General features: G+C 38.4%; 1 protein-coding gene across 1 annotated transcript; it reads left to right on the top strand.

Moving 5' to 3' along the window:
* Positions 1-4,611: 4,611 nt before the first annotated feature.
* Positions 4,612-120,388, top strand: LOC150088376 (uncharacterized). Its single transcript, XM_090369473.1, has 4 exons — positions 4,612-5,191; positions 43,875-43,931; positions 87,108-87,180; positions 119,989-120,388. Exons 1-4 carry the CDS (start codon positions 4,976-4,978, stop codon positions 120,300-120,302), a joined length of 660 nt encoding a protein of 219 aa, XP_090225599.1. The 5' UTR covers positions 4,612-4,975; the 3' UTR covers positions 120,303-120,388.
* Positions 120,389-144,179: the final 23,791 nt, after the last annotated feature.

Consider the following 144,179-nt stretch of genomic DNA (forward strand, 5'->3'; position numbering starts at 1 on the left):
GAGGCCACGTTATGTCAAGGATCTGGGTATATTCTTCCCACATGTACGCCATATCCAAAAATTTCATTACTTCATACAGCATGTCCCACCCACTTTTTCTTACTATTGAATACACCATGAATTGTCAAACTAATAGAACAAGCTTATCTGCGAAAAGGTCTAAACCTCCCAAGGATTTCCTAATTCATTTCACAAATATACGTGGTCTCAATTCTAATCTCAACGATGTCCATTTCCACTTGCAGTCTGCCAAACCCCATGTACTTTTTCTGACAGAATCTCAGTTAGCGGTTGATTCAACTACTGTTCATCTCAGATGCCGAAATTATTCGCTGTATGATTCCTTTCGCCTCAAAGGTGGTACTTGTGCATATGTCCGTTCTGATATTCCCTGTCAGAGACTTGGCAATTTGGAATCTCCTCTCTTTGATCTTCTCTGGCTTAAAATCTCTCTACCTCATTGTGTCAAATTCATCTGTTGTCTCTACCGTTCTCCCAACTCCACTAATCACTTGGAGCTCTTTGACTTCCTCTCGTTGCAACTTGACTTTTTCCAGTCCAACTTTCCTAACAGTGAGGTAATTTTCCTTGGTGATTTTAATGTTCACAACTCCGGCTGGCTTCCGTTTTCTAGTCACACCGACCCAGCTGGTCGAAATGTTGAGGCTTTTGCAATTACTAATGACCTTACACAGATTGTTCATTTACCTACAAGAATACTGGACAATCCTAATCTTACAGCCAACACGCTTGATCTTTTTCTCACAAACAACCCTTCTAAGTACACGGTCGAAGTGAGAGGTCCTTTATGCACTTCAGATCACAAATTGGTGATAGTCTCTTCTCCAATAAAGCCTTTATCTCATGGCTATTCCCAACCTCGTGTTGTTTGGCATTACAAGAATGCAAAATGGGATGACCTGCGGGACCTCTTTTCCTTGGTCGGATTACTGTTTCAAAACTTCTGATGTCAACGTTTGCTCATATCGTGTCAGTAAAATTATTGTTGCAGGAATGGAATCCTTTATCCCGCACTCCACTTTAAAATCTCGTCCTTTATCTAAACCTTTCTTTTCCAATAAATGTGCTAAGGCTGTTCAAGAGAAGAATATTGCATATCGTAATTGGCTTGTTTCTAATTCTTCAGTTTCATTTTCTGCTTTCACCAAACCTCGCAACAATTGTAAAGCAGTTATTAATCAGTCCAAACTAGAGTTTGAACAGGCTAAAAGTAGAAAACTTGCTTCTTGCCCTAATGGTAGCCGGGCATTCTGGTCTCAAAGCTATTGGCCGCAACTTTTGCCCATCTCTGCTCCCACCTCTGTCCAAACCATATGGTTCTGTTGTCACTTCAGCCAGGGATAAAGCTGACCTGCTAGCATCCCATTTTTCTTCCAGCTGTATAATGATCTTGGTAAAACACCTCCCACCATTCCCAACACGCTCCATTCAGTGCCTCCTGTGGTCTTCCGTCAAAAGGATATCAGAAGGATTTTGATGAATCTTGATGCTAAGAAAGCTCCAGGGCCTGATGGTATTTCTCCACTTGCTCTCAAAACCTGTGCTCCTGAACTTACTCCTATTCTTTGCCGCCTTTTTTCACTTTCTTATTCCAAAGGTGTTTTTCCTTCTGCTTGGAAATTTGCTCATATCCAGCCAGTTCCTAAAAAGGGTGACAAATCCCTCCCATCCAATTATCGTCCCATTGCAATTACTTCTACTCTTTCTAAAGTAATGGAGAAATCAATTAACCGCCAACTCTTAAACTACCTAGAAACCTTCCGTCTGATCAACGATCGCCAGTATGGATTCCGTCGGTGTCGATCCACTGGTGATATTCTGGCTTATGTTACCCATTTATGGACTACTTCAATGGAAAGGTTCGGTGAAACACAAGCAGTTGCTCTTGACATCTCAAAGGCTTTCGATCGTGTTTGGCATAAAGGTCTTCTAAACAAGCTTCCATCTTATGGTTTGCCAACTGTTTTTAGTAATTGGTTATCCAGTTTTCTCTCTGATCGCTCACTGAGGGTGATGGTAGATGGCTCTCTGTCTTCTAACTTCTCCACTAATGCCGGTCTCTCCCAAGGTTCAGTTCTTTACCCCACTCTTTTCCTCTTGCATATCAATGACCTTCTTCCATTGACTGGAAATCCTATCCATAGTTTTGCCGATGATAGCACATTGCATTCAACTTTCCATTTTGAGAAACCTTGCCCTGCTCAATCAGCTTCAACTTCTCGAAAATCTGCTACCAATTCCTTAAATGCCGATCTTCAGGTATTTCTCCAGTGGGGCAAAGACAACTTAGTTGATTTCAACCCTTCTAAAACTCAGTCTTGTCTTATATCTCGCAAAAAGGATTCTTCTGCTCCTATGCTTATCTTTAGTGACACTCCAATTTCTAGGCAAAAGGATATATCTCTTTTGGGGATTACCCTGACTTCTAATCTCTCTTGGCACAAGCACATTACAAATATTTCTTCCTCTGCATCTAAAAAACTTGGTTTTCTCTTTCGCTCTCGGCGTTACTTTTCTTCCAAACAGCTGCTCACTCTGTATAAATCGCAAATCCGCCCTGCCATGGAATATTGTTCCCACATTTGGGGTGGTGCCCCCAAAACCTCTCTCAGGCTTCTTGATTCCATTCAGAAGAGGGCAGTTAGGTTAATTAATGATTCATCTCTAACAGAGTCTCTCCACTCGCTTTCTCATAGACGTACTGTTTCTGCTGCATGCCTCTTCTACAGATATTTCCATGGGCACTGTTCTTCTGAATTGGCTTCTATAATTCCCGCTCTCTCTTTCAAAACAGTCCGAACACGTGCCGCCACCAGCCAACATCCATTTACTGTCCAACTTCAAACCCACAGAACCAACTTTTCATCTTCCTCATTTATTCATTCAACTGCCGTTTTCTGGAACAACCTTCCTTCATACGTATTTCCTGAAAATTACAATCTACAGAAGTTCAAGTCCAATGTCAACAAATATCTTCTTTCGTCTTCTCAACCTCCAACCCAAGCACGGTACTAAGTACTATAGGTTCTAATACCTCTCGTGTTTGGGGTTCACATAAAAAAAAAAAAAAAAAAAAAAAAAAAAAGTCATCCAGATGTCTACTGGCCATTTCGTTGTCTGTAGCACTGTATGAAACCACTGATCGTCTGTAACAATCGTGCTCACCATTCGATAATTTTCACATAACTGCTGAACTGCTGCTTTTATCTGTTTATGACCCTCTCATCACGGTACAAATTTTTGTATGTGCACCAGCTTTCTACTGAACAGCGGCAGTTATCCAAATCGTCCCAGGCTGTTTCATTTGATTTTGTGGTTGTAACCTTTAGTAATAGTGTTGGCCCTTAAGTTTTTTACACCAGTATATAGTCTGCGTGGGTAGTACAGTGGTATCGTCACTGTCACCCCACACCGGGTGGAAAAGGGCCGGGTTCGAATCCCTTCGATGACGCGAGGAACTTTAGTTGGCTTTTTTCACTCCGTGGCTGAGTTAGTCGGTCCCAGGCGTAGATAGCAAGGTTTTTTTCCCTCAGAAACTGGGGTTTTTTTCGTCCAGCAAAACAGGCAAATCGACCAGAGAAAACACGCAATTTACAGACACGAATACGGGTTAATGTAATCATTTACAGGTAACACTAATATAGTAATTAATTTTTACTCCTGTAATATAGTCTACGCGGTAGCACAGTTGTATCGTCACCGTCCTCCCCACACCGGGTGGAAAAGGCCTGGGTTCGAATCCCGTCGATGACGCGAGGAATTTTAACGGGCTTTTTTCACTCTGTGGCTGAGTTAGTTGGTCTTAGGCGTAGATAGCAAGGTTTTTCTCCCAGTAACTGGGTTTTTTTCGTCCAGCAAAACAGGACGCAATTTACGCAATTTACAGACACAAATACGGGTTAATGTATTTAATTACGGGCAACCCTAAAATAATAATAATAATAATAATCATACACCAGTATATAAGGCAATGGTCAGGCCACGCATTGAGTACTGTGTAGAGGTCCGGAGGCCTCATTTCAGAAACGGTGTAGATTTGCTTGAGTGTGTACAGAGAAGGGCAACAAGATTGTTGAGAAGAATGAAGGGATCCTCTTCCCAAGAGAGGCTTATGTTCTGCAAATTTCAGCGGCTGGAGATTAGGCACCTACGAGGTGATCTGATTGAGGTGTATAAGGTCTTGAATGGGTTGAGCACTCTGAATTCTGATGGGATTCTTCCACTTGCTCAGATTACCAACCTAATGGTGCATAAATTCAAATTGAGGAAAGACAAGTTGTAGAAAACGTGCGGAAATTTTCCTTTAGCCAGCGGGTAGTTAATGGCTGGAACTAACTTCCATCTGTCTATATGGAAGTTGATAGCTTAAATGAATTCAAGGAGGAACTGGACAAACTTTTAGAGGAAACGTCTGTGTGAATTTTTCTTTTATTTTATTTTATTTTATTTATTTAATTAATCAATTAATTTTTTTTTTTTGGCTGATGATGCATAAGCCCAAACGCTTTGCTTTCTTACGTTACATGCTTGTATTGTTATTTCGGCACAGACTCGATTACAATTCTGGTTGATTTTGTTTGACACTGTTCCTTAAAAACTGTTATTACTGCTGTTCTGGAACACAGAAAAATCACCTAATTCAGAAATTCTTTAAGAGAACAACTTTTAGTCATTCCAAATGCTATCGCTGTCTTTTGCCAAAGGGCGAAATATTAATTTCACCATTATTACACAGTATGTGCGTCGCTGTATGTGTAGAACTAGCGACTCGGCTGTATAACTTCTGTTCGTTTGGCAAAAGTCAACTTTCGTTCATTAGGAAAATATCGGATTTGCGGCGACATGACGTAAATTTTAACGTATTTTGATTATTACTGTAGAGAGCGAGAGAAAGAGCGTGTGATATTTTCGGCTATTGCTTTTTTTCTCCTCACCTCTTGTCATTTACTATTTAATGGCAATGGCTCCAGTTATTCCAGCACCCGAGGACCTACCAGGAGAAGCATCCGACGATGAAGTGTCTAGTGCCGATTTGGAGCCATTTCCTTTGCATATGGGGGAATCAGAATCGAGCTCAAACAGTGATGATGAAAGTGTTGGCTATAGTGGCTATGAACTGTTACCTCAAGAACCTGAGGCAGAATTAGTGAGTGATATTTTACCAGCTGAGGTGAGTTTAACGCATGGGGAGTAGTAATGTAGACCAGTTTTAATCGAGCTAACGGGTGCGCAACCGGGGGGGGGGGAGAGTGTCCGGATCCACCCTGAGCGATTGCAAAAAAATTTTCAAGGCGTTAACAGCCTCTTGACAGTCTACGTGTGTCGTTTCAAAAGCATCGTCTTCCGTGACAATATAGTGGATTCGCCACTTGTCGATCGGTTGGAGAATTCTCGATTCCTTCAGTCAGTGACTGAAGGAATTCTTGGACCTCTTCAGTGGACGCTATGCAGCGTTGACTTGAGTAAAACAGCAGTGGAGAATTTCACCTTTATCGCCTGTCCCGTTGCTAATCGTATAGTGGTATTAGAATGGAAGGGAAGCGAACCGTTTTTGCATTCGCCGTGAATAAAATTAAATGAAATATCCAATCACGCATAATTTTTTCCTTTGCCGAAAAGTTGGGGGGGGGGAGTGTGATGTAGGATAAATACAACATAAATACATAAAGCAGTTTCGTTATTCATATTATAACAGTGTAAATCAAAGATAACAATATAAACTCCAAAAATGTAATTAGTAGAAAAGTAATAATAAGAATATAAAAAAAAATAAGCTTTCCAGCACTGGTACCTTCTGGATCATGGCACTCTGGGCAACTGCCCAGTCAGATGGTACCTGAAACTGGCAATGGGAATGGGCCCGCACCCCATTCTGTGCTTTCGCTTCTGCCCTGCACAACAAGAAAGTTGACCCTTAAACACACACACACACACACACACACTTGTAGAGATATAGTACAGCACGATATAGCCCTAGACACTAGTATATAAATGAGGATCATAGTTCGTGTAACTAGTTAGTGTCCGTACTGTAACTAGATGAACCTTTTGTGGTCTCAGTCTTAACCACTAATGTGTTACCTAACAGATACCACTCTTTAAAATTTTGTTGTATTTTTTTAAGTTTGAAAATAAAATCAGATTCTCTTGTATGCCTTCTTTCCTTTGTTAATATTCTCTGAATGATTGTACAGTACTTTTTGTTTTGATATTCTATGAATTAGAAGAAATAAATTTTTTGTTTTGCAACCAGGCAAGAAAAGAGTACAGGCATACCTCGGTTAACGTTACCTCTGATAACGAAGCTTCGATATAACGAAGTCCGCAATTTCAAGCCCCATTTAACATAAAAAAAATATATTCCAGTTTAATCACCTGAAATCTAAACAAACTGAAGAAATTACGGAAACCTTTGGGGCTTCTCGTGGTTGGTTCGAGAAATTTAAAAAACGGGCCAGGATTCATAGTTTAAAATTAACAGGAGAAGCTGCAAATAAGTTTCCAGAAAAACTAAAGGAAATAATTGAACGTGAAAATTTTCCAAATTTGGTGTTCAATGTTGACGAAAGCAGTTTGTTCTGGAAACGGCACCAACAAAAAGCTTCATTTCTATTGAAGAAAAATCAGCTGCTGTGTTCAAAGCAGCCAAAGACCGTTTATAGTTACTCTTTGGATCAAATGCCTCTGGCGATTATAAATTAAAATTGTTATTAGTTTACCATTCAGAAAATCCGAGGGCGTTAAAAGGTAACATAAAAATGAATTTACCTGTAATATGGAAAGCAAATAGAAAAGCGTGGGTTACCAAGGAGTTATTTACTGATTGGTTTGTTAACCACTTTTGTCCTGGAGTAAAACGGTATTGTCAAAAAAACAACTTTGAAGAAAAAGCTCTTTTGTTGTTAGACAATGCTCCGGGACATCCTACTGATCTTAACACGTTGGACACATGCATTCCTGTCAAAGTTGTGTTTCTTCCAGCAAACACAACTTCCCTGATTCAACCATTGGATCAGGGAGTAATAGCATCATTTAAAGCTTATTATCTGCGTCGAACATTAAGCAATTTAACTGAACTAGAGGATAAAGAGGAAATGACAGTTAAAACTTTTTGGAAAAACTACACCATTAAAAACGCAATTGAAAACATTGATAGTTCTTGGAAAGAAGTCACTAAGAAATGCTTAAATGGAGTTTGGCGCAAAATATGGCCAGAAGTTGTACTAGAAGAAGAAAATAACATCCAAGAAATTGGAAATGAAGTTATCCAGATGGCTCAATCAATAGGTTTCGAAAATGTCGATGAAGAGGATGTTAGAAATTTATTGAATGCAGAAGATAATGGTTTTTCAGTGGAAGATTTAGAAAACCTTGTTAGCAATGAAGACGAAGTTAAAGAAGTTCCTGCCGAAAAATGTTAACAACCAAAGATTTGAAAAGGTGCTTAAATGACATTGAAAACGTTTTAAATTTTTTTATTGAAAATGATCCTGATTTAGGAAGAAGTTTTATTGTTAAGCGATCAGTGTTAAATGCAATAACTCCGTATAGGCAATTGTTAAATGAAAGAGAAAAAGAGCATAAACAATCAACTTTAGAGTCGTATTTTAAAATGTGATTTCACTTTGTATGTAAGTTGACTGTTTATTTAATAAAACTTTTCTTTGTCCGAAAAAAAAAAAGCTTTTCATTTTCTTTACGTAAGAACGTATCCCTATTCTGGCCATAGTATTTTTACCTCTGAAAACGAAGTTTCGCTTAACGAAGTAATTTCGTGGAACGCATCCTGTTCGTTATTCGAGGTATGCCTGTATCTTTATTCTGCTTCACTCCCATTATCACATGGTCTCGGATATGCCAGCATGAGCAGTCTAACCTTGCCGTTTTCAACCTCAGAATCTAAATGCAAGTAGCTGACAAAAAATAGACTTCCTGGTTGCTTCTGTAAGATGTCCACACAAACACTTATGTTTCTATTCGAGGGACGAGAAACCGTGACATTCCTAAAAGATACAATGAAAATATTTATTTTTATTAATGATTTCTCTCATTTATTTTTATTAGATATTTTGTAATTGAAAGTTGTAATTAATAGAACACAATTTTCAATTCAGTATAATAAAAAAAAATACTATATTAAAAATAAAGCATGCTGCCTCACAGATTAGCATTAGTAGAGGCATATGATGCAAGAAAGCAAGCTTATGAAGCATCAGCCAAAAAAAAAAATAAATAAACTTCCACTTCACCCCTCTATTTGTTCGAAATACCTGTCCAGCTGAGCCTTAAATTAATTTAGGCTATCAACTTCCACAACAAGGGATGGAAGTCTGTTCCACCAACCAACTACCCGCTGGCTAAAGGCAAATTTCCGCACATCTATCCTATATCTGTCTTTCCTCAATTTGAATTTATGTCCTCTCAGGTGATTGTTCTGAGCAAGGGGAAGAATCCCATCAGCATTGAGCATTCTCAAACAATTCAAGGCTTTATACACCTCTATCAGATCACCTCGCTGGTGTCTAGTCTCCAGACACTGTAATTTGCAAAACTTAAGCCTTTCTTCGTAAGAGCAACCCATTGTTCCATTTATTAATCTTGTTGCCCTTCTCTGTACTCGTTCCAGCAACTCTACATCCTTCTTGAAATGAGGCCTCCAGACCTGTATACAGTACTCAAGGTGTGGCCTGACCATTGCCTTATACAAGGGAATAATCACCTCCTTATCCCTGCTAGAAAAATTCCTGTATATCATTGACAAGACACCATGAGCTACTCTTGCAGCCCATCTGCACTGCTCCGAGAACTTCATATCTGCCTGCACAATTATCCCCAGGTCCTTTTCATTCTCTACCACTCTCAGTGTAGTACCACAAAATTGATATGTTGCTCTGGGATTGCTGTTTCCCATATGTAGTACTTTACATTTGTCAATGTTAAACTTCATTTGCCACCTTTCAGCCCATCTGCTCAACCTTTCCAGATCCTGCTGCAGCAGCATAGTGTCACTAGTGTCCTTGACATCCCTGCCAACCTTTCTATCATCTGCAAACTTGGACATTAAGCTTCATATACCATCATCAACATCATTTATTAATACCAAAAACAATAATGGAGCCAACACTGAACCCTGAGGGACTCCACTAATAACATTAGTCCACGATGAACAGTGTCCATTGATTACCACTCTGTGTTCTCCCCCTCAACCACCCCTTTATCTATAGCAGCAATTTGCCTCCAATGCCACACTACTCAAATTTGTGCAGCAGTCTTCCATGTGCAACAGTAATCAAAAGCCTTTCTAAGATCCAAGTATATAATATCAAAGTTATTCCCTGCATCCAGTTATTTTGTGACTGCATCATAGTATCCAATCAAATTGGTCAGGCAAGACTTACCCTTAACAAAACCATGCTGTGTCCGAGCTATAACTGAAGTCTTGTCTAGATGATCCTGCAGTGCTTCTTTAACCAGTGCCTCCATTAATTTTCCTGGAACAGAAGTTAAACTCACAGGTCTATAATTACTTGTCGGCCTTTGATCCTCCTTTGTGAATTGGGGTCACATTTGCACATCTCCAGTCTGTGGGTACCTCCCCGGAGTCCAAGGAAGCTCTCATAATTATGGCTAAGGGTTTGCTTACATCTTTTGCTGCCTCCTTTAATATAACTGGTAGATCCCATCTACCACAGGTGCCTTTCTTGTGTTTATCTTCAACAATTTCTCCTCCACTTTACTCTAAGTTATTACAAGGTTATCTATCTTACTGCCAGAGTTGAATACACCTCTGGCATTCCCCTCGCTGAATAACTCCTCATGTGTGAATGTTGATGCAAAATATTCATTTAGTTTGTTAGCTACCTGAGCAGGATCATTGAGAGTAGAACCATCGATATCAATTGGACCAATCTGATTCATTCCCTTCCTTCTGGAGTTTACATAAGAAAAGAACTCCTTGCTGTTTTTCTTTGCATCCCTTGCCAAAGATTTCTTGTAATCTGCCTTCGCCTGCCTAACCTCCTTTGTAACTTGGTTACAGATCAACTTGTATCTATCATAGGCTTCTGTGTCACTTGTTAATTTATATGTATCCCATGCATTTTTCTTCTTTACCATATGTCTCATTACTTCATCTGACATTCATTTAGGCCTAAACCTTGAACAATATTCGTAGTTGGTATGTAAAGCGTAGTAGTTTCCAAGATAAGTTCTTTGAATGCTTCCCATTTTGAATTTGCTGTTAACATCTTCAGTTGGTCCCACTGTATAGAATTTAAATACTGTCTCAGACCATCGTAGTCGCCTTTATGAAAGCAATAACCCTTCCCTTTACCCCTGATGGTAGTTACCTCTTTGAGTAAATCCCACTTCAGCACACTGTGATCACTGCCACCTAGTGGTTCCTTTATCTGCAGATTCAATGCATGAAGAATCACTATTGATAATCAAATAAAGAGTATTACTCCCTCTAGTTGCCTCCTGACCATGCTGATGTAGAAAACAGTCATCCAATAAATCCACAAAAGCCTTGCTAGTGTGTGAGTGACCAACCCACAGATTCCAGTCAATATCTAAGAAATTAAAATCCCCCATTATAAGACTGTCTGATGTACTGGTCCACTCTATTTCCCTCTACAGTTTCTTATTATACTCATCAGAGTCATTAGGCCTATAGCACACTCCTACTCTCAATTTTGATCTCCCAATGCTTATGTCACACCAAACTGACTTGACACTGCACTGTCCAGCGATGTCAACTGGCTTCACTTCCTTAGATTTTATGTGTTTATTAACTAATAGCATAACCCCTCCTCCCTTCCTATCCTGTCTAACCTTTCTGTAGACGTTGTACTCCCCAAATTCCAGTTCTGCATTCCTTATATCTGTGTGACACCACGTCTCTGATATCCCAACAATATCCATCTTTGATGCTTTGAGCAATACCTCAAATTCATTAAATTTATTTACCAAACTCCTAGCATTTGTGTACACGCAAGTATACATGCACCTGTTTCTATTCTTAGCTACCCTAACACAACCCATGTGTTTACTTGTTCTGCAATGACTCCCAGCAGTCTCTGAAATATCCTGCATCTTGGTTTCCAGGCTTCTGCTCATTCCAATAGAAGCAGTGCAAGAATCACTTTCACCTCTGCCAGTGGCTACTGTTAATCTATTAGTCCTTGTATCTCCCCAGGCTAGCAGTTAACCCATCTAACACTGCCTCCATAGAATCAGCAAATATTCTTGCACCCTTTCTATTTAAGTGTATGCCATCCCTGTAGAAGCAGTCTCTCCTGTTAACAAGTACAGACCAGACTGAAAAAAATTCTACCCCTTGAGCTTTGCAAAATCTTTCCAGGGCTGAATTGATCGACAAGGCTCTCATCATATACTCCCTCCTATCATGTCTGGGCAGAATTGCAGACACTTTCAAATTCAACCCTAATTCACTGCTTTTTTTCAACAGTGACCTGTACGTGTTAAGTAATTCTGCCTGTCTCCTACTCTTTATATCATTAGTGCCAGCGTGTACTAACTATATCACCTTTTGTGCCCTTAAAAGATGATATCCGCTCTACGTCATTAACCTTTACCCCTGGCAGACATACCCTGGTCCTGGTCCACCTATCCTTTTTACAAAGTATTTTCCCCGTTTCCCTGACAATAGAGTCACCAACAACTACTAGTTCCTGTGGGACCAGCGCATTCTGCCCTGGGGGTTGCTGCTGTGTTGCGTTATGACCAAGTGCAAGCTCTTGCGTTGTTGTGGGCAGCTGTGAGATTGATGGGATATGCCATTCAAGCAAATTTGTGTGATTTATGAGCAGACGTAGCAACAGAACATTAAAATGAAGTTCTGCTATTGTGTGCTTTTGTGGAGAAAATTTTTGAATGGCTCTAGTTTAAGGCATTTCCAGATCCGTGTTTATATAACATTGTTGCCAGCCCAGAATTCATCCTCCAATTTACTGCACTTATTTCAGTTATATTGTGTTTATATAACACAGTGTTCCTGAAATATGTGCATGCATAATGTTGTAATTTTTTTCACTTATAATTTTATAAACTTGAAAACGGAAGTGACTAATAATTTCATACTTATATTTTTTTTCTTTTCCCCCTCTCTCATCTGAGTTAAGTTTTATTTCATTAAAATCAACAGTATTAAAAAACACATTTTAAATTTTGTAATTTTAAAATTTGAAAAAATAAAAAAAATAAAATACACTTAATAGTATTTGCAGTTCATTAGTATAAAGTTAAAACCTTGGTATACTCTAAGTAGAATTGAACAAAACCAAAAAAATCTTTTTATTAAATATAAAAGAAAGTTTTGGGGCTGTAAAATCAAGTGCCACTGTTGTTTAACTCTCTGATGTATGCAGTAAAAGTTGACAACAGGAGGGAGGTGGTGCTTGGTGAAGTTTATAGCAAATAAATTTTTTTTTTGTTTTTCAAGTTTTTCAGATTTTTATTGCTGTGGTAACTTTCCAAAATTCTGTGGAAAGTTATAGCAATAGATGTTTTTTTGATCAGTATAGTGCTGTAATTAATTTGTTTATGGCTTTGCCCATCCAATTATAAAATTATTGATGATGGAGGTCAAAAGTTAGTACCATGCTGGGTATTTACTAAAATTCATACTTGTCTAATTTTAACAGATATTTAAATTTATTATAACTTTTACTGCTTTAGAGGTATAAAATATGCCAAGCAAGCCCACTAGTGAGTTAACAGTTGGTCACAGCACCACTGCCAGATTAATCCAGTGGTGTTGGTGGCATGCCTGAAAGTATAGGAAATATGGTGGCATGGCACCTGACAGGTACCCAGTATTTTAAATTTTTGTATTTTTTTAAATTCTGCTTCAACAATGCCAATGTTTCATTTTTTTTCCCCCTTAATGGGTTGCAGTACTTATTGTATGTAACATCTTATTTTTTAATAAAAAAAAATAAATATTTAAATGTTTTTAACGACTTTTACTTTGGAAAAGAAAAAAAAAAATAATGCAGAAAATGAAAACAGGTTCTAGATCAGCGGTTTTCAACCTTTTTTTAATAATAGCACCGCTAAGTATTTTATTTTGTGACGCCCCTACTCAATTTTCTGCATGTTAGATCTGATTCCCTCTCTGTATATATATATATATATTAATAGTTATTACAATAATATAACTATAAACAAAATTACAATTCAGGTGCCACTAACACCACTATTCAGAGCTCTCTGTAGCTCTAAGTATTATGCAGATTGCCACCAAAATTAGTAAGTAACCTATTCAAGGCATGGGGAGGAGGATTCCTTGAAAAAAAAAAAATATATATATATTAGTTCCAAAATCTGCTGATAGGGGATAATATGGCACTGTACAAGAGGAAAGACATAACAAAGTACCAACAAATAAATAACTAAGACAAACCTTAATGAAATTACAAATTTTTATTTGTGCTCTTTGCAAAAAAACAGAATTCACTAAAGGTTTAAATCCAAACTAAAAAATAAGACACCTAACAGCAGAAAATTTGTATAAATCTGAAGTTAATTTAATTTTCCCAACAGCAGCAGAGAGCTATAATGGGAACATTGCATGCGTATTCTGTGAGTTTACTGTTAACAATGTGTCTCACTCTGTCTGATCATGCTTTAATTGCAAAGTTCTACATTAATGGTGCAATGCAGCAGTTGCTCTGCATGAATTTAGACGCTGTAAGAACTTGCGTCAAGGTCCTTTATCAGCTGTGGCAGTTAGAAGGATGATTAACAAATTTGAGGAAACTGGGTCCTTTGTTGTTAAGCCTGGAAGAGGAAAAAAAAAAAAGCCTGTTTCACCTCAGGCAGCAGAGGAAGTTGCAGTGGCTATTGTTGACTGATCCATGGATACATCTGCTGGAACTAGTAGCAGTGCACAGGGAGTAACGAGGAAATTGGACGTCCCATATTCCACTGTGTGGAAAATTCTTCGGAAACTAATCCAGTATCATCTATACAAGATTGGTCGCCAGCAGCAGCTGCGAAGAGATTATCCTGAAAAACGAATGGCATTTGCTCTAACGTTTTTGGCCAGAATGGAAGTGGATGATGCTCGACCATCATCCACTTCTATTGGAACATTCTTTGAGGCGATTAAGTCCATTTTTATCTAGATACGACTGTCAGCACTCAAAATTGCCGAATATGGGCTTCAGAAGCACTGCATGCTATTCAGCAAACCCCATTGCACTTGCCAAAATTACCGTCTGGTGTGGTGTGACTTCAAATTTCATCCTAGGGCCATACTTTTTTGAGGAATTGCACCCAACAGGAGCAGCCACCTGTTCTGTTACAGCACAAAGATATCACATGCTGAGCAGTTTCATTATTCCTCAACTGCAGCAAAGAGACAAGTTTTATGCAAGATGGGGCTCTTCCTCATATTGCAGACCAGTACAGCAGCTTCTTCAGCATTATTTTACTGCAGAAAGAGTCATTAGTCATTCGTTTCCCATTTTATGGCCACCATGTTTGCCTGACCTTACGCCATGTGATTTTTTGGCTGTGGAGTCATCTCAAGGCCAACGTCCATTAAGGAAGTGTCCCTAACCTGGCTGTCTTAAAAGGGCAACACAATGCAGCATTTGCAGAACATTACTCCAGAGATGTTGCATTCTGTGGTCTAGCACAGTGCATCGAATGCAATTTCTGGTCCAGAAGAATGGTAATCACATCGAAACCCAACATCATCGACCATCGGGAGTAAACTGTGAGTAAGTTTGGAGCTTTTGAAACCATTTCCTGTGGCAGTTTATTATTATTATTGTTGTTAGCCATATGGTGCAAGGAAGCCTGAGGCTTTTGCTGCACCAGCCAAAAAAAAGAAAAAAAAAAAAAAAATTGAGTTACCCTGAGAGAGAGAGAGAGAGAGAGAGAGAGAGAGAGAGAGAGAGAGAGAGAGTCAAAAGTAGAAGGGAATCACCGAGAAAGAGAAGAATTATGATATCCAGCTCAGGACTCTGGGTGTGCCAAGCCCATACTCATCAGATGTGAGCCCCTGGTTTAGTTCAGTTTCTTTGTTTTTTTGCAAACACAAAAATTTGTAATTTCATTAAGGTTTGTCTTAGTTATTTATTTGTTGGTACTTTGTCATGTCTTTCCTCTTGTACAGGCCATATCCCCTATCGGCCAATTTTGGAAGTAATTTTTTTTTCACGGGATCCTTCTCCCCTTGCCTTGAATAGTTTACTTACTAATTTTGGTTGCATTCCACTTATTACTTAGAACTACAGAGAGCTCTGAATAGGGATACTTTAATTCTGGCCACCCTGTACACACACACACACACACACACACACACACACACACACACACACACACACACACACACACACACACACACACACACACACAGGGTTATTCAAAATGATTCATCTGATTTCAACCGACTGTCCGACTGTATACATCAACCAAAAGAAAAACTGTCCTCGTTTTGTCTCTCACCTTATGAGTGCTCTATGTGGCTTCATATAGTTACATGAGCAATGTCGAGACAATATTTGAATTCCTCCCATATTTGCTCCAGCATGTCCTTTGTGACTGACTCCACAGCAGTAACAATGCGATTTTTGAGCTCATCCAGGGTTGTGGGCAATGCTGACACGTACACTGAATCTTTAAATTAACCCCAAAAGAAGTCGCACAGTGTAAGATCTGGTGACCTGGGGGGGGGGCAGCTGTAGAGCACCAAGTCATTGAGCCCACTGCGACCAATCCACTGTCTGTCGCGAAGCCACATGGACATTGGAGCCGTCTCGTGGTGACCTAAAACTCACAGATTTCCTTTTTCGTTATTATTATTATTATTATTAGTCGTATGGTGCAAGGAAGCCCGAGGCTTATGCTGCACCAGCCAAAAAAAAATTGAGTACCCTGAGAGAGAGAGAGAGAGAGAGAGAGTAGGAGGGAATCGCCAAAAAAAGAAGAATGATGATATCCAGCTCGGGACCCTGGGTGTGCCAAGCCCATACTCACCAGATGAATGCCAAGTTAATACACGGTTGGTTGGTACGCAATTATGCTCATTTGAAATCAAATGAATCATTTTGAATAACCCTGTGTGTGTGTGTGTGTGTGTGTGTGTGTGTGTGTGTGTGTGTGTGTGTGTGTGTGTGTGTGTGTATATATTATATAAGAACTATGTAACCATAACCTACAAGGTTATGGTTACCTAACCTACAGCATACAACCATAACCTACTGTATAACCATAACCTACAAGGCCCCTAATATTCATTATATAAATAGCGAAGTCATACTAAATCAAATATTAACAAAATAACAAATCAAAAGTATCGTAATGTCATTACTGCATAAGGCTTACATTGAAAGGCACGTCAACTGGGGCTAGCGCCTCTCAATATATGCCATCAATAACATGAGCCATTTGTTCCTGCAAGTTATATGACAATTTTATTTTTCAGTCATTTATATCATTTAGATATTAGAGATTTTATTTCTTTTGTATTAATATATATATGTGTATGCATATATATATATATATATTAATTTCACCTCTGCCAGTAGCTAGCCACTGGCAGAGGTGAAAGTGAAGTGATTTTTGCACTGCTTCTTTGGAATGAGCAGCAGCCTGGTAAACAAGATGCAGGGTATTTCAGAGACTGCTGGGAGTCATTGCGGTAGAAGTAAACACATGGGTTGTGTTAGGGTAGCTAAGAATAGGAACAGGTGCTTGTATACTTGCGTATACACCAATGCTAGGAGTTTGGTAAAGAAATTTGATGAATTTGAGGTATTGCTCAAAATCAAAGGCAGATATTGTTGGGATATCAGAGACGTGGTGTCACACAGATATAAGGAATGCAGAACTGGAATTTGGGGAGTACAATGTGTACAGGAAGGATGGACAAGATAGGAAGGGAGGAGGGGTTATACTATTAGTTAAGAAACACATAAAATTCAAGGAAGTGAAGCCAGTCGACATCGCTGGACAGTGCAGTGTCGAGTCAGTTTAGTGCAACATAAGTATTGGGAGATCAAAATTGAGAGTATGAGTGTGTTATAGGCCTAATGACTCTGATGAGTATAATAAAAAAAAATGTACAGGGAAATAGAGTGGGCCAGTAAATCAGAGAGTTTTATAATAGGGGATTTTAATTTGCCAGATATTGACTGGAATTTGTGGGTTGGTCACTCACACACTAGCAAGGCTTTTGTGGATTTATTGGATGATTGTTTTCTACATCAGCATGTTCGGGGGGCAACTAGAGGGAGTAATACTCTTTATCTGATTATCAGTAGTGATTCCTCATGCATTAAGAATCTGCAGATAAAGGAACCACTAGGTGGCAGTGATCACAGTGTGCTGAAGTGGGATTTACTCAAAGAAGTAACTACCATCAGGGGTTAAGGGAAGGGTTTTTGCATTCGTAAAGGCTACTGCGGTGGTCTGAGACAGTATTTAAATTCTATATGGTGGGACCAATTGATGATGTTACCAACAGCAAATTCCAAATGGGAAGCATTCAAAGAATTTATCTTGGAAGCTTCAGGCTTTACATACCAACTAAAAAATATTGTTCAGGGTTTAGACCTAAATGGATGTCAGATGAACTAATGAGACATATGGCAGAGAAGAAAAATGCATGGGATACATATAAATTAATGGGGACATGGAAGCCTATGATAGATATAACCAAGTCACAAAGGATATTTTTGTAACCAAGTCACAAAGGAGATTAGGCAGGCAAAGGCAGATTATGAGAAATCTTTGGCAAAGGATGCAAAGAAGAACAACAAAGAGTTCTTTACCAATGTAAACTCTTGAAGGAAAGGGATGAATCAGATTGGTCGACTGGATATTGATGGTTCAACTGTTGATGACCCTGCTCAGGTGGCTAACAAACTGAGTATTTTGCATCTACATTCACCCATGACAAGTTATTCAGGGAGGGGAATGCCAGAGGTGAGTTAAACTCTGGCAGTGAACTAAATTATTTTGTAATAATTGAGAGGAAAGTGGAGGAGAAATTGTTGAGGATAAACATAAAAAAGGTACCCGGTTGAATGGGATCTATCCAGTTATATTAAAGGAGGTAGCAAAGGAAGTAAGCAAACCCTTAGCCATAATTATGAGAGCTTCTTTGGACTCAGGGGAGGTACCCATGGACTGGAGATGTGCAAATGTGACCCCAATTCACAAAGGAGGATCAAAGGCTGACACAAGAAATTATAGACCTGTTAGTTTAACTTCTGTTCCAAGAAAATTAATGGAGGCACTGGTTAAAGAAGCACTGCAGGATCATCTAGACAAGATTTCATTTATAGCTTTGACACAGCGTGGTTTTATTAAAGGAAAGTCTTGACTGACCAATTTGATTGGATACTATGATGTGGTCACAATGGAACTGGATGCAAAGAATAACTTTGTCATATATTTGGATCTTAGAAAGGCTCTTGACACTGTTGCACATGGAAGACTGCTGAACAAATTGGAGCAGTGTGGCATTGGAGGCAAATTACTGCTATGGATAAAGGGGTGGTTGAGTGGGATAAGACAGAGAGTGGTAATCAACGGACACTGCTCATCGTGGACTAATGTTATTAGTGGAGTCCCTCAGGGTTCAGTATTGGGTCCATTGTTGTTTTCTGTATTTATAAATGATATTGATGATGGTATATCAAGCTTAATGTCCAAGTTTGCTGACGATACAAAGGTTGGCAGGGTTGTTAAGGACACTAATGACAGTACGCTGCTGCAGCAGGATCTAGAAAAGTTTAGCAGATGTGCTGAGAAGTGGCAAATGAAGTTTAACATTGTCAAATGTAAAGTACTACATACAGGAAGCAGTAACCCCAGAGGGACGTATCAACTCTGTGGTTTTTTTTTTTTTTTTTGGTAGTTGTTGGCGCATAGGCTTCTGTGGCCATAATGCACCTCCCAAGGTTTTTGCAGTACTTTGATCCAAGCCCGAGGCGGGAATGGAACCTGCGACTTTTGGGTTACCAGGCAGGCACTTTACCCACCTGGCTAGCCCAGTCGGCAACTCTGTGGTATTACCTTGACAGTGGTCGAGAATGAAAAGGACCTGGGGGTAATTGTGCAGGCAGATATGAAGTTTTCTGAGCAGTGCAGATGGTCTGCAATAGTAGCTCCTAGTGTCTTGTCAATGATATACAGGAATTTTTCTAGCAGGGATAAGGAGGTGATCCCCTTGTAAAGGCAATGGTCAGGCCACACCTTGAGTACTGTATACAGGTCTGGAGGCCTCATTTTAAGAAGGATGTAGAGCTGTTGGAACGAGTACAGAGAAGGGCAACAAGATTAGTGAATGGAACAAAGGGTTGATCTTACAAAGAAAATCTTAAGTTTTGCAAATTACAGTGTCTGGGACTAGGCACCGGTGAGGTGATGTGATTGAGATGTATAAAGTCTTGAATGGTTTGAGCATGCTCAATGCTGATGGGATCATTCCTCTTGCTCAGAATAAACCCAGAAAAATTCAAATTGAGGAAAGACAGATGTAGGATAGATGTGCGGAAATTTGCCTTTAGCCAGTGGGTAGTTGGTTGGTGGAACAGACTTCCATCCTTTGTTTGAGCTGGACAGGTATTTGGAACGAACGGAGGGGTGAAATGGAAGTGGTTTTTTTTTTGGCTGATGCTGCATAAGCTTGCTTTCTTGCATATGTTATATTACCGAAGTTACGTATTAAACAATTAATACAAATGCCCATAGTATGGCAAAACTGTAAAGCGAAAATTTAACATTTCCTAACCTAACATTAACATAACATAAAATGGTTTATGTTAAATTTTCGCTTTACAGTTTTGCCATACTACTGGCATTTGTATTAATATTTTAATAGGTAATTTCAGTAATGTATTGGGTATCATGTGGAGGATTTATATTTTACTGCCTCTAATGACTACTTCATATTTATTTATTTTCTTTTTTATCTATTTTATTTTTTAATGTCATTACTTATATATATATATATATATATATATATATATAATTTTATTCTTTATATAGAGGTCCTAAATAAACATCAATTATAGATCACCACAAAATTGAAAAGATACTGTATACATTTTTATAATAAAGTAAATATATATAAATAAAAAAAAAAAAAAGGTTGTGGCACACTAAGGTGCTGCAGCACCCCGGTTGAAAACTACTGTACTAGACAAAGAAATAAAGAAATAGTGAATCTGTCGGAATCTTCCATTTCCCAGTTTTAAAAGTTGTTAATGGAGCAAAATTTTAAACATGAGCATATGTGTATATTTCCATTATTATGTGTACAAATATTTAAAAAAAAAAAAAAAAAAAAATATATATATATATATATATATATATATATATATAAATTTTAAAAAGGGATATGTCTTGCTTATTTTTAGGTTTACTTTCTTTGCCATGTCTAGTCTGAAATTTTTGAATATGATGTTAAAATTAGACAGTTTTATTGTTTAGATTTTGTGATGTCAAAATTAAAATTTTTCTATTTCAGCAACTTTTTGTCTTATTGGGAACGTTGTTCCCTATTTTTGGTTTAGTCTAAGTGTAAATATAAACTAATTTTATTTGGAAAGAAAAAACTTATCAAACACAATGGTTGTATGATGTTTACACTTCAGAATGTGTGTCTAGGGGTGACTAGCATTAGTAGAGGCATATGATGCAGGAAAGTCTAGAAGATCCTGAAATGCTTCTTTAACCAGTGACTCCATTATTTTCCCCAGAACACAAGTTAAACTAATAGGTCTATAGTTACTTGTCACCTTTTGAACCCAATTTGTGAATTGGTGATACATTTGCATACCTCCAGTCCATGGGGACCTCCCCCGAGTCCAAGGAAACTCTCATTACAGCAGACTCTCGATTTACCGGGATCAGATTAACCGGGACACTTCAAGATTCCAAAAAAAAAAAAAAATCAACCAGAAATCATAAATTCAAGTAATAAATAGAATAGGTATGAACAGATTTTTTGCAAATCAGAAATAAGCGACAAGCGGCATTATAAGTCGTCATTGGGATATTAGTGTACCTATTTTCTTGCAACCCCACTGTCCTTCACACCCGCTGCTCAAAATGAAAAAAAAAAAGAAAAAAAAAAAAAAAAAGAGACCGAATGTTTAGTTTGTTTTAGTGCATCGCGTCGATTGTTGTGTTCCATCGCAGCGCAAAAGGACAAATTTTGTTTCGTTATTTATGTCAGGGATATCAATTTTTTTTTATAGTAAAAAAAATTTTTTTTTGGTTTAGAAATTGTGAAAATGATGGGTAAACGCAAAAGAGTTGCGCTTTCAATTAAACAAAAATTTGAAATTATTCAAAAGTTTGAAAATGGCACATCCGTTAAATCTTTAATGAACCATTATAATGTTGGTGACCAAACCATACACAACATCATAAAAAAAATAGGAATATTAGAGACTTAAAATCTACATCACGAAAAATAAAGGGAAGCATCGTATTGGACACGCAAGTAGTGCATGGTAAATTTTTTATATGTCGGCATATTTTTTTACGTAGGTTGCTGAACATTTTTCGATACAGTTAAGTCCCCAACTTACGTAATTACGGATTTACATAATTTTTTTTTCATCCAATTTTTTTTTTTTTTTAGGATTGTAAAATTTAAAACTAACAAAAAAAAAATAAATAAAATAAGCAATCAATAACGACGATCACTGCACACACAAATTGCACAAGTTAGATCGGAGTAACAAGCAAAAAATAGGAAAGAAGAGAAGATTCTTATAATTTATTTATTGTTTTTTTTTATATGATTGAAGATTACAGTGAATGTGCAACACATTTCATCATAATAACGTAAAAACACACAGAATTCCAGCTATCGGTAATTTTTCAAATGCAATAAGATCGAGTTTACTACCCATTTATAATTAGATGCATGAACAGAAAAGCCCAATAACATGGAAAGTGCAAATTGTTTTTATTGTTTTAATGACTTATAATGACTTCCAGAAATGTGCTTTAGCAAAATGTGAGCTCGTGCGAGGTGATAAAGTGAGTTTTCGCCTAAACCCTGTGAAGTTCTTTACAGAAAATTTCATTTTGACCGTTATCATGGTGCTAACTAAGAGAATAAGTGACAGCACTACTAATAAATCTATCAAGAAAAGGAAAGCGATTGATTTGGATCAGAAAGTTAAATTAATAAGAATGTATGAAAATGGTTAAACATTAACAAGTATCGCGCTGAATTCAGATTTATCAATAATAATATAGCAGCAATATGTTATTAGTCATTCCCGAGTTACATAAAACTCGACGAAGTAAGAAGTCCTGGAACATATCTCTTACGTATGTCTAGGACTTCTGTATTTTTGGATTATCCTAGATTTGTTTTTTACCAAATATCCAGGAAAATCGAGAGTCTACTGTATTATTATTATAAGCAGCCATATGGTGCAAGGAAGCGTGAGGCTTATCCTGCACCAGCCAAAAAAAAAAAAAAAAAAAAACATTTCTGAATTACCCCGAGAGAGAGAAGTAGAAGGGAATCACCAAGAAAGAGAAGAATGATCATATCCAGCTGGGGATCCGGGGTGTGCCAAGCCGATACTCACCAGTGCGAGCCCCTGGGTCATAATTATGGCTAAAGGTTTGCTTGCTTCTTTTGCTGCCTCCTTTAATATAGCTGGATAGATCCTGTCCCCCCACCTCAGGTGCCTTCCTTATGTTTAACTGCAACAATTTCTCCTCTGCTTTGCTCTTAGTTATTACAAAATCACTTAGCTCCCTGTTAGAGTTTGATAAACTTCTGGTATTCCTCTCATTGAATAACTCCTCATGTGTGAATGTAGATGCAAAATACTCATTCGGTGTATCAGCTATTTGAGGATGATTATCAGTAGTCAACCCATCAATGTTAAGTGGTCCAATCTGATTCATCCCTTTCCTTCTAGAGTTTACATAAGTAAAGAACTCTTTGCTGTTTTTCTTTGCATCCTTTGCCAAAGATTTCTTGTAATCTGCCTTTGCCTGTCCAATCTCCTTTGTGACTTGATTACAGACAAGCTTATATCTGCCATAGGCTTCTGTGTCAGCTGATAATTTATATGCATCCCATACATTTTTTTTTTTTTCCCCACGAGCCTCATTAATTCATCTGACATCCATTTTGGCCTGAACCTTGATCAGTATTTCTTAGTTGGAATGAAAAGCCTAGTATCCTCCAAGATTAAGTCCCTGAAGGCTTTCCATTTAGAATTCAACATTGGTAACATCATCAGTTGATTCCACTGTACAGAATTTTAAAACTGTCTGAGACCCCTATAGTCACCTTTACAAAACCAAAAGCCCTTCTCTTTAGCCTTGATGGTAGTTCCATCTTTAAGTAATTCCCATATCAGTATTTTGTGATCGCTGTTACCCTGTGGTTCCTTTATCTGCTTATGCTTAACATGAATAATAACTGCTGATAATCAAATTAAAAGTATTCCTCCCTCTGGTTGCCTCTCGAACATGTTGCTGTAGAAAACAGTCATCCAATAAATCTAAAAAAAGCCCTGCTGGTGTGGTAGTGACCAACCCACAAATTCCAGTCAATATCTAGAAAGTTAAAATCCCCAGTTATAAGACATTCTTATTTACTGTCCCACTCTATTTCTCTGCACAATTGCTCATTATACTCATAAGTTTCATTAGGCCTATAACACACAGCTACTTTCATTTTTCCTTTCCTGGTGTTTATGTCACACCAAACAGACTCAACATTGCATTGTCCACCAACATCAATTGGATGCACTTTCTTAGATTTTGTGTTTCTTAACTAACGCATAACCCCTCCTCCCTTCCTGTCCTGTCTATCCTTTCTGTACATGTTGTACTCCCCAAATTCCAATCCTGCACTGCTTATATCTGTGTCACACTACGTCGCTGATATCCCGATAATATATGCCTTTGATTTCTTGACTAGCACTTCAAGCTCATCAAATTTAATAACTATACTTCTAGCATTGGTGTACATGCAAGTATACATGCACCTGTTTCTACTCTTAGTTGCCCTAACACAGCCAATGTATTTATATGTTCCACTATGACTGCTGTAAATCTCCATTGCCTTGCTTTCCATGCTTTCCATGCTTCTGCTCATTCCAATAGAAGCAGTGCAAGAATCACTTTTGCCTTTGCCTGCAGCCACTGTTAACCTTTTAGTCTGTGTATCCCCCCAAGCTAGCAGTTTTCCGAACACTGCCTCAATAGCATCAGCAAATATTCTTGCACCCTTTCTATTTAAGTGTGCCCCATCCCTGTAGAAGCAGTCTCTCCTGTCAACGAGCACAGACCAGGTTGAAAAAATTTCCACCCCTTGAGCCTTGTACAATCTCTCCAGGGCCGAATTGATCGAAGGCTCTCATCATATACTCTCTCCTATCGTGTCTGGGCAGAATTGCAGACACTTTCACATTCAGCCCTAACTTGTGACTTTTTTTTCAACATTGACCTGTACTTGTTGACTACAAGTGCAGTTGTGCTGTTTCTCATTGTATAGAGCTGTTGTATTTTTTTTTTTTTTTTTTTCAAATAAAATGGGTGTATGTTCATTTCTGAAGTAACATTAGCTTTCGTAGTGGCAAATGATGCAAGGAAGCAAGCTTATATAGCATCAGGCAAAAGATAAACCACACTTCTCATTTCATCTATTCATTTCTTCCAGTTGTTTGTCTAGTTCTTTTTTGAATTTATTTAAATTAACAACTTCCACAATGGCAAAGGAGGTTTGTTCCAACAATCAATCACCTGCTGGCTGCAGCCGAACTTCTGCACATAATTTCTGCAACTGTCATTCTTTAGTTTGATTATGTGCCTTCTCGTGTGTAGTCTGAGCAAGAGGAAGGATCCAATCAGCATTGAACTCACTCAATCCATTTAAAACTTTAAAAACCTCAATCAGATCACCTTGGAGGCACCTAGTCTCCAGACTGCAATTTGTGGAACTGAAGCATTTCTTGTTAAGAGCACTGTTCTACTCACCAGTCCAATCGCTCTTTTCTGTACTTCTACCTGCAGCTCTACACCTTCCTAAAATGAGGCCTCCAGACGTGTATGCAGTACTCAAGATGTTGCCTGAAGTGGATAATCACCTCCTTATCCCTGCAAAAAAAATTCCTGTATATCATTGACAAGACACCATGAGCTACTCTTGCAGACTGCACAATAACCCCCAAGCATTTTTCATTCTTCACTACCCTGAGTGTAGTACCATACAGTTGGTAAATTACTCTAGGATTACTGCTACCCATATGCAGTACTTTGCATTTGTCAATGTTAAACTTCAATTGACATCTCTCAGCCCATCTGCCCACTTTTCTAAATCCTGTTGCAGTAGCGTACTGTTATTAACAACCCTGCCAACCTTCATATTGTCTGAAAACTTGGACAATAAGCCAGATATACCTTAATCAATATCATAGATTGATATAGAAAACAACAATGAGCCCAACACCGAACCGTGGGGGACTCCACTAACATTAGTCCATGAAGAGCAGTGTCCATTGATCACCACTCTTGTCTTCTTCCACTCAACCATCCCTTTATTCATAGCAGCAACTTGCCCTTAATACCACACTTCTCCAATTTGTACAGCAGTCTTCCATGTGCAACAGTATCAAAAGCTTTCCCGAAATCCAAGTATATGATATCAGAATTATTTTTTGCATCCAGTTCCTTTGTGACCACATCATAGTAACCAATCAAATTGGATACTTATGACTCCACCTTAACAAACCCATGCTGTGCTTGAACTATAACTTCAGTCTTGTCTAGTCACTGCTATATAATAATCACTGCTGTTAACACTAGTCAACACATAAAATGTTATGAAAACGAAAATACCCAATCTTTACTAATTTTATGCTATTGAACACAAAAATCACATTAAAATTTGTTGATTGGTTCTTGTTTTTGAATTTTAGTTGGGGGTCTCATATTAGCGAGTTACTCTAAATTATCAACTATGGCATTTGGCAAAATGCATGGCAATACCATAGTTCGACAACTGTTGCCTTGCTCTACATCATATGATAAGTTGTCGTCACTTCAAATGCATCAACTCTGTTGCAGTAATCCTCAAATATGGTTAGGTACTGGGTGATTTGTTCTCAGTTAACTGTTGTTCTCTGTGAGATTCCCAATTTTTGTGCAGTATTTGTGTCAGTTAATTCACACAAGTATGTGTAAGCCACATACTTGTGTGAATAATCCAGATAACTTCAGTTACCTATGTGGAGAAGCCAAGTTAGCTTAATGAAAGCGTCCCTTAACTCAAGCCATAAAAAAGGCTTACTTCTTGTACATTGGGTGTAAAGACCATGATAACTGGGCTCCACACATATGCTGCACTACTTGTTCATCAAGACTCAACGCATGGGTGAATCGAAAGGGACATTTTATGCATTTCGCAGTGCCCATGATATGGAGGGAGCTATCAAATCCTGTCACAAATTGTTACTTCTGTGGTGCCTCCTACTAGAAAAGGGATGACAATGAAGAAAAAGTGGACAGTGACATAACCAAATATATCCTCTGCAATATGTCCTGTGCCTCACAGTGAAGTATTATACTGCCTATTCCCGCACCACCCAACTGTTTTCCAGTACACTCTGATGAAGATGAAGACATTGATGAACATCAACTTGATATACACCAATGTTTCTCAACCTTTTTATAATTATCACTCCCTAAAAGGCTTTTGTATACAATTTTTTTTCCTAATTGCTCCCAATGAAATTTTAAACAAGAAAATACTTCGTACTTACTCCTTTTATTCAATGGGATCCCTGAGCCTGATGCTTCTTAGCTAAAAGTTCAATGTTCAGTATGATGTTAATAAGTTTAATTCTAATGTCTCCCCTTGAACATATATAACCTATGTCAATTCTGTTTCTTTCCTTTGTTAATATTTTATTTACTGAACTAAAACCACTTTTAACTCAACAACACCACTTGAGCACTACTGAACAAACCACTTATACATTGCTTCCTCTAGGTTTTTATCTTTGGTCACTTTCATACGTTTTCTGCTACCAACTGTAGAAGTAGTCTTGGAACAACCATCTACACTATATTTTAATGGAAACTCCTGAAGTTTTTTTTATTTTTATTTTTGCGAATGTCTGAAACTGTTTGCTTTTTGACTCTATAAATCTAGCACACACATGAAACGGTTATACCATCTTCAACTTCTCAATCAGTTCTAATTTTTATGCAACACTCAAGTTAACATGTTTACACTTTACTTCTTTATCCAGTGGGGCCATAATGATAGACAAATATTGCGTATTTATTATGAAATATGTAAAACGCAAAAACAACCAAAACGTAAACAGTAGAATAGGATGAACTGCACCGGAAGACTGACAGTGTTGACGCATACCGCTAATCACTGCCCCCTCTATTAACCCTGTCCCTCGCCTAGATGTGGTAATACCCCAAGCCCAACACCAGATGCATGATAAGATAATGCTGTCTCATTGACCCAATCTTTTAGCGTGCTCTTTTCTCGAATAAAAAAAAGGTTCTAAATTTTTACTTTAGGACAGAAATTTTTTGTCCGTTAAATCCAGGGCCTACTGTAATTTAATGAGAAAACAATTTCATGATATGCAATGAATGAATCTGTCACTGAGAATGACCTTAAGAATTATTCTGATCATTTGTGTTCTTTTAAATGGTGAAATGAAAAATAGATTTCTTTTCTTTTGAAGTAAAGCTATGGATGTTATACAATTGAATGTTGATGGTAGGTCTGCTATTGAAGAATTTCAAGAAGAACTCATTGAATTAAAATGTAACAAAGAATGTAAATATAAATTTGAAAAAGGTGGAATGGCTGAGTTGTGGGGATCAAAAACAACTAAACTTCTTTATCCAACAATGTGGTCTGAAATGACTGAGGTACTTCTTTGTTTTCCAACATCTTATATGGTTGAAAGTGGTTTTAGTTCAGTAAATAAAATATTAACAAAGGAAAGAAACAGAATTCATATACGTTCAAGAGGAGACATTAGAATTAAACTTACTAGCATCATACCGAACATTGAACTTTTACTAAGAAGCATCAGGCTCAGGAATCCCATTGAATAAAAAGAGTAAGTATAAAGTATTTTCTTGTTTAAAATTTCATGGGAGGGGATACTTAGGAAAAAAATTGTCTAAAAAAGCCCTTTAGGGGGCAATAATTAAAAAAAGGTTTAGAAACAGTCCTCTAGAAGGAAGGGGATAAATCAGATTGGTCCACTTGATATCAATGGTTCAATTGTTGATGATTCTGCTCAGGTAGCTGACAAACTGAATGAGTATTTTGCATCTACATTCACACATGAGGAATTCTGTAGGGAAGTGGAGGCCAGAAGCTTATCATACTCTAACAGGGAGTTAAATGATTTTGTAATAATTGAGAGCAAAGTGGAGAAGAAATTGCTGAAGTTAAGCATAAGGAATGCACCTGAAGTGGATGGGATCTATCCAGTTATATTAAAGGAGGCAGCAATGGAAGTCAGCAGGCCCTTAACCTTGATTATGAGGGCATCCTTGGACTCAGCGGAGGTCCTCCACAGACTGGAGATGTGCAAATGTATGCCAAATTCACAAAGAGGGGTCGAAAGGTGATAGGAGTAATTACAGATGTGTTTAGTTTAACTTTTGTTCCAGGGAAAATAATAGAGTCACTGGTTAAAGAAGCACTGCAGGATCATCTAGATAAGACTGCAGTTATAGTTCAGACACAGCATGGGTTTTTTAAGGGGGAAGCCTTGTTTGACCAATTTGATTCGATACTATGTGGTCACAAAGGGACTGGATCTAAAAAATAATTTTGATATCATATACTTGGATTTCAGGAAAGCTTTTGATACTGTTTAACATGGATGACTACTGTGCAAGTTGGAGCAGTATGGCATTAAGGACAAGTTGCTACAATGGATAAAAAGATGGTTGAGTTGGAGAAGATAGAGTGGTAATTAATGAACTAATTGCTCTTTATGGACTAATGTTATTAGTGGAGTTACCCAGTGGTTCATGTTCGGCTCATTGTTGTTTACTCTATTTATCAGTGATATTGATGAAGGTATATTAGGCTTAATGACCAAGTTTGCAGCCGATACGAAGGTTGGTAGCGTTGTTAACCCTCGTGGTTGCTATGTATCTCTTAGTTACATGCATCATATCTTTCTTTATTAGCATTAGCATTAGTAGAGGCATATGATGCAAAAAAGCAAGCTTATGCAGCATCAGCCAAAAAAAAAAAAAAAAAACCCTTCCACTTCACCCCTCCGTTCGTTCGAAATACCTGTCTAGCTGAGCCTTAAATTTATTTAGGCTATCAACTTCCACAACAAGGAATGGAAGTCAGTTTCACCAACCAACTACCTGCTGGCTAAAGGAAAATTTCTGCACATCTATGCTACATCTGTCTTTCCTCAATTTGAATTTATGCCCTCATGTGATTATTCTGAGCAAGAGGAAGATTCCCATCAGCATTTATCATGCTCAAACCATTCAAGGCTTTATACACCTCTATCAGATCACCTCGCCGGTGCCTAGTCTCCAGACACTGTAATTTGCAAAACTTAAGCCTTTCTTCTTAAGAGCAACCCTTTGTTCCATTCAGTAATCTTGTTGCCCTTCTCTGTAGTCCTTCAGCAGCTCTACATCATCCTTCTTGAAATGAGGCCTCCAGACCTGTATACAGTACTCAAGGTGTGGTCTGACCATTGCCTTATACAAGGGAATAATCACCTCCTTATCCCTGCTAGAAAAATTCCTGTATATCATTGACAAGACACCATGAGCTACTCCTGCAGCCCATCTGCACTGCTCAGAGAACTTCATATCTGCCTGCACAATTACCCCCAGGTCCTTTTCATTCTCGTCAGTGTAGTACCACAGAGTTGATACGTTGGTCTGGGGTTGCTATTTCTCATATGTAGAACTTTACATTTGTCAATGTTAAACTTCATTTGCCACCTCTCAATTTTTCTAGATCCTGTTGCATCAGTGTACTGTCATTAGTGTCATTAACAACCCTGCCAACCTTTGTATCGTCTGCAAACTTGGACATTAAGCTTGATATACCATCATCAATATTATTTATAAATACAGAAAACAATAATGGACCCATCACTGAACCCTGAGGAACTCCACTAATAACATTAGTCCACAATGAGCAGTGTCCATTGATTACCACTCTCTGTCTTCTCCCCCTCAACTACCCCTTTATCTATAGCAGCAATTTGCCTCCAATGCCACACTGCTCCAATTTGTGCAGCAGTCTTCCATGTGCAACAGTATCAAAAGCCTTTCTAAGATCCAAGTATTTAATATCAAAGTTATTCCCTGCATCCAGTTCTTTTGTGACTGCAACATAATATCCAATAAAATTGGTCAGGCAAGACTTACCCTTAACAAAACCATGCTGTGTCCGAGCTATAACTGAAGTCTTGTCTAGGTGATCCTGCAGTGCTTCTTTAACCAGTGCCCCCATTAATTTTCCTGGAACAGAAGTTAAACTCACAGGTCTATAATTACTTGTGTCAGCCTTTGATCTTCCTTTGTGAATTGGGGTCACATTTGCACATCTCCAGTCTATGGGTACCTCTCCTGAGTCCAAGGAAGCTCTCATAATTACGGCTAAGGGTTTGCTTACTTCCTTTGCTGCCTCCCTTAATATAACTGGATAGATCCCATCCACCCCAGGTGCCTTTCTTGTGTTTATCTTCAACAATTATTTCTGGGAAGAAGATGTAGCTGCATATGTGTGCTTCTCGGTAGCTTACTAAATTGCTTCTTGGAAGCCGTTGGTATTGGTTTCAGTTTCCCAAGCCTTTTTGTTTCGATTGAGTCTGCTGTTCGTATCTGTGGGATACCGTGTGCCCGTCCACGTAAGTGGTGCTGCATTGCTTGATGACCGAGATGAATTGTTTATACTCAAATAATGCAAATGATACCAAAATTATTTGTGCTCTGCTGTTTTCTTAGGATGTAAGTGACAAGAGCATTGATGTTGGGACAGAATCTGATGAGGATTATGTTGAAACAAGAGAAGACAACTCAGAGAGTGCACAAGATGCTACATCAGACGAGGAAAGTTGCAATGAAGTGGATGACACTGACAGTAGGAAAGGATAAATCAACAAAGTGGAGGAAAGTCAAGAAATCAACAAAAATTCATTCGCCACAGATTTTACCAAATCTTACAAAATTGCCTGGAGTTATTGGTCAAGTTATTGGTCACTCTCTTATGTTGGAATGATAAAAAAGAACAAACCACAACTCCCAGTCGAATTTGTGTCTGCCTAGAGCTGACCTGAAAAATTGAGTTTGTTTGGCTTCAGTGAAGAAGCAAGGAGCAACAAAATTTTAGATAAAATTGGTAAATACATAAATCAGTACATTCAAACTCTTCAATCAAACTACAGTCAGGAAAGAGATGTCAAATTTACAGACAAAATTGAGATAAAACTTTCATTGGCCTTCTTTATTTAGCTGCAGCACTTTGGAGTAACAAGCAGAGATTGGAAGAGTAAGGGGGAACTGACGGAAATTGTGTTGAAAATTTTTGCTTAGTAATGAACCAATGACGCTTCAAGTTCCTCATCAGGTGTATGAGATTCGATGATCATGCAACCAGGGATGAGAGAAGAAAACTTTATCGCTTCACCCCATAAGAGAGATTTTCACTGAATTTGTAGAAAACTGCAAGTTGTGTTACTGTCCAGGTCATAATCTAACTATTGGTGAAAAATTAGAGGCCTTCAGAGGAAAATGCAGTTCCAAACAGTATATACCTTCAATGCTGAACAAATATGGACTCAAAATATATGCCTTAGTAGATGCTATGCTGCTGTACTCTTCCAATCTTGAAATGTATGCAGCAGTGGCATAGCTACCATGTTGGCAGGCAAGGCAGTTGCCTCCGTGCCCGGGCCCTTTAGGGGCCAGGCGTCTTTGGCTGTATCCTCTTTTTGCAATTTTGATTAAGTAGGGGCCCGAACATGTTCTTTGCCTCCGGGCTCGAAAAAGTGTAGCTACACTACTGGTATGCAGGGAAGCAACCCAAAGGTCCATACCAAATATCAGCAGTAGACCAGCTATATCAAGACTGGCAGAACCTATCCATGGGACTGGCCAGAACATTACGGCAGATAATTGGTTTACTGATGTCAGTTTGGTTTTGGAACTCAGAAAAAGGAAACTCTCTTATGTTGGAATGATAAAAAAGAACAAACCAGAACTCCCAGTCGAATTTGTGTCTGCCTAGAGCTGACCTGAAAAATTGAGTTTGTTTGGCTTCAGGGAAGAAGCAATAATTGTTTTTTATGTACCGAAGAAGTCAAAGAATATCATCTTGATTTCCTCCTTGCATTTTAATTATGCCATTGACTGTGAAACAGGTGATCAGCTGAAACCAGAAATTGTAACGTTTTATAATGCAACCAAGTCTGGAGTAGATACTGTGGATCAGATGTGTGCGACTTACAATGTGGCGTGAGCTTGTTGTCATTGGCCGACGGTGATATTCTGTGGCATGCTAAACATTAGCAGTGTCAAGTGATCTTCGTGGGAAATGAAAAGGAAATAAGGACAGTTGAACTTTGTAATGGCATACATCACTGAATGGTTGTATCTTGAAGAGTTTGTCATTTTGATGCTGTTATTAATTGTAATGCCTCTGTGATGAAACTACATGAGACAAACAGAAAATTAACAATGGATGGGCAATTGGAATACTAAAGTATTTGAATCAATAAAAACAGGCATGATTTTATTTTATACATATCCATTGACCACAAATGTCAGTTTTCTTGACATATCCATACATACAGGCTTTGGTAGACATATTTATCTTTTGGCACAAAAATTGTTACCAGCACAAATATTTGTATGTAAGTAGCAGATGTATTTTCAGTCCAGTGCAATTAAATGATGATCTTGCTTTGAAAGGAAATTTTTGGAAGTTTACAGCAGCACTGAACAGTGTTCAAGAATGGATTAGAACAATGAAAATTTCTAACTATAATTTTTGGCTAAGGTAAAGAAATCCGACACGAGAACCACTGAAAACGATGGCTAACTTACCCAGAAAATTTGTTTCCTGATACTGCACTCTAGCGCTGCTTGCTCGGTAAATAGACGGTGGGTGTTATCGGTGTGGAGCAGAAGTCGAGAACAATATATTGATTGACAGGTAGGCATGGCAAACTATGAAATGATTGGTTGTGGGTGTGGCAGACAAGCTACTGTGTAGTTATTGGTTGGCATTATGATGTTTATTTATGAATAAAGAACGGTGCATAATTAGTTTTGTAATGAATGGTAAACAGGTAACAGTAGCGATGAATCTTTTAAAGATGGAAGAAATTTGTAAGGAAAATAAAATGTTGCTTGATTTTTTGGTGAAAACTAAATTAATAAGACTGGAATTTTACTGTTTTAACTGCAATGATTATTTTAAATTAATTGAATCACGAACAGGGCCATATGGAAAGTTCTGGTATTGTAAAAAATGTTCTGTGCGAGTTTCTCTATTAAAACTTAGTTTTGTGGAAAATACAAAACTTCCATTAAAAAAGATAATGTATGTTATATACTTTTGGTCAATGTGCAGGCTAGTAACTATGAGAGCATTCCATCTGGAGATTTAAAAAAGTAACAGCAATTAAGTTTTATAAGAAACTAATAGATATTTTCGAATTGCAGTTGTTAAAAAAAACCCATTAAGTTGAGTGGATCAGGGAAAACTGTGGAAGCTGACGAAACTGTATTGGTAAAACCAAAACATCACAGAGGACGAAATTTCACTGCTAAGAAGAAATTGGTGTTTGGATTATTTGTAAGAGAATAAAAATTTGTCTTCGTGAAATTCATAAAAAATTGGAAAGCAAAAATTCTTTTGCGCATTATTAGAAAAGTAGTGAAGAAAAATACTACCATCATAACAAATGAATGGTGTGGATATAGGCATATTACGACCTTAGAAAAAAAGAATTACAAACATTTAACAGTGAAACACACGGAACATTTTGTAGCTCCACATACAGGAACACATATGAATAACATCAAAACCCAGTGGAAGAGACTAAAAGGTGTGACTAAAAGACTAAATAGCACCTGTAAAGATAAGTTTACGGGTCACATGAATAAATATATGTGGCGTCAAATTTCTGGGAAAAATCATGAAGATACTTTTTAGAATGTTATTACTCAAATTGCGAATAGCTATTGAGGTCCAACTATATGATTTGTATTCATGAATTTTTTTCCCCCCTGAAAGTTCCATTTTGTTCATTTTTATGTTCTTCGTTATATTTTTTTCTCATTATTAAAAGCAGATTTTTGTAGTTTGAGTGTTTTTACTATATTATGGATTTAGGTTTGGTTACAAAAAAAGGAAAACGTTTCTTTATTTTTTGTTTTATTTCACAAACTGACCTTAAATGGTAGATTAGGAAATAATAGGAGAAGAAATAATAGGTTCACACTGTAAATAGCTATTAAGGTGTTGATTGACGTTATGATATGTGTACTAGTGTGAGTGTCTTTAAAAATAGAAATACAGTAATAAAAAAATTTATTTTTTGTTAATAAACAATTTATGCATTAGTCTGCCCATGATTCTAAAGAAAAAATGCCAGTTTACTCCCTCCACTTCGGGAGGGGTTCAAGCTCCCATGGGATTCAAGTAGAGGTAACCTGACCTTTTTTCACCATTATGGAAAGCGTTCATTAGGGCAAGTTACCATTGAGGCAAGTGACCATTAGTGCTTATTAGATTAGAGCAAGTAATACTAAATCAATGTTATCATCTGTTGTGTTCACACACCAATCAGCACATCATTTGCCATGCCTACCTGTCAATCAGTATATCGTTCTCGACACTACACCGATAACATCTAGCATTAGCACATCTATCCTATAACCTTCTTTCCTCAATTTGAATTTATGCCCTCTCAGGTGATTATTCTGAGCAAGAGGAAGAATCCCATCCGCTTTGAGCATGCTCAAACCATTCAAGGCTTTATACACCTCAATCAGATCACCTCACAGGTGCCTAGTCTCCAGACACTGTAATTTGCAAAACTTAAGCCTTTCTTTGTAAGAGCAACCCTTTGTTCCAGTCACTAATCTTGTTGCCCTTCCTCTGTACTCGTTCCAACAGCTCTACATCCTTTTTAAAGTGAGGCCTCCAGACCTGTATACAGTACTCAAGGTGTGGCCTGACCATTGCCTTATACAAGAGGATAATCACCTCCTTATACCTGCTAGAAAAATTCCTGTATATCATTGACACGACACGATGAGCTACTCTTGCAGCCCATCTGCACTGCTCAGAAAACGTTATATCTGCCTGTACAATTACCCCCCAAGTCCTTTTCATTCTCTACCATTGTCAGTGTGGTACCACAGAGTTGATACGTTACTCTGGGATTACTGCTTCCCATATGTAGTACTTTACATTTGTCAATGTTAAACTTCATTTGCCACCTCTCAGCCCATCTGCTCAACTTTTCTAGATCCTGTTGCATCAGTGTACTGTCATTAGTGTCATTAACAACCCTGCCAACCATCGTATCGCCTGCAAACTTGGACGTTAAGCTTGATATACCATCATCGATATCATTTATAAATACAGAAAACAACAATGGACCCAACACTGAATCCTGAGGGATTCCACTAATAACATTAGTCCACGAAGAGCAGTGTCCATTGATTACCACTCTCTGTCTTTTCTCACTGAACCATCCCTTTATCCATAGCAGAAATTTGCTTCCAATGCCACACTGCTCCAATTTGTGCAGCAGTCTTCCACTACTTCTATTGGAATGAGCAACAGCCTGGAAAACAAGATGCAGGGTATTTCAGAGACTGCTGGGAGTCATTGCAATACAAGTAAACACATGGGTTGTGTTAGGGTAGCTAAGAATAGGAACTGGTATATGTATACTTGCATGTACACCAATACTAATAGTTTGGTAAATAAATTTTATGAATTTGAGGTATTGCTCAAAACATCAAAGGCAGATATTGTTGGGATATCAGAGACAGTTGGGGGATAGCATTGGGAGATCAAAATTGAGAGTAGGTGTGTGCTATAGGCCTAATGGCTCTGATGAGTATAATAAGAAACTGTACAGAGATATAGAGTGGGCCAGTAAATCAGAGAGTCTTATAATGGGGGATTTTAATTTCCCAGATATTGACTGGAATTTGTGGGTTGGTCATTCACACATTAGCAAGCCTTTTGTGGATTTATTGGATGATTATTTTTTACATCAGCATGTTCGGGAGCCAACTAGAGCGAGTAATACTCTTGACCTGATTATCAGTAGTGATTCTTCATGCATTAAGAATCTGCAGATAAAGGGAACCACTAGGTGGTTCCTATATCTGCAGTGATCATAGTGTGCTGAAGTGGCATTTACTCAAAGAGGTAACTACCATCAGGGATAAAAGGAACGGTTTTTGTTTTCGTAAAGGCGACTACGATGGTCTGAGACAGTATTTAAATTCTATACAGTGGGACCAACTGATGATGTTACCAACAGCAAATTCAAAATGGGAAGCATTCAAAGAACTTATCTTGGAAGCTATTAGGCTTTATATACCAAATAAGAAATATTGTTCAAGATTTAGGCCTAAATGGATGTCAGATGAACTAATGAGACATATGGTAGAGAAGAAAAATGCACTGGATACATATAAATTAACATGTGACACAGAAGCCTATGATAGATATAAGCTGGTCTGTACCCAAGTTACAAAGGAGGTTAGGCAGGCGAAGGCAGATTATGAGAAATCTTTGGCAAAGGATGCAAAGAAAAACTGCAAAGAGTTCTTTACTTATGTAAACTCTAGAAGGAAGGGGGTTGAATCAGATTGGTCCACTTGATATCAATGATTCAACTGTTGATGATCCTGCTCAAGTAGTTAACAAACTAAATGAATATTTTGCATCGACATTCAACACAAGAAGGTATTCATCGAGGGGAATGCCAGAGGTGTATTGAACTCTGGCAGTAAGCTAGATAATCTTGTAATAACTGAGAGTAAAGTGGAGGAGAAATTGTTGAAGATAAACACAAGAGGGGCACCTGGAGTGAATGGGATCCATCCAGTTATATTAAAGGAGGCAGCAAAGGAAGTAAGCAAACCCTTAGCCATAATTATGAGTGCTTCCTTGGACTCAGGGGAGGTACCCATAAACTGGAGATGTGCAGATGTGACCCCAATTCACAAAGGAGGATCAAAGGCTGGCACGAAGTTGTTTTTTTTTTTTTTTTTTTTTTTATGTAAACCCCAAACACGAGATGAACTAAAACCTATAGTACTTAGTACCGTGGTTGGGTTGGAGGTTGAGAAGACGAAAGAAGATATTTGTTGACATTGGACTTGAACTTCTGTAGACTATAATTTTTAGGAAATATGTAAGAAGGAAGGTTGTTCCAGAAAACGGCAGTTGAATGAATAAACGAGGAAGATGAAAAGTTGGTCCTGTGAGTTTGAAGTTGGACAGTAAATGGATGTTGCCTGGTGACGGCATGTGTTTGGACTGTTTTGAAAGAGAGAGCAGGAATTATAGAAGCCAATTCAGAAGAACAGTGCCCATGGAAGTATCTGTTGAAGAGGCATGCAGCAGAAACAGTACGTCTATGAGACAGCGAGTAGAGAGACTGTGTTAGAGAAGAATAATTAATTAACTTAACTGCCATTCTTCTGAATGGAATCATGAAACCTGAGAGAGGTTCTGGGGGCACCACCCCAGATGTGGGAACAATATTACATGGCAGGGCAGATTTGTGATTTAAACAGAGTGAGCAGCTGTTTGGAAGTAAAGTAATGCCGAGAGCGAAAGAGAAAACCAAGTTTTTTAGATGCAGAGGAAGAAATATTCGTAATGTGCTTGTGCCAAGAGGGATTAGAAGTCAGGGTAATCCCCAAAAGAGATGTATATCATTTTTCATAGAAGTCGTAGTGTCATTAAAGATAAGCATAGGAGCAGAAGAATTCTTTTTGCAAGATTTAAGACAAGACTGAGTTTTAGAAGGGTTGAAATCAACTAAGTTGTCTTTGCCCAACTGGAGAATTACCTGAAGGTTGTCATTTAAGGAATTGGTAGCAGATTTTCGAGAAGTTGAAGCTGATTGAGCAGGGCAAGGTGTAGCATTAACATTAGTAGAGGCATTTGATGCAAGAAAGCAAGCTTATGCAGCATCAGCCAAAAAAAAAAATAATAAAAAATAATAATAATAAAATAAAATAAATAAATAAATAAATAAAAAATAATCACTTTCACTTCACCCCTCTGTTCGTTCGAAATACCTGTTCAGCTGAGCCCTAAACTTACTTAGGCCATCAACTTCCACGACAAGGGATGGAAGTCTATTCCACCAACCACCCGCTGGCTAAAGGCAAATTTCCTCACGTCTATCCTACATCTGTCTTTTCTCAATTTGAATTTATGCCCTCTCAGGTGATTATTCTGAGCAAGAGGAAGAATCCCATCAGCATTGAGCATGCTGAAACCATTCAAGGCTTTATACACATCTATCAGATCACCTCGCTGGTGCCTAGTCTCCAGACACTGTAATTTGCAAAACTTAAGCCTTTCTTCGTAAGAGCACCCCTTTGTTCCATTCACTAATCTTGTTGCCCTTCTCTGTACTTGTTCCAGCATCTCTACATCCTTCTTGAAATGAGGCCTCCAGACCTGTATACAGTACTCTAGGTGTGGTCTGACCATTGCCTTATACAAGTGAATAATCACCACCTTATCGGCGCCTCCGTAGCCAGGTGGGAAGGAGCAGCAGTGCGTAGCACACGCTTCTTGATTAGACTGGGGTTTGAGCCCGTCACCACCAAATATGGAGGATGCGGAAAGGTCAGGGAATGACCACCGTATATCTCGGAGCAATATGGCCTTAGTTGCTAATGCTCCTAAAAACTAAAATAACAACAACAACCACCTTATCCCTGCTGGAAAAATTCCTATATATCATCGACAATACACCATGAGCTACTCTTGCACCCGTCTGCACTGCTCAGAAAACTGCAATGCTCAGGTTTCTCAAAATGGAAAGTGAAATGCAGCAATGTGTCATCATCGGCAAAATTATGGATAGAATTTCCAGTCAATGGAAGAAGGTCATTAATATACAAGAGGTAAAGAGTGGGGGGAAAGGACTGAATCTTGGGGAACACCGTCAGTAGTGGAGAAGTTAGAAGACAGAGAGCCATCTACCATCTCCCTCAGTGAGCGATCAGAGAGAAAACTGGATAACCAATTACTAAAAACAGTTGGCAAACCGTAAGATGGAAGCTTGTTTAGAAGACCTTTATGCCAAACACGATCGAAAGTCATTGAGATGTGAAGAGCAACTACTTGTGTTTCACCGAACCTTTCCATTGAATTAGTTCATAAATGGGTAACATTAGCCAGAACATCACCAGTGGATCGACACTGACGGAATCCGTACTGGTGATCATTGATCAGACGGAAGGTTTCTAGGTAGTTTGAGTTGGCGATTAATTGATTTCTCCATTACTTTAGAAAGAGTAGAAGTAATTTCAATGGGACGATAATTGGATGGGAGGGATTTGTCACCCTTTTTAGGAACTGGCTGGATATGAGCAAATTTCCAAGCAGAAGGAAAAACACCTTTGGAATAAGAAAGTGAAAAAAAGTGGCAAAGAATAGGAGTAAGTTCAGGAGCAGAGGTTTTGAGAACAAGTGGAGAAATACCATTGGGACTTGTAGCTTTCTTAGCATCAAGATTCGTAAAAATCCTTTTGACATCCTTTTGACGGAAGATCACAGGAGGCATTGAATGAAGCATATTGGGAATAGTGGGAGGTGTTTTACCAAGATCATTAATATATGAGTTGGAAGAAAAATGGGGTGCTAGCAGATCAGCTTTATCCTTGGCTGAAGTGACAACAGAACCATCTGGTTTGGACAGAGGTGGGAGCAGAGATGGCCAAAAGTTGTGGCCAGTAGCTTTGGCAAGGGACCAGAATACTTGGCTACCATTAGAGCAAGAAGCAAGTTTTTTACTCTTAGCCTGTTAAAACTCTAGTCTGGACTGATTAATAACTGCTTTACAATTGTTGCGAGCTTTGGTGTAGGCAGAAAATGAAACTGAAGAATTAGAAACAAGCCAATTACGATATGCAACGTTCTTCTCTTGAACAGCTTTAGCACATTTATTGGAAAACCAATGTTTAGATAAAGGACGAGATTTTAAAGTGGAGTATGGGATAAAAGATTCCATTCCTGCAAGAATAATTTCACTGACATGATCTGAGCAAACGTTGACATCAGAAGTTTTGAAACAGTAATCCCACCAAGGAAAAGAAGAAAAGAAGTCTCGCAGTTCATCCCATTTTGCATTCTTGTAATGCCAAACAACACAAGGTTGGGAATAGCCATGAGATAAAGGCTTTATTGGAGAAGAGACAATCACCAAGTTGTGATCTGAAGTGCATAAAGGACCTCTCACTTCAACCGTGTACTTAGAAGGGTTGTTTGTGAGAAAAAGATCAAGCGTGTTGGCTGTATGATTAGGATTGTCCGGTATTCTTGTAGGTAAATGAACAATCTGTGCAAGGTCATTAGTAATTGCAAAAGCCTCAGCATTTCGACCAGCTGGGTCGGTGTGACCAGAAAACGGAAGCCAGCCAGAGTTGTGAACATTAAAATCACCAAGGAAAATTACCTCACTCTTAGTAAAGTTGGACTGGAGAAAGTCAAGTTGCAAAGAGAAGAAGTGAAAAAGCTCCAAGTGATTAATGGAGTTGGGAGAATGGTAGAGACAACAGATGAATTTTACACAATGAGGTAGAGAGATTTTAAGCCAGAGAAGATCAAAGAGAGGAGATTCCAAATTGCCAAGTCTCTGACAGGGAATATCAGAACGGACATATGTACAAGTACCACATTTTAAGCAAAATGAATCATACAGTGAATAATTTGGGCATCTGAAATGAGCAGTAATTGAATTAACCGATAACTGAGATTCTGTCAGAAAAAGTACATGGGGTTTGGCAGACTGCAAGTGGTAATGGACATCGTTAAGATTCGAATTGAGACCACTTATATTTGTGAAATGAATTAGGAAGTACTTGGGAGGTTTAGATCTTTTCGCAGATAAACTTGCTCTATTAGTTTGCCAATTCATGGTGTATTCAATAGTAAGGAAAGTGGGTGGGACATGCTGTATGAATTAATGAAATTTTTCGATATGGCATACACATGGCAAGAATATACCCAGATCCTTGACATAACATAGACTCAAGAATGCTCTCCGCATACACGCTACTCGGACTCCCTCCATTCACTGTCTGGCAGAGTATAGGTAGCAAGATTTTACGCTAGCTGATCCGAAGCCTCCTAAAGAGTTACCAATAGGTTCGGTCCGATGTACTAACTAGCGGCTGGCCTGTGAACACTGTTTTAGAGCTGTACCCTCGAAATATAAGGAGTATTGGATCTCGCCACGATGTTCATCATAACCTCAAAAGTCATAATTGGTACTGCATGATGGAAGAGATAGGGTAGGGTTGACAGGAACTTAGCTCTAGAGACTAAACATGGGTTCCACCACTTCAAGCCTCCAATAAGCAAAGTGGTGGTATTGCACCTGTTGATGAGAGTCATCTACCACCAAGAGTAATTATAGACCTGTGAGTTTAACTTCTGTTCCAGGAAAATTAATGGAGGCACTGGTTAAAGAAGCACTGCAGGATCATCTAGACAAGACTTCAGTTATATCTCGGACACAGCAGGGGTTTGTTAAGGGAAAGTCTTGTCTGACTAATTTCATTCGATACTATGATGCAGTCACAAAAGAACTGGATGCAGGGAATAACTTTGATATTATATATTTGGATCTTAGAAAGGCTTTTGATACTGTTGCACATGGAAGACTGCTGCACAGATTGGAGCAGCGTAGCATTGGAGGCAAATTGCTGCTATGGAAAAAGGGATGGTTAGGGGGAGAAGACAGAGAGTGGTAATCAATGGACACTACTCATCGTGGACTAATGTTATTAGTGGAGTCCCTCAGGGTTCAGGGTTGGGTCCATTGTTGTTTTCTGTATTTATAAATGATATTGATGATGGAATATCAAGCTTAATGTCCAAGTTTGCAGACAATACAAGGTTGGCAGGGTTGTTAAGAACACTACTCACGCTATGCTGTTGCAACAGGATCTGGAAAGGTTGAGCAGATGGGATGAGAGGTGGCAAATGAAGTTTAAGATTGACAAATGTAAATACTACATATGGGAAACAGCAACCCCAGTGCAACGTATCAACTCTGTGGTACTACACTGATAGTGGTAGAGAATGAAAAGGACCTGGGTGTAATTGTGCAAGCCGATATTAAGTTCTCTGACAGTGCAGATGGGCTGCAAGAGTAGCTCATGGTGTCTTGTCAATGATATACAGGAATTTTTCTAGCAGGGATAACGAGGTGAATATTCCCTTGTATAAGGCAATGGTGAGGCCACACCTTGAATACTGTATACAGGCCTGGAGGCCTCATTTTAAGAAGGATGTAGAGCTGTTGGAACGAGTACAGAGAAGGGCAACAAGATTAGTGAGTGGAACAAACGGGTGCTCTTACAAAGAAAGGCTTAAGTTTTGCAAATTAGAGTGTCTGGAGACTAGGCACCAGCTGGGTGATCTGATAGAGATGTATAAAGCCTTGAATGGTTTGAGCATGCTCAATGCTAATGGGATTCTTCCTCTTGCTCAGAATAATCATCTGAGAGGGCATAAATTCAGATTGAGGAAAGACAGATGTAGGATAGATGTGTGGAAATTTGCCTTTAGCCAGCAGGTAGGTGGCTGATGGAACAGATTTCCATCCCTTGTTGTGGAAGTTGTTAGCCTAAATAAATTTAGGCTATCAACTGGACAGGTATTTTGAATGAATGAATGGGTGAAATGGAAGTGTTTTTTTTTTTTTTTGGGTGATACTGCATAAGCTTGCTTTCTTGCATCATATGCCTATACTAATGCTAATGCGCAACAGTATCAAAGTCTTTTCTAAGCTCCAAATATATGATATAACGTTATTCTTTGCATCCACTTCCTTTGTGACTACATCATAGTATCGAATCAAATTAGTCAGACAAGACTTCACCTTAACAAACCCATGCTGTGTCCGAGCTATAACTGAAGTCTTGTCTAGATGATGATTCTGTCATGCTTCTTTAACCAGTGCCTCCATGAATTTCCCTGGAACAGAAGTTAAACTAACAGGTCTGTAATTACTTGTCTCCCCCTTTTTACCATCTGTGTACTGAGTGAGCAGCGCTGGAGCGCGGTATCGAGGAAATTAATTTTCCACATAAGTTCGCCGATGCTTCCCGTGATTCTCATGTTGGGTTTCTTTACCTTTGCCTAATTTTTTTTCTAAATACTGCTGCTATTAGACCTTGTTGAATTAAATGGTAATAAAAGTTTTACACTTGTATTTTTATAAATCTTAGTTTGCACCTATCTCTTAGCTAATGACTCATAAAAGTTTGAAGTAGGTGGCATTTCCCTGAATACTTATAGATGGATAAAAGTAATTTTTATCCAGTAAACTGTGGTTTTTTGAATTTTTAATAGAGAAACTAAAGGAAAAGTTTTTGTTGAAAAATATTGGATTGTTGCTAAGCAGAGTGGAAAAGTGCTTGGGGGGGGGAGGCAGAATGATGATTATGCAAGTGCGAGTGGGTTAACATAATTTCTGACATTACTGAATATATTGCGTTAAATGTAAAGTTAACATATAATACTTATCTATGATTGATCTTTTTCATTGTAGATAAATGAAAGTATGCTGATTCAAAGTACTTCTCATTTGGAGGAATTGGGTAGTATGGTAAGTTTTAAATAGCTGTTTCTCGTAATTTCACAAAGTTATACATGCAGATTAAGTATGCTAATTTGATAGAGATAAACTCGTAGGTTTTAAAGACATGATGCCTTAAACCATAAGAAGAATTTAACTGACATACAAGTTAGTGCATCACATCATTTCTGTATGCAATTAAGCCAACCAAAGTTGTACGAAGAACATTATAAAACTTCATATATTGTAAAATCCTTCACAATCCTTCACTAATCTTTCGGAGCCAGTTGATCCTTCTTTCATGCGTGGCTACGTGAAATGGTACCTATCCACCCATGTAAGAGGTATAAGAGCTATTGGTGAATATAAGTCACCCAGTTGTGACATTATTTTCATAATATGAGGGATGCCAAGTAGTGTATGTCAGTGCACTAACTTCTGTGTCAGTTAAATTCTCCTCACTCCACAGCGTGAAGCTTTTTGCCTTTAAAATTTGAATGTGACTATATATTAATCGGTGTATAATCAGACTGAAATATAGTCTCTCATATTATGAAAATAAGTCACAACTGGATTGTCACCTATTACACCTTCAGGTACCCTGAAGCAGCTATCTGGATGGTAGTTTTTTTTTTTTTTTTGATTTGGTAGTTGTTGGCGCATCGGCTTCTGTGGCCATATTGCACCTCCCAAGGTTTTTGCAGTACTTTGATCCAAGCCCGAGGCGGGAATTGAACCCGCGACCTTTGGGTTGCCGGGCAGGTACTTTACCCACTCGGCTAGCCCGGTCGGCTGGATGGTAGTATCTAGCAAGAATAAGAACAGACTTCTCTGTTGGGTAGCATTATTATTATTCAAAAGTATAGGAGATAGACAACTTATGAAGAATTTCACAATGTGAGATATTTTATAATGATTCTCTTCATACAAATTTGGTTGGTTTAATTACATACAGAAATGATTTAGTTTACCAGCTTGTATATTGATATGAATAAATCAATACAGTACAATATTAGGATAAATAAAATGCCCAATGAGTTCTACATTTGTATTAATATATAGAAATAAAGAGGAATTAACCTCAATGCATTTTTGTAGAATGCTTCACTACAACACCCTTCTAAATTCAATCAGAGGTAAAATTAGTACTCAATGGTTTCCTTCCCTCACAGACATATGAATGGTCCGACATATCCACAATCGGCAGTCAAGATCTCCCAACCCAGCCAATAACCCACAACTCACCACCACATAATCTCGAGAGTCAGAAAACATCGTCTAATAATAAACCCATTAAAATGATTGCAGCTTATAAAAGTTAAAATCTTTAAATAAACTAAAATAATTGAACCCAATTTTGAATAACTTCTCTTCCTCAATGAAGACTAATCAGTAGGGTGTAATTGTTTTTTTAGCCTATTGCAAATTTGTTTAACTTGTAAAAGTTACCTTTGTTTGATAGAATACCTAAAATTTAAAGCTAATTTAATAATATTATGTGATGTTGTAGTCGCTAGTTTTTTATACCAGGAATTCTCTGATTAAAATTAACTTTAACGAATTTCGGGTTTATATTTTTTTGAAGGCAATATTTTAAAAATAATATGTGATGAGTTTGTCTTAAATATTTTAATGTCAATTTAATGTAATTATGCACCATGATATATAAAAAATCTCCCATGATTCTGAAATTTAGGAAGAGAAGTTATTCAAAATTTGGTTCAGTTATTTTAGCTGATTTAAAGATTTTAACTTTTATATGCTGGGATTAGGGCTTGGAAACCGGTTTTATAAACCGGTTAAATCCGGTTTTCATATTGAGTTGTTAAAACCGAAACCGAGCTTCTAAAACCGAATTCGAATATTTTTTTAGTTAGCCCTCGAATATAGTTTTTTGTTACGCACATTTTCTTTCGTTTGTTCGTTTGTCTGGTCAACTGCTTTATTTTAAACATGTTTTTTATTTTAAATTTTATTTTATTTTATGTTTAGGTACGAATCTCATGGGCAAGTGGCCCAAATCTAGGAGGGGTACCTTTTATCTTCCCACCTGTATCGTGGCTCGATGCAGGTGTACTCATTTATGACTGAGTGAGTTGTGGAACGCGCCTTATTGATGGTTACCCCCACTAGAAACAGATTCGCTGAATATTGCATCAAATTTCAATCGTAGAAAGTTTTTTGCTTCTTTATTCCTATTAAATTTGCGATCAAATGTTCTCCAAAAAGCAGCTTCACCAAATTTAGCTTTTATGTAATTTTGAAACTACAACAGATTTAATTGGGGAAAAAAAAATTGTGAGTAAATAAATAAAAAATTTCTTTCGTGAAAATTTTGAAACTTGCCTCGTTTAGATTCTTCATTCAGTGCTTGCGGGAGTGACGCATAGTATTTTGCCTTTGTTATCTTCAATATTTTTATTTAAAATTGTCGGTGATATAAATTCCTACTAATTAATATTTATTACTCTTAATATGTCTAAGATGAAATCAAATGTATGGAATTATTTTGCTCGAAAAAGCAAAGATGAAGCACAATGTTCGAAATGTCAGAAGATAATGAAGTCGCCTGGAGGATCTACATCATCTTTGATGTTGCATTTAAAGAAAATGCATCAGATTGACATTAAATAAGATAACAGTGAACCTCCCGTACAAATGGTAAGAACATTAGAAAACTTTATCGTTAAAAAATTTATGGAAGAAGAGATTTCAAAATTAGCTGCTTTAGATGGATTTTCTTTTAATTCAATTGCCAAGAGTGAGTTTATACAATCAAGCCTTCACCTTCACAGAAATAAATACGATAAATTACCACCAGCCTCAGTGAATGGAATTAAAAATATGATTCTGAATTATTATAAAACTAAAGAAGAACTCATTCAGCATTTCAAAAATTCATTGGTTTTGGGTGCACGGTATTCATTGATGAATATACGTCTATACAAAATAAAATGTATATGAATATAAATGTGCATTCAAAAGACAATCATTGGTCGTTAGGTCTTATTGAGATTAATGGGTCACTTGCTAGCAGAAGAACTGAGCAAATTGTGAATGGACACTTGAAGAAATTTGGTTTGAACTTGGATGAGGATATTGTTGCCTGCACCACCAATGGAGCAGCAATGATGATTAAGTTTAGCAAGCAAATTACGCCTAATTATCAACAATGTATAGCCCATTGTATACATCTGTCAGTTATAAAACTCACCTCATTGCAAAGAACCATTTTGCGGTGTTTAGTTAAGGCATGTAGGACAGTCTCGACGCAAGCTCTGCAAGTAATAGCCGGAACATTACCTTTAGACTTGCAAGTTACTTATAGAGGCTTTTTATACAGACTGAAAAGGCAGATTGAGACCGAATTTCTTGGAATAACCATCAACCTTCAAGATGATGCTAAAAGAGAAAGAAGGAGATGTGGAACGAGTTAGTAAACATTTGGCAGTCTCGATGGGATACAGCTCCCTTTGGTGCAACAACGAGAAAATTTATACCACAAGTTTCATTTCTCCTTGATAAACGTGTTCGATTGTGGTTCTGCATGGACATATTCACGTCATATCTGTTGACAGGACATGGATCGATGAACCAGAGTCTTCTTAGGTTCAATTTATCACAAACAGACCTCTGTTCGTGTGGATCGCCAGAGAGTTGGGATCACATCTTGTTTCATTGCTCCCTGTATGACGATCTCAGACTTCCTCTTCAAGCACTTACTAATTTTCAATCAGGACAGGAGTCGTCTCTGCTTCAAAGCTCAGAGTCATTTCAGATTCTTCAGACTTTCGCTCAAGGCATATTTCTTCGAAGGCGTTCAGTGTCAACAGATCTCAACAGGATGTAGCACAACGGTCCTGCTGATGCATAGCTGGTTAGATCTCCTTTAATAAGACATAAACTCAAATCCTCAAGAAATGAAATTTTCCTCGGCCTGCAGACAAAATTAAGTGCTTTTTTTTTTTTTTTTAATTTTATTTATTTATTTATTTATTTTTATTTATTTATTTTTTTTAAAATTTATTTTATTATTTATTTATATAAATGTTTTATCTTAATAATTTTGGTTCCAAATCCAGCACCACGGGTGATCATTTTTTTTTTTTTTTTCCCCTCTGGAATGGGCCCTTAGAGGATCCTGGCCTACCTTCTGACAACATTAGGTGGGTCAGAGTCTCTCTTGAGACAGTACGTGCTTTACATGGACTGGCCCACCTTCCCATGGTGTGGATGAGTACCCAGAATCATCTGTCCAGGTGACTGATGCTTCTGGGTAGCCAAGCGGCCAGAACAGAACAACAAAACACACACATAATACACACAAACCGACGTCACACACATATCTGGCCCATTTGTAGTGCTACTGTTCTTCACAGAGATACGAGGCGGAGTTGAACAAACGTTCTAGGAGCCGCCCTTTACATATACACATGTCCACATCAGTTATAGATTTTCATCAACCGGTGAAATACCACCACTTTGCGTATTGGAGGCTTGAAGTGGTGAAACCCATGTTTAGGCTCTAGAGCAAAGTTTCCGGCATCCCCCCCCCCATACTGCTCCTTCAACCCATGCACGGTACTAATTACTATAGGTTTTGATACCTTTCGTGTTTGGGGGTTTCATAAAAAAAAAAAAAAAGATGTACTTTATGAAAAAGGTTTATCAATTATGGTGCCACAGTCTCTAAGTATCCCAAAGACAATGAAGGAAATGAAAATAATGAAGAAAGTAGTGATGATGAAGAAGTTGAAGAAAGACAGCAAGACATGCTTTATCAAACCGACTTTACCGATGAGCTCATTTATTTCTTCAATCCAATGGCCAATATTGCACAAACTATTAACAAAGTCAGAAAAATTTGCAAACTTTTTCGAAAATCGCCTACCAAAAATGACATATTACAAAATTTTGTTAAAGCAAAATTTAATGAGAAAGAATATAAACTTATATTAGATTGCAAGACTAGATGGGATAGCACATTCTATATGATTGAGAGATTTTTGAAATTGAAAAATTGCATTCCAAATGCTCTATGTGCAGTACTGTCAACTGAAACTGTGTCTGACGATGACTGGAAAACACTTGAATTGCTATGTGAAACTTAGCGACCAGTTGAAATGATCCCGAAGGCTACTACCTCAGAAGATAGACTTACTTAAAGCAGAGTCTTCAATAGAATTTCTGCTTGCTAAGCTTGATTCAGCAGAAAACCCATTTGCTTTAAAGTTTCACCAAAGCCTTTTGCAGCGTTACAATGCAAGACGAAATTGCCAAACTGTGGCTTTGCTGAGCTATCTACACAACCCCAAAAAGTTTAGGAAAGAAGATTCAGGTTCAAGAACTTTTGATTTTCCAAGTAAGCAAGTTTTGAAAAAAGCATGCTGAAGAGATTTATCAGAGATTATTTGCAAAACATTCCGAAGGAGTCTTAGCGTTGAATGAAGAAACTGAAAATAAACGAACTGTTCTTTTGGAAGAAAACAAAGACTCGTCTAGTTCTGATGTTGGAGATACACTCATGCGAGAGTGTGATAGTGTAATAAAGAGATTAACTGAAGAGCCTTCAAAATATCCGAGTGAATTGGAAATCAGCGAAGAATTCAAACTTTTGGAGGCAACTAGCCATAGAAGTGAAAAGCTGGAGAGAGTTTATAGAGCACTGCTGACCATTAAACCAACAAGTGTCCAGTCTGAGAGGGTGTTTTCGATCTCTGGTCTCTTTAACACAAAAATAAGGTCAAGTCTATCAGGAAAAACACTTAATATACTGTGTTTTTTAAAGGATCATTTTTAGAAAAAAGCTGAGCAATAAATAGTAAAGTAATTTCCCCAAACTGTTTTTTTTTTTCACATTAGTTTTATTTATTTATTATTATTATTATAAGGCTTATCAATTTTTTTGTTTACTATACGAGAAGATAGTTTTTTTTCAAAGGATTTGAATACAATTTGTAATTTTGTATAATCTCAAGCTGGTTACTTTTTTGGAGCATTTTAATTTTTTTATTTTTTTTACTATAAGAGGTGATAGATTTTGTTTAAAATATTTTATTACGATTTGTACAATCTACCCAAGATAAAATAAACACCTGTGTTATAAGCTTTTAATTATTTTCCCTAAGCCTGAGAAAATCGGTTTTAAAACCGGTTTTAAGAGTAAACTTCGGTTAAACTCGGTTTTGAAATTTCTCGGTTTTATGCAAGCCCTAGCTGGGATCATTTTAATGGTTTTAATGGGTTTAATGATTTTATTATTAGACAAGATGTTTTCTGACTCTCAAGGTTATGTGGGGTGGTTTGATGGGTTGGTGTTCGGGTTGGAAAATCTTGACTGCCGATTGCAGTTACGTCAGACCATTCATATGTCTTTGAGGAAAGGAAACCATTGAGTAATAATTTTACGTCTGATTGAATTTAGGAGGGTGTTGTAGTGAAGCATTCTACAAAAAAGCACTGAGGTAAATTCCTCTTTATTTCTATATAGTACAGTCTTAGAAAAAAATTCAACAAAGGATGGAAGTCTGTTCCACCAACCAACTATCAACTACCCGCTGGATAAATCAAGCTTCCGCACATCTATCCTACATCTGTCTTTCCTTAATTTGAATTTATGCCCTCTCAGGTGATTATTCTGAGCAAGAGGAAGAATCCCATCAGCATTGAGTATGCTCAAACCATTTAAGGCTTTATACACCTCAATCAGATCACCTCGCCGGTGCCTAATCTCCAGACACTGTAATTTGCAAAACTTAAGCCTTTCTTCGAAAGAACACCCTTTTGTTCCATTCACTAATCTTGTTGCCCTTCTCTGTACTGGTTTCAGCAGCTCTACATCCTTCTGAAAATGAGGCCTCCAGTCCTGTATACAGTACAGTCAGTCCTCGTATAACACGTGTTTACACTACACGGATTCGATCATACACGATTTTTAAATAGGGGAACGATATATAACACAAGCCGAATTCGCCTATGCACGATTTGCCTTTGTGTTTACAAGAAATGGCAGTCGAGCGTGGAATTACCCCAACTGAATGCAACATGATAGGAATGAAGAGGAGATTCTGAAAATGTATTTGTTTTTTGTATCAGTGAAGGGAAAACACATTTTACCATAATAACGTAAAAAGCAACACAATTCCAGCTATTGGTATAATTGCAAATGCAATTAGATTGAGTTTACTACCAGTTTATAACAGATTCCATTAGCAGAAAGGCAACTGGAAATTGTTTTTATTGTTTTATGGTAGTAACCCCTAGAAATGTGCTTTAGTAAAATGTGAGGTGTTAATGGTGTATCTCTGCCTTTACGGTGTTGTTTATTTAGTTACTACATGCGCGCAGCTTCGTTTATGTGTATAAGCGTGCCTCCTCCTTTTGTAATTGTGCTTTATTCCCTAAAAATGAGGAAAATACTTAAAAGGTGTTCAAAGGAAGCGTCCAGGTGAAGACACTGCAGATTCACAGAGAAAAACAAAAGCAATATCGATAAACAGAGGCGGACTGGGTCAAAAATTCTTACCCGGGAAAATTTATAGTGGCCTCATACTATGGTTTATGGCCAAAATCACACCAGCCTCCGGCCCACCAGGGTTTCCCCGGTAAGGCTAATGGCCAGTCCGCCTCTGTCAATAGAGAAAAAATATGAAATTATGAAACGCTTTGAGCGAAATGAAAGACCATGTGATATTGCACGTGCTACAGACCTAAATGAGGCAATGCCGAGAATTACAAAGAATGCAGAGAAAATAAAAACAACTTTCATAGCAGGAACAACTCAAAGTGTAATTGAAATCCATTAGATTAAGACAAAGAATTGGAAGAGATGGAACGGCTGTCATCTGTTTGGATAGAAAATCAAACAAAAAACAAGTTTGCTTACGATAGAAGCAAAAGCATTAGCAATATTTTATTACGTAATATTCGTCATAAAATATTTATGTATTACTTAAAACACTTAAGTAATTAAAATGCTTACGTATTACGTATTTTATTACATATAATAATAAGTAATCGTAATAAAATACTTATTTTATTACGATTATTTATTGTAGTAGTAGTGGCATGTGATGCAAGAAAGCATGTATATGAGCTTATGCAGCATCAGCCAAAAAAAAAAAAAGAATTACACCATTCCCTCCAAATGCCTGTCCAGTTCCTCCTTAAATTTATTCAACCTATCAACTTCCACAACGATAGATGGAAGTTTGTTCCAGCAATTAACCATCCGCTGGCTAAAGGCAAATTTCCGCACATCTATTCTACATCTGTCTTTTCTTAATTTGAATTTATGCCCCCTTAGGTTCGTAATCTGAACAAGTGGAAGGATCTCATCAGAATTCAGCGTGCTCAACCCATTCAAGGCCATATATACCTCAATCAGATCACCGCATAAGTGCCTAGTCTCCAGCCACTGCAATTTGCAGAACTTAAGCCTCTCTTGATAAGAGGATCCCTTCATTCCCCTCACCAATCTTGTTGCCCTTCTCTGTACACGCTCAAGTAAATCTACATCCTTCCTAAAATGAGGCCTCCAGACCTGTACGCAGTACTCAAGGCGTGGCCTGACCATTGTCTTATACATAGGGATAATCACCTCCTTTTCCCTACTAGCAAAATTCCTATATATCATTGACAAAACCCCATGACCTGCCCTGGCAGCCTGTCTGCATTGCTCAGAAAACTTCATATCTGCCTGCACAATTATTCCCAGGTCTTTTTCATTTTCTATCACCTTAAGTGTAGTACCACACAGTTGGTACATTTCTCTGGGGTTACTACTACCCATATGCAGTATTTTGTATTTGTCAAGGTTAAACTTCACTTGCCACTTCTTAGCTCATCTGTCCAAATTATCTAGATCCTGTTGCAGTAGTGCCATTACTGCCATTAACAACCCTGCCAACCTTTGTATCATCTGCAAACTTCGACATTAAGCCTGATATACCTTCATCAATATCATTGATAAATATACAAAACAACAGTGGACCTAACACCGAACCCTGTGGAACTCCACTAATAACATTAGTCCACAAAGGGCACACCCATTGATTGCCACCCTCTGTCTTCTCCCACTTAACCATACTTTTATCCATTGTACCAACTTACCCTTAATACCATTCTGCTCCAATTTGTACAATAAATAGTCTTTCATGCGCAACAGTGTCAAAAGCTTTCCTGAAATCGAAATAGATGATATCAAAATTATTTTTTGCATCCAGTTCCTCTGTAACCACATCATAATATCCTATCAGATTTGTCAGACAAGACTTTCCCTTAACAAACCCATGCTGTGTCTGAATTATTGCTGCAGTCTTGTCTAGATGATCCTGCAATGCATCTTTAACCAGTGACTCCATTATTTTACCCGGAACAGAAGTTAAACTAACTGGTCTGTAATTACTCCTGTCACTCTTCGATCCCCCTTTGTGAATTGGTGATACATTTGCACATCTCCAGTCCATGGAAACCTCCTCTGAGTCCAAGGATGCTCTCATAATTATGGCCAAGGGTTTGATTAGTTGCTTTGCCACCTCCTTTAATATAACTGAATAGATCCTATCCACCCCAGGTGCTTTTCTTATGTTTAACTTCAACAATTTCTCCTCCACTTTGCTCCACAATTTCTCCTCCACTTAAGTATCCTGCTACAATTTCATAACCTTCTGCCATTTTCAAACCTTAATAATTCCTCATGTGTGAATGTAGGTGCAAAATATTCATTCAGTTTGTTTGCTATCTGGGCAGGATCATCAACAGTCAATCCATCAATATCAAGTGGACCAATCAGATTCATCCCCTTCCTTTTAGAGTTTATATAAGTAAAGAAATCCGTGCTGTTTTTCTTAGCATCTTTTGCCAAGGATTTCTCATAATCTGCCTTCGCCTGCCTAACCTTCTTTGTGACCTGATTACAGACTAGCTTATATCTGCCACAGGCTTCTGAGTCACTTGATAATTTATATGCATCCATTGCATTTTCTTCTCTGTTACAAGTCTCAATTAGTTCATTTGATAACCATTTAGGCCTAAACCTTGAACAATATTTCTTAATAGGTATGAAACTTTTAGTAGTTTCTACGATTAATTCCTTGAATGCTTCCCACTTAGAATTTACTGTTGGTAAAATCGTCAGTTTATCCCACTGTACAGAATTTAAAAATTTTCTGAGACCACTGTACTCACCTTTATGGAAGCAAAAACCCTTTCCTTTACCCCTGATGGTAATTATATCTTTAAGTAAATCCCACATCAGCACACTGTGATCATTGCCACCTAGTGGTTCCTTTATCTGCAAATTCTTAATACACGAATGATCACTGCTGATAACCAGATCAAAAGTATTACTCTCTCAGGTTGCCTCTCGAACATGCTGCTGCAGAAAACAATCATCCAATAAATCCACAAAAGTCTGACTAGTGTGTGAGTGACCAACCCACAAGTATCAGTCAATATCTAGGAAGTTAAAATCCCTCATTATAAGACATTCTGATTTACTGGCCCACTCTATTTCTCTGTATAATAGAGAGACTACTCTTATTTTTGCTTTCGCAGTGCTTATGTCACACAAAACTGACTCAACAGTGCACTGTTCATCTATATCAACTGGGTGCACTTCTTTTGATTTTATGTTTTTCTTAATTAACAGCATAACACCTCCTCCCTTTCTATCCTGTCTATCCTTTCTGTACACATTGTACTCCCGAAATTCCAGTTCTGCATTCCTTATATCTGTGTGACACCACGTCTCTGCTATCCCAACAATATCTGCCTTTGATGTCTTGACCAACACTTCAAATTCATCAAATTTATTTTCTATACTTCTAGCATTGGTATACATGCAAGCATACATGCTCCTATTCCTAGTTACCCTAACACATCCCATATACCCACCTATTTCAGGATGACTGCCAACCGTCCCTGAAACCCCCAACACCCTTCGCTCCAGGTCGCTACTTATTCTAATAGAAGTTGTGCAGGAATCACCTTCACCTCTGCCTGCGGTTACTGTTAAACTATTAGTCTTTGTATCCCCCCAAACTAGCAGTTTTCCAACCCACCTAACACTGCCTTGATAGCATCAGCAAATACTCTTGCACCCTTCGTATTTAAGTGTATTCCATCCCCGTAGAAGCAGTCTCTCCTGTTAACAAATACAGACCAGGCTGAAAAAAATTCTATCCCTTGAGCCTTTCACAATCTTGCCAGAGCCGAATTGATCGACAAGGCTCTCATCGTATACTCCCTCCTATCGTGTCTGGGCAGAATTGCAGACACTTTCAAATTCAATCCTAATTCTCGGCTTTTGTTCAACATTGACCTGTACTTGTTAAGTAATTCTGCCGGTCTCCTACTCTTAATATCATTAGTGCTAACGTGTATAACTATATCACCTTTTGTGCCCTTAAAAGATGATATCCACTCTACAACGTCATCAACCTTTGCCCCTGGCAGACATACCCTGGTCCTGGTCCACCTATCCTTTTTACACAGCATGTTACCCGTTTCTCTGACAATAGAGCCACCAACAACTACTAGTTCCTGTGGGACCAGCACATTCTGCCTTGGGGGTTGCTGCTGTGTTGCATGATGACCAAGTGCAAGCTCTGGTGTTGATGTGGGCAGCTGAGAGCTTGATGGGCTCCTCAATTTAGATCTTTCGAGGGCATCCACCCTGTCCTTCAAACTCTCATATAGGCCCATAACAATGCTGAGTGGTCGCCTGATTTCTTTACACTCCTTACATCGCGCACACACACAAAGACATCCCCCATGGCAATATCATGTTCCGTTCCAGAGAGTTCGGTAAACATTTCACAAGTTGCACATTTTTTTAGGCTGTGATGCGTTGGAGAATCACCCCCCTCAGTTCTCCCCTGAGTTACAGCACTCCTGCCACTTTGTGCCTGTTGCTTTGCTGCTCTAGTTTGGGGCATGCTATTTTAAATTATTAAGATTAAAAAATTAAATTAATTAAATGTCAATACTACGCTATGTAATAGAAACAGTGAAGGGTATTAATCTATATAATTATGCGTTAGAGCTACCTGGCTATCTCAATGAAAAATTTGAATTCCCTACCATTATATAAAAAAACAATGGCTGCAAGATTCGAACGAAATAACAGTTTTATGTAAATTAAGTAGTAATCCACAAAAACTCTTTATCTAAATTAAAATAAAAATAACCAGCGTAACTATAAGAGTACGTATTAAGTACAATCAAAAATAACAATTATATAAATAAAAAGGCAAACACTTATCGCTTTTTCGGAGCCTGTAACTCACAGCTGTAATTTTTAAAGAGAGTCAGCGCCCTCTCTTTTGGTTACAAATATGTGTTCAATCTTGGGTGGTCGGCACCTAACCCTATTTTTCCTATAGGGCTTGTTGTTTATATTACACGATTTTGCATTGCACGAGGGTTTCTAGGAACACAACTATCGTGCTATATGAGGACTCACTGTACTCAAGGTGTGGCCTGACCATTGTATTATACAAGGGGATAATCACCTCCTTATCCCTGCTAGAAAAATTCCTGTATATCATTGACAAGACAATATGAGCTACGCTTGCAGACCATCTGCACTTCTCAGAAAACTTCATATCTGCCTGCACAATTACCCCCAAGGTCCTTTTCGTTCTCTACCACTGTCAGTGTAGTACCACAGAGTTGATATGTCACTCTCGGGTTACTGCTTCCCATATGTAGTACTTTTCATTTGTCAATGTTAAACTTCATTTGCCACCTCTCAGCCCATCTGCTCAACTTTTCTAGATCCTGTTGCAGCAGCGTACTGTCATTAGTGTATTGTCTGCAAACTTGGACATTAAGTTTGTATACCATCACCAATATCATTTATAAATACAGAAAACAGCAATGGACCCAACACTGAAACCTGAGGGACTCCACTAAGACAATATGTAAATTAGTCTACGATGAGCAGTGTCCATTGATTACAACTCTCTGTCTTTTCCCACTCAACCATCCCTTTATCCCTAGCAGCAATTTGCCTCCAATGTCACACTGCTCCAATTTGTGTAGCAGTCTTCCATGTGCAACAGTATCAAAAGCCTTTCTAAGATCCAAGTATATAATATCAAAGTTATTCCCTGCATCCAGTTCTTTTGTGACTGCATCATAGTATCCAATCAAGTTGGTCAGGCAAGACTTCCCCTTAACAAAACCATGCTGTGTCCAAGCTATAAATGAAGTCTTGTCTAGCTGATCCTGCAGTGCTTCTTTAACCAGTGCCTCCATTAATTTTCTTGGGACAGAAGTTAAACTAACCAGTCTATAATTACTTGTGTCACCCTTTGGGGTCATATTTGCACATCTCCAGTCCATGGGTACCTCCCGTGAGTCCAAAGAAGCTCTCATAATTATGGCTAAGGGTTTGCTTACTTCCTGGCGCCTCCGTAGTCAGGTAGGGAGGAGCAGCAGTGCGTAGCACACGCTTCTTGATCAGTCTGGGATTTCAGCCTGTGACCACGAAATACAGAGGATGTGGAAAGGTCAAGGAATGACATCGCATATCCCTGGAGCAATATGGCTTTAGTTGCTAATGCTCCCAATAACAACAACGTAAAAAGCTTACTTCCTTTGCTGCCTCTTTTAATATAATTGGATAGATTCCATCCACCCCAGGTGCATTTTTTTATGTTTATCTTTAACTATTAACTTCTCCACTTTCCTCAGTTATTACAAAATCATCTAGCTCACTGCCAGAGTTTAACTCACCTTTGGCATTCCCCTCCCTGAATAACTCATGGGTGAATGTAGATGCAAAATACTCATTTATTTTGTTAGCCACTTGAGCAGGATCAACAACAGTTGAACCATTAATAGCCAGTGCACCAATCTGATTCATCCCTTTCCTTCTAGAGTTTATATAGGTTAAGAATTCTCTGTTGTGTTTCTTTGCATCCTTTGCCAAAGATTTCTCATAATCTGCTTTTGCCTGCCTAATCTGCTTTGTGATGTGGTTACGGATCAGCTTATATCTATCATAGGCTTCCATGTCACCCATTAATTTATATGTATCCCATGCATTTTCCTTCTTTGTCATATGTCTCATTAGTTCATCTGACATCCATTTAGGCCTAAACCTTGAACAATATTTCTTTGTTGTTATGTAAAGCCTAGTAGCTTCCAAGATTAATTCTTTGAATGCCTCCAATTTTGAATTTGTTGTTGGTAACATCATCAGTTGGTCTTACCGTATAGAATTTAAATACTGTCTCAGACCACCGTAGTCGCCTTTACGAAAGAAAACCCTTCCCTTTACTCCTGATGGTAGTTACCTCATTGAGTAAATCCCACTTCAGCACACTGTGATCATTGCCACCTAGTGGTTCCTTTATCTGCAGATTCTTGATGCATGAAGAATCACTACTGATAATCAGATCAAGAGTATTACTCGCTCTAGTTGCCTCCCGAACATGCTGATGTAGAAAACAATCATCCAATAAATCCACAAAAGGCTTGCTAGTGTGTGAGTGACCAACCCACAAATTCCAGTCAATATCTGGGATAATATTAAAATTCCCTATTATAAGACTCTCTGATTTACTGGCTTACTCTATTTCCCTGTACAGTTTCTTATACTCATCAGGGTCATTAGGCCTATAACACACTCCTACTCTCAATTTTGATCTCCCAGCACTTATGTCACACGAAACTGACTCGACACTGCACTGTCTAGCGATGTCGACCGGCTTCAATTCCTTGAATTTTATGTGTTTCTTAACTAATAGCATAAACCGTCCTCCCTTCCTATCCTGTCTGTCTGAATACATTGTACTCACCAAATTCCAGTACTGCATTCCTTATAACTGTGTAACACCACGTCTCTGATATCCGAACAATATCTGCCTTTGATGTTTTGGGCAATACCTCAAATTCATCAAATTTATATACCAAACTCCTAGCATTGGTGAACATGCAAGTATACATGCACCTGTTCCTATTCTTAGCTACCCTAACACAACCCATGTATTTACTTGTACTGCGCTGATTTCCAGCAGTCACTCCCACCCTTTCTATTTAAGTGTATCCCATCCCTGTAGAAGCCTGGTCTCTCCTGTTAATACAGGAGAGACCAGGCTGAAAAAAATTCTTCCCCTTGAGTCTTGCACAATCTTTCCAGGGTCGAATTGATCGACAAGGCTCTCATCATATACTCCCTCCTATCGTGTCTGGGCAGAATTGGAAACACTTTCAAATTCAACCCGAATTCACTGCTTTTTTTCAACAGTGACCTCTACTTGTTAAGTAATTCCGCCGGTCTCCTATTCTTAATATCATTAATGCGAACGTGTACAACAATATCAGCTTTTGTGCCCCTGGCTTACATTCATTTTCAGAAACTTAGTTATCCATGAGTCTACCTACAATTCTAATTTTGTTTTTAATCAAATAACATCACAAAAAAGAGGCAAATTCATCATTCATTAAAAACTCTGATATCACTAAGAACTGAACATTTGTAGAACTGTTTCAGTAACTTTTTTTTGGCCTCATTTAGTAACTTTGTGCCAAACTGTGAGTAATAAGATGAAGCTATGTGAGTGAGCAGTTAGGTGATGTGTGGAAGAAAAACATATAACCCCTTGGATGCATTGGTCCAGAGTAGCAAAGTAGTAAAGGAGCAGGAATTTTTTTTTTTTTTTTTTTTAATTTCAGTGCAAGAGTTGAAATAATTCAATAATTAATGCCTTTTTGGGTCAAACTGCTATTTGCTCATGGTCCTGGTCCTAATAAAGTGGTCAGTATACGTAAGAAAACTGCTGTGGAGTACGACAGGTGAAACATAACTGGGCAAAGAAAGCCAAGAATGAGAACCAGAATTTCTACGTGTATATAAATATGGAAAAAAAAAAAATAAATAAATAGGATAAAACAGAAGGGCCCCCCCATTACAGGGGGCCCTTTTTCTGATTGGAAATGATAGAATCAGAGGCAGTCTGGCTGAAGTAACATGTGAGTTTAACAGGTGCTTTGGAATGGGTTTTTTGTCCTCTGTGATAGTACAGTGGTTTTGCCACTTGTCCAAAGAGATTGGGTTTAGTTCTCATCAGTAACAGAGGAATTTGTAAAGTCCACTTCAATGAAGGCTGTAGTCAGCTGATCTCATTTGGAGGGAGTTGGGTTCCCCTCATGAGTTGCCGACCGGGCTAGCCGAGTGGGTAAAGTACCTGCCCGGCAACCCAAAGGTCGCGGGTTCGATTCCCGCCTCGGGCTTGGATCAAAGTACTGCAAAAACCTTGGGAGGTGCAATATGGCCACAGAAGCCGATGCGCCAATAACTACCAAATCAAAAAAAAAAAAAAAAAAAAAAATCACCTCGTGAGTTATTCCAGGTATTTCTACCAGCACAACATGCAAATCGGCCCATGAATATACACTTGTATTGAATAATACATAAATGGTACAATTTGGAATGCCTTCAAACATCATGCATCATTTAATACCACCATAGTCACCCATGTGCAATTCACTAATGCAGTTAAGTACATCACAGAAGGTATTGTTCAAGCAGCAGCAACAGCAATTCCAAAGACACCCACACAGTTTCCACCATTTCCCAAAACATCAGAGAATGCACAGCAGCAACAAAGGCACAAAACAAGGTATGTGGGATATTTTGTCAATATCTTACTACAGAAAATCTAGTAGCCTTTAAATGTGCTTGGACCAAAGCATATTACATCAGATGTTAAAGTGAAAAGTAATCTTTGATCCATTTCACCTCTTCCATCATTCAGGCTACTAAACCCAAAGTCATCTTGGACAAGTCTGGAAAATGAAAGGCAAATACACATCACACCCTTCATCAATCCTGGACCAACATGGATGTTCAATCGTAGGCCTAAATGCCATTGCGAACAATCTAGGGGAGACATTTGCTAAAGTGCCTGATGAAACACCTTACCCCCAGAATGGCTGGCCCTCAAACAAAGATCCAAAAAACAACAGTTGAAGCTGTCTTCAAATGGCTGTGAGGCTTACAACCAGTGTTTTACATAGTGGGAATTGAAAGTGGCTTTGTCTTCTCTCTCTACCATCCAAGAGTGCCATTGGGCCAGACAGCATCCATTATGAGGTGATTAAACATCTTTCATCAGAATCAATGGATCTCTTGCTTTTGTCTCTATAACAGAATTTGTGTTGAAGAGGAATTTTTTAACTCCTGGCATAAGGCAATCGTCCTTGCCTTTCCAAAACCAAGAAAGTTTCCAAAAATACTGAACAGTTACCATCCAATTTCTCTGACTAGCTACTTGTGAAACATCCTGGAAAGAATGGTTAGTGCTTACCTTTGGTATTTAGATGCTAATAACCTCCTTTCCAGCACAGTGCGATTTTGTATAAGCAGGTCAACACTTGACTATTTAATCAAACTGGTAATCTATTCATGATGCTTTCCTGAAATGTAAGCACCATTGTCAGTTTTCTTTTGTGTGGAAAAAGCCTATTACACAGCTTGGAAATTTAGAACTTTAAAAGATATTTATAACTTTGGGCTTAGGTGACACAGTGCCATCTTTATTACAAACTTCTTTTCAAACTGGTTATTCCAAGTTCATGTAGGATCCACACTCTCTCTCTCTCTCTCTCTCTCTCTCTCTCTCTCTCTCTCTCTCTCTCTCTCTCTCTCTCTCCTGGCCATTTCTCCAATAAGAGGGAACTTCTCAAGGGTCAGTTCTAAGTATTATACTTTTTGCTATTTAATGTTAATGACAATAATGGCAGTGTGCAACTGCAACAGGGTCTAGAAAATTTGGGCAGATAGGTTAAGAAGTGGCAATTGAAGTTTAACATTGACAAATGCAAAGTACTGCCTATGGGTAGAAGTAACCCCAGAGGAACGTACCAGCTATGTGATACTACACTTAGGGTGGTAGAAAATAAAAAAGACCTGAGAGTGATTGTGCAGTCAGATATGAAGTTTACTGAGCAATGCAGACAGGCTGCCAGAGGAGGTCTTCGGGTATTGTCAGTGTTATACAGGAATTTTGCTAGTAGGGAAAAGGTGATTATCCCTTTGTATAAGGCAGTGGTCAGGCCATGCCTTGAGTACTGCATACAGGTCTGGAGGCCTCATTTTAGGAAGGATGTAGAGTTGCTTAGTGTGTATAGAGAAAGGCAACAAGATTGTTGAGGGGAACAAAGGGGTCCTCTTACCAAGAAAGGCTTAAGTTTTGCAAATTGCAGCAGCTGTAGACGGCACCTGCAAGGTGATCTGGTTGAGGTGTATAAGACCTCGAATGGGTTGAGCATGTTAAATTCTGATGGGATTCTTCCTCTTGCTCAGATTACAAACCTGAGAGGGCATAAATTCAAATTGAGGAAAGACAGTTGTAGAATAGATGTGCGGAAATTTGCCTTTAGCCAGCGGGCGGTTATTTGCTGGAACAAACTTCCATCTGTCATGGAAGTTGATAGCTTAAATAAATTCAAGGAGGAACTGGACAAACTTTTAGAGGGAATGGTTGTGCGAAATTTTTTTGGCTGATGCTACATACGCTTGCTTTCTTGCATCACATGCCTCTACTAGTACTACTATCAAAGTTAATTCTATTGCTGAACAGTAAAGGGGAGTTATCTTTGCGAGTGTTTGATGAAGAGGTATAAGAGGTATTAGGAGTCATCTCAGAGTTCTGATGGGCATTTGTGAGAGCTTGAAGAACAGGGTGGATATATCCTCAAAGTAATTAATTTGGGGGGAGCCCATCAAGCCTCCCAACTATCCACCTAAACACCAGAACTTTCACATCAGGTAACACATTGGCACTCCCCAAGGCAGAATATGCTAGTTTTACAAGAGGTAGTTGTCAGTAACTCAATTGCCAAAAAAAACAAGAAATATATTGTGCAAAAAAGGATAGGTGGAATAGGAGCATGGTATGTCTACCAAGGGAAAAAGTTGATGACATTGTAGAGCAAGATGTCATTGTTTAAGACAAGGATATCTTGCTCTACAATGTCACTGTGACATGGGTTTGTTAAGGGGAGATCTTGTCTGGCAAATTTGATTGGATACTATTATGCCATGACAAAGGAACTTGATGGAAAAAATAATTTTGATATTATATACTTAGATTTCAGGAAAGCTTTTGACTGTTGTACATAAGAGATTGCTGTACAAATTGTATCAATGTGTCATTAAGGGAAACTTACTCCTGTGGATAAAGGGATGGTTGAACGGGAAAAGACATTAGCATTAGTAGAGGCATATGATGCAAGAAAGCAAGCTTATACAGCATCAGCCAAAAAAAAAAACCCACTTCCACTTCACCCCTTCGTTCGTTCAAAATACCTGTCCAGCTGAGCCTTAAATTTATTTAGGCTATCAACCACATAGAGTGGTTATCAGCGGACACTGCTCTTCTTGGACTAATGTTGTTAGTGGAGTTTCACAGGGTCGGGGTTGGATACATTATTGTTTTCTGTGTTTATTAATGATATTGATGATGGTATATCAGGCTTAATGTCTAAGTTGCAGACAATACAAATGTTGGCAGGGTGATTAAGGATAGTAACAAAGGTATGTTGCTACATGATTTTGAAAAATTAGGCAGATATGCTGAGAAATGGCAATTGAAGTTTGACAAATGCACAGTTCTGCATATATGTATTAGTAATCTCAGAGTAACATATCAGATTAGTGGCAAATGAAAAGGATGTGTGGATAATTTTGCAGTCTGATATGAAGTTCTTTGTTCAGTGCACACTGGCTGCAAGGACAGCTCATGGGGTTTTGTTAATGATATTACAAGAATTTTGCCAGCAGGGATAAGGTGATTATCCTGTTGTATAAAGCAATGGTCAGATCACATCTTGCGTTTTGCATCTTGAGCTCTGGGGGCCTCATTTTAGGAAGGATATTGAACTCCTGGAATGGGGGAGGGCAGTGAGCGGAACAAATGGGTTCTCTTACTAAGAAAGGCTTCAGTTTTGAAAATTGCAGCATCTCGAGACTAGGCACATACAAGGTGATCTGATTGAGGTGTTTAAGACTTTTAATGGCTTGAGTAAACTCAATGTTGTTGGGATTCTTCCTGTTGCTCAGACTACACACGAGTGGGCATAAATTCAAATTCAGGAAGTTTGCCTTCAACCAATGGGTTGTTGATTGTTGGAACAAGCTTTCATCCGTTGTTTAAGTGGATAGTTTGAATAAATTCAAGGAACAGCTAGACAAACTATTGGAGGTGATGGATAGGTGAAATGTGTATGGGTTTTTTTTTTTTTTTTGCTTATTGCTTTATAAGCTTACCTTCTTGTATCATTCGCCACTGTTAATACTAACTTCCTCCAATTATGAAATGTGCCCTCTTTGTTGATGACTTCAGCATCTTTTCACAGTCATGCGATATGAGGGTCATTGAAAGGCTAATGGGTTTAGGTTCTCATCCCAGAAGACTGTTTACATCTACTTTTGTTAGAAGCAGAACCTTCACTCTGAGCTGGAACTGAAGCTTTGATAAAGCACAGCCCCCCCCACTTTAAACAAAATTCCTGCGACTTATATTCAATAAAAAATTGTCTTTTCTACAACAACATCTGTAAACTTCTCAAAAAGTGAATGAAGGGTCTGTACAAATGGGGTAGATCATTCACATTCAGCTCTATCATGCTCATGTATTCTAAACTAGATTATGGGTCCCAAGTGTATTCATCAGATAGATACAGCATACTGTGATGGCTTGACCTCAGCACACCATCAGGCCATTTGAGTTGTTACTGACTAGAGCTACATCTACTGTCTAGAGCCTATACTTTGAAACAAATAAACCATTGTTGTTTCTTTGATGAAAGCAGTTGTCATTATAGTACACCTTTTCTAAAATCCCTGCCAGAGCACTCCACATGGACCTCTGTTTTTGAGCTACATTGAGAAAACTGTATAAGAGCCATATGACTACTGATAATTCCTTTTGGTATTTGTGTCCAAGAGGTATTAAAATAATTGAACATCACAGTAGACAATGTTGCCAAATCACCAAGGCAACTACTTCCACCCTGGTATGCTTGAAACTCTATGCTGTTGACTGAGCTGAATATTCTGGCTTCTTGCCTGTCTTAACTAATGGCTTGAAGTCAGAGTCATCTGTCGGATCTGTTGCCATCTTCCCGAATGACACTATCTGAAAGGGTTCCTGATCTGATAAGTGCAGAATACACAAGCAGAGTTGTATGCAATAGAGATAGTCTTGGACCAAAGAAAACCAACAATTATTGTGGGTGTATAGTGTATACAGGCTCTTTAAGGATTTATTCTACAGAATTTATCCAGGATGAGATATAATTCTTATCCATTCCTGACTCAGGTCCAGCAGATGTTACATTCCCTTTGTGAGGTTTCATTTGACATCTGTTTCTGCTGGATCCCAAGCCACATTGGAACCAGGCTGCAGCATCCACCAGTAATGAACTGGCAGATGCTGCAGCCAGATCACTACACTCCCAGAACAGTCATAGCCTGTTAGTTCCTTATACAAATTACAGGCAAGTAATATGCTATAAATTACTCTCCCAGTAGTAACAATAATGGCATGGGTAGGTCAAAACAAACTGTATCAGATAAAGTTTTTAATCAAATACTGACAGGAATCATAGAGATCAGTTCTTGCTCATCTTTGCATAGGCATCTATTGCTTACGCATTCATTCTATTACTTATGTTATCATCGTATGCATTCATTCCTGCTGAGGGCAGATGACTGGTCTATGTATGAGAATTGTGATACCTTTTTAACCATTCAGCATATTTTATCTGAGTTCATTATAGACATAAATGTGTTTTATATTTTACTGCTTTTAGTCATTAGCCTTATACTCAGTCAGATATTATCTGACAATAACCAAGTCTCAGCCACTTTTAATTACTTAAAAGCTTTAAATCTTTTTACTCTTATTTGAATTGTACCTTTTATAAGCTTTTTACAAACTTTTATTCTTATACTTTTTTGACAGTGTGACCTAATTTATTAGCTCACCAAAATCTTTTAACTGCTATCTTTTATATGACGTGATTTTGGCACATTATAGCCTTAGTTTCTAATGCAGTAATAAAATACAAACCTGAGCAAGAGGAAGGATCAATTTTCAATCCATTCAAAGCAGTGTTGAATCCAGAGCATTTGCACCAGGTGGGAAGAATGTAAACTTCAGGGATACATGTAGTATATATTTTTTATTATTATTTAATATTTACAACTTATGTATATGTTACAAACAAATCTGTATATATGTATTTATGCATAAATATAAATTTAATGCACAATATGCATAAATATAAATATACACCTTATGCATATTTATATTTATGCATATTTATGAATATTATAATAAGAGAATATGGGAAAACAAAATAGGATGACACAAAAGGAAATATTTATAATTTAACATCTAAATACTAATAGTCAGTTCACAAAAACCACATTACTGACAATAATCACAGTTTAATATGAAAATCACTGATTAAAATTTGCAAAAAAAAAAAAATTATACAAATTATAATCTATCATGCAAGTACTGTATTGTAATAATGTTGTTCTTCTTTGTATGTGTATCAATCGTTTATTAATTTTTCCGATAACTCATTCAGGCCCTCAGCTTATCTTTTTGCAATCTTGCAGTACAGATGCATATTTAATAAAAAGGTTATAAAATGTATTGTTTATAGGCTTCGACATTATAAATAACAAATATTAAAAACAGAATATGGTTAAGTAAAAAATACATTTCAATTGTTCCAAAATATTTTTGTTTCTTGTTAATCTCTCGCGTACCCCATGGGGAGATCCCTAGTACCCCCGGTTGAATAACACTGCACTAGAGGAACTAACCAGCTCGACCTTATTAATATTAGTAATGGCCGCATGGTGCAAGAAAGCCTATGGCTTATGCTGCACCAGCCAAAAAAAAAAAAAAAAAAAACCCGAATAAAACAATGATAAAAAAAATATAATAATAAAAATAAATAATAATAATTAATAAAAGAAAAGGAAATTAAACCTATCATCCTATGCACTTCCCTGGCCCGAAGGTACTATCCAGATGACCTTTGAATTTCCCCAAACTGTCAGCCTCTACCACCCATGTAGGCAACTTATTCCAGTAATTTATAACTCGCTGACTAAAATAAAACTTCCTGCAGTCCAATCTAAACATTTCCCCCCGTAACTTGAATTTATGTCCCCTAGTTCTAGCATTATTTATAATCTTGAAAATTTTGTCCTCATTCATTTTACTGATGCCTCTCAGAGCCTTAAACAGCTCAATCAAATCTCCTCTAAGGTGTCTAGTTTCCAAACTCTTCAACCCACATATTCAAAGTCTTTCTTCATAAGGACGCCCTTTTGCCAATCTCACCAGGCGAGTTACCCCTCTTTGCACCCTTTCAAGAAGCTCGATGTCTTTCTTTAGGTGCAGTCTCCATACTTGAACACAGTATTCCAAGTGTGGTCTAACAAAAGCCTTATATAATGGGATTATTACGTCCCTATCTCTACTTGCAAAAGTTCGATAGATCATCGATAGGACACCATGGGCCTTCCTTGCAACCTATTTACAATGCTCAGAGAATTTCATGTCTGACTGTATCGTAACACCCAAGTCCCTATCCTACAGTACTGGGTTTAGTTGAACTCCACCAAGTGAATAAGTTATTTTGGGATTACTGTTTCCCAGGTGTAATACCTTACACTTTGTTGGATTAAGGCATAGCTGCCCTTTTTCTGACCATTCCTGAAGTCTATCTAGGTCTCTTTGAAGAAGCTCAGCTTGACAGTGATCATTAACTACTCTACCAATTTTAACATCATCTGCAAATTTAGACATCATGCCCTCTATCCCTTCATCGATGTCGTTTATGAAAATTAAAAAAAAACAGTGGTCCTAATACTGATTCTTGGGGAACCCCACTTCTTACATCAACCCAATCTGAGGAATAGCATTTATCACAACCCTCTGCCTCCTGCCCTGAAGCCATCCTGCTATCCATCTAAGGATTTTCCCTGTGATTCCAACCTATTCCAGCTTATAAAGCAACCACTCATGTGGGACTGAGTCAAAAGCTTTGCTGAAATCTAAATAAACGATGTCGAAATTATTCCCTATATCCAGCTTGTGAGTGACCCTTTCAAAATAGCGAACCAGATTTGTTAAACATGATTTTCCCTTTACAAAACCATGCTGAGTATCCTTGAGAATTTCAATTCGATCCAAATGATCCTGAATTCCACCCTTGATCATTGCCTCCATGAAGTGAATTCCACCCTTGATCACTGATCCGTCCCTACCACTGAAGTCAGACTGACAGGTCGATAATTTCTCACTTCACTCTTAGAGCCACCCTTATGTATGGGAGATACATTGGCACTTTTCCAATCCAAGGGAATCTCCCCAGAGTCTAGTGATGCTCACATAATTAGCCTCAATGGTTCAATGCACTCACTTGCCGCCTCCCTTAAGATTATAGGGTATATTCCATCAACTCCAGGAGCCTTACTGGCCTGTAGGCTCCAAAGTTTTTTCATTAAATAATCTTGCGAAATTTCAATATCATTAATTACATATTTTTAAACTTTGCTCCCACAATTTCCCATTGCCACAAAAGGTTTTTCATTTTTAAATATTGATGCAAAATAACTGTTGAGTTCATCTGCAATGGCAGCTGGTGTATTTAATACTATCCCCTTTCCCTTACTTAAAGATCTGATCTGGTTTGTCCTGCTCTTCTTGGCATTTATATATGTGAAGAATTCCTTATCCCCCCTCTTTGCTCTGTTTGCTAGTGATTTCTCATAACCTGCCTTTGCCTGTCAAACCTTTTCTGTGGCTCTATTACACATGACCTTTTAGCTGTTATAGGCTTCAGTACTTTTTATTGCTCTGTAACCTTTTCATGCCACCTTGTTCTGCTCAAGTAATGTGACAACTTCACTATTCATCCAACTTAGAACCTTCCTCGTGGAGTATTTTTTTAATGGTAAATACGCATTCAAGACATCTGTGATTAATGTTTTAAAAGCATACAACAGTTCAATTGTATTCATTCTCTGTGCAATATCTACCCAGTTAAAAGAGGCCATAGAGACCTTAAGGCATCATAATTTCCTTTTCTGAAATTAAAACACATTCCTTTGCCTTTTACTGCTGCTACCTCTCCCATCATCATCCACCGTAGAACTCTGTGATCACTTCCTGCTACTGGTTCCTCTACTGTCAGCCCTGTTATGTCATCTGATTCATGGGTGATGATGAAGTCTAGGATATTCTTTTCTCTAGTACTTCCCCTGACATGTTGATACAAATAACAGTCATCTAGTTGATTTAAAAATTTTACTCCCCATGTCGAGTTTCCTTCCCATTTACTCCAATCAATTAGAGGCAAATTGAAATCACCCATAATAAGACATTGACGCTTACTTGCCCATTCCATTTGCATGTAGAGGGTTTCGTCATAATCTTCACAATCACCTGGTCTGTAGATTACTCCTACTCGCATTATACCTTTGTTTCCAACTATCTTACACCATACGGATTCTGTACTAGCATGTGAAACGTCTAAATCCGGGAAAGCTATCGTTGCACTCAGGCTGCTTCTGATAAGAAGCATTACCCCACATTATGTTCTTATCCACACAATGCACATTGTATGACCCACCCATGAAGCATCTTTTAGCTCCGATCATGACCCTCTTGTTTTGCAAATTTTACTGCCTCCATGCAAAGAGACATGTCCATAAGTCGTGTGAATCTGTTTATAAGCAGAGTGAAACACCTGCAATCATCAGCCCAAATTTTCTAAATACTGAAAAATGCCTTATGGCTGCTACACTCATTCCTTGTGAGTGCAGCAGCTATAAGGCATTTTTACCCTATGGCTGCTACACCCATCACTAATTAAACATTACCCCGACCTCTAAAGCCTCAATACTTCTGAAGTTATTGGAAAAAATGCTGCTACCAGTCTTCACCAAACAAATACTTCAAGTACTTGTAGATAAGCCTCCCCAGATTCACTATGCTCTCTCACAGCAATTGATTACAAACCTCCTTGCAACCACAAATGCCATACTAGCAGCATTTGAGAGCAATTACAAACTTGCCAAACTTACATAGATATTGAGGCTGCGTTTGATGCTGATGCTGTGAATGGCCCTTTTGTTTTGTTGCTTTTATAATCGTATCATAACATCAAGGAAGACATGCTGTGCTTTCTATCTGCTCTCAGCAACAGGTTGTTGCGAGAGCAGATAGAAACTGGAGGAAGATGCTATTGGGGGACTGTATCCTCTCTGGATTGTTCTTCACAACAATTATTGCTCCCACTGGTGCAGAATAACCAAAAAATCATCTCCTATGCAGATGACTTTAAGATTCTTACCCCATTCGGGCCCAGTCCCAACCTCATTGTGACTATTAACAACGTTAATCATAGTCTTTTGGAAATTGCATCCTTTCTACAGCACTTAGACTTGACGATCAACCCCGGGAAGCCCAAGATGATGATGTTCTCTCTCTATCTGAAAACGAATCCTTCTGTGATTGCTCCCACTTTTGGTAACACCCAAATCCCTGTTGTTACTTCACATTCTGACTTAGGTGTAAAGTTTGATCCTAAACTCCATTTTAATATGCAGCTGGATAAACTCGCCTCGTGGGCTTCGAGTCTCTTGGACAATAAAACAAAATCTGTTGCACATTAAAGATCAAGAATACATCAGAACAATTAGTTACCCGCCATTACTGCACTCTTCGGAAGTCTGGGCCTCAGCCACCCAAACGATTAAAAAGCCTCTCGTTGTATCTGAATATTGGCTACTGAAATAGGCCAATCGGAAATCCAATCTGCTGCCACAAGCTACAACAACAGTATTAGAAAATGCAATGGGGGTTCCTCGTCTCTCCGAGCTTATTGATTCCCGGAAGTTGGTTATCGTGGTGAAAATGGTTGCGGGATTTATCTCCGAGCCATCCATATGGGATACATGCTGCTTGAGAATTCCTATCTCTGCCTTGCGGACTACTCCTAGACTAGCCACCCGGAATTCAAGACTTTTCCTGACAGATTGATTCCTCCTTTTTCAGATGCTCTCCTTGGTCCACAAACTGGATGCTGATCTTAACAAATTTGCATGTGATAAAAGATATAGAAATCAGGTGCTTTCCATGCAATGACATCAGTTGGACTGTTGTTTTTTTTTTTTTTTCTTTTCACTTTGTATGTCTTGACATTGTTAACCCCTGGCCTGCCTAAGTGCCTTGACGGGTCAGTTACAGCATTCAGTTCTCTGTAACCATCTTTTTCTTAGGTTGCAATAAAGATTTTTTCTCTCCCTCTCGAATGATGCAAGAAAGCAAGTTAAAACAGCATCAGCAAAAAAAAAAAAGCCAACACTTCCCATTTCACCCATCCATCCTTTTTAATTGTTTATCTATTTCCTCAATATTATTTGAATGACCAACCTCCACAACAGCAGATGAGAGTTTGTGCCAACAATCAACCGCTCTCTGGTTGAAGTCAGATTTCTGCACATCTGACCTGCAACTATCCTCCCTCAATTTGAATGTATGCTCCCCCCCCCTCCCGTGTGTGTGTGTGTGTGTGTGTGTGTGTGTGTGTGTGTGTGTGTGTGTGTGTGTGTGTGTGTGTGTGGTCTGAGCATGAGGAAAAGTACCATCAGCATTGAGCTTACTCAATCTATTCAAAGCTTTAAACACCTCAATCACATCTGTTTGCAGATGCCTAGTCCAGGTGTGGAAATTTGCAATTGCAAAACAAGCTTTTCTGCTCTTTTGCTCCCCCTCACCAATCTTGTTCCTCTTCTCTGCACCTGTACCAACAGATCCACATTCTTCCGGACCTTTTTTTTTTCAATATCCAAGATGTGACTTAACCAGTGCTGTAGTTGTAAAATTAGCAGAAGATATACCTGTGAATATTACATATATTCACAGAGTATACCAGAAGGTATATGCTTTGTACCCTCTGGAATTTATATATGGCATATTTACTTATACATACGGCATATATATTAAAAATAATAAAACTATGAGTATTGCCTTAGAATCAAATTCTAATATAATTATTTTTTAATTTTCCATAAATATTTTAATATTTGTTTTTTCAAGTCTTTCAACAACCAGAAGGTATACGCTATTCACCTAAAAAAAAATCTAGAGGGTATACGGCATATATCCTCCACTACAGCCCTGACCTAACCATTGCCTTTTCAAATGGATAATCACCTCTCTATCCCTGCACAAAGGCCCCGAGTGCCAAGCGATAGTGACAAGCGATTTTCTTCCTGCGAATATATAGTGATCTCCCAAAGTGTTATAGTTTCGATTCTTTTCTAGTGTCACCTGTTCTTTTGTTTACTTGAAGAGGTTCTGTACTTTAAAAGACAAAAGTAAGAACCGAGAGAGGAAATCTACCTTTCTTTTTTATTCTATATATTCATTACTAACCCTTTATTTACTTCAACAACTGTTTGGTCACTGGTGGCACCGCTCCTGCCTCCACGTGGCGGGGCCGGTAATCTGGGGGATAAGACAACCCCCAGGGCTAAAAGGAGCAGAAATGGAAACAAGTGACTATCCATGCTTAGAGCCGAAGAGCTCTCAAGCAAATGACATTCATGACACTGACCATGACTTCTCTCTATCGAAGAGAATGAAGAAAGACATTGGCAGACAGGAATTACCAGCATTCCTGATAATACATTCTCTGTCAACACAACCTGTGGGCAAGCTCTCCCCCTTTATCGTTCAGAGATGCCTCGAACATGCCGCAGGTTCACCAAAAATGCTGAAACGTCTCCAATCAGGAGATTTATTAATAGAAACCACCAATCCTCGACACTCTGAACTATTAAGTTTGACATCTTTGAGTGGAATCCCAGTTCAAATCACACCACATAACACCCTCAATTCTTCAAAGGGAGTGATCACTGAATGGGATCTATTAAACTTTCCTGAAGATGAGATAGCCCAGGAACTTAAAGAACAAAAAGTCATTCAGGCAAAGAGGATCATGATCCGAAAAGATGGCAATTTAGTTCCTACCCGGAGTATAATATTAACTTTCAGTTCTCCAAACCTACCAGCTTCAGTCAAGGCAGGATATTTAAACTGTCGCGTTAGGCCCTATATTCTGAACCCCCTAAGATGTTTTAAATGCCAGAAATTTGGCCATTCCCAGACAGCATGCTGTGGAGACGCAACATGTGCAAACTGTGGGTGTAAAACTCTCACACAAACAGAATGTAAAGCACCAACCCCACAGTGTCCAAATTGCAAGGGCAGCCATCCGGCATACTCCAAAGACTGGGACCTCTGGAAGTTGGGGAAAAAGATACAAAAGTATAAAGTTGAAAATAAAGTTTCCTACCAAGAGGCAAGAAAACAAATAAGATTAAATAATCCAAAATGCACTTATGCCTCTGCTACTTATAGTCACCAGTCAATAGCATGTCAGACAGAAGTGTCCATCCCTCCAGATACATCGATCTCAGACTGGGCTCGATCAGTCCTTTCGGTCCAAAATACATCAAAGGCAGTCGATCAATGCAGTAATACGCCACTGACAGTTCCATCCCAGAGACTCCCACATTGCCAAGCAGCGGAAAAATTAGATCCAGTTGAGGTGAAGCAATGTCACCCCTCAAGCATGAACCACCGATGATACCACCAACTCAGAAGATCTGCTTGAAATACATGCAGATGATGATATGGAAGAAGGCAATGACTCAAGACGCCCAAATTTTTCAAGAAAAGAAAAATCAAAACACGAGAGATATAAACAAGCCTCTCACAAAAAGCAAACAGACTCCTCTTCTGCTCACAAAACCAAATAATGGAACAAATCTTACAATGGAATTGCAGAGGTTTTCGCAGCAATATTGATGATATCTATGAACTAATTAACCGTTACAATCCTGCTGCCATATGCGTGCAAGAGACAAATCTAACAACAAAAATATCTGTTTCAGTCAAAAACTATACTATCTTCAGAAAAGATCGATCTGAAACTAACAGCCCCCATGGAGGAGTAGCTATACTAGTGGAATCAGGAGTTCCCTCCAGGCACATTCCATTACAAACACCATTAGAAGCTGTTGCTACCCGTATAGTAATCGGTATTACACTGACACTAGCCTCAATATATCTTCCGCCGAATCAATCATGTACAATTCAACAACTGTTAAATCTAATTTCCCAATTACCGCCTCCTGTTTGTTTACTAGGAGATTTTAATGGGCATCATCCATTATGGGGATCTCTGGTCTCAGACGGACGTGGTGAAATCATTGAAATGTTACTTGACCGAGAAAATTTGACACTATTGAATAATGGCTTACCGACATATATCCATTTTCCTACTGGGTCAACCAGTGCAATAGATCTCTCAATTTGCTCTCCGATCCTCTTCCCAACTATAGAGTGGGCAGTACATGACAGTCCTCTAAATAGTGACCACTATCCGCTGATCTGTAGTATTCAAACCACCCATTCCAAACAAACTGAAACAAAAACAAAATGGAAATTTTCCAAAGCAAACTGGACGAAATTTACCAGTCATGTATCTTTTGATGATGACATAATAGAGTCTTCTGCTATTGACACTGTCACTGATCATATCACAATGCAGATACTAACAGCAGCAAAAGCCGCCATCCCACAGTCTCAAATAAGAAACCATCGGCATACCAATCACTGGTGGAATGGCGATTGTAATAAAGCGAAGAGAGAAAAAAACAAAGCATGGAACACCTTCCGCAAACATCCCACCACTGCCAACTTTATTAACTTTTAAGAGACTGAGAGCCAAAGCTCGTTATATCCGGTGGAAGGCGAAAAAAGACTCGTGGATAAAATTTGCCTCCTCAATCAACAAAGATACTGATACCCGAATAATCTGGGAAAAAATAAAGAAACTAAATGGTAAATATCATAAGTTGCCTTCTCCTATTATTAATTGGAATGGAAAGGAGATCTCATCTGTTGATGGAATTGCCAATGCCCTAGGAACGGTGTTCTGTGAGTTGTCCGCCTCAACTGCATATCAACCCTCTTTTCAAAAAATCAAAGCTGAAGCTGAGAAAAGGAAACTAGACTTCAAAACTGCATGTCCTTTTACTTATAACCAACCACTCACAATATCTGAACTGAAAGAAGCTATATATACCTCAAGAAACAGCTCTCCTGGCCCTGATGGAATCTACAATATAATGATTCAACACCTCAATCAGAAATCACTAATTTCATTGCTAAACTTTTACAATAGAATATTCTCAGAACATATATTCCCTACTTCCTGGAGACATTCTTATGTAATAGCCATACCTAAACCTGTAAAAGACCATTCGATTCCTAACAACCATAGACCAATTTCTCTAACCAGCTGCCTGAGTAAGACTTTGGAAAAAATGGTTCACCATCGACTCACCTGGTACCTTGAATCCGAAAACATAATCAGTAATAATCAGTTTGGCTTTCAGAAGAATAGATCTTTCCTAGACCTCATGACCAAAGCCGAATCCAACATAAGAAATGCATTCATCAGAAATCAACATCTCGTCATGATATGCCTTGATATAGAGAAGGCCTTTGATACCACGTGGCGCTACGGTATCCTAAGAGATCTCCATTCTATTCATATGAGAGGCCATTTACCATATTTTATTCAAAGCTTCCTTCAGCACAGATCTTTCCAAGTGAGGTACCGGCAGGTTTTATCTCAAACGTACATTCAAGAAGAAGGAGTCCCACAAGGCTCCGTTCTTAGTGCCACTCTGTTTGCAATACGAACAAACAACATCACAAACAGCATTCCAAATACCGTTGACTCGTATCTCTATGCAGATGATCTTACCATATCCTGTCATTCCCAGAATATGAACTATATTGAGAGGCATCTACAAATATCCATTAATAATATTGAATTATGGATTGCGCAAAATGGATACAAACTGTCAAGCCACAAATCTACAGCTATACATTTCTGCATGAAGCGAGCAATGCATCCTGAACCCGAGTTGCACTTGGCCGATCATCCACTACCAATTGTGAACAGTATTCGCCTCGTAGGGCTAATTTTTGATAAGAAGTTAAACTTCCAGGAGCACATCAAGTATCTAAGAACCACTTGCATAAAGAAAATGAATATACTCCGGGTAATCTCCAGTACATCTTGGGGTGCCGATCGTTATACCTTGCTCCACTTATATAAATCTCTAATTAGATCTCGGTTAGACTACAGAGCACCTGTTTATGACTCAGCTAGAGAGAGCACCTTGGCCCGTCTTGCACCCATCCAACATTCTTCTCTTAGGATAGCCCTAGGTGCATACAGAACATCACCAGTTCAAAGTCTTTATATTGAGGCTCACGAACCTCCACTTAGCATAAGAAGAAAGATGTTGCTGATAAACTACTCAGCTAAAATTAAAAATCTGCCTACTCATCCGGTTTGGCCACTGTTGCATAATCCTCAATTGAAAATCCATTATACAAATAAACCTAGAACAATTCGACCTTCTGGTATCAGACTGCAGAATCTAACAGAAAGCTGGAATATTCAGCTTGATAATATCATCAGAGAAAAAAAAGATCCGGATCCCCCGTGGACTAACTTCACCCTTTCTTCTGATGAATACTTTGAGCAATGGGGTAAAGGCTCTATATCAGATATTAACATCCAACAACTACATGTTGCTCACTCACAAAAGTACCCACACTTTACCAAGATCTATACCGATGGTTCGAAGTCTGACAGTCGAGTGGGTGCAGCTGCCGTCTTCCCTAATACAACTGTCTCAATTTAACTTCCAACCGAATGCAGCAGCTACACTGCTGAACTCCATGCCATTAAGCTTGCTCTGGAAAACATCTCGCTAATGTCAATAAATAAAAGTATAATATACTGATTCACGGAGTGCTATTCTAGCTTTGAAAAGGACTTCCCCACCTAAAAATCCTTTATTAAAGTTCATAAAACATAAGCTGATGCGTCTTCATGAGCATCAGAAAACTGTTATCTTTTCATGGATCCCTGGCCACAGTGGTATTCCAGGAAACGAATGTGCAGACAGTGCTGCTAACTATCCTTCCATCATATCCTCAACAAATAACCTAGTCCCATATCCTGATTATAGACATAACATACGGAGAACATCTATGGAAAAATGGACACTTCTGTGGAAAATGCAAACCAATAACAAGCTATTTCAAATAAAACCTGAACCACAATTATGGACTTCTAGCCTTCGGAAAAATAGAAAAGAAGTAGTCTTAGCCAGAACTCGTATAGGTCACACTCACCTCACACATCTCTATCTACTTACAGGAAATGATCCTCCGCAGTGTGCACACTGCTCGCAACCACTTACAGTAAAACATATACTCCTTGAATGTAACTTGTTCAGCAATGCCTGACGAATGTCTTTTAGTTTCATTTCAGATCTACAGCAACCTCTCTCTCTGAATAGCATAATAGGTAAAGAAGCAAATCTCTCCGAATTCTTTTTGTATATTTTTTTTTTTTTTTTTTTTTTTTATGTGAACCCCAAACACGAGAGGTATTAGAACCTATAGTACTTAGTACCGTGCTTGGGTTGGAGGTTGAGAAGACGAAAGAAGATATTTGTTGACATTGGACTTGAACTTCTGTAGATTGTAATTTTCAGGAAATACGTATGAAGGAAGGTTGTTCCAGAAAACGGCAGTTGAATGAATAAATGAGGAAGATGAAAAGTTGGTTCTGTGGGTTTGAAGTTGGACAGTAAATGGATGATGGCTGGTGGCGGCACGTGTTCGGACTGTTTTGAAAGAGAGAGCGGGAATTATAGAAGCCAATTCAGAAGAACAGTGCCCATGGAAATATCTGTAGAAGAGGCATGCAGCAGAAACAGTACGTCTATGAGAAAGCGAGTGGAGAGACTCCGTTAGAGATGAATCATTAATTAACCTAACTGCCCTCTTCTGAATGGAATCAAGAAGCCTGAGAGAGGTTTTGGGGGCACCACCCCAAATGTGGGAACAATATTCCATGGCAGGGCGGATTTGCGATTTATACAGAGTGAGCAGCTGTTTGGAAGAAAAGTAACGCTGAGAGCGAAAGAGAAAACCAAGTTTTTTAGATGCAGAGGAAGCAATATTTGTAATGTGCTTGTGCCAAGAGAGATTAGAAGTCAGGGTAATCCCCAAAAGAGATATATCCTTTTGCCTAGAAATTGGAGTGTCACTAAAGATAAGCATAGGAGCAGAAGAATCCTTTTTGCGAGATATAAGACAAGACTGAGTTTTAGAAGGGTTGAAATCAACTAAGTTGTCTTTGCCCCACTGGAGAATTACCTGAAGATCGGCATTTAAGGAATTGGTAGCAGATTTTCGAGAAGTTGAAGCTGATTGAGCAGGGCAAGGTTTCTCAAAATGGAAAGTTGAATGCAATGTGCTATCATCGGCAAAACTATGGATAGGATTTCCAGTCAATGGAAGAAGGTCATTGATATACAAGAGGAAAAGAGTGGGGGAAAGAACTGAACCTTGGGGGACACCGGCATTAGTGGAGAAGTTAGAAGACAGAGAGCCATCTACCATCACCCTCAGTGAGCGATCAGAGAGAAAACTGGATAACCAATTACTAAAAACAGTTGGCAAACCATAAGATGGAAGCTTGTTTAGAAGACCTTTATGCCAAACACGATCGAAAGCCTTTGAGATGTCAAGAGCAACTGCTTGTGTTTCACCGAACCTTTCCATTGAAGTAGTCCATAAATGGGTAACAAAAGCCAGAATATCACCAGTGGATCGACACCGACGGAATCCATACTGGCGATCGTTGATCAGACGGAAGGTTTCTAGGTAGTTTAAGAGTTGGCGGTTAATTGATTTCTCCATTACTTTAGAAAGAGTAGAAGTAATTGCAATGGGACGATAATTGGATGGGAGGGATTTGTCACCCTTTTTAGGAACTGGCTGGATATGAGCAAATTTCCAAGCAGAAGGAAAAACACCTTTGGAATAAGAAAGTGAAAAAAGGCGGCAAAGAATAGGAGTAAGTTCAGGAGCACAGATTTTGAGAACAAGTGGAGAAATACCATCAGGACCTGGAGCTTTCTTAGCATCAAGATTCATCAAAATCCTTCTGATATCCTTTTGACGGAAGACCACAGGAGGCATTGAATGGACCATGTTGGGAATGGTGGGAGGTGTTTTACCAAGTTCATTAATACATGAGCTGGAAGAAAAATGGGATGCTAGCAGGTCAGCTTTATCCTTGGCTGAAGTGACAACAGAACCATCTGGTTTGGACAGAGGTGGAAGCAGAGATGGGCAAAAGTTGCGGCCAATAACTTTGGCAAGAGACCAGAATGCTCGGCTACCATTAGGGCAAGAAGCAAGTTTTCTACTCTTAGCCTGTTCAAACTCTAGTTTGGACTGATTAATAACTGCTTTACAATTGTTGCGAGCTTTGGTGTAGGCAGAAAATGAAACTGAAGAATTAGAAACAAGCCAATTACGATATGCAACATTCTTCTCTTGAACAGCCTTAGCACATTTATTGGAAAACCAAGGTTTAGATAAAGGACGAGATTTTAAAGTGGAGTGTGGGATAAAGGATTCCATTCCTGCAAGAATAATTTCACTGACACGATCTGAGCAAACGTTGACATCAGGAGTTTTGAAACAGTAATCTGACCAAGGAAAAGAAGAAAAGAAGTCTCGCAGGTCATCCCATTTTGCATTCTTGTAATGCCAAACAACACGAGGTTGGGAATAGCCATGAGATAAAGGTTCCATTGGAGAAGAGACAATCACCAAGTTGTGATCTGAAGTGCCTAAAGGACCTCTCACTTCGACCGTGTACTTAGAAGGGTTGTTTGTGAGAAAAAGATCAAGCGTATTGGCTGTATGATTCGGATTGTCCGGTATTCTTGTAGGTAAATGAACAATCTGTGCTAGGTCATTAGTAATTGCAAAAGCCTCAGCATCTCGACCTGCTGGGTCGGTGTGACTAGAAAACGGAAGCCAGCTGGAGTTGTGAACATTAAAATCACCAAGGAAAATTACCTCACTGTTAGGAAAGTTGGACTGGAGAAAGTCAAGTTGCAACGAGAGGAAGTCAAAGAGCTCCAAGTGATTAGTGGAGTTGGGAGAACGGTAGAGACAACAGATGAATTTGACACAATGAGGTAGAGAGATTTTAAGCCAGAGAAGATCAAAGAGAGGAGATTCCAAATTGCCAAGTCTCTGACAGGGAATATCAGAACGGACATATGCACAAGTACCACCTTTGAGGCGAAAGGAATCATACAGCGAATAATTTGGGCATCTGAGATGAACAGTAGTTGAATCAACCGATAACTGAGATTCTGTCAGAAAAAGTACATGGGGTTTGGCAGACTGCAAGTGGAAATGGACATCGTTGAGATTAGAATTGAGACCACGTATATTTGTGAAATGAATTAGGAAATCCTTGGGAGGTTTAGATCTTTTCGCAGATAAGCTTGTTCTATTAGTTTGACAATTCATGGTGTATTCAATAGTAAGAAAAAGTGGGTGGGACATGCTGTATGAAGTAATGAAATTTTTGGATATGGCGTACATGTGGGAAGAATATACCCAGATCCTTGACATAACGTGGCCTCGACAATGCTCCCCGCATACACACTACTCGGACTCCCTCCAGTCACTATCTGGCAGAGTAGAGGTAGCAAGATTATACACTAGCTGATCCGGAAGCCTCCTAGAGAGTTACCAATAGGTTCGGTCCGGTGTACTAACTAGCGGCCGGCCTGCGAAAACCGTTTTAGAGCTGTACCCTCGAAATGTAAGGAATATTGGATCTCGCCACAACGTTCATCATAACCTCAAGAGTCATCAATCATACTGCATGATGGAAGAGATAGGGAAGGGTTGACCGGAACTTAGCTCTAGAGACTAAACATGGGTTCCACCACTTCAAGCCTCCAATAAGCAAAGTGGTGGTATTTCACCGGTTGATGAGAGTCATCTACCACCTAGTACTGCCTGGTAACATAGAGGGGCGGCATTCCTCCATGTGGTGTGGGCGCCACACCTCGACCCCTGCTTACGTTGGTTCACACCTGGGTGGTCACCCACCATGTGCTTGTGCATGGAGGTTATACCCAGGATTACTAACAGTCCCACCATCGTGAAGGTGCAAGCAGAGGATTTGGTTGTCACAGACCGTCCGGACTTCGCCGAAATTGGGTCCACTTGACTTGAGTGTCACCCGAATATCAGTTCCATCAGCGTTTTAGACTCCCAGGTAGCAAGTACAGCTTGTCTGGCATATCTGAGAGAATGTCTGTGACAACCTCAAGGACCCAAATAAAAATGTATGACCGTTTCTAACTGCCCACCGTGCAGTTATCATAAGTAACTCAATTAATTTAGGAGGCGCAATATGGCCTAAGTAGCTCTTGCGCCAGAAAACACCACAACAACAACAACAACAACCCTGCACAATTTCTGTATATCATTGACAAGACCCTATGAGTTTTTGTGGTCACCTGTCTGCACTGCCCGGAGAACATATCTGATTGCATTACTGCCAGGTCTTTTTTCATTCTCCTTGCCCTGAATGTAGTACTACACAGCTGCTACATTAATCTGACATTGCTGCTCCCCATATGAAGTATGTTGACTTTGTCAATATTAAACTTTAATTGCCATTTCTCAGCCCATTTGCTTAATTTGTCTCGATCTTGTTGTTACTGCAACAAGATTGTGACAAATGATTACTATAATTAAATATCCTACCTATCATTTGCAAATTTAGACTTTAAGCCTGGTATTCCTTCATCAATATCATTAATAAATATAGAAAACAATGAGGTGAGCACTGAATCTTGGAGAACCCCACTAATAACATTAGTCTAAGAAGGGCCCAATGGCCAATTGGCCCATTGATAATGTTTTGAGTTTTACCACTCAACCATCCCTTTTTCCATGGTAGCAACTTTCCCTTAATGCCTGGCGCCTCCGTAGCCAGGTGGGAAGGAGCAGCAGTGTGCAGCACACGCTTCTTGATTAGACCGGGGTTCGAGCCCGTCACCACCAAATACGGAGGATGCGGAAAGGTCAGGGACTGACCACCGCATATCCCGGAGCAATATGGCCTTAGTTGCTAATGCTCCTAAAAACCAAACAACAACCCTTAATGCCACACTGCTCCAATTTTTTTTTTTTTATTTTTTATTTTTTATTATTATATATTTTTTTTTGTATGAAACCCCAAACATGAAAGGTATTAGAATCTGTGATACTAAGATGAAAGAAGATATTTGTTGACCTTAGACTTGAATTTCTGTAGATAGTAATTTTTGAGTAAATAGGAATAGAAATAGAAACACAGCAACAAGATCTAGAAAAATAGGCAGATGGGCCGAGAAGTAGCAATTGAAATTTAACGTTGACAAATTTAAGGTACTGCATATAGATAGCAATAATCCATCCCAGATGTACTGTGCACCAACTGTGTGGTACCACACTTAATGTAGTGGAGATTTAAAAAAGACCTGCAGGTAATTTTTCAATCAGACAAAATTGTTTCAGCAAAGGCAGTCTGCAGGGATTGCTGATGGGACTTTCTCAATTATATACAGGAATTTTTTCAGCAGCGTTAAGGATGTGATTATCCTGTTTTGTAATGCAGTACTCGGGATGCAGCCTAACCACTGCCTTACAAAACAGGATAATCACACCTTTTACCTTATGGCTGCTACACAGCTGCTACTGCTGTTGAGGAGGTTGGAAGCCTCCTCAACATTTCACGTTGAGGGAAATGGACCATACAAGTCTGGAAACTTCATTTTAAGGAGGATGCTGATCTGTTGGAACATATGCAGAGAAGAGCAACAAGATTAGTGAGCGGAACAAAAAGGGTGCTCTTACCAAAGAATGACTTCAGTTCTGGAGGCTTGCACCTGTGGATGACATCTTGAGTAAGCTCAAGGCTCATGTCATCCTTCACCTTGCTCAGACTACACACATTAGGGGGTGTAAATTCAAATTGAGGAAGGTTGGTTGTAGGATGGATGGATTTATGAAAATTTGTCTTCAGCCAGTTGGTAGTTGATTGTTGGAACAAACTTCCATCTGGTTTTATATAGTGGGTAGTTTGAATAAATTCAAGGAAGAATTAGACAAACTTTGAGAGACTATAAATAGAGATACGGGATTTTTTTTTGCTGATACTATATAAGCTAGCTTTCATGTATTGCTTGATACTTCTAATATTAATGCATTATGGCTTTGGTTTTTGTAGGAAAGACAACACTGAACTGTAACCACCATACGTAAGAGCAGCATCAAAGAAAAGGCCTTGGTCTTCCATCAAATTAATGGTGCAGAAAGTTTTGTAGCATGTAACAGGTGACTTTGACATTAGAAAAAAATGTCATGATATTAATGCATTAAGTATTAGCGAGGGATAGATTATCTGATGGTCAAAAATTTACAGATATGAAATCATTTATCAACTGAAAAACTGATTGGTGAACAATGCTACAGTACGGACAAAAAAAAAAGCAGCTAAACTGCAGCTATTATCAACCCACTGCAGGTTGGAAGCCTCCTCAACAATTCATGTTGAGGGAATGGACCATAATCTGTCATGCTGGTCCAGTGTGGGTTGGCAGATCGACCATATTTAGCAGTCAGGGGCTTCAACCCTGGTCTACTTAAGGAGCATGTGCTACTGCACTCCCACTCCTGATTACTCGGCTATGGAGTACGGACAGAACAGGTCTAAATTATAAAATGTTACCTTTAAAAATAATGGCAAAAAAGTGTAGTATGCTACACAACGATACAAAATATATAGAGTAAATCATGGTAGCCTCCTGCAGCAGTGCAACTAGAACTCACAAATTGCCACTTTTTTGTTGTTAGTAAATAACTAACCCTAGAGTTTTAATAGATGCAGTTTAACATTATATTAACAACACAAATTAATAGGGAGGTTGGACATGTAATGTGGGAAGTGGTTCCCCCACCCCCTTTGCTGATGCTATATAAGCTTGCTTCCTTGATCATTTGCTAATACTTATAATACTGATGGCATACCACTGCATGAGAGAGAGAGAAGTGGGGGGTGGGGAGAGGCCACTCAGAGTGTGCAGCTAACCTCATTTCTTGGCATTTCTTGATAGGAGGCTTTGTCGAACCTGTTACTTTGATCCCTGCAGCTTTTAGACTTTGAGGTTATATGGGTACTCTGGCAATTGAAGAGATAAGATGCTGTTGTAAGGGATGTTGAAGACAAAACAGATGAAATGTCTTCTCTGTAATTGTATATTGGACTCGGTGCTTTCATTTATTTGAAGAGGCCTTGGTTTCTAACAAGATTCAAAACTAGGGGAAATCTTAAAGGATGTGGATACTCTGGGAATTTCCATTCAGTTTGAGAACTGAAACACTGTTGTAAAATAAATTATGAAATGAAATGAAATGAAATGTGTCTTTTTTGGACATATTTTATCATATATTCATTTGGAAAGGTCTAGCTTTGGATCCTGCAGAACAACTGGAGAAATTCTTAAAGCCTTCTTCAGTTAACCAATATTGGAATATATTTTGCTTTAACAGTATTCATTGCTCATCAGATGTAATACTTCGTGGAGAGTGAATGGAGATATTTCCCTCTCTCTCTCACTCACTCACCTCGCCCAACTCATTCACTCACCTCACTTCACCCACTGAAATGACTTGGAACAAACTGTACTCATGACCATATGGGATGACAGCAGCAGCAGCACCTCCTAATAACAAAACTTGTCTGGCTTCAGTAACTTATGTATGAAATTTCATAATCTGCCATTCTTATTAGAGTATGTAACCCTGAAGTGGCCAGATTTCTGTATAATAACCCTGTATATGTATTAACATTGTTATAAATGTTACTCTACTAAATGTTACTCTACTAAATGTTATAAATTAACATTAGTAGAGCCATATGATGCAAGAAAGCAAGCTTATACAGCATCAGCCAAAAAAAAAAAAAACTACTTCTCATTTCACCCCTCCATTTGCTTCCAAAAGTTTGTCCAGTTCTTCCGTGAATTTATTTAAGCTGACAACTTCTGCAGTGACAGATGGAAGTTCGTTCCATCAATCAACTACCCACTGGCTAAAGGTTAATTTCTGCACATCTATTCTACAACTGTCTTTCCTTAATTTGAGTTTATACCCCCCCCCCTCATGTTTGTAATCTGAGCAAGAGGAAGAATTCCATCAGCATTGAGCCTGCTCAAACCATTCAAGGCCTTAATACAAGATGCTACCCACAAGTTCCCAAAATGTATTTATAAAATAAATTACACTCACCCTGGGTCTTATTTGCACCGTCACCTTTGAAGTAGTCCCCTTGAGAGTGTAAACACCAATCCCAGCGCTTCTCCCATGATTTGAATGTGTCCTGAAAGTCCTTCATCATAGTGTTCAGCACCGCCTGCAGTTCGGTTTGGATATCCTCTACGCTGTCAAATCTTCAACCCTTCAGCTTGATTTTCTTTCTTAGGAAGAAGAAGTCACAGGGGGCTAAGTCCGAAAAATAAGGGGGGGGGGACGATTGTCATGTTGTTCGATGTTGTTTGGTTTTTAGGAGCATTAGCAACTAAGGCCATATTGCTCCATGGATATGCGGTGGTCATTCCCTGACCTTTCCGCATCCTCCGTATTTGGTGATCATGGGCTCGAACCCCGGTCTAATCAAGAAGTGTGTGCTACGCACTGCTGCTCCTGCCCACCTGGCTACAGAGGCGCCATGTTGTTCGATAGCAAAAACTGCACCACAGTGAGAGATGTGTGGGCCCATACATTGTCATGAAGGACCCAGTTCTTTGTGCTTGCCACTTCTCTGGACGTTTCCTCCTGATGGCTTCCCTTAACTGCCTCAGGATTTTCTGTAGAACTTTGCATTGATGGCAGGAGAGACGAATTTCTCATAGATAATTCTGTCAATGTACAAAAAACAGATCAGCATGGACTTCACATTGCTTCTCACTTGTCAGGCTTTCTTTGATCGGGGCGAAGATGGGCTCTTCCACCTTGATGATTGTTGTTTGGTTTCTGGGTCATACCTATATACCCAACTCTCGTTGCCAGTGACGACCATTGAAGATCTCTGCTAACTTCCATGCGATGCTGCCTTTGGCCTTCACTCAGTAACCGTGGCATGAACTTGGCCACAATCCTTCTCATGTTAAAGTCTGACAAAATCCACTGACATGTGCCATACTATAGTCCTACAATGCCACAAATGCCGTGGATGGTCCACCTGCAGTCTTTATGGATTGCTACCCAAACTTTTGCAACATTTTCCGGGGTGTTTCTCGATGATGGATGCCCAGAGTGACCGTAGTCTTCAACCAACATTCGACCGTTTTTAAAACAGTTAAACAGTAGTAGGTCTGCGTCGTAAAGCATTGTCACCAAAAGCGTGTTTCAACTTCTTATGGGTTTCTGCTGCTGTATTGTTAAGAAGGAAACAAAACTTGATGCAAGCATTGCTCTCTCTCATCAGCCATTACAACAATTGCAAAGTACGCGAAACACACTGCCAAAGACCTACACATAAATATTCAATGACTATATCCAGCCCGATGCCACATGGCACACTGTTTTACCAACGATGCATGCAGTGTTACCTAGCACAACAAGTCCATATTAGATATAGTTCCCACGCAACATTAAAATTTTGGAAACATTTGGGTAGCACCTTGTACACCTCAATCAGATCACCTCGCAGGTGACTAGTCCAGACGCTGCAATTTGAAGAACTTAAGCCTTTCTTGGCAAGGTATCCCTTTATTCCCCTCACCAGTCTTGTTGCCCTTCTATGAACTCTTAGATGTTGATTAATCCATTAATTTTGTTAGATATATGGCAAAAAATCAGAGTAAATCCATTGTTTGATTCTGTAGAGTATGCAAACTGAGGGGTGGGGTAACAGTTCAGATGTCTCTGTCAACTTTTTTAACACTAACACATTAAAGAAATTGACATAAGTTGTATAGAAGCAGTGATTTTATCGAAACATTATTTCTGTTGTTATACAGTTTATTATTTATTATTTTTCACTGTTATTTAAACCAAATCCTTTAAACATAACCTTGTCTTTTTTTTTTTTTTTTTTTTTTTTTATTAATTCCAGATATTACCGTCTGAACAGATAGCAGTAGGAGCAACACTTATACCAGTACAAGAAATTTATCCAATGGATGATGGTAATTAGCTGAATTTGTTAAATAGCAAATTATTAGATTGAAAAGCCAACAACGAAAAGGATGCGTACAGTACTCTTACAACTGTTTCCTCTTCCTTGTTTTGCCATTCATAACTAGCCTCTATGTGGGTAGCAAAAGAGTGGCTAAGAAATCCACTGTAAAAGCCATTCTTCATAAGATCAAAATCTGTATTTATCCTAGTTCATCTTGAAGAGCAGTTTTTATTATTTTTTTTTTAAATTGCTTATGTCAAAGGTATATGGAGATATCTGTTTTTGAAAGGGTGACTACATTGGTGATTAGAATTTTTAAAACTCCACTCCTTTTCATTGGATCAGCTGATGTTTTTAGGAACACAAAGGGAAATAGTAGTAGTAGTAGAGGCATGTGATGCAAGAAAGCTAGCATATATGGTATCAGCCAAAAAAAGAAGAAAAAGAAACATTTTGCATATCCATTCCCTCAAAAGGTTTGTCCAGTTCCTCCTTGAATTTATTTAAGCTATCAACTATAGTTTGTTCTAGCAATCAACTTCCCACTGACTAAAGGAAAATTTCTGCAAATCCATTCTACAACTGTCTTTTCTCAATTTATGCCCCCTCAGGTTCATAATCTGAGCAAGAGGAAGAATCCCATCAGAATTGAGCTTGCTCAACCAATTCAAGGCTTTATACACCTCAATTAGATACTTTGCAGGTGCCTAGTCTCCAGATGCTGCAATTTGCAGAACATAAGCCTTTCTTGGTAAGAGCACCCCTTTGTTCCCCTCACCAATCTCGTTGCCCTTCTTTGTACTCATTCTAGCAACTCTACATCCTTCCTAAAATGTGGCCTCCAGGCCTGTACACAGTACTCAAGGTGTGGCCGGACCATTGCCTTGTACAACAGGATAATCACCTCATTGTCCCTGCTAACAAAATTCCTATATATCATGGACAAGACTCCATGACCTGCTCTGGCAGCCCATCTACACTGCTTAGAAAACTTCTTACCTGCTGCACAATTACTCCCATTTCTTTTTCGTTTTCTACTTCCCTAAGTGTAGTACCACACAGTTGGTATGTTTCTCTGGGGTTACTTCTACCCATATGCAGTACTTTGTATCTGTCAATGTTAAACTTCAGTTGCCACTTTTGAGCCCGTCTGCCGAACTTTTCTAGATCCTGTTGCAGTAGCATACTGTCATTAATAACCCTTCCAACCGTAGTATCATCTGCCAATCTCACCAGGCAAGTTCATTGAAATTTCAGGAAACTAAATCTAAAAGGAGGTGGAGGGGGGGTATAAGTAGGTAGGTAGTTATTGTCAGGAAAATGGATAATATATTGTGCAAAAATGGATAGATGGAATAGGACCAGGGTATATCTGCCAGGAACAAAATTTGATGATGAGCAGATATCATCGTTTAATAGAACAAAAGGTGATACTTTTATACATTGGCACTGATGATATTAAGAGTAGGAGATTAGTAATGGCCACATGGAGGTACAAGGAAGCCTATGGCTTATGCTTCACCAGCCAAAAATAAAAAATAAATAAAATAAAACAGTAATAAGAAAATTTAAAAAATAATAAGTAATTAAAGATAAGGAAATAAACAAACTATGCATTTCCCTCCTTCCATAGGTAACTATCTAGCTGACTTGAATTTCCCCAAACTGTCAGCCTCTACAACCCATTTAGGTAATTTATAACTTGCTGGCTAAAATAAAACTTCCTGCAATTCAGTGTAAACATCACCCCTACGTAACTTGAATTTATGGCCCCTAGTTCTAGAATCATTTATAACCGTGAAAATTTCATTCTCTTTCATTTTACTTATGCCTCTTAGAGCCTTAAACACCTCAATCAAGGCTCCTCTAAGGTGCCTAGTTTCCAAGCTCTGCAACCCACATATTCAGACCTTCATCATATGGATGCCCTTTTGCCGATCTCACCAGATGAGTTACCCGTCTTTGCACCCTTTCAAGAAGCTCAATGTATTTCTTTAGGTGCAGTCTCCATACTTGAACACAGTATTCCAAGTGTGGGGTAACAATAGCCTGATATAACGGGATTATGATCCTTACCTCTACCAGCAAATGTTTGATAAATCATCGATAGAACACTATGGGCCTTCTTTGCAACCAGTCTACAATGATCAGAGAACTTCATGTCTGACTGTATTGTAACACCCAAGTCCCTTTCCTCCACTAGTGGCTTTAGTTCAACTCCACCAAGTGTATAAGTTATTTTGGGGTTACTGTTCCTTAGGTAGTAGTAGTAGTAGTAGTAATAGTAGTAATGGAGGCATGTGATGCAAGTGTATAAGTTTATGTAGCATCAGCCAAAAAAAAAAAAAAAACAATTTCACACATCCATTCCCTAAAAGTTTCTCCAGATCCTCCTTGAATTTATTTAAGCTATCAACTTTAGCATTAGCATTTTAGCATTAGTAGAGGCATGTGATGCAAGAAAGCAAGCTTATACATCATCGGCCAAAAAAAAAAAAAAAAAAAACCCCACCCCCATTTCACCCCTCTGTTCTTTCCAAAATACCTTTCTATCAAAGGCCTTTCTAAGATCCAAATATATAATATCAAAGTTATTCCCTGCATCCAGTTCTCTTTTGACTGCATCATAGTATACAATCAAATTGGTCAGGCAAGACTTTCCCTTAAAACAAAACCATGCTGTGTCCGAGCTATAACTGCAGTCTTGTTTAGATGATCCTGCAGTGCTTATTTAACCAGTGCCTCCATTAATTTTCCTGGAAGAGAAGTTAAACTAACAGGTCTATAATTACTTGTGTCAGCCTTTGATACTCCTTTGTGAATTCTGGTCACATTTGCACATCTCCAGTTTATGGGTTACCTCCCCTGAGTCCAAAGAAGCTCCCATAATTATGATTAAGGGTTTGCTTACTTCCTTTGCTGCCTCCTTCAATATAACTGGATAGATCCCATCCATCCCGGGTGCCTTTTTTATGTTTATCCTCAACAATTTTTCCTCCACTTTCCTCTCAGTTATTACAAAATCATCCAGCTCACTGCCAGAGTTTACTTCACCTCTGGCATTCCCCTTCCTGAATAACTCCTCACGTTTGAATGTAGATGCAAAATACTCGTTTAGTTTGTTAGCCACCTGAGCAGGATCATCAACAGTTGAACCATCAATATCCAGTGGACCAAGCTGATTCATTCCTTTCCTTCTAGAATTTACATAGGTAAAGAACTCTTTGCATCCTTTGCCAAGGATTTCTCATAATCTGCCTTTGCCTGCCTAATCTCTTTTGTGACTTGGTTACAGACCAGCTTATATCTATCATAGGCTTCCATGTTACCCATTAATTTATATGTATCCCATGCATTTTTCTTCTCTGCCATATGTCTCATTAGTTCATCTGATATCCATTTAGGCCTAAACCTTGAACAATATTTCTTAGTTGGTATGTAAAGCCTAGTAGCTTCCAAGATAAGTTCTTTGAATGCTTCCCATTTTGAATTTGCTGTTGGTAACATCATCAGTTGGTCCCACTGTATAGAATTTAAATACTGTCTCAGTCCATCGTAGTTGCCTTTACGAAATCAATAACCCTTCCCTTTACCCCTAATGGTAGTTACTTCTTTGAGTAAATCCCACTTCAGCACACTGTGATCACTGCCACCTAGTGGTTCATTTATCTACAGATTCTTAATGTATGAAGAATCACTACTGATTATCAAATCAAGAGTATTACTCCCCCTGGTTGCCTCCTGAACACTCTGATGTAGAAAACAATCATCCAATAAATCCACAAAAGCCTTGCTAGTGTGAGTGACCAGCCTCCAAATTCCAGTCAATATCTGGGAAATTAAAATCCCCCATTTTAAGACTCTGATTTACTGGCCCACTCCATTTCCCTGTACAGTTTCTTATTATACTCATCAGAGTCATTAGGCCTATAGCACACTCCTACTCTCAATTTTGATGTCCCAATGATTATGTCATACCAAACTGACTCAACACTGCACTGTCCTTCACTTCCTTGGATTTTATGTGTTTCTTAACTAATAGCATAGCACACCCACTCCTCCTTTCCTATCCTGTCTATCCTTTCTGTACACATTGTACTTCCAAAATTCCAGTTCTGCATTCCTTATATCTGTGTGACACCATGCCTCTGATATCCCAACAATATCTGCCTTTGATGTTTTGCGCAATACCTGAAATTCATCAAATTTATTTACTAAACTCCTAGCATTGGTGTACACGCTAGTATACATGCACCTGTTCCTATTCTTAGCTACCCTAACACAACCCATGTGTTTACTTGTACTGCAATGACTCCCAGCAGTCTCTGAAATATCCTGCATCTTGTTTTCCAGGCTGCTGCTCATTCCAATAGAAGCAGTGCAAGGATCACTTTCACCTCTGCCAGTGGCTACTGTTAATCTATTAGTCCTTGTATCCCCCAAGCTAGCAGTTTTCCGACCCACCTAACACTGCCTCGATAGCACAGCAAGTATTCTTGCACCCTTTCTATTTAAGTGTATCCCATCCCTGTAGAAGCAGTCTCTCCTGTTAACAAGTACAGACCAGGTTGAAAAAAATTCTACCCCTTGAGCCTTGCACAATCTTTCCAGGGCCGAATTGATCAACAAGGCTCTCATCATATACCCTCTCCTGTCATGTCTGTGCAGAATTGCAGACACTTTCAAATTAAACCCTAATTCACGGCTTTTTTTCAACAGTGACCTGTACTTCCACAACAATAGATGAAAGTTTGTTCCAGCAATTAACCATCCGCTGACTAAAGACAAATTTTTGTATCTATTCTACAACTATCTTTCCTCAGTTTGAATTTATGTGCCCTCAGGTTTGGAATCTGAGCAAGCAAAAGAATCCCATTAGAATTCAGCATGCTCAACTCAGTCAAGGCCTTATACACCTCAATCAGATCAACTTGCAGATGCCTAGTCCCCGTTCCAGTTTGCAGAACTTAAGCCTCTCTTGGTAAGAGGACCCCTTCGTTCCCCTCACCAATCTTGTTGCCCTTCTCTGTACACACTCGAAATAATCTACATTATTCCTAAAATGAGGCCTCCAGACCTGTACGCAGTACTCAAGGTGTGGCCTGACCATTGCCTTATACAAAGGGATAATCAGTCCCTTTTAGCAAAATTCCTGCTATATCAGTGACAAAACCCCATGACCTGCTCTGGTAGCCTCTCTGCATTGCTCAGAAAACTTCATATCTAACTGAACAATTACTTCCAGTCTTTTACATTTTCTACCTCCCTAAGTGTAGTACCACAAAGTTGGTATGTTCTTCTGTGGTTACTTCTACCCATGTGCAGTACTTTGCATTTGTCAATGTTTAATTTCAGTTGCCACTTCTCAGCTCATCTGCCCATATTTTCTATATCCTGTTGCAGTAGCATACTGCCATTAACAACCTTGCCAACCTTTGTATCATCTGTAAACTTTGACATTAACCCTGATATAACTTCATTAATATCGTTGATATATATACAAAACAGTAGTGGGCCCAACACCGAACCCTGGGGGCTCTAGTAATAAATTAGTCCACGAAGAGTAGCATTCATTGTTTACTACTCTCTGTTTTCTTCCACTCAACCACCCTGTTATCGGCGCCTCCGTAGCCAGGTGGGCAGGAGCATCAGTGTGTAGCACATGCTTCTTGATTAGACTGGGGTTCGAGCCCGTGAGCCACCAAATATGGAGGATACAGAAAGGTCAGGGAATGACCACTGCATATCCCCGGAGCAATATGGCCTTAGTTGCTATTGCTCCTAAAAACCAAACAACAACAACAACAACACCCTGTTATCCATTGCGGCAACTTACCCTTAATTCCATACTGCCCCAATTTGTTCAGTAGTCTTCCGTGTGCAACAGTGTCAAAAGCTTTCCTGAAATTCAAGTATATGATAACAAAATTATTTTTTGTATGCAGTTCCTTTGTAGCCACATCATAGTATCCTTAATTTCCTTTAATTTATCTGAATTTTTACTGCAGTCTTGTCTAGACGAGCCTGCAATGCATCTTTAACCAGTGACTCCATTATTTTCCCTGGTACAGAAGTTAAACTAACTGGTCTGTAATTATTCGTGTCACCCTTAGACCCCCCCCTTTGTGAATTGACGATGCATTTGCACATCTCCAGTCCATTCGGACTTCTCCCTGAGTCCAAGGATGCTCTCATAATTATGGCTAAGAGTTTACTTACTTCCTTTGCTACCTCCTTTAATATAACTGGATCGATCCCATCCACCCCAGGTGCCTTTCTTGTGTTGAACTTCAACAATTTGTCCTCCATTTTTGTCTCAGTTATTACAAAATCTTTATGCACCCTGTTACAGTGTGATAAACTTCTGGCATTTTCCTCCCTTAATAACTTCTCTTGTGAAAGTAGATGCAAAATACTCATTGAGATTATCAAATATCTGAGCAGGATCATCAACAATCCATCCATTGATATCAAATGGTCCAATCTGATTCAACCCCTCTCTTCTAGAGTTTATATAAGTAAAGAAGTCCTTGTTGTTTTTCTTAATAATCTCGTAATTTACCTTCACTGGCGTAACCTCCTTTGTGACTTAATTAGAGACTAGCTTATATCTGCCATAGACTTCTATGTCACCTGATAATTTATATGCATCCCATGCAATTTTCTTCTCTGCCACGAGTCTCTTTAGTTCATCTGACATTCATTTAGGCCTAAACTTTGAACAATATTTCTTAATCGATATGATCAAAAACCTAGTAGCTTCCAAGATTACTTCCTTGAATGCTACCCATTTAGAATTTGCTGTTGGTAACATCTTCAGTTGATCACACAATATAGAACTTCAAAAATCTCTGATGCCACTGTAGTCAGTCACCTTTACAAAATTAAAAACCTTTCCCTTTATCCCTGATGGTATCTACATCTTTAAGTAAATCCCACATCAGTACAATGTGATCACTGCCCACCTTTATTCTTTCTTTTGTTTATCTGTAAATTCTTAATGCATGAATAATTACTGCTGATAATTAGATCAAGAGTGTTACTCCCTCTGGTTGCCTCTCTTGCATGCTGCTGTAGAAAATAATCTTACAATAAATCCACAAAAGCCTTTCTAGCGTGCGAGTGACCAATCCACAAGTTCCAGTCAAAATCTGGGAAGTTAAAATCTCCCACTATAAGACATTCTGATTTACTGGCTCACTCTTGTTCATTGTACTTATTGAGTCATTAGGCCTATAACACACTCCTATTCTCATTTTTTGCTTTCCAGTGCTTATGTCACACCAAACTGACTTAACATTGCACTGTCCATATATGTCAACTGGATGCACTTCCTTCGATTTTGTTTTTTTTTTAATTACAGCATAACCTCTCCTCTCTCCCTTCTTATCCTTTCTATGCTTTCTGTACACATTGTACTCCCCAATTTCTAATTCTCAACTGCTTGTATCTATGTTGGGATATTAGTGACACCACGTCTCTGATATCCCAACGATATCTGCCTTTGATGTCTTGACCAGCACTTCAAATTCATCAAATTTATTTGCTATACTTCTGCCATTTGTATACAACCATCCACCTGTTCTTATTCTTAGCTACCCTAACACAGCCCATGTATTTATTTGTTTCATGATGACTCCCACCAGTCTCTGAATTACCCCCCCCCCCAGGCTGCTGCTCATTCTAATAGAAGCAGAGCAAGAATCACTTTCACCTTTGCCTACTGCTACTATTAACTTTTTATTCTGTAAATCACCCCAAGCTAGCAGTTTTCCCACCCACCTAATGCTGCCCTGATAGCATCAGCAAACACTCTTGCACCAATTCTATTTAAGTGCATTATATACCTATAGAAACAGTCTCTCCTGTTAACAAGCACAGACTATACTGCGAAAAATATTCTACCTCATGAGCTTTGCACAATCTCTCAAGGGCCGAATTGATTGACAAGGCTCTCATCATATACTTCCTCCTGTTGTGTCTGGCAGAAATACAATCTATTGCTACTTCAAATTTAACCCTAACTCATGCCTTTTTCTCAACATAGCCCTGTACTCTTTAAGTATATCCTTGGATTTACTGGACTCGGAAGTGATACCGTTGCATTGGAAAAGTGCCAATGTATCTCCAGTACAAAAGGGTGGTTCTAAGAGTGACGAAATTACCAACCGGTCAGTCTAATTTCAGTAATAGGGAAAATCATGGAGGCAATGATCAATGGCGGAATTCAGGATCATTTAGATAGTAATGGAATTCTGAAGGATATTCAGCATGGTTTTGTATCTCACGACTTTTTTTCAACATTGATCTGTACTTAAGTAAATCTGCAGATCTCCTACTGTTAATGTCATTAGTGCCAACATGTACAACAGTATCACCCTTTGTGCCCTTAAAAGTGATATCTGTTCTACAACATCATTGACTTTTGTCCCTGGCAAAAGCCTAGAGAGCAACTTGCTCTCTAGGCTTCTGCTCATACAGTAGAAGCAGTGCAGGAATCACTTGCCTCTGCCTGTGGCTAATGTTAATCACTTGCCTCTGCCTAATAGCTTCCAAGATTAATTCTTTGAATGTTTCCCATTTTGAATTTGCTGTTGGTAACTTCATCAGTTGGTTCCAATGCATAGAATTTAAATGCTGTCTCAGATCACCATAGTCACCTTTATGAAAGCAAAAACCTTTCCCTTTATCCTTAATGGTAGTTACCTCTTTGAGTAAATCCCACTTCAGCACACTGTGATCACTGCCACCTAGTGGTTCCTTTACCTGCAGATTCTTGAAGATCTGCAGATAAAGAATCAGTATAGAACAACGGTGGGCAAATGCGGCTCTCAGAGCCGCATGCGGCTCTTCGTTGAGTTAAGTGCGGCTCCCATGAAAATTTAAATCCGTTTTTTTTTTATTATTTCAGAAATTTTTTCAGCGAATCTTGTTAAATTATAAAAATATAACTAAGTAACTAATATTTTGTTATACGGATTTTATGTTGTGTTTATTTTTTTTTTTTTGTCTAGATATCTTGCTATTTTTATTTTGATTATAAATAAATCCGTGCGCATTTACACTGCTGGCGCCATCAGTGGACTTGTGCGTAAAAAGTTACGAGTGTAATTTTTCCGCGCCGTAAATTAATTTAATTATTTTGTTTCAATTTCAGACTTTGGAATTAAAGTTATTTAAATTTTTTGATAACATGACCTCAGAAAATATAACGAAAATACGAACAAGAAAATAGAATCTTTCAAGAAGAGTGGGTAGAAAATTTTGCTTTTATGGACAATAATGGAAAGTCGTTGTGTCTTATTTGTAAAGTTACAATTGCAAACTACAAAGTAAGCAATTTACGTCGACATTACGAAGTAAGTCATCCCCACTTTTCAACTCAATATCCATTAAATTCAAAATTGCGAACAGAGAAACTTAAGTCCTTGCAATCTGGTCTTCATAAGCAACAAGGACTCTTGTCTTCTTTTAGTCGCGAAGATGACAGAGCAAACGAAGCTAGTTTTTTGATAGCTTGGAATATTGCTCGTGCCAAACGTCCATATGGAGAAGGAGAATTTATTAAAAGAAACTTGGAAGAAGTGGTTCAAGTTTTGGATCCAGATAATACAAAACTGCATAAATTGATCGCACAGGTTCCTATGTCACGCCGTACAACTGAGCGTCGTATTGGTGCAATTAGTAAAAATGTTGAAAATAGTTTGATGTGTGATTTGAAAAATTGTACAGCATTTAGTTTAGCTCTCGACGAGTCTACAGACATTCAGGATGTTCCACAATTGGCCGTTTTTGTCCGCTATGTATCTGCAGACGTAAATGTGAAGGAAGAAATGTTAGACCTAGTAGCTCTTATCGAAACAACTCGCGGTATCGATGTTAGAAATGCGCTTGATGAAGTAATGAATAGGTTTGAATTGCCTCGTGATAAACTTGTAAGTGTTGCGACTGACGGAGCGCCTGCAATGGTAGGGAAAAACCAAGGTCTCATTGGTCTTTTAAACAGCGATCCTAAAATTCCACGTTTCTTACCTCTTCACTGCATAATTCACCGCGAGCATCTCATAGCGAAGTACTTCAAATACGAAAATGTGTGGAAGATTGTTTTGCAGATTTTGAATTTAATTAGAACAAATGCCAAAACACATCGTCAATTTAAGAACTTTTTAGAAGAGTTGCGAGGGAATGACGAAACAGATGAATTGCCCAGTGATTTATCCCTATGGTGTGTTGTAAGATGGCTGTCAACTTACAATGTTTTGGGCCGTTTTGTGGAACTCCTAAATCCTATCATAACATTTACAAAAGAAAAAGGTAAAAAATACCCAGAATTAGAAAATGAAACTTGGCTTTCTGACTTAATGTTCCTTACAGACATTATAGAACATTTGCAAACACTTAATTTGGCTTTACAAGGAAAGGAAAAAAATATTATTGATTTGTCACAAACTGTATTTAGTTTTGAAGCTAAACTTCGACTTTTTGTGTACGATCTTAAGAACAAAATATTTAATCATTTTCCACGAGTAAAAGCAAATATAATTAATATCAAAGAAGAAAAGTTAGACGAATACAAAGAAAAATTGGAAGAATTGCAAGCACATTTCGAACATAGGTTTGAAGATTTGAAAAGTTTGAAATCTACATTTGCATATTTTGTGAACCCATTTATTTGTGATATTATTGAAGATGGATTTCCAATTTCTGAAATAATATTTGTTGAAAAAGCGGCTGGGCAATTGGAGTTATTAGAGATGAAAGAGGATCAGGCATTGCAAATGCAGCACAAATCTACTAATGTAATTGAATTTTGGAAACTCGTGCCAGAATCAAAATATCCACATTTAAAGAAAGCTGCTTGCCGTCTAATTTCAATTTTTGGTACAACATATTGCTGTGAATCTTTGTACTCCACAATGAAGTTCGTGAAGTCGAAATATCGTTCACAGTTGACCAATCATCATCTCGCTGAATTGCTGCGAACGGCTTTAACAAATTTTACACCAAATTTCAAAGATTTGACCAAAGGTTTTCGTTAAATGTTATACTTTTTATTAATGCATTTTTATTATTAAAATTTTGAAATAATTATTTTGTATTTTCTTTCTCTTAATTATATTTTCTTATATATGTATACTTTACATAGCACTTAAGGCTTGTGTAGAATATGTAATCATATTAATTAAATTAAATTTGAATTTGTGTATTTAATACTATGTAACCATGGTGTGGCTCTTTATAATATATGAAAAACCGGAATGCGGCTCTCATTGACCTCATGCGTGCCCACCCCTGGTATAGAACTTCAAAAATCACTACTGATAATCAGATCAAGAGTATTACCCCCCTAGTTGCCTCCCGAAAACAATCATCCAATAATCCACAAAAGCCTTGCTAGTGTGTGATTGACCAACTCAAATTCCAGTCAATATCCGGGAAATTAAAATCCCCCATTATAAGACACTTTAATTTACTGTCCCACTCTATTTCTCTGCACATTTGCTTGTTATACTCATCAGAGTCATTAGGCCTATAACACACACCTACCTCATTTTTCCTTTCCCAGTGCTTATGTCACACCACACAGACTCAACATTGCATTGTCCACCCACGTCAATTGGATGCACTTCCTTAGATTTTATGTGTTTCTTAACTAACAGCATAACCCCTCCTCCCTTCCTGTCCTGTCTATCCTTTTTGTACACATTGTATCCCCAATTCCAGTTCTACACTTATGTCTGTGTGACACCATGACTCTGATATCCCAACAATATCTGCCTTTGATGTCTTGACTAGCACTTCAAGCTCATCAAATTTATTAACTATACTCCTAGCATTCGTGTACATGCAAGTATACATGTACCTGTTTTTGCTCTTAGTAACCTAACACAGCCCATGTATTTACTTGTTACACTATGACTCCCAGCAGTCCTGGAAATTCCCATTGCCTTGCTTTCCAGGCTGCTGCTTAATTGCATTTCAATAGAAGTAGTGCATGAATCATTTTTACCTCTGCCAGCGGCTAGTATTAATCTATTAGTCCATGTATCCCCCCCCAAGCTAGCAGTTTTCCAACCCGCCTAACTCTGCCTTGATAGCATCAGCAAATATTCTTGCACCCTTTCTATTTAAGTGTATCCCATCCCTGTAGAAGCAGTCTCTCCTGTTAACAAGCACAGACCAGGCTGAGAAAAATTCTACCCCTTGAGCCTTGCACAATTTCTCCAGGGCCGAATTGATCGACAAGGCTCTCATCACATACTCCCTCCTATTGTGTCTGAGCAGAATAGGAGGGAGTATATCATATTTAACAAATGTCAAAATAGCTAGCCAGATTTGTTAAACATGATTTTCCCTTTACAAAACCATGCTAAGTATCCTTCAGAATTCCATTTCTGTCTAAATGATCCTGAATTCTACCCTCGATCATTGCTCTCCTGATTTTCTCTACTACTGAAATTAAATTTATCGGTTGGTAATTTCCCACATCATTCTTAAGACTGCCGTTTTAATCTATTAGTCCATTTTTTTTTTTTGGCTGATGCTCCATAAGCTTGCTTTCTTGCATCATATGCCTCTACTAATGCTAATGTTTTGTATTGGAGATACATTGGCACTTTTCCAATTCAATGGAATCACTCCCAGTCCAGTAAATCCAAGGATATACTTAAAGAGTACAGGGCAATATTGAGAAAAAGTAATGAGTTAGGTTTAAATTGGAAAGTGTCTGTAGTTCTGCCAGCACAATAGGAGGGAGTACATGATGACAGTCTTGTCAATCAGTTTAGCCCTGTAGAGATTGGGGAAATCTCATAGAGTGGAATTTTTCCCAGCATGGTCTAAGATTGAGTTTATCCAATCCCTGTGAAAACAGGAGAGACTGTTCTTACAAGGATACAATGTATTTAAATAGAAGAGGTGCAAGACTCTTTACTGATGCTATCAAGACAGAGTTAGGTGGGTTGTAAAACTGATAGCTTGGAGGTGATACACAGACTAATAGATTAATAATAGCCACATGCAGCAGCCTGGAAAGCAAAGTGTCAGGAATTTCATGCCCCGCTAAAATGTGGTCGTTATGGATCAAGTAAATACAGTGTGCCCCTGACGTACGTAAGAGACTTTCCAGAACTTCTTACGTAACTTGAGTTTTACACGACTCGGGAATGACTAATAAAATATTGCTACTTTAACCCTGATATGTCAAAATGACAAAACAACATTATATCCTGAGAAGAATGAAGAAAAATAGCTATAAAGCCAATCCCCAACTTATGTAAGGGTTGCGTTCCACGGAATGCTACTTAAGTTGGAATTTCCTTCAAGGTTATGCAGCACTCTCAATGATTAGCACCAACTTTGATTGAAGCAAAAAATAAATTTTCAACGAATATGTAAATAGAATTATTTATTCGGTTTTTTTATCTCATGTGCAGGAAAAATTACAAAAGTGTGCAATTACAAAAATTTTACTTTAACATTGTCGAAACCAGTGCCATGCTTGAACCTATTAAACGACTAGTTTCTTTCCACAAACTCGGCTTGGGGTTTGCTATATTTATCCTTAATGTCTTCATAAATACATTCTTGCTTTTGCTTGAATGGCCATTAAACTCAGGGCCACTTGCTTCTGAATCTGATTTACCATCCATATTATTAATAGCTTTTCCATCTCCGATATAGCACCTGAACGCTGTTTTGTGGTCACTGTTAGCATTAGCATTAGTAGAGGCATATGATGCAAGAAAGCAAACTTATGCAGCATCAGCCAAAAAAAAAAAAAAAAAAAACCTTCCACTTCTTCCCTCCGTTTGTTTGAAATACCTGTCCAGCTGAGCCTTAAATTTATTTAGTCTATCAACTACAACAAGGGGTGGAAGTCTGTTCCACCAACCAACTACCCGCTAGCTAAAGGCAAATTTCCGCACATCTATCCTACATCTGTCTTTCCTCAATTTTAATTTATGCCCTCTCAGGTGATTATTCTGAGCAAGAGGCAGAATCCCATCAGCATTGAGCATGCTCAAACCATTCAAGGCTTTATACACCTCTATCAGATCACCTCGCCGATGCCTAGTCTCCAGACTCTGTAATTTGCAAAACTTAAGCCTTTCTTCATAAGAGCAATCCTTTGTTCCATTCACTAATCTTGTTGCCCTTCTCTGTACTCATTCCAGCAGCTCTACATCCTTCTTGAAATGAGGTGTCCAGACCTGTATACAGTACTCAAGGTGTGGCCTGACCTTATACAAGGGAATAATCACCTCCTTATCCCTGCTAGAAAAATTCCTGTATATCATTGATAAGACACTGAGCTACTCTTTCAGCCCATCTGCACTGCTCAGAGAACTTCATATCTGCCTGCACAATTATCCCCAGGTCCTTTTCATTCTCTACCACTGTTGAGCAGTTGTCACCGACGACAAGAGTGGAGCAGTCCCTTTTTTGGTTACCACAAATTGAAGGGCAAGACCACCCAGCCCAATCAACTGGAAGTGCTTCCTGTGCAACTGACCTCTCAGGAAGAAAGAAAGAGCCAATGTACGAAGTAGAGCATCGAAATGAATATGTTTATCATGTGAGCATACTGTGAAGTAGCCATGCTAGACTGATATGACAACGTACAGGGTGAAACTACGTACAAAGTGGTTGGATCGGTTCCCAGCTATTCAGTCACTGAACAGCAAATAGCAGACCAGGGATCGACTATTATCATGAAGAATTTGATAGAGATTTATACACCTGTATTCATTGAAAAAAAATCAAGCAGGATATGAGAGACCAAGTACAAAGATTAAGGAATACAAACAAAACTGAAATAGAACTAGAGGAGGAACAGCAGATATAAGAAGTACAACCAAATGCAGCCAAATTGGAAAGAAACAAGTGTATGTTATTCAGAATGGAAGAAGAAGAAGAAGAGTGAAAGAAGGTTCTAGTAGGATTCAAACAAATGGACCCCACTAAAACCCATGCTATATGAAAGCAGAGACCTAATACAATCCTATGGCAAATGACAGACCATCTCACCTAAATAATACCAGATTACCTCAACAACAGCAACATAAGGCAGGATACCATCTGCACAGCTATTATGCTGTTGTAACAGCCACCAGGATGAATGGAAGAGAAACCAGAGATTAACAGAAAACAAATGCAAAGACAAGGAACAAGCAGAAGATAGATCAAGGAGTGAAGATAGGCCAACTGAACCAGTACCAATGTGGTACCAGATGGAAGAAGTTTATCAGAAAAGTAAAGACCATCCTCAAGGAAGACAGCATCCACATCAAAGATGAGACCTATAATCAGGGGATCGAAGAATACTTGATACCCTCGAATAGAACCTCCTGGCAGTCAGCAAGAGACTTCACTGATATGGGAAGACTGTGGAGAGGAAAAACAGAAAATTGGATATTTGGTGAAATTCAGAGAACTTTCTACAGCAAAATCAGACAAGAGGAGCTGGAAGTCAATAGACCCCTACTAGAAGCCACTTGTATAGTTCTGGGGCAGCGAAGTTAGCCATAATGGTGTGATGTCCCCCCCCCTCCCCCTCCAGAACAGATAAAAACCAAGGACATTCAAGAGATGACAGAATGGGAGAAGAGAAGTACAACAGTTGATCAAGAAGTCTCACAACTAGCGAACCCCAGGGATTGATAATATTCACAAGAAGTACAAGTTCAGCTGCACACACAGACACATAGCAGAGCAGTTCATCCAAATGGTAATACACCCTGACAATTTCAGTTTCTGACTCGAGGAATATCTTATCTGAAGGCTAAGGGCAAAGACACTACAAACCTTGTGAAGTAGACTTGATTACCTGTCTCCTAACAATGTACAAGATCTTGACCAGCTGCATAATCATGAATGTATCAGACCATTTGGAGAGCCAGAACATTATAGAACCAAACAGCGAAGGGATATAAGCAGATGAGCAAAGGATGTAAGGAGCAATTGATCATTAATGTGGCAGTTATGAAGCAAGCCTACAACGATAGAAGAACAGCAATCTGTGCACTGCCTACGTTGACTACCGCAAGGCCTTTAGCATTAGCATTAGTAGAGGCATTTGATGCAAGAAAGCAAGCTTATACATCATCAGCCAAAAAAAAAAAAAAAACACCACTTCCCCTTCACCCCTCTGTTCATTCAAAATACCTGTCCAGCTGAGCCTTAAACTTATTTAGGCTATCAACTTCCACGACAAGGGATGCAAGTCTGTTCCACCAACCAACCACCCGCTGGCTAAAGGCAAATTTCCGGACGTCTATCCTACATCTGTCTTTCCTCAATTTGAATTTATGCCCTCTCAGGTGATTATTCTAATCAAGAGGAAGGATCCCATCAGCATTGAGCATGCTCAAACCATTCAAGACTTTATACACCTCTATCAGATCACCCAGCTGGTGCCTAGTCTCCAGACACTGTAATTTGCAAAACTTAAGCCTTTCTTTGTAAGAGTACCCCTTTGTTCCATTCACTAATCTTGTTGCCCTTCTCTGTACTAGTTCCAGCAGCTCTACATCCTTCTTTAAATGAGGCCTCCAGACCTGTATACAGTACCCTAGGTGTGGCCTGACCATTGCCTTATACAAGGGAATAATCACCTCCTTATCCCTGCTAGAAAAATTCCTATATATCATTGACAATACACCATGAGCTACTCTTGCAGCCCCTCTGCATTGCTCAGAGAACTTCATATCTGCCTGCACAACCACCCCCAGGCCCCTTTCATTCTCTGCCACTGTCAGTGTAGTACCACAGAGTTGATACGTTGCTCTGGGGTTGCTGTTTCCCATGTGTAGTACTTTACATTTGTCAATGTTGAACTTCATTTGCCACCTCTCAGCCCATCTGCTCAACCTTTCCAGATCCTGTTGCAGCAGCATAGCGTCAGTAGTGTCCTTGACAACCCTGCCTACCTTTGTATCGTCTGCAAACTTCGACATTAAGCTTGATATACCATCATGAGTATCATTTATAAATACAGAAAACAATAATAGACCCAACACTGAGCCGTGAGGGACTCCACTAATAACATTAGTCCACAACGAGCAGTGTCCATTGATTACCACTCTCTGTCTTCTCCCCCTCAGCCACCAATTTATCCACAGCAGCAATTTGCCTACAATGCCACACTGCTTCAATTTGTGCAGCAGTCTTCCATGTGCAACAGTATCAAAAGCCTTTCTAAGATCCAAGTATATAATATCAAAGTTATTCCCTGCATCCAGTTCTTTTGTGACTGCATCATAGTATCCTGAAGTCTTGTCTAAATGATCCTGCAGTGCCTCCATTAATTTTCCTGGAACAGAAGTTAAACTCACAGGTCTATAATTACTTGTGTCAGCCTTTGATCCTCCTTTGTGAATTGGGGTCACATTTGCACAACTCCAGTCTGTGGGTACCTCCCCTGAGTCCAAGGAAGCTCTCATAATTATGGCTAAGGGTTTGCTTACTTCCTCTGCTGCCTCATTTAATATAACTGGATAGATCCCATCCACCCCGGGTGCCTTTCTTGTGTTTATCTTCAACAATTTCTCCTCCACTTTACTCTCAGTTATTACAAGATTCTCTAGCTTACTGCTAGAGTTGAATACACCTCTGGCTTTCCCCTCGCTAAATAACTCCTCATGTGTGAATGTTGATGCAAAATATTCATTTAGTTTGTTAGCTACCTGAGCAGGATCATCAAAAGTTGGCCCATTGATATCAAGTGGAACAATCTGATTCATCCCCTTCCTTCTAGAGTTTACATAAGTAAAGAACTCTTTGCTGTTTTTCTTTGCATCCCTTGCCAAAGATTTCTCATAACTGCCTTTGCCTGCCTAACCTCCTTGGTAACTTGGTTACAGATCAACTTGTATCTATCATAGGCTTCTGTGTCATGTGTTAATTTGTACGTATACCATGCATGTTTCTTCTCTGCCATATGCCTCATTAGTTCATCTGACATCCATTTAGGCCTAAACCTTGAACAATATTTCTTAGTTGGTATGTAAAGCCTAGTAGCTTCCAAGATAAGTTCTTTGAATGCTTCCCATTTTGAATTTGCTGTTGGTAACATCATCAGTTGGTCCCACTGTATAGAATTTAAATACTGTCTCAGTCCATCGTAGTCGCCTTTACGGAAGCAATAACCCTTCCCTTTACCCCTAATGGTAGTTACCTTTTTGAGTAAATCCCACTTCAGCACACTGTGATCACTACCACCTAGTGGTTCATTCATCTGCAGATTCTTAATGCATGAAGAATCACTGCTGATAATCAAATCAAGAGTATTACTCCCTCTAGTTGCCTCCCGAACATGCTGATGTAGAAAACAATCATCCAATAAATCCACAAAAGCCCTGCTAGTGTGTGATTGACCAGCCCCCAAATTCCAGTCAATATCTGGGAAATTAAAATCTCCCATTATAAGACTCTCTGATTTACTGGCCCACTCTATTTCCCTGTACAGTTTCTTATTATACTTATCAGAGTCATTAGGCCTATAGCACACTCCTACTCTCAATTTAGATCTCCCAATGTTTATGTCACACCAAACTGACTCGACACTGCACTGTCCAGGGATGTCCACTGGCTTCACTTCCTTGGATTTTATGTATTTCTTAACTAATAGCATAACCCCTCCTCCCTTCCTATCCAGTCTATCCTTTCTGTAGACGTTGTACTCCCCAAATTCCAGTTCTGCATTCCTTATATCTGTGTGACACCACGTCTCTGATATCCCAACAATATCTGCCTTTGATGTTTTGAGCAATACTTTAAATTCATCAAATTTATTTACTAAACTCCTAGCATTGGTGTACACGCAACTATACATGCACCTATTTCTATTCTTAGCTACCCTAACACAACCCATGTGTTTACTTGTACCGCAGTGACTACCAGCAGTCTCTGAAATATCCTGCATCTTGTCTTTCAGGCTTCTGCTCATTCCAATAGAAGCAATGCAAGAATCTCTTTCACCTCTGCCAGTGGCTACTGTTAATCTATTCGTCTTTGTCTCCCCCCAAGCTAGCAGTTTTCCGTCCCACCTAACACTGCCTCGATAGCATCAGCAAATATTCTTGCACCCTTTCTGTTTAAGTGTATCCCATCCCCGTAGAAGCAATCTCTCCTGTTAACAAGTACAGTCCAGGCTGAAAAAAAATATTACACCTTGAGCCTTGCATAATCTTTCCAGGGCCGAATTGATCAACAAGGCTTTCATCATATACTCCCTCCTATTGTGTCTGGGCAGAATTGCAGACACTGTCAAATTGAACCCTATTTCACAGCTTTTTTTCAACAGTGACCTGTACTTGTTAAGCAATTCTGCCTTCGACTCTATGCCCCATAGCAGACTGATAGAAACAATGAATATCTACACAGTCAACCCAACACTGGCACACTTCCTAGAAGCAACTGTGGAGGAGGACCACCATCAAGGTTGAGAACATCACTGCGATCAGACTGATCCCCATCAGAAGAGAAATCTTCCAGGGAGATGTACTGCGGGCACTATGGTTCTGTCTAGAACTTGACCCATTGTCCATCATGTTCAATAACATGGTGGACCCACTTTTGGGATATACAGGTATATCCTAAAAGAAGGGAGAAGAAACTGTACACCCACTCTCACCTGATGTACGTGGATGACATCAAGCTCTATGCTGCAACTGAGAATTAACTCCCAACAGCTACTCTGGATCAGTGAAGAGTTGGCACTGACATCAGGATGCGATGTGGTCTAGAGAAATGCAGTTGGCCAAAACTACCAGCTGAAGATATTGAAGCCACGACAGAGGGAGAATTCTACAAATATCTGGGGATGATGCAGGCTTAATATCTAGAACATAAGACAATCAAGGCCTGTCTGACTGAGAAATACCATCAGAGACTGAGAGGCTTGCCAAAATCAAAGCTGAATGGCAAGAACCTGATCATAGCAAACATCTATGCAGTTCCAGTATTAACATACTCCTTCAAGATCATAGATTGGACCAACATAGAACTGGTGGAGATTATGAGATCGACCAGGATAATGATGACCAAGAGCTGCCAACACTACCTGAAATCGATCATTACGAGACTGACCATAGCTTGGAAAGAGGGGTATGACAAACATCATTGAACAACAGAAGGTGATTAAGAATCTGAGGGATTACTTCTAGAAAAACGCAGTGCCAATATACCAAACCATAAGGAACATAGACAAACAGCACACAAACTGCTAATCCCAACAAGGAGACCTCACTCACACAGATAGAAGAAACAAAGACAGAAAAATGGGCGAAGAAGGTACTCCGTGACAGACACTACAATGACCTCCATCAAGACTACTTAGATAAAATGGCTTTGAACGCATGTCTTGTAAGCTGGAGGTTCTTCTCCGAAGAATTCATGCTCACCATCCAAGATAAGGAACTCAGTGTTGTTCTCCCCAGAAAATTTTTCCAGCTGTGTGGCATTATGAAGTAGCTGGGTGGTGAAGTGATAAATATAAAATTTTCTGTTATTTATAAATGTGACTTAAGAAATCCAGAGCAAAAATTAAATGCATAATTTAACATTATATTGATTTAATGATAATTTGTGCAACAAAACATTGAAAAAAGTTAATATTGGCCAGTGTTATATTTTTTAACTGAAAAATGAAAATTCCAATGCATATACATAAGCACACTAAATTTTACAAATAAGGTACTTTTTATTTAAAAAGAATATTTTAATAACAAATTTTAAAAAAACAATTTTATTAGAAGTTGATGTAAAAAAAATAATGAAAGCTGTTTAAATTTAAATGTTTTCTGATTTAATAAAAAGTTGATTATTGGTTCTAATTTTGTTTTAATTTATTGCAGTATATATATTATTATATTTGTGCCCCTGTATGGACACAAAGACGAACAACGCACCTAACACATCACAGAATTCAACTTGGTGTACTAGCTTGCAAAATTATAATACAGTAAATCCCCGCTATTCATGGTCACTGATTTAATATAAAATGAAAAATGTGAATTTTAAAGTACTGTGAACATTTTCTGCCATAAAAATATGGGCATGGCTAATATCATATTTACTGGTCAGAACAGTGCTGAGTGGGTAAGGGGAGAGGGGATGTTTCCTGCTAATCCTTGTTCAGTATGTGTTATGCACTTGTTATGGAAGGTTTCATTGTTTGCTTTTAATTAAAAAAATTGGATCCTTGAGGTTGTCACAGATCTTCTCTCAGATATGCCAGACAAGCTGTACTTGCTACCTGGGAGTCTAAAACGCAAACACTGATGGAACTGATATTTGGGTGACATTCAAGTGGACCCAATTTCAGCGAAGTCCGGACGGTTTATGACAGCCAAATCCTCTGCTTGCACCTTCATGATGGTGGGACTGTTAGCAACCCTGGATATAACCTCCATGCACTTGCACACTGTGGGTGACCACCCAGGTGTGAACCAACATAAGCAGGGGTCGAGGTGTGGAGGAATGCCACCCCTCTGTGTTACCAGGCAATACTAGGTGGTAGATGACTCTCATCAACTGGCAAAATACCACAACTTTGCTTATTGGAGGCTTGAAGTGGTGGAACCCATGTTTAGTCTCTAGAGCTAAGTTCCGGCCAACCCTTCCATCATGCAGTATGATTGATGACTTTTGAGGTTATGATGAATGTCATGGCGAGATCCAATATTCCTTACATTTCGAGGGTACAGCCCTAAAACGGTATTCGCAGGCCGGCCACTAGTTAGTACACCGGACCAAACCAATTGGTAACTCTTTAGGAGGCTTCCTGATCAGCTAGTGTATAATCTTGCTACCTCTACTCTGCCAGATAGTGATTGGATGGAGTCCAAGTAGTGTGTATGTGGGGGGCATTGTCGAGGCCACGTTATGTCAAGGATCTGGGTATATTCTTACCATGTGTATGCTATATCCAAAAATTTCATTACTTCATACAACATGTCCCACCCACTTTTTCCTACCATTGAATACACCATGAATTATCAAACTAATAGAGCAAGCTTATCTGTGAAAAGATCTAAACCTCCCAAACACTTCCTAATTCATTTCACAAATATATGTGGTCTTAATTCTAATCTCAACGATGTCCATATCCACTTGCAGTCTGCTAAACCCCATGTACTTTTTCTGACAGAATCTCAGTTATCAGTTGATTCAACTACTGCTCATCTCAGATGCCCAAGTTATTTGCTGTATGATTCCTTTCGCCTCAAAGGTTGTACTTGTGCTTATGTCCATTCTGATATTCCCTGTCAGAGACTTGGTAATTTGGAATCTTCTCTTTTCGATCTTCTCTGGCATAAAATCTCTCTCTACCTCATTATGTCAAATTCATCTGCTGTCTCGACTGTTCTCCCAACTCCACTAATCACTTGGAACTCTTTGACTTCCTCTCTTTGCAACTTGAATTTCTCCAATCCAACTTTCCTAACAGTGAGATAATTTTCCTTGGTGATTTTAATGTTTACAACTCCAGCTGGCTTCCATTTTCTAGTCACACCGACCCAGCTGGTCGAGATGCTGAGGCTTTTGCAATCACTAATGACCTTGCACAGATTGTTCATATACCTACAAGAATACTGGACAGTCCTAACCATGCAGGCAACGTACTTGATCTTTTTCTCTCAAACAACCCTTCTAAGTACACGGTCGAAGTGAGTGGTCCTTTAGGCACCTCAGATCATAACTTGGTGATTGTCTCTTCTTCAATGGAGCCTTTATCTCATGGCTATTCCCAGCCTCTTATTGTTTGGCATTACAAGAATGCAAAATGGGATGACCTGTGAGATTTCTTTTCTTCTTTTCCTTGGTCGGATTACTGTCTCAAAACTTCTGATGTCAACGTTTGCTCAGATCGTGTTAGTGAAATTATTCTTGTAGGAATGGAATCCTTCATTCTGCGCTTCACTTTAAAATCTCATCCTTTATCTAAACCTTGGTTTTCCAATAAATGTGCTAAGGCTGTCCAAAAGAAGAATGTTGCATATTGTAATTGGCTTGTTTCCAAATCTTCAGTTTCATTTTCTGTCTGTTGTTGTGTTTGTTATTTGGTTTTTAGGATCATTAGCAACTAAGGCCATATTGCTCCAGGAAATGCGGTGGTCATTCCCTGACCTTTCCACATCCTCCGTATTTGGTGGTGACGGGCTCGAACCCTGGTCTAATCAAGACGCGTGTGCTACGCACTGCTGCTCCTTCCCACCTGGCTACGGAGGTGCCATTTTCTGCCTACACCAAAGTTCTCAAAAATTGTAAAGCAGTTATTAATCAGTGCAACCTAGATTTTGAAAAGGTTAAGAGTAGAAAACTTTTACTGTCCAACTTCAAACTCACAGAACCAACTTTTCATCTTCCTTGTTTATTCATTGAACTGCCGTATTTCCTGAAAATTACAGTCTACAGAAGTTCAAGTCTAATGTCAACAAATATCTTCTTTCTTCTTCTCAATCGCCAACCCAAGCACGGTTCTAAGTACTACCGGTTCTGATACCTCTCGCGTTTGGGGTTTTCATTGAAAAATTGATATGCTTACGAAAGTGAAAAATCTACTATTTTACAAAAGTGAAAAATCTACCATTTTGGAGTACAGTGTTAGTGTAAACAGACTTTTTTGAGTGTGTTAACAGTTAAAAGAAAGTGACTGTATTGTGGGCAAGTTCTTTTCTAAACCCCCTATGAAAATATGGCTATGAATAACAAGGGAATTGCGAAAAGATCAAAGAAAGTGATGACATTAGTGAGTAAAATTGAGTCATTAGACAAAATTTATAATGGTGAAAGTATCGCATCACTGGCAAAACATTATAAAATCAATGAGTCAATGGTACGATCAATCAAGAAATCTGAAGAAAAAATCCGCTATGGTGTCTGGTGAAAATGGGCTAATTGTTTCAAAAATTTTCTCTTTAACTCGTGATGTTAAATTAGAAAAAATGGAAAAAGCTTTAAATCTGTGAATAGAAGACTGAACTCAAAATAAAATTTCGTTATGTTCATTCATCATTCATGAAAAGGCAAAACATTTTTATCAACACTTTAGTGAAACTGGGGATAGCACTGGTGGGATAAGTTTTTTAGCTAGCAAAGGCTGGTTTGAAAGGTTTAAAAATCGATATGGCCTTCATAACGTGAAACTTGTAGGCGAATATGCATCAACGGATTTTGTGGCTGCAGAAAGTTTCCTGAAAGCTCCCTCCACTAGGAGGAAAGGGGAAGAAAGGACCATGCAAGGGAGCATGGTTCTAGAGCCAAGATGGCCTTGAACAGCAAAGCTGTGATTAGTCTTAGGAGTACCCATTCAGTGAGTCCAGTCCAGTCTAAGAAATGTCACTCATGGAAACAGTGTCCCATCTTCCAGTTTGTCCTAGTTACGGTCTGAGTCTGTGTCTAGTTACATGTTCAGTCCAATTGTCACTTAAAATGTGGAGGGTCCATTCAGTGAGTCTGGTCCGGTTTTGGTGGTCACTCTTGGGACTGATGTCCTGTTCTTTGTTGTGACGATGACGTAGTGAGTAGTTGGTTTGCACTTTGTTGTTACAGCCTGATTCTTCTAAGGTGTGTGATTTCCTTGTGACAGGTTGACCAGGGCTTGAGGTTATATCTAAGACGGATCCAGTAGTTTGGGATTGGCATGTGGCGGAAGTGTCCGGCGTCTGGCAAACATCTTTCAGGCAAAGTCAGAAATGGCTCTGTAGGTGATTTTATCCTCCAATAGGTAATGCTCCTGATTTGTAGGTATAAAATGAAGTTGGGTGACAAGTTGACCACGGAGATCTTCGTACAACTTGCAGTCATACATAAGATGGTGCCAGGACTCTTGGGAGCTGCAGGGACACATTGGATTATCAATAATTCCCAGTATATTTAGTTTGCAACAGATTGCTTTGTGCCCTGCGAGGAGGTAGGTTGTATATATGCCTGGGGAGAACCAGGACGGATACTGTGGATATGTAGTTTGTACACTTGGCAGGAACTTTCTGTAATTTCTCCCTTTGTGAAGTCTCCAGCTTTGTTGCCGGATGGTAATCAGAGGGGTTTGTAGTCTCCTTTTTTCCATGGATCGATTATTGGCAGGATCTGTGGTTAAGTTCATGGATGTAGTGCTGGTTCCATGGTTCAGATGGTAGAGCATACCCACATGGGCAACTTCCAGTTCTAGGGGTAGAGCCTCTGCAATAACCTGAAGCGTATGAGTTGACATGTTAAAGGTATGTGTTATGGTCAAAAGGATTGGTCTTTGGATTATGTCAAATCTTCTCCGGTTCACTGCTGTTGAGGATTTACGTTACCAGGCACCTAAGGCATATGTGATGACTGGAATGAAAACTGCCTTGTAGAAGAGCCCAAGGGTGCGCCTCCTCAGTCCCCAGTCCCGGCAAGTGACCTTGGCAGCCATTGCTGTGTACTACTTTATTTTTACATGGATGTTGTTGAGATGAGGAAAATGTGATACATTTCTATCCAGGATGATGCCTAGGCATTTTAACTCAGTTTTCAGCCTGATCGTCTTGTCATAAATTTTTATTTGTGGTGGTCTTGTCAGAGTTAGATAGCCTTTTGATAATACGGACTGGGTTTTGGTCGGAGAGATGGTTAATTTGTGCTTCTCAGCTCACATCAGGAGGGTTCCTAGAGCTCTGTTAGCGAGGTTCTCCATCTGAACCCTGGAGTTCGCAGCAAGGATCAAAGTGAGATCATCCGCATAGGCCTGCGAATGGACATTTCCAAGGTCCAAGTGAAGAAATTCATCGAGGATGTAATTCCACAAAAGTGGACAAAGCACAGCCCTGTGGACATCCACGATAAATTTGGTGTTCTACTTTGCAGTAGGGGGCCTGTACTGTGATTTTTTTTGGTTACTCAGATAGCTCCAGAGGCAGGTGAAGTGGTTACCTGGCAGGTTCGCTTCTCTCAGTTGTGCGAGGATGCTTGGCCACCATAAGGTGTTGAACACAACTTCAAAATCAACCGAGTTGACCAAAAGTGGAGAATATCGTCGGCCAGACCCAAGATATTCTCCACTGCATGGATGGTGGATTTTTCTGGCTTGAAACTGAATTGGTTTGGTGCATGGAATTGTGCCTCAATTCTTTCTCTAAGCATCTGTTCCATCACCTTGCTCAGGACGGAGAGGAGTGCAATTGGACGATAGGAGTCTTCTAGGTGTTGCAGCTTGGATGGGTTTTTAATATGAGCTCAATGCTGGCGGCTGCCTTCCAGTTCATTGGGAAGCAGCCAGAGCAGAAGCAGTGGTTATATAGATTCAGAAGCAGGTTTCGGGTGTACTCTGTCACCTTCTTGACAATTTCTGGCTCTATCATGTCTATCTCCAGTGTTGGCTCTATCATGTCTATCTCCGGTGTTCTTCTGTTTCAGATTTTGTTGATTGCAGTTCTAGGAGAGTGAATGTTTCCTCTGTCTGATCAGATTAATAGGTGTTGTTGGCATTGCTAAGCAGCTGTTGTTCCAGGGTATCTTGGCCATATAGGGTTTGGAAGGTGGCGTTGAAGATATTGTTTATGGGTTTCTGCCAGTTTTTGGTCATATTTCCCAGGGGTTTTTTTTGTAGATGTCATCATCTCCCCTCTGGGTAGTTTGTTGGTTGTAATCCTATATATGATACCCATGGGTCAGTGTTTCCCACTGTGGAAACCAGGTGCTCTCAGGACAGCTTTTTCCGCTGCCTGATCATTGCAGTGTTGGCATTCCTGGCTTCCCGATACTGTTGCTGATGATACTCAACTTCTGGAAGGGGCGAGGACTGCCTGGCTCTTTGAAAAGCACACCTCTTCTAGTTAGCCTTCCTTCTAAGGACTTTCAGCTCTCTGGACCACCGCAGGACCGCACCCAGTCGTGGAATCTTTTTTGGGATTGTTTGGTTGGCTGCATTGATTATTGCTTCAGAAATATCCATTGGTTTGATATTTTGGTGTGATCAGTTTTATCACGTCTCTGTTGGGGGGGGGGCACTTTCTGTAAATTCCTCTATAGATCTCCTCGCAGATGGTAGAGGGAGTCAATTCTTTGTCAACATCAAAAACAGTGATCGAGGGGCCCTTTTTATCTGGGCAACTCAGCAGTGAGACCAAGCGTAGGGATCTTAGTGTTGCTTAATATTAAGTTGGCGTCATTTTTGGTTTCAGTTTCGATAATGACTCCAGTTTCATGCATTTTCCGTATTGATTTTATTCTTGCATTCTGAAGTCTCCAGTAAGGGAGTCTATGATTGTCTTCTTTACCTCTTCACTGGTTTTGTGTGCTTCAGGGTTTTTTGGCTTGAGCACCACTAGATATGGTTTTGTTGGTAAAAGCGTTTTCCTAGGTGCGGCGGTGATTTGGGTATTTGTGATGTTATTAGTATTCCTCAGCACTTGTGAGTAAGATGGGGTGCACTGTGGCATTTGATTGCCACCGTCTGCCTGGAAGGCTTCCAAGGTCGCAACTACCCTCTGGTGTTGTACATGTGTATCCATCAGTATGGTCTCTAGCTTTGCATATTGGAGGATAATTTCTGTGAAAAAAAGGTCCTACTGCTGTTGTCTCTCAGTATGGTCTCCAATTTAGTTCTAATAATCATGCTTTGTTCTGACACTCCCTTTGGGGTGGTGGGATCAAGAACAGGTGTCTTATCTGCTTGTTTTGGATATTCCATCACTCGGGATTGCTCATGTGTTTCTTTAGTCTGGCTAGTGCTGCAGGTTTCTCTTGGTGATAGATGACTCCAGTCTGATTTAGGGACTTCTACTTTCTTATTTTTCTTCTTGGTGGTATGTCCTGGTTGCTGGTCTCCAGGGCATCTTGCTATTGGGGGTCGTGTTCCGCCCCAGTACAAGCCATGATGTCTTCCGTTTGGCTTTCAGTGCCATTTGGGATCTCAGAAATGTCATAGTTACTTTCTATTATGATCGATCCAGATAAATGGAAATATTCAGACAAGCTGGATGATAGCTGTTGGGTGAGTAGCAGACTTCGGGCGATTGTCGAATAGTGGGAGGTCTTATAACTGCGTAGATAGGTTACATGCTGGAAAGCGGAGTTCTTCATCTTTCGGCTTCCAATCACAATTCCAGCTGGATTGGTGTCTGCTCTCGTCACATTGACCTCGATCACATAATATGTTTGAATTAATATTGATTGAGATCAGTACCATACGATATCGCAAGAATCGTTTAAATTTCAGCTGGGCGGTCAGTTAAATTCACTGGGCAGTGCACCCATTGTATATGTCCTGGGGAGAACACTGGACCTACAGAAATTATATCACCGAGGACCCTGGAGTAACAGATAACTTCATGATGCTACCTGGCCTCAGAAACAATCCAGCACATCACCATAGAATGCAGGATGATCCCAGACGGAGTACACTCACAGACATGACCAGGTTGCCAGGACAAGACATCAGAAGCTAGGACGAAAATTATACCATTTGATCAAAGAAAGTTACTGTATTACAAGTACAAACCTCAGGCTGTACTAGAGATCACTACTTACAAACTATACTGTGACTGTGTCATAATAACACACAAGACTGTCCTGCACAACAGACCAGACATAACCTTCACCAACAAGAAGGAATGGCTAACTCCTGAACAACATAGCGCTACCTAACACCAGCAATCTCCAGAAAACCTACGAGGAAAAGATCAGGAAGTACACAGACGTAAGATGGGAAGTCAAAGAAATGTGGCATATGGAATAAGTAATGACCATCACCATGCCAACCACTGGCATGATTCCAAAGAGCCTCCATAGGAGTCTAGCAGCAGTAGGTATTCCAGACAATACAGTAAACCCCCGCTATTCGCGGTATCTGTATTCGCGATCGCCGATTTAATATAAAATGAAACCTAAAAAATGTGAATTTTAAAGCGCCGTGAATATTTTCCCCCATAAAAAAACATGGGCGTGGCTAAAATTATCTTTCCCGGTAAAAACAGCGCTCAGTGGTTGGGGGGGAGAGGAGTGACAAAATCGCGAGTGTGGATGTTTCTCGCTAATCCTTGTTCAGTATGTGTTATGTGCTTGTCATGGAAGGTTTCGTCGTTTGCTTTTAATTTATATGCTTATAAATTGAATAAATTTATCAATTTATAAATTGATTTGCTTACAAAAATGATAAATCTACTGTTTTGCAGTGTAAAACGGACTTTTTCGAGTGTGTTAACGGAAGAAAGTGACTTTATTGTGGACAAATTCTTTCTAACCCCTGCAAAAATATGGCTACGAATAACAAGAGAAATGTGAAAATATCAAAGGTGATGACATTAGCGAATAAAATTGAGTTATTAGATAAAATTTCTAATGGTAAAAGTGTCTCCTCAGTGGCAAAACATTATAAAATCAATGAGTCAACGGTACGATCAATCAAGAAATCGGAAGAAAAAATCCGCCGTAGTGTCCGTGAAAAAGGCGCTAATTGCTTCAAAAATTTGCTCTGTAACTAGTGATGTTAAATTAGAAAAAATGGAAAAAGCTTTAAATCTGTGGATAGAAGACCGAACTCAAAATAAAATTCCGTTAAGTTCACTCATCATTCGTGAAAAGGCAAAACTCCTTTATCAACACTTGAGCGAAACTGGTGATAGCACTGGCGGGATAAGTTTTTTTGCTAGCAAAGGCATATTACCTTTAATATTAAATTGTATCTTATTTTCATTTCGATGCCATATGCTTGCATTTCACTATGTACTGTCTATGTACATAGTCATATTATGAAGGTACATATAATACATACATAGAAAAAATTTTAGACTAGTTTTTCTTATATATTTCATACTTTGGAACGGAACCCCTTTATTACTATGGGAGCCATAACTCAGTGTTCGCGTTTTCGGTATTCGCGACATTTCTCAGGAACGTAACCCCCGCGAATAGCGGGGGTTTGCTGTACTTACGTGGAAGTTCATAAAGCTGCAATCCTGAACAGCTGTAGGATAATCAGAGTTATTATTATATTATTATTAGCTATATGGAGCAAGGAAGCCCGAGACTTATGCTGCACCAGCCAAAAAAAAAATTCCCAAGTTACCCTAAGAGAGAGAGACAAAGGAATCACCAAGAAACAGAAGAATGATGATTCCTTGACCAGTAATAGTAACTGAAAATGACAGCCACCCCATGCACCTTGCACCAGTACCCATCATGGAATGGGGGGAAAAATCCATTAAAAAAAGAAAGAGATAATAATAAAATCTTTTAAATACCAACAAATAAGTATTGTTAAAGGGTTGTGCCATGGATGTTAGATGAATTCATTAACTTAGTGGCAGAAAATAAAAACGTATGTTATGATTACAGATTGTGTGGGGACAGAAAATCCTATAGTAAATATAAATAAAACTGTAATAAGGCTATTCAGGAGGTTTGCATGATGCTTTTTACCCTTCGCACCACTGCAAGAGACAACAGGCTGTGAGAACAAAGCCCTGCTTCTCACAGTCGTCTGTTAATTGTGCTCCCCAGTGAAGATCTGCTCTGCCAAATCAGCTTGACGTGGTAATTGTTTGGCATGCAACTTAATAAAATACTTTTACCTAAATGTTAGCTATAGTTGTTCTTCAGTGCTCATAGACTGCTCTGACTTGCAAGTTCTGTTTCTGAATTTTCATACTGATTTTCCACACAGTTTCTGGGAAGCTTCCTTTATATGGTAAAATGTAGTGGCAACTTATCTTTGCCTTCAGACAAATTTACCCTTGTGAATGCCTGAGAACATTATCCAAGAAAATATCAACAGGACACTAGCACCACTTTATGTGCAATTTTTACTAACAGCAGGGCAAAATTAATTCACATACCTAGTGATGGGCATAACTGAGAGGTCATAATTGATTGTTTCAGTTATAGCAAATCATTTGATTTTTTTTGTTTGATCAATATAACCGAATGATTAACAGTTAATAACTACTAATTATTTGATTATTTCAATTATTGATGTCTCTCAATTACTAATCATTCAATTATTCCCATCATTACACACACACCCTTGAAAACTGTAATCCTGGCCATCTTATTTGAATTCCAAATAATGAACATCCTTGACCTCAAGTCACTACTTTAGTTGGAGTGGTAAACCTGCAGCATTCTCAGGAAAAGAGATGAGTAATTTTTAGGTTTTTTTTTAAAATTCTGGTCTAGACCATTTTCCTCCTTGGCACTGAATAACCTGTTGGTAATTTTTTATTTTTTATTTAATTTTTTCCCCCCAAAATAAATTGATTTTCTTCTACTTCAAAAACTTATTTTGGGCCGTATATCTTGATTACTTTTTTCAAGTGACCCAATAAGATGAATTATTGTTTGCTGTACAATAGGATATACAAGTGAGAGTTTTGTAGGGGGGGGGGTTTGTTACAACTGGTTATGGATGTACAAGTGTTACGGCAGAAATTGTTGGACTTAAATTGAGGGATGCCTGGAGACCAGACACTTTTGTTTTACTGAACAATAAATGTGCTTATTGATTTTGATATTACTTACCGTGGTCACAACATGTTAGTAGTTTCTTTTATAAAGATTATTAATGCCTGTGAATCCTTATTGATAATCAGATTAAGAATATTGCTTTCCATCATGGATACGGAATTCAGATGTGCAGCACAGCCCAGAAATGTACTGTTTCTAAGTGAATGATGAATCCATATTTTCTGTGTACAGAAAATTAGACCCTTATAATAAGATAATCTGTTATGATGTCCAAATCTCTTTATCTGTTGTTGTTGTTTGCTTGCTTTTGTCTATATAATATATTATTGCTCTCATTTTTGCCATCCTATTGCTTGTATCATCCATACCTACCTTAAATGTTTTTCTTTACCAAAAACATACCTCCGCCCCCCCCCACTCACCTTCTGTCATTGGGCTTTCTCTACATACTGTACATACAATATTCAAGTTTTATATTCTTCTTATCTGAGTGACCACATTCCTGATTTTTTAATATTTTTGACTTTTCCAATGCTTTATATTGATCAAATTTACTTATTGTAGCATAAGTGTATACTAGTAAGTTTCTTTCTCTTTTATGCTGTTTGTGTTTAAACAGTAAAGCTACCCATATAATTAATTGCTTGTGACAGGCTCTCCCCCACTTCAACTTCCATATGAAATTTCAATTTGTTCTTACATATTGGCTTTACCAAATTGCACACTTGTGCTGCTAATATTATTTTTACTGACTATATTTGCTTTGTGATGAATCTGTGAACTTCTAAGATTGCATTCCATTTATTCAATATGTAATTTTTTTTTTTTAAACTTATATTGACAGTGGGACTCCCACAAGGTCCATATAACTCTTTAGCAACCAGAAGATGTTTTCTGTGATAATAGTGGGTTCACCACTTTTTGCTTCCTTAAAGAAATCTGGGTTCTTTCAGAATTTATATCTCTTTCAAAATGTTTCTTCAGAGGTATTTTCAGAACTTAGACATCTTTCAAAATGTCTCTCCACTGAGCTTAGCTCATTGCAGCCTCATGAGGCTGCAAATAGCTGAGCTCAGAGAGCACAGTTTCTAAGACTATATTCTGGATTTCTCAGCCTGTGCAACATGATAATTGGCCCACGAACACTCACACTTTATATAGTCATAACACACAATCAAGACGGTATGAATTAGCACATTATGGGCAAAGTAGTTGTGTGTCAATGAACCTCTAGCAATTATTGAAGTATGATTAATTTGAAACTTTTGGAATAAATATAAATAAGTAATTAATATATGCCTAATTTCACTTCTATTTGAGCATTATATTATTTAATATAGTTAACTCTAATATATTTAATATATTTTTTCAGAACATATAGAGAAAATAAAAGCAGCAATGGCAGGGTTTGCACTTCCAACATCTGCAGTTCCACATTGGGCTTCTGTGGTGTCTGAAGAAGAATGGAAAATGCAATTGTTCTCTCATATTTTGTCTAGGAAGGAGAAAGGTGGATTGGATATGCAAAATTCTGCTAGGAACCAAGGAATAAAACTAGAAAGTGAGAGTTTTAATACTGCTACTAACAGATCATTGGTTCTTTCCACTTCTCATTCAGAAAGTGATAATTTTCCTGTTGTTGCAGATGTTCTAGAAAAACCCACATCACTAGGTTCAGAGTTATGAAAGAAATTTCCTGTAGTCAATCAGAGTTGCTTTCTTTCTTTAATTCAAATGGAGAAGTTTTGACTTGTTACTTCAAAATTTAAATGGAAAAAAAAAAAAAAAGTAAAAAATTTAGTTCTAAAAATTTGGAAAAATATCATTCTAACTATATATATTGTCAATTGCTTTAATTTATCAGTTACTTGTTTCACTTTGAGCTCACTGAATTTTTTTTAAAAATTAAGTCCTACTAATTTACAAAAGATTGGAAAAATAAAGTATACAAATTATTTCTGTTAGTCATTTTAATCAATGTAAAGGAGTAAATTTTGGTGCATTTTCCATTATATTTACAGTAATGGAGGAAACTGCTCCTTATACAGCTATATTTTTTAAATTTAAGCTTATAGATATCTGAATTATCTAAATAAATATTTTGATCAAAAACTATGATGAGCATGTAATGATTTGTTTTTAATAAATGATGCTGCCTCCCAAGGTGTTCAGTTGCTTAATAATGCAGTAGTTTTAATTACAATGCCATCACTTTTGAGATCTGTGGAAGGGCTGCCAATTGCTGAAAATGACTCATTCAAAGTATAAAAAAATTTAGAAAACCAAGTTTTTTATGGACACATTTTTACATAATGTCATGGTGTGTGCGTGCGTGCGTGCGTGCACACCTGTGTATGTGTTATCCTCCAATGTGTTTTGGAACACTAAATAAAAACATCTGGTTATAAAAAGGAGTTTTATATATTGAGTATTACTCCATTGGCTCTAATGATACCACTAAACCCATTGGGGGACACTTTCCCAAGTTTTTAGTTTTATGGAAGATAGAATCTTGCTCCACTCCTCTCATAAGGCTGTGACTAGTTCTCTGGGATGGAGATGACGGGTTCACCATATTATTCTGCTGAAACCACTATTTTACTGACCATGTTTTGTGATGTGTAACATGATCATGGTGATACAGATATGACCCCTTCCCCAAGAATTTCCACAGTGCAAATCCAGAATTGTCAGAATGCCACAGTAGAATGCCAAACATCATTACCATTGCAGTACTAGTGAAACTGTTCTTTGGGCATGCAGCACTGTATGCCCAAAGAACAGTTTCACTATTTGATTTGCTATTCCACAGCACATTCAGCTACTGTTTTCATGTTTGGTGCTTCTTTCCTTGTACCAGAATAGGATGTTTTGCTGGGAGACAATTTTGGCTTGTGTGCTATATGACCATTATAACACATTCTACAAGGTGATTGTCTGACGGCTGTTGGGCCTGCACTTATTCCAGTTCTGTCAGCTTATTAAAAGTGTTTTTTGATTTCTGTCTGTTTCTAGAACCAGTGGTTAGTATGCACAGCTGTAAGAAAGAGGATTCCAGGTTCGAGCCCCTTACACTGCCATGAAAAATTTATAGCCAGTTGGGAATCAGCACTTCATTGATTTAATATGTATAACTTATAGTGAATATGCAAACTCTTCTGGCCTCATCTTTCTCAAGAATAAACTAAAATTTATTTTATTAATGTAAATGTCAGCATATTCTAAGGTTCAGTGGCTGTATATCTGGTTGTTCATCGTTATTTACAGTGGAAGACAAGGTAACTAACAGTCAATGTTACCTTCCATTGGCACATGATATTTCCAGCAGTTGATTTTGAGTGTCCCACTCTATCTAGTAAATGGACATGCCTACTATCACATCTCTTGTGAAGTGGATGTGATAGTAGCAGGGGCAGATCTAGGTTCTTGGAGCCCAGGGCTGGCATTCATAGTGGGCCTCTTTTAGATTTTAGTATAATGTGCATGGCACAGTTAGTTAAATGAATGCGGGCACTTTGTAAATAATATAATCTGTGAACTAAGGGGTCAGCCTATACTGTCTAGACATCTGATTCTCACTGATGATGGAGATGTTGGAAATATTGGATTAGGAACAAAAAAAAAGTTATATGAGAGAATAATTTTTTTATTAAGAAATAAAATAGGGAAACTTATACAAAATTATATATGTATTATACAAACTGTAAATAATACAACAAATTTCAGAAACACTTGGTAAACATATTAATTAATCATGGATGCACATGCATTTTCCTACCATTTTTATTAATGAAATCCATAATAACAGTGTCATACATCAATAATCTGATAATATCATTTCTATTGACAATATACATAAATCAGCCAATCTGTTGTTACACGTAGTATTTCTGTATTTGCTCTTAATATAGCTCATTCTAGAAAAAGATCATTCGACTTCAGTTTCTTATCAGAATTGTAAGACAAATTTTCAAAATGGTATAGAAATTTGAGAAAGTATCAATTAATTTTTTTTCATATTATTTGAATCGTATTGATACATTGTATAGGCTTTTCTCCTAACAGTTTTGTAGCTTCTAAATATTTTTTAAAATCTGTGCAACTCATTGCTTAATAAATCATTTACATACATCTTCATGTAAAAATTAACTGCATTTTGTAAACTTGAAAAATCATTATCTTCAGATTTATTATTGGCAATATCAAACAAGAATTCAAACTTATTTTCTGTGTCTTCATATATTTGGCTTCTTTTATTTAGTTCTGTTAACAATTTATCCAATATAACATTCAAAATATTAATTCTAAATTTTTCATCATCAGTTTTTATAATCTTTGCTTACTACTTTACCTAAATTTTTTGATAAATTTTCATAATAAGTAACTTTTCCTGCAGAATTATTTCTAATTTCTTCAATAAAAAATGCTAAGTGAAGAAATCAGAATTGATCCCTGGGGTATATGTAATCCGGCCTCTCTCCTGTAACTTTTTACTATCTTTATGATGCTTTCTAATATTTCCTCCCAAAAGATTAGTAAAAGGGCATTTACTAGTAATTATCTTTTTCATCTGTGTTATTAGCAGTATATATTTTAACACAGTTAAAACGTTATGATAGCAATTTTTTATTACTCTGATGGAATAATAATGACTACTCCATCTAGTTTTCCTCAAATTTTTTATGGTTAAAATTTGTTTTGCATCAGTTTCTTTTAAATTCTCTAAAAAAAGCAAAGATTTCGTTTGAAGATGAGAAAAATATATACAATTGCTGTATCACTTTAAAAATTAAATAATTTTGGCTACTATCTTAGCTTCTTTTACAACTAAATTTAAGCTATGTGTCGCAAATTTGTTTTCTTTTTTGCAGATGTACCTATAGCCAATTATATTTGCCAGCCATATTTGCAGCATTATGATAAGACTGGCCCTGACAATTTTTAATTTGCAGGTTATTTTTATGAAAAAAATCTTTGAGGATATTGACATTTCCTTGAAAACAATATTGCACAATTATGGAAAGAAAGTTGGTCCATTATTAGGAATATGACAATTTTCATTATGGTCTCAAAATGGTAAGGCTCGCTCACTAAGAAATTTAATAACTGTGACTACCTGCTTTAACATTATAGAAATATTCTGATTCTTTTTTAATTTTATCTGTTGATTTTTTGTCTATAATATATATTTTTTTGAGTTAACCACATAAGTATACAATTTTTATGAACTACATATGATTCATGGCATTCAATATATTTACCTGTGTACTTTCAGTCAGAATATCCTTTTTTAAAAGATGTACATGCATTCCAAAAAAAGCTTGCACACTATAAGTATATATTTCCCATGCATTTTGAATAACAAAGCCAAGATCTGTGAACTTTTTGACTATTTTGAAGCCTTTTTTTAAAGAAACTATCTGAAAAATATTGCTTTTGATTTTTTACAATTTTAACTGAAGCTTCTTAATTCAATGGATTTTTATTTCAAAAAAAAGCTTAATTCTTTTGTCAAACAATAATAATTAATAAATTCTGTATTCAAGATATTTCACCATAATCCTAAATCACTCTACTCACTCATAAAGTCATTGTTATCAACAGACTTTCTTGCCTTTCGTTGTCATTTTGATAATAAACATCTTTTTTGTATCTTCATTCTTGTCTTCTGCGATGATTCCTTCTTCCACTGAACATCTTTCATTACAGTTTTCATTTTTCTCATTTTCTCCATTCAGGGCTGGCACTAGTGTTTGTGGGACCTGAGGCAAACCTTATAATGGCACCTAATTCATATCGTATCTTAACACACATATGCACCGATGAGCCAGAACATTATGACCGCCTACCTAATATGATGTTGGTCCTCCATGTGCAGCCAAAACAGCTCGTACCCGGCGAGGCTTGGATGCTACAAGATTTCTAAATGTGTGTTGTGGTATCTGGTACCAACACATAACTAGCAGATCCTTTAACTCCTGCAAGGTCTGTGGTTGAGATGCCGCAGATCGGAGTTGCTGTTCCAGCACAAACCACAGATGCTCGATGGGATTGATGTCTGGGGAATTTGAATGCCAGGGCAATACCTGGAAGTCTTCGTGTTCCATGAACCAGTCTCGAACAATCCAGGTGGTGTGGCATGGCAATTATCCTGCTGAAAGACGGCACCACCAGAGGGGAAGACTGTTGCCATGAAAGGATGTACCTGGTCAGCAATGATGTTTAGGTAGGTGATAGACATCAGAGTGCCTGGCACATGGATGACAGGATCCAGGGTATCTCAGCAGAACATTGCCCAAAGCATGACACTGCTGCCACCAGCTTGTTTTCATCCCACAGTGCATCAAGGCCAAATCACTTCCCCAGGTAAACAACACACAGACGTATCTGGCCGTCCACGTGGTGCAACAGGAAACATGATTCATCAGACCAGATGACTTTCTTCCAATCACTCAAGGTCCAGTTTCGATGCTCACGTGTCCATTGTAGGCGCTATCACCGGTGAACCATGGTTAACATGGGCACTTGGAGCCTTGTAGCTACTCAGCCCCATTTTCAGCAGGGTTCGATGTACTGTGTGCTGTGACACATTACTCCTGTCACCAGCATTCCAATTACTGGTGAGTTGCGCCACAGTCACCCTTCTCTGCCGACCGGGCTAGCCGAGTGGGTAAAGTACCTGCCCGGCAACCCAAAGGTCGCGGGTTCGATTCCCGCCTCGGGCTTGGATCAAAGTACTGCAAAAACCTTGGGAGGTGCAATATGGCCACAGAAGCCGATGCGCCAACAACTACCAAATCAAAAAAAAAAAAAAAAAAAGTCACCCTTCTGTTGCCACATACCATCCAGGAGAGCCTTCGCTCACCTCGAGCATTGATGAGCTGTGGTCGTCCAACACCTCGCCAGCAGTTCATGGGTTCCCATCCTCGGACCACTTTCAGAAGGTACTAACCACGGCTGACCATGAGCACCCCACCAGCTATACCATTTCGGATATGCTCTGATCCAGTCGTCTGGCCATTACAATTTGGCCTTTGTCAAACTCACTTTCCAAAGTTGGTTTCGAAAGGCAGTTGTTTTGTCAAAACAACTGCCTTTCTCATTTCATCTGAAGAACAAGAGTAACACTGATTAATGGGGCTCAGTATCAGGTGTTTTTTATTCCGTGTCCTGACCCATGCACACGCCATAGTTCACCTGCAGTTGCTTTGATTTGTATAACAAGTCACTGGTCATAATGTTTTGACTCATTGGTGTATGTTATTTATTATTATTATTATTATTAGCCATGTGGTGCAAGGAAGCCTGAGGCTTATGCTGCACTAGCCAAAAAACATTCCCGAGTTACCCTGAGAGAGAGAGAGAGAGAGAGAAGTAGAACAGAATCACCAAGAAAGAGAAGAAAGATGATATCCAGCTCAGGACCCTGGTGTGCCAAGCCCATACTCCCATACTCACCAGATGTGAGCCCCTGGGGTTAATATGCAGTAGTGTATCTAGCAACGCCTTTTTTAGGTGAAGTCTGTGGCAAGTGCCTCACTTGTGCACTGCTAGCACTGACCCTGTCTCTGGTAATAAATTCATTCTCTAAATGAAAATAGTGAGATAATCTTCAACACTTCTTTAGTTCTTCTTTTTTACTTTCAGCCAGGGTTCACTTTTCACTTCCACTTTTGTATTTTTGACCATTCAATTTTAAACATCTAAAAAATATTTTAATATTTGTAAATATTTATTGATAGATTGATTAAATAAATATAAAAAATTGTCTGAACACAATAGTAACTATTAGTGTTGATTGGGTTGAGGGTTGATTTTTAGATATTTAAAAGAAAAAAAAATTATAGAAATAGATATTTTTCACATTTTCTATATTATTAAATTATACTACATTCACTCTAACAAAAATATTTATGGTAAGTGATATTTTTGATGGATTATATTAAAATTTTTGTCTTTTAATTATTTTACTTCTTATTTTTTCCACTAGTTGCAAATCATAATAAATAACACACCAGATGTAATTTCACATGTAAGAATTGCAGATATTACAAATTCTTTAGTAATCTGAATTTTTAATAAAATAATGTTTATCACAGAAGCGCGTAGCTCCTTTCTCACTAATATTCCATTTTTTATTGTTAAAATGGCAGCTTGGTTCTAACAGTCATGTCAGAGAAGTTCAGTATCCTCTACAACTAACATTCTAATTATGAAAACCTTGTGATTTGTAAAGGATTTTGGTTGAAAAGCTGCGTCAAGGTCGTAATAACTGTTAATCATTTAAAAATTCGAATGTCAAGAGTGTATGTATAGTAAGTAATAAATAAAAATGTTATTACAAATTAATAAAAAAATACAGTTTAGTATTTGGGCCCCTGGACCCAGGAGGTAAAGGACCAAAGCCCTGTTAGCCTTGCCTAGATCTCCCCTTGGATAGTAGGCATGTCCTTTTTTCATCATATTCTCTTCCATTTACTTGTCATGTGCCCCCTGGAATTAGCTGTTGCTTCACATGGATAAGGTGTCCCATTATATGGGTAGGATAGTACATATACTCTATGTAGTTTCCTGTAATTCCAGAATAACGATATAAAATACAATTATATAACTCATAAGACAATTAAAAAAAAAAAAAAAATCCCATTTTATACTTCTATTTGCTCTAAAAGTTTGTCCAGTCCTTCCTTGAACTTATTTAAGCTATCAGCTTCCACAATGACAAATGGAATTGTGTTCCAGCAATCAACTATCCACTGGCTAAAGGCAAATTTCCCCACATCTATTCTTTCACAACTGTCTTTCCTCAATTCACATTTTAACATTTTTGAATTGTTTTGTTTTTTCTTCAGTGAACACAGATTTTGTTCTTGCACTCCTTGACTGGTCACAAGTGTCAATGACTTCTCTGTTAAAATGTTCAAGCCATCTATGAATATTTCTTATATCAGTATACTTTAATTATATGAAAGTATACTAGTTTCTTGTTAGTATACTTTCATCAATTTTTCATGAATCTGGACAGCTGAGTTTTTTCCTGCCCCCAATGAGGGCCACAAACCATTGTAATATCCATGATTTTTTTGTCCCCACACAAGAAAACTAATTTTTCCCCAGTTGAGAACCCTTGCCGTATACACCTCATTCAGATCATCTCGCAGTGAAATATGAGGATGGTTCATATTTGAACCATCCTCATATTTCAGAAATTCCCTCTTTACAAAAATTAAAAATAATTCAAACAGGCTTATATACTTTTGCACATTTCAGTAAATGTTATTCAATTAAAATCAGTGTTGAATTGAAGATCACAGTTAATATTTTTATTAAGAGTTTAAGCATCACAGTTAATTAAGCATTAAATTTGTTGAGCTTTAAGATTCAAAAGTAGCTTTGGAGTAGTCAATTATCAAAGCTATATGCTTTGATAATTGACTGTGCTAATTTTTTTATAAAGACCCCAAACACGAAAGGTATCAAAACCTATAGTACTTAGTACTGTGCATGGGTTGAAGGAGAAGTATGGGGGGAGGGAAATGCTGGAAACTTTGCTCTAGAGACTAAACATGGGTTTCACCACTTCAAGCCTCCAATAAGCAAAATGGTGGTATTTCACCGGTTGATGAACTTGCTGAACCCCATATTCAGACCATAAATGCTATGGGGGGGCTGGTGGATATAAGAACATCTTCACAACATGAAAATTACTATGAAATGAATTAAGAAATTACAACGAAGACATTAAGTTAAGCAGTATAATACACGATACCCTTGCATTAATATAATGTTGAAAATGCGGAAGATTCAGAAATCAAGTTAAACCACAAATTAAATATTAAATAGAAACAATTATACCTACATACCTTTGGAGAAACTGGACTTCTTGAGTCCTGCACTATAATACTTAACAACAGATACTTGCCTTGTGCAGGGCTATATAAAGAAACCCAGTTAAGATGTCATTTGATGTTATAAAGGCCAGATGGACGAATGTTTGAATTTGACCTTCACCCGAAGGCCATATTCGACATTCGTTCGTCTAGCCTTTATGTAGTTACAATTTTTGTAAAAAAAAAAAAAAAAAAAAAAAAAAGTGTTCATTTTTCCTGAACTGCCAACCATGGAGGAACTGGACTTCTTGCTTCCTACACTATAATGCTTAACAACAGATATTTGCCTTGTGCAGAGCTATATAAAGAAAACCAGTTAAGATGTCATTTGAGGTTATAAAGGCCAGATGGACGAATGTTTGAATTTGACCTTCACCCTAAGGCCATATTCGACATTCGTTCACCTAGCCTTTATATGGTTCCAATTTTTGTAAAAAAAAAAAAAAAAAAAAAATGTTCTTTCCCGAACTGCTAGCCATGCATGTGTGGCTGTTGTGTTTCAAAGACAACAAATGCTGATCTAAATCAGCCTTATCTTTGTTGTCTGTTTGAAATTGTTGCTAGACAGGCACATTTCACACAACACTTCATAGTCCAGCTTGCATTGCTGAAACGGTATTTTTTTTTCCTAATTCATTGTTGAACTTGCATTTTTAACGAGACTTTTTTGGGCTTATCTAAATAGTAAAATTTAAAATTTTTAGGTGGAGGTAATTCTTACCTTACCTTACAAAACTAAAAATATAAAATATTACGTCAACCAAATTTGAAAGGAAACACAAAAAAACATTTCAAACATGGAAAAACACAATGTGTAACTTCAGTAAACCATTGTATAATTGAGAATACACTTTTGCTGCATTTATTTGTTATCAATTTTGTTCAGATTTTTACTAACTGGGTTCTGTGACAAATACAAACATTCATAACTGGACTGAAATAAAAATAATTGACATTTTATCTGTTAAGAGAATGCAAACTTTTTAAATCTAACAAAAAAAAAAAAAAAAAAAAAAGAGTACTTTTAATATCAAAATTAAAAAAAAGTATTCGTACGCTATTTTTAAAGGCAAAAAAAGAGTATTAAAGAGTATAGTTAGTAACCCTACCCTATAGTATTTATGGTCTCAAGATGCGGTTCAGTAAGAATTCTGAAATGTCATATGCTAACAAATTAGTGTATTATTGAGTTTGTATTATATATGAATTTAATAAAAACCCATTTGTTAAGAATTTTCATGTGGTATAATAGTGTTATTTTATTATTATACTCTATAATATCGGTGTAGATACACCATAGTTAACCCATAAATTTGAACTACATAAGTAGCGTAGAAGACATCGTTTTAACTGGATCTCATATTGTGGTTACCTTCACAACGAGATAGCAGTATTGCACTACTTCAAATAAATAACACTTGTCTAGTAGAGAAGACTATTGTTATTTATTTTCAGAGGATACCACCACCCAGACGATCGTTTCGAAGCTATTGGGCTTCATCATTAGAGGGTGGGCAGGTACCCTGGTAATGCAACATGCCATCACAGTTGCTAAGTTATTTCCACAATATGAGAGATGTCAAAGTGTGTTGGTAAAAATGTAATTTGAAGACAAAATGCACAAGGCATAATTCTGAGGCTATAGCAAGTTTGGTTCTTGCTATGTTTATTTATTGGATCCAGTGAGTTGTTACACTCAGCTGTCTATCAGTTGTGTGGCTGGGAGTTTTGTTTTCTCTGTTTTTGATACTTTATAAGCAAAGAAACTTGTTTTCAGTAAATTGAGTGAACTGAGAAATTTTCAGTCAAACAACAAATATATATATTTTATGAAGAAATCGGAATTTATTTAAAATGCAATGAATGTTCACGTAAAATGCAATATTCAAGAAAAGTAGGGGGAATAAATGATTATACAAATTCTGTTATTTTTTGTTTGTTTATCTCATTGATGCTTTAAAAAGCACTATTTTGAAAGAATAAATGTTTAGAATCATTTATACATATATATATATATATATATATGGTCCTTGAAGTTGTCACAGACATTCTCTCAGATATACCAGACAAGCTGTACTTGCTACCTGGAAGTCTAAAACGCTGATGGAACTGATACTCGGGTGACACTCAAGTCAAGTGGACCCAATTTCGGTGAAGACCGGACGGTCTGTGACAGCCAAATCCTCTGCTTGCACCTTCACAATGGTGGGACTGTTAGTAATCCTGGGTATAACCTCCATGCACAAGTACAGGGTGGGTGACCAACCAGTTGTGAACCAACGTAAGCAGGGGTCGAGGTGTGGCGCCCACACCACATGGAGGAACGCTGCCCCTCTATGTTACCAGGCAGTACAAGGTGGTAGATGACTCTCATCAACCGGTGCAATACCACCACTTTGCTTATTGGAGGCTTGAAGTGGTGGAACCCATGTTTAGTCTCTAGAGCTAAGTTCCGGTCAACCCTTCCCTATCTCTTCCATCATGCAGTATGATTGATGACTTTTGAGTTTATGATGAACATCGTGGCGAGATCCAATATTCCTTACATTTCGAGGGTACAGCTCTAAAATGGTGTTCGCAGGCCAGCCGCTAGTTAGTACACCGTGCACGGCCTCCGTAGCCGAGTGGGCAGGAGCGGGAGTGCAGTAGCACACGCTATTTGAGTAGACCGGGCTTCAAGCCCCTGACTGCTGAATACGGTCGATCTGCCAACCCGCACTGGACCAGCGTGGCAGATTATGGTCCATTTCCCTCAGCATGAATTGTTGAGGAGGCTTCCACCCTGCAGTGGGTTGATAATGGCTGCACTTTACTTTACTTTACTTTTACCGAACCTATTGGTAACTCTCTAGGAGGCTTCCGGATCAGCTAGTATAATCTTGCTACCTCTACTCTGCCAGATAGTGACTGGAGGGAGCCGAGGGTATGCGGGGAGCATTGTACGCCATATCCAAAAATTTCATTACTTCATATAGCATGTCCCACCCACTTTTTTCTTACTATTGAATACACCATGAATTGTCAAACTAATAGAGCAAGCTCATCTGCGAAAAGATCTAAACCTCCCAAGCACTTCCTAATTTATTTCACAAATATACGTGGTCCCAATTCTAATCTCAACGATGTCCATTTCCACTTGCATTCTGCCAAACCCCATGTACTTTTTCTGACAGAATCTCAGTTATCGGTTGATTCAACTACTGCTCATCTCAGATGCCCAAATTATTCGCTGTATGATTCCTTTTGCCTCAAAGGTGGTACTTGTGCATATGTCCGTTCTGATATTCCCTGTCAGAGACTTGGCAATTTGGAATCTCATCTCTTTGATCTTCTCTGGCTTAAAATCTCTCTACCTGATTGTGTCAAATTCATCTGTTGTCTCTACCGTTCTCCCAACTCCACTAATCACTTGGAGATCTTCGACTTCCTCTCTTTGCAACTTGACTTTCTCCAGTCCAACTTTCCTAACAGTGAGGTAATTTTCCTTGGTGATTTTAATGTTCACAACTCCAGCTGGCTTCCGTTTTCTAGTCACACCGACCCAGCAGGTCGAGATGCTGAGCCTTTTGCAATTACTAATGACCTAGCACAGATTGTTCATTTACCTACAAGAATACCGGACAATCCTACTCATACAGCCAATATGCTTGATCTTTTTCTCACAAACAACCCTTCTAAGTACACGGTCGAAGTGAGTGGTCCTTTAGGCACTTCAGATCACAACTTGGTGATTGTCTCTTCTCCACTGGAACCTTTATCTCATGGCTATTCCCAACCACGTGTTGTTTGTCATTACAAGAATGCAAAATGGGATGACCTGCGAGACTTCTTTTCTTCTTTTCCTTGGTCAGATTACTGTTTCAAAACTTCTGATGTCAACGTTTGCTCAGATTGAGTCAGTGAAATTATTCTTGCAGGAATGGAATCCTTTATCCACACACTCCACGTTAAAATCTCGTCCTTTATCTAAACCTTGGTTTTCAAATAAATGTGCTAAAGCTGTTCAAGAGAAGAATGTTGCATATCGTAATTGGCCTGTTTCTAATTCTTCAGTTTCATTTTCTGCCTACACCAAAGCTCGCAACAATTGTAAAGCAGTTATTAATCAGTCCAAACTAGAGTTTGAACAGGCTAAGAGTAGAAAACTTGCTTCTTGCCCTAATGGTAGCCGAGCATTTCTGGTCTCTTGCTAAAGCTATTGGCCGCAACTTTTGCCCATCTCTGCTCCCACCTCTGTCCAAACCAGATTGTTCTGTTGTCACTTCAGCCAAGGATAAAGCTGACCTGCTAGCATCCCATTTTTCTTCCAGCTCATGTATTAATGATCTTGGTAAAACACCTCCCACCATTCCCAACACGCTCCATTCAATGCCTCCTGTGGTTTTCCATCAAAAGGATATCAGAAGGATTTTGACGAATCTTGATGCTAAGAAAGCTCCAGGTCCTGATGGTATTCTCCACTTGTTCTCAAAACCTGCACTCCTGAACTTACTCCTGTTCTTTGCCGCCTTTTTTCACTTTGTTGCGGCCAATAGCTTTAGCAAGAGACCAGAAATACTCGGCTACCATTAGGACAAGAAGCAAGTTTACTTATTCCAAAGGTGTTTTTCCTTCTGTTTGGAAATTTGCTCATATCCAGCCAGTTCCTAAAAAGGGTGACAAATCCATCCCATCCAATTATCGTCCCATTGCAATTACTTCTACTCTTTCTAAAGTAATGGAGAAATCAATTAACCGCCAACTCTTAAAACTACCTAGAAACCTTCCGTCTGATCAACGATTGCCAGTATGGATTCCGTCAGTGTCGATCCACTGGTGATATTCTGGCTTATGTTACCCATTTATGGACTAATTCAATGGAAAGGTTCGGTGAAACACAAGTAGTTGCTCGACATCTCAAAGGCTTTTGATCGTGTTTAGCATAAAGGTCTTCTAAACAAGCTTCCATCTTATGGTTTGTCAACTGTTTTTAGTAATTGGTTATCCAGTTTTCTCTCTGATCGCTCACTGTGGGTGATGGTAGATGGCTCTCTGTCTTCTAACTTCTCCACTAATGCCTGTGTCCCCCAAGATTCAGTCCTTTCCCCCCACTCTTTTCCTCTTGTATATCAATGACCTTCTTCCATTGATTGGAAATCCTATCCATAGTTTTGCCGATGATAGCACATTGCATTCCACTTTCCATTTTGAGAAACCTTGTCCTGCTCAATCAGCTTCAATTTCTTGAAAATCTGCTACCAATTCCTTAAATGCTGATCTTCAGGTAATTCTCCAGTGGGGCAAAGACAACTTAGTTAATTTCAACCCTTCTAAAACTCAGTCTTGTCTTATATCTCGCAAAAAGGATTCTTCTGCTCCTATGCTTATCTTTAGTGACACTCTGATTTCTAGGCAAAATGATATATCTCTTTTGGGGTACCCTGACTTCTAATCTCTCTTGGCACAAGCACATTACAAATATTGCTTCCTCTGCATCTAAAAAACTTGGTTTTCTCTTTCGCTCTCGGTGTTACTTTTCTTCCAAACAGCTGCTCATTCTGTATAAATCGCAAATCTGCCCTGCCATGGAATATTGTTCCCACATCTGGGGTGGTGCCCCCAAAACCTCTCTCAGGCTTCTTGATTCCATTCAGATGTTAGGTTAATTAAGGATTCATCTCTAATAGAGTCTCTCCACTCGCTTTCTCATAGACGTACTGTTTCTACTGCATGCCTCTTCTACAGATACTTCCATGGGCACTGTTCTTCTGAATTGGCTTCTATAATTCCCGCTCTCTCTTTCAGAACAGTCCGAACACGTGCCGTCACCAGCCAACATCCATTTACTGTCCAACTTTTCATCTTCCTCATTTATTCATTCAACTGCTATTTTCTGGAACAACCTTCCGTCATACATATTTCCTGAAAATTACAATCTACAGAAGTTCAAGTCCGATGTTAACAAATATCTTCTTTCGTCTTCTCAACCTGCAAACCAAGCACGGTACTAGGTACTATAGGTTCTAATGCTTCTTGTGTTTGAGGTTCACATAAAAAAAAAAAAAAAAAAATACAGGGTGGCCAAAAAATAACTTTACAACTTATAATGGGCGCCATTTTTGTTTGCTTCGAATGTGACAGTGCATATCTAGCCATCGAGCAGAGTAGACATGGCAAATTTGTTATGGAGCACTTAAAGATTCAAAAACACGTTCTTATTATTAAACCGTACTACGAAAATCAGTCATCAATAATGGTGATCCTCAGAAAATTGCATCCAATTCTTGGCAGAAACAATATGCCTTCCCGTCCCACTGTTATTCGTTTAGTGGCTAATTTCGAGGAAAGCGGTGCTTTGGCAAATAGACCAAGGTCAGTCCACGTTAGAAGTGCATGCTCAGTGGAGAATATTAAAATCGTGCATGAAAGTGTAGCTGAAGAACTGACAACGTCCTCACGGCGAATTTCCCAACAAATTAGAATTTTGCAGTCGTCTCTGCAGAATATTCTCAGAAAAGATTTGCATATGTATCCATATAAGGTTCAGATGAGTCAAGAACTCCAGTCTCAAGACCATGAATGCCGTCGCATCTACAATAATTCAATCTCACTCATCTCTAATGAAGACACGAATTTTTATGAGAAAATCATAATGAGCGACGAAGCCCATTTCGACTTCAGTGGTTATGTTAACAAACAAAATAGCCGCTACTGAGACACTGAAAATCCACAAGTGATTCATCAGCGACCATTACATTCTCGCAGTGACAGTGTGGTATGGCATTTGGTCAGGAGCTGTTATTGGACCTTATTTCTTTGAAGACGCTGTAAATAATGCTGGAAATGTGAAGGGCGACCACTACTGTGCCATGTTGGAGAACTTTCTGTCACAGCAATTGGATGAACTGAGTTTGGAAAATGTGATTTCAGCAAGATGGGGACTACACGTCACACAGCACGAGAATGTTTCCACACTGATTTAATTGCTGCAGACTTCTTCTGTGGTGTTATCTTAAAGGACGTGTCTAAGTCAATGACAATTGAACAACTAAAGAACAATATTCGAGCAGAAATAGTTGAAACATATCCTGAAATTTGTGCAAATGTTATGAGAAATGCTCTTTAGCATTAGCATTAGTAGAGGCATTTGATGCAAGAAAGCAAGCTTATGCAGCATCAGCCAAAAAAAAAAAATAATAAATAAATAAAATAAAATAAAATAAATAAAAAAAGAAATAACCACTTCCACTTCACCCCTCTGTTCATTCGAAATACCTGTCCAGCTGAGCCTTAAACTTATTTAGGCTATCAACTTCCACAACAAGGGATGGAAGTCTGTTCCACCAACCAACCACCCGCTGGCTAAAGGCAAATTTCCGCACGTCTATCCTACATCTGTCTTTCCTCAATTTGAATTTATGTCCTCTCAGATGGTTATTCTGAGCAAGAGGGAGAATCCCATCAGCATTGAGCATGCTCAAACCATTCAAGGCTTTATACACCTCTATCAGATCACCTCACTGGTGCCTAGTCTCCAGACACTGTAATTTGCAAAACTTAAGCCTTTCTTCGTAAGAGCACCCCTTTGTTCCATTCACTACTCTTGTTGCCCTTCTCTGTACTCGTTCCAGCAGCTCTACAACCTTCTTGAAATGAGGCCTCCAGGCTTGTATACAGTACTCTAGGTGTGGTCTGACCATTGCCTTATACAAGGGAATAATCACTTCCTTATCCCTGCTAGAAAAATTCCTATATATCATTGACAATGCACCATGAGCTACTCTTGCAGCCCGTCTGCACTGCTCAGAGAACTTCATATCTGCCTGCACAACCACCCCCAGGTCCTTTTCATTCTCTACCACTGTTAGTGTAGTACCACAGAGTTGATACGTTGCTCTGGGGTTGCTATTTACTATATGTAGTACTTTACATTTGTCAATGTTAAACTTCATTTGCCACCTCTCAGCCCATCTGCTTAACCTTTACAGATCCTGTTGCAGCAGCATAGTGTCAGTAGTATCCTTGACAACCCTGCCAACCTTCGTATAGTCTGCAAACTTGGACATTAAGCTTGATATACCATCATCAATATCATTTATAAATACAGAAAACAATAATGGACCCAATTCTGAACCCTGAGGGACTTCACTAATAACATTAGTCCATGATGAGCGGTGTCCATTGATTACCACTCTCTGTCTTCTCCCCCTCAACCACCCCTTTATCCATAGCAGCAATTTGCCTCCAATGTCACACTGCTCCAATTTGTGCAAGAGTCTTCCATGTGAAACAGTATCAAAAGCCTTTCTAAGATCCAAGTATATAATATCAAAGCTATTCCCTGCATCCAGTTCTTTTGTGACTGCATCATAGTATCCAATCAAATTGGTCAGGCAAGACTTCCCCTTAACAAAACCATGCTGTGTCCGAGCTATAACTGAAGTCTTGTCTAGATGATCCTGCAGTGCTTCTTTAACCAGTGCCTCCATTAATTTTCCGGGAACAGAAGTTAAACTCACAGGTCTATAATTACTTGTGTCAGCCTTTGATCCTCCTTTGTGAATTGGGGTCACATTTGCACATCTCCAGTCCATGGATACCTCCCCTGAGTCCAAGGAAGCTCTCATAATTATGGCTAAGGGTTTGCTTACTTCCTTTGCTGCCTCCTTTAATATAACTGGATAGATCCCATCCACCCCAGGTGCCTTTCTTGTGTTTATCTTCAACAATTTCTCCTCCACTTTACTCTCAGAGATTACAAGATTCTCTAGCTTACTGCCAGAGTTGAATACACCTCTGGCATTCCCCTCGCTGAATAACTCCTCGTGTGAATGTCGATGCAAAATATTCATTTAGTTTGTTAGCTACCTGAGCAGGATCATCAACAGTTGACCCATCGATATCAAGTGGACCAATCTGATTCATCCCCTTCCTTCTAGAGTTTACATAAGTAAAGAACTCTTTGCTGTTTTTCTTTGCATCCCTTGCCAAAGATAACTCGTAATCTGCCTTCACCTGCCTAACCTCCTTTGTAACTTGGTTACAGATCAACTTGTATCTATCATAGGCTTCTGTGTCATGTGTTAATTTGTATGTATCTCATGCATTTTTCTTCCCTGCCATATGTCTCATTAGTTCATCTGACATCCATTTAGGCCTAAACCTTGAACAATATTTCTTAGTTGGTATGTAAAGCCTAGTAGCTTCCAAGATAAGTTCTTTGAATGCTTCCCATTTTGAATTTGCTGTTGGTAACATCATCAGTTGGTCCCACTGTATAGAATTTAAATACTGTCTCAGTCCATCGTAGTCGCCTTTATGAAAGCAATAAGCCATTTATCTGCAGATTCTTAATGCATGAAGAATCACTACTGATAATCAAATCAAGAGTATTACTCCCTCTAGTTGGCTCCCGAACATGCTGATGTAGAAAACAATCATCCAATAAATCCACAAAAGCTTTGCTGGTGTGTGAGTGCCCAGCTTCCAAATTCCAGTCAGTATCTGGGAAATTAAAATCCCCCATTATAAGACTCTCTGATTTACTGGCCCACTCTATTTCCAGTGGCTACTGTTAATCTATTAGTCCTTCTATCCCCCCCAATCTAGCAGTTTTCCGACCCACCTAACACTGCCTCGATAGCATCAGCAAACATTCTTGCACCCTTTCTATTTAAGTGTATCCCATCCCTGTAGAAGCAGTCTCTCCTGTTAGCAAGTTCTTGAAAGAGCTTGCATTTGTGTGGCAGCAAGATGCAGCCATTTGGCCGACATTATATTCTACAAATAATTACAAGGTCCAAATAAATCATTTATGTTAAAATATTTGTTTTGTCTTTATTATAGGAATTATTTGAAATGAAAGTTGTAAAGTTAATTTTTGGCCACCCTTTATTTGTAGAATAATGTTCAATTAGAGGTGGGTGGGGAAATGTGATTACCCAATAAATTTTGTTATTATTTTATATATACAGGCATACCTCGGTTAACGTTACCTCTGATAACGAAGCTTCGATATAACGAAGTCGGCAATTTCAAGCCCCATTTAACAAAAAAAAAAAATATTCCAGTTTAATCACCTGAAATCTAAACAAACTGAAGAAATTACGGAAACCTTTGGGGCTTCTCGTGGTTGGTTCGAGAAATTTAAAAAACGGGCCAGGATTCATAGTGTAAAATTAACAGGAGAAGCTGCAAATAAGTTTCCAGAAAAACTAAAAGAAATAATTGAACGTGAAAATTTTCCAAATTTGGTGTTCAATGTTGACGAAAGCGGTTTGTTCTGGAAACGGCTACCAACAAAAAGCTTCATTTCTATCGAAGAAAAATCAGCTGCTGGGTTCAAAGCAGCCAAAGACCGTTTAGCGTTACTCTTTGGATCAAATGCCTCTGGCGATTATAAATTAAAATTGTTATTAGTTTACCATTCAGAAAATCCGAAGGCGTTAAAAGGTAACATAAAAATGAATTTACTTGTAATATGGAAAGCAAATAGAAAAGCGTGGGTTACCAAGGAGTTATTTACTGATTGGTTTGTTAACCACTTTTGTCCTGAAGTAAAACGGTATTGTCAAAAAAAAACAACTTTGAAGAAAAAGCTCTTTTGTTGTGAGACAATGCTCCGGGACATCCTACTGATCTTAACACGTTGGACACATGCATTCCTGTCAAAGTTGTGTTTCTTCCAGCAAACACAACTTCCCTGATTCAACCATTGGATTAGGGAGTAATAGCATCATTTAAAGCTTATTATCTGCCTCGAACATTAAGCAGTTTAACTGAACTAGAGGATAAAGAGGAAATGACAGTTAAAACTTTTTGGAAAAACTACACCATTAAAAACGCAATTGAAAACATTGATAGTTCTTGGAAAGAAGTCACTAAGAAATGCTTAAATGGAGTTTGGCGCAAAATATGGCCAGAAGTTGTACTAGAAGAAGAAAATAACATCCAAGAAATTAGAAATGAAGTTATCCAGATGGCTCAATCAATAGGTTTCGAAAATGTCGATGAAGAGGATGTTAGGAATTTATTGAATGCAGAAGATGATGGTTTTTCAGTGGAAGATTTAGAAAACCTCGTTAGCAACGAAGACAAAGATAATGAAGACGAAGTTAAAGAAGTTCCTGCCGAAAAAGTGTTAACAACCAAAGATTTAAAAAGGTGCTTAAATGACATTGAAAACGTTTTAAATTTTTTTAGTGAAAATGATCCTGATTTAGGAAGAAGTGTTATTGTTAAGCGATCAGTGTTAAATGCAATAACTCCGTATAGGCAATTGTTAAATGAAAGAGGAAAAAAGCATAAACAATCAACTTTAGACTCATATTTTAAAATGTGATTTCACTTTGTATGTAAGTTGACTGTTTATTTAATAAAACGTTTCTTTGTTCGAAAAAAAAAGCTTTTCATTTTCTTTACGTAGGAACGTATCCCTATTCTGGCCATAGTATTTTTACCTCTGAAAACGAAGTTTCGCTTAACGAAGTAATTTCGTGGAACGCATCCTATTCGTTATTCGAGGTATGCCTGTATATATATATATATATGTGTGTGTGTTTTTTCATCATTTTTTTTCTTTTCACTTCCCTTTAATTTTAGTTATTTGATTTTTTTTTTTTTTTTTAATGTTGGGTGGTACCCTCTTGAGCCTTTGATCAAATTTCATCACCACAATACAATCATGTTAGTCATGTGGAAAGTGCACTGACTTTTTGGTTGAAATCACTTCTGCTTGGAATGCTGTTTAATGTACTATTGAAAAATTTTTTCACAACAGTCCAAGGGACAAAGGTTAACAGTGAGGTTTCCTCTTTTATTGTTAGTGAAAATTTGACACTTTTAATAGTAATTACTTTGCTATTTCTATTGAGCACAGTGGACTGCCAGAATTTTGAGGCAGGAATGAAGTATACCTAAACCTCGCACATAAAACAGCTCCAATTAAAGTTACTGTTAAATTTTTTAGTATTGGTCAAAGGAGATACCTCACCATAGAGAAACAACAGTAAAAACCCAGGTATCCTTTTATGCCAGTAACAATTTGACATTGCTGATGTGAGCTTAAAAAAATGTTGCAAAACATGGCTGTAATGTGCAGAAGGAGAACTAGCTCCAGCTGTAGGAGTTTGCACAATAAGCCCCAGAAGTATGTCACCAGTGTTCATTGAGGCCACTGTGATGAAGACCATGGGTTAGATCACAGCTTAAATTTTGTCCAACTTATTATATGCCATAAATGTAGCCCAAAGTGTGCTCAGTACAAAATTGTTAAGTGTTTCATCATTTTCTTACAGTAAGCACATGCTTTCAAATGAGTTGTTTATAGAGAAACAATTTACAGTTCATTTAAATGAAATATAATTGTAAATTTAATTGTTTGTAAATTGGGAGATTGAATGTATGTCGTTATGTTTTATTTAATTTTTTTATTAATTTATTTTTTTGAATTAGTCTAAACTAATAAGAAACAACTCATCTACTTTCAAAGCTTCACCTGTAAACTTATAAGAGCAGCATTGTTACATGGCCACCTTTAACTGTTGGCAGGGTCAGTTCTAGAGATTATGGAGTTCTGTTCTAGAGTTTATGAAACATTATAATTAATGCAGAGAGAGAGAGAGAGAGAGAGAGAGAGAGAGAGAGACAGCAAGGAGTTAACCCTTGTGAATTGAGGAGCTTCCTCTTGCCCTTGTTTTGAATTTGGATCCTTTTCAGTCTAGGGCTCAAGTGCATTACCCCAACTGTGTCCCCCTCCTATGTACTGGCCCTAATCCTGCTTTCTCAGGATCTTGTGATTTGCTATGACACCACTGATTGAGGGATATGCAGCTATAACATATACAGGAAGAGTTCAACAGCAGATAAAATTAATTTCCATTCAGTAATTTACATGTTTATTGAAGGTAATAACATCTTCATTAAATAAGAATTTTTTTTTATGAAATTAGCATACCAGCACTAACGACTCTCACCATAATGGAAAACTAACTTGCTGTGTTTAGCAGCATACATATTCAATTTTTGGCTCAACAAAGTGGTATTGAAGATAAGAGAAACTCCCAAAGCAGCTTCATGATAAATCTCCCCCCCTCCTTAACTAGATGCAGATCTAAATAATCTCTAGGGCTTTTTTTGGGAGGAAAAATTATTAGGAGTAATTGTGTAAAATTTATTTATTTTAGGTAATCCTTTACTTTAGCATTGTAAATGCCAGCATTCATTCCTTGTGAATGAGCCCTGATCTGTGGGCGCCTCCGTAGCCAGGTGGGAAGGAGCAGCAGTGCGCAGCACACGCTTCTTGATTAGACCGAGGTTCGAGCCCGTCACCACCAAATACGGAGGATGCGGAAAGGTCACGGGAATGACCACCGCATATTCCCGGAGCAATATGGCCTTAGTTGCTAATGCTCCTTAAAAAAAAAAAAAAAAAAAACCTGATCTGTGACTGAACTTGCTGCAATGGCTGACTGACTGTTATGAAAGCTAGTTATCCAGAGCTTGCATGTTGAAAGAGATTTTTTGTATTTTCATGAATTCAGAAAGAAATAAAAAAAATTATTTTTGCATTATAGTTAACGTTTTTATTTTTTATGCTTGTAGCAGCAATATTTTGCTATATACTCTAGTTTTGTTTTTAAATTGTAATTTTTAATTTACTGCAGCAATTAACCCCAGGGGTTCACATCTGGTGAATATGGGCTTGGCATACCCAGAATTTTTTTTCGTCTGGTGCAGCATAAGCTTAGGCTTCCTTGCAATATATGGCTAATAATAATAATAAAATAATATTTCAGTCATTATAGATTGTAGATTTCAGTCAGTGTGTGGAAGATTCACTGTATTTTCAGCATTTCCAAAAGAATTAAAAAAATAGTTTTTATACCGCAGTTAACATTTTTATTTTAAATTTACTGTATTTACATTGGGGGTATTTTTGCACTTACACAAACAAAGTAATAAAATTTAAAGGTCTCATGAAATACATTTGAATAGTATAGGCTTCAGCTGTATACTAATACTTCAAATGTATTTCATGAATACATTTGAATAGTATACAGATTTTATAAAAAAAAAACAAAAAAAACCAACCTTTTTCGTTAATTTTCTTTACTTTTGGTCTCCATCATATATTTTGAAGAGGGCAAAATTTGCAACAGTACCTTTCTTGAAGCAGTATAATCAATTGATCTCTTATTACAATGGAAACATGATAGGTATTAGAGTACTTAGTCCCATACATGGGTCTGAAGACCAAGAAGACAGAAGATACTTGTTGACATTAGCCTTGAATTTCTATATGTTGTTATTTTTGGGAAATACATGTGAAGGAAGGCTCTTCCAGAAAACAGCAGTAGATAAATGAGGAAGAGGGGAAAGGGTTTTGTGCATTTGGATTTGCACACATTTGGACTGGTTTGGAATAGAGTTGGGGGAATTAAAGATGCCAATTTAGAAGAACAGTGGCCATTGGAAATATCTGCAGAAAATGCATGCAGTAGAAACTGAATGTCAAAAAGTATCAACAAGAATGGAGAGATTTTGACAGAGGTGGGAGTCACTCAATGACTTCACTACCCTCTTTTTGGCCATAAAAGTATAAAAACAATGGATACAATGTTGAAATTTAGATCAAACACTAGGAAGTATGTACAGGTAGTTCCTGACTTTATGAATTAAATCGTTTCTATCACACGCTCATAAAGTGGGAATTTTTTCCGATTGACATAATGTTAAAAATAGGGGTTATGTTCTCAACAATTAAATTAGTTAGCTAATTAGTTTGTTTAAACAATGATTGATTTATCCAAAGAAATGAAAACTTTGCACATAAAATCAAGCAAATTATAATAAAGAAATTATTTATGACTTAAAAACATTAAAGAATGTTTGTTTATTTTTCATCATCATCGACTAAATGCACACTTTGGTCACTCATTATTGGCTCGGCACTTGTTGGTTTTGTTGCACAAGGAGTCGTCTTCTTCAGAAAATGCTTCAAGGGGCATATGTTTCCAAGATAATCTTTATAAATTTTAATAGCATGCACAAGCATTTTTTAATGGAATGCACAAATTGCAATTAACATGATTTGTGTGGAGTAACAAGTTTACAAAGCTTAAAAAAAGAGAAGATTCTGAAAAATTATTTATGTTGTTTTATGCAATAGAAGATTTCAGTAAAGGGGAAACACATTTCATAATAATAACATAAAAAAAAAAAAAATCCACACAATTCCAGCTATTGGTATTTTCTCAAATGCAATAACATGGACTTTACTACCTGTTTATAATTAACATTAGCATATGATGCAAGAAAGCAAGCTTATGCAGCATCAGCCAAAAAAAAACCCACTCCCATTTCATCGCTCCGTTTGTTCAAAATACCTGTCCAGCTGAGCCTTAAATTTATTTAAGCTATCAACTTCCACAATAAGGAATGGAAGTCTGTTTCACCAACCAACTACCCACTGGCTAAAGGCAAATTTCTGAACATCTGTCTTTCCTCAATTTGAATTTATGCCCTCTCAGGTGATTATTCTGAGCAAGAGGAAGAATCCCATCAGCATTGAGCATGCTCAAACCATTCAAGGCTTTATACACCTCTATTAGATAAACTCCCCAGTGCCAAGTCACCAGACACTGTAATTTGCAAAACTTAAGCCTTTCTTCATAAGAGCAACCCTTTGTTCATT

This window comes from Mastigoproctus giganteus, chromosome 3 (assembly GCF_048544385.1).
Source record: "Mastigoproctus giganteus isolate SK-2022 chromosome 3, ASM4854438v1, whole genome shotgun sequence".
Lineage (NCBI taxonomy): Eukaryota > Metazoa > Arthropoda > Arachnida > Uropygi > Thelyphonidae > Mastigoproctus > Mastigoproctus giganteus.

Bases quoted from the DNA above. Each gene is read 5' to 3' on its own strand.
- LOC150088376 (XM_090369473.1), top strand. From the start codon at position 4,976: ATGGCAATGGCTCCAGTTATTCCAGCACCCGAGGACCTACCAGGAGAA. The intron at 43,932-87,107 runs GTAAGTTTTAAA...TATTAATTCCAG, and splicing joins TGGAGGAATTGGGTAGTATG to ATATTACCGTCTGAACAGAT. The intron at 87,181-119,988 runs GTAATTAGCTGA...ATATTTTTTCAG, and splicing joins AATTTATCCAATGGATGATG to AACATATAGAGAAAATAAAA.